This window comes from Impatiens glandulifera, chromosome 3 (genome assembly GCF_907164915.1).
Source record: "Impatiens glandulifera chromosome 3, dImpGla2.1, whole genome shotgun sequence".
NCBI lineage: Eukaryota > Viridiplantae > Streptophyta > Magnoliopsida > Ericales > Balsaminaceae > Impatiens > Impatiens glandulifera.
The window spans coordinates 18,354,463-18,471,781 of NC_061864.1; the positions used below are offsets into that span (position 1 = coordinate 18,354,463).

Consider the following 117,319-nt stretch of genomic DNA (forward strand, 5'->3'; position numbering starts at 1 on the left):
TTATTTACTAAAGTTCATGCATGTTTGATTTATTTATACTTGTATCTCAATTTATTCGTGTACAGAATCCCTGAGTCAAACTAACCTTTAAATGTGTGAACTCTACTTTATTAGTTGGATTATAATGCTGTTATTTTTTTAACATATTTAATTAATTTGTACTATAGATTTACTTTTTGAACAGCGTATCTTTATATTTGGCAATTAAAGAGTCTGAAATATTTTTAAAACACCGGTTCTTAATTAAAAGTATTTCACTTAGTTAGATTAGATTTTACTTTAAATTTATAACGTTTTATAAGTTCAAATTTAATATAAAAAATATTAATTTAATTTAAGTAGATAATATATAATAAAAAAGAATAATGAAAGATGTTCGAGCACAACTAAAGAATTTGACCGATTATAATATATAATCACGGTTTTAATATATAATCACGAACTTTAATATTTGTAAATACTTTAGAATTTTTCTCCAAAATCAACTACTCAATATGAAAAAAAATCAATTCATTTTTAAACTAATAAAATATTGACATAATAAAAAAATTTAACGTCAAATTCCATAGACAAATCTTCAATAACAAAATTTCCTATTAAAAATGTTAAAATTCACGATGCAATTCAAAAGTCTAACTATGCCAAAATGAATTTTTAAATAAATCCCAAAGCAATATTTTAACCCTAACACATTCTAAGTTGTGTTATTTATTTGGTTACATATTCAACTTTGAGTAATAACATATTTTGAGAAAAAAAATAGGATAACGAATTAGGTAAGTAGCCCGCAAACACATTTGAACTTACCGTCCAAGAACTTAAGGTTAGTAAAATATGATTGAATTTCTTTCCACACTTTTTAACAATTATATATATATATTTTACTTGCATCAATTTATAATTAAAATTCAAAAATAAAATACAGTATTATATGATTTTATTTGCTTTTACTAATGAAATAAAAGTGACATCTATTTTTTACCTCTATTTCTTACCTAGCAAAAAAAGAAACCGAATAAAGCAACTCTACAAAGACTATCTTATCTTATATCTTATAACATTAATTACTTGGGTGTGACAAATAATGTATCATTGTAAAAAAAATGGTTCAATTATTGAAACTCTCAGATATCCTATTCAATTGCAAATGAATGCATATCTCACAATTCTAATATCTTTCCAAACTTTTTCTCAATTCTAGAATTATTTTACATTAATTTTTTTTTCAAATCTCATAAATTGTAATTGAGCACATTATAATATAAGTTATTTATTATTGCCATTCCAATTATAAAATCCCTAACTGCAAACTAGCTATTAAGAAAGTTTGAAACATATCAACCATTTATAGTTTTAGATCTAAAGTCTTTTCCATTTGTTTCCAATATAATCAAATTGAAAATCAATTTAACCGAGTTTTTTAAACCAATTCAACGGTTTGGTTGATCGATCCAGTGGTGTTAGTCCTGTGCCGATCTACTAACCAATCGAAAATAAACAAACCAACCAGCTTTAAATCCTGTCTTTAAATTACATAATTTTGGGTGCAATGACTTTAATGGAAAGCCGTGGCCTAATAACTTTGTCGAGGGAAAGTGGTCTGAAGAAAATAAAAAAAAGAGCACATTTATCATTTGATTTTCATTATTACAACCGACACGCGCTTCATTCTCTGTCTAGGATTCCATTGTTGCACTCCTTCAAGCACCATTATTATTATTCATTACTAAAAACAGAGGACAAAAGAAACCAACTTTATATGTGTACTGTTTCATTTCTTTGCTTTATTTTTTCCATTCTCTGCAATTTCCCCACAATTTCTCTCCTCTGTCTATATATATATCAATGATATTCAACAAGCCCCTCGTCAAATCTACAATCACCAATAATTGGGTTTCATCTTATTAAACAAACAAACAATAAACAATGCCTCTTCCATGGAAGAAGAGCAAATTTTCTAGAATTGTTGCCGATCATCTTCATTCGGCCAAACAAGGCGGTTCTCTTGTCGTTGAAACCGGTTTCCCAACTTCCCTTGTCGATCTTTTTGTCAAGAATCGAGATGGGCTCAAGAGATCATCTAAGAAGAAGAAGGATCATCGTAGGTCAGATGTGGAACAGATTGTTTGTGGTCCGATCAACGGCGAATCATTCTCGCCGGTATGTCATGGTTATACATCTCCGGCGAGGAGCCTTAGTTCTCCGGAATCATTTTATAATGTTTTTACTCCGTCTCCTACAATTTCTCCAAGCTCTTCCTTTTCTTCTTCCCCGGTGATTTGGAGAACTCCTCCTCATAGTTCATTTTCTGGGTCGCCGATTCGAGGAATTGAATTGTTTTCCGTTGGAGATGAAAACGAAGTTGCGGATGGAAAAGGGGTAATCTTTGCGATTTTGAAAGTGTTCTTCGTTGTGGCGTTGGCTTTAGGGACAAAGCAATTCGTCGTCGGGTTAATAATTTCTGCATTTTTACTCATTTTCATGGAATTCATCGGAAAACCATGTCAACAGGCGCAAATTTCTCTCAGAAATTTCTTCGAACAGATTAAGCGTATTACGAGAATCAAGAACGTTCAGACGGGAAGCGAGAACCAAATTGAAGAACCCAGTTCGAAAGAAACTCGAATATCGAAACCCAGTAATCATTTAAAGCCACCCAGAGGAAAAGATACGACGCGAACAATATCTAGCTCGCGTAGCTTTCATTTGAAACCGGAATCGGATGATCAAGAATTTCCAATCGGTGGGAATTTGATCCATTGTAAGAGTCTCAATTGGTTGTCTGAAGAAATGGATAACAGAGAAGACGCTACGCAGATTAAGGATAGCCACAAGAAGAATCAACATCGTAATGGAAAGATAAAATCAAAGATCATTAGGCTGCTGTCATTAAAGAAGAAGGAAGAAATTGAAGACCCGATTACCAAAAGTCGAAGCAGTAGATTAAAGTCGAAAATCAAGAAGATTGTCGTCCCAACCTCGAAGAAGAAACAACAACAACAACAACAACAAACAAATCCTGATTTTCTAAGAATCGAGGAGCCAATTGTTTGTTACAGTGAAGAACAATCTTGTACATCTCCGAGCAGAAGCGACGATGTCAGAGAAGACACTGCTTCTGTTTCGACGGAGAGACCGCCGGAAGAAAGAAGAGTTGATTGCGTCGGGAAGAGAAGCTTCTGCTTTGTTTTGTTACCGATCATTCTTGTCGGATTGATGTGTGGTCGGTTTTGGGCTATAGCGTTCACGTTGGTTTGGTGCTTGATTTGGAAATTTACATGTGGGATGTTATGGAAAGCTTAAGTTCTTCTTCCATTCTAGGTAGATAGGGAAATTAAGTATGTAATTGACATGGGGGAAATGATAAAGTTTCAACCTTTGGTTGCAAATCTTTTGATGATTTTGTAAATTATTAACATATATGATCATTGATTTACAGAACCCAAGTTTAGGATTGCATTTTTCTGGTTTGATGTTTTTCTTTGTAGAATTCTCACCAGAAAGTTTGAACCAACTTAAGTGTTATGTTCCACACCAAATTTCAAAATTTTGGTTTTTTAATCTATACTATTACAAAAAAAAAGGGGCTTTTAAATAAAGTAAAACATAGGAAATAAAATAAAATTATATATATAATTAATATTTTCAAGAAGCATTATATTAGCAAGATAATCGAACCTATTCTCAACATAAAAACGAAAGTTATTTAAGTTTAACGACAAAATCATAATAAAACCGAGTAATCAAAAGTTCACCAAACACATTCAAAACAAAATAAATAACTATAAGCGAAAACAATATATTCACTGAACAACAAAGAAACTATATTTAACACTCTTATGTTTTTAGATTTGGTTAAATTTGATTAGTTTTTTAGGTTTAACTAATTTTTAGGTTTTATTTTAAAGGATAAATTTGTTAGGTCCATGAGGTATTCTAGAATATGAATTTATAAAATTAAACTATAGATACAATTTCACAATAGTAATTATGGTTGAGAAATGAAATCTCCTTAAAGGCATTCCATTTCCATATTATGGATTATGAAAAGACAACATTAGATTGCAACTTCTCAACCAAATCTTTTCAAATGTGAGTTGGTTTGACGTGGGCTTATTTGAGATTTTATTATATTTTAAAAAATATATAATAAAGAATATGATTAGGTTAAAATTAGATTATTTGAGTTTTTAATTGTTTGAATTATTATAATATTTTTATTTATTTAAAATTTATAAAATAAATTAAAAATAATTTTTAAATTTTGATTGTTAAATTGAATAATTTGATAATTACAAATATATAAGATGTGCCGTAATACTACTTAATTTATCATCTAGAATATCAAAATATTCATTATTTATTTTTATTAAATTGTAAATATAATTTTATTTATTTATTTTAGTAGTTAATCCTAAAAAAATTCTAAATAACATGTTCTTTTATCAAACAATTTATTTTAAAAAAAAGTCCCCCTAAAAAGTAAAATCAAATAATCATGTTGATTTGCCCGTTATGTTTTAACTATTACTTGGTTTCCGACAACAAAAGTTTGAGGAATAATTCGAACTATTTAAATATGCATTGAGTGATTTAAGTTTCTGTATAAAGTTTGAGGAACAATTTGAATTTTATTTAAAATTAACTTTCGCCCATTAACTTTGCAAAGGTATTAACTTTCTGCATTATACTTTAAAAATACTCATTTTACCACTGAACTTGCTCTTATAGATATCTGATTCATGAAATAAAATAAATATTGAAAAAGATAACACAAATATAAATTTTTATTTCACTATAAAATGTTTAACCGTGCATACAATTATATTCTTATTCAAACAAAGCAATTGACCATTAATTAAATATCTATAACAAATAACAAATAATTGGAATACATGATACAATTAATTAATTCAAAATGCTCCATGCATAATGATTAATTAAAAGAATAATGATGTACTTAATTAATTCTTCTTGTTTGCTAACACTGGGATACTTTGTTCATTTCTAAAGAAATTATGAGGATCCACCCTACTCTTAACATGCACCAGCCTCTTATAATTCCTCTTAAAGTATTTAACTCCAAACCTAGCACCTTCAATGAAACTCATCTTTCCATTATGGTTGATCCCGATATCGAGATCCCTATAGTTCAAAAACGCCTCTCTAGGCGATTTTGAAACGAATGGTGTCATGTAATCATACAAAACCGCTGTCAAATTTAAGTAATTCCTCGCCGCTTCGCTTCCATCCTCATTCCAATTTGTCGCATATTGAATCTTGGCTATGTTCCCGGCTCTATGTGGAAATGGCTTTTCGGATGAAGCTATCTCAGCCATCCGTCCTCCATAAGGGTTGAAAGTTAGGACAGGCCTCTCGAGCTCGATCATTCTATTGAATATGAATTCTATGCCTTCTCTTGTCATTGGTTGTTTTAGGTAGTCGGATTTTCGCTTTAGATGGGTGAGGACTTGGGGAGTCCGGCTTAGTAGGACATCTACTGAGGTACCGTTTGGGAAGCCGGTGTAGTAAAGAACCGACTCGACCCAACTCATTTCCGTGCAGTCCGATTTTTTTAAACCTAATTCCGGGAAGGTTTTGTTTGTGATGGAGAGAAGTCTAGTTGTGTCACCAAGGAACAATGAAAAGAACGATGTCCTGAATTAAATAACATACCAATAAAATTAGAATATTAATCTCCATATAGAAAGAATGAAATTAAAGTAAACCCGGCTTCAAGTTTTAATAGAATCATGCAAATTATTAATAGAAATCTAGAGGTAAATAAAAGATTTTATTAGAATGTGTTTTTATTGAATTATATGAAAAATATATATATAGAAATGATAAAAAAGAAACAAAAACAAGAGACATTTGTCATCAAAGGATATATTAAAAAAAAGTAGTTATGTAGCACAACCAATTATTTTTACAATTTTTATATATTTTTACATTAAAAGTTTAATTATATTTTTCATTATAATATAATTAAAATTAACTTTATTTTAATAATTTTTAAAATTATAATGATAGTAATAAAATACTATTTTAAATTGACATTGTCAAATAATCAAATTCTATGAAATTAAATCTTTTAAATAATATTTTAAACTAAATTTATTATTAGGTTTATAAAAATTATTATGTTTGGTGCATTTGGTCCCACTTTGGAGCCGCAATCATGTACCCTTTTATAAAAAATCTGATAATATATACTTATTCTCCAATTGAGTTATGAATCATCTAAGTCAAAATTTGTACCGAATTATTTTTTAAACTATTTTCTATGGTATTTTTTTTTCTGGTTTCTATAAAAAAATATATTAATTATCAATAATGATTATTTAACCTGATAGTTTTTCTGCCGGTGGAAGTATCATTCACGACGTCAATAATCATTCTAACGAACAAATCATCGTCCAACTTATCGGCTATCCGTTGCCATTTATAGACCAAATCGGTAGCATTTTGCGCAAATGTTCTCCTAACATTAAACACGGTCACAACTTCCGGTACCCGAACAAGTTTAATTTTATAAGACAACGCGACCCCAAAACTCGACGCGCCACCTCCGGTTATAGCCCAAAACAAGTCCTCCCCCATACTCTCTCGATCAAGAATCCGACCATTAACATCAATTATCTTAGCATCAACAACATTGTCAACCGTCAACCCATACTTCCTCATCATGTTACCATAACCGCCTCCGCTGACATGGCCTCCTACACCAACGGTAGGGCAAACTCCGGCTGGGTAACCATGAACTTTACTTTTCTCGGCAATTCTATAATAGACTTCTCCAAGTGTAGCCCCAACTTGGACCCATGCGGTTTCTTCTTCGATGTTGACGTTAATGGAGCGAAGATTGAATAGGTCAAGGATGAAGAAGGTGGAGTTTGACCAATATGAAATGCCCTCGTAATCATGACCTCCACTTCGGATCTTCATTGTAAGATCGTAGGACTTAGCGCAGATGATTGCGGCTTGAATGTGGGATTCATGTGCTGCGGTTAGGATGAAGACGGGCTTCGGGGTTGTGGTTTCGTTGAAACGAAGGTTTCTTATGTATTTTTGAAGAGTGGAGGAATATGAAGAATTGGTGGGGAAGTAGGTTGATGAAGAGATTGGATGAGTTGGAAGAGAATTGGTTTTTAGACAATTAAGAATGGTTTGTTGATTATGAGAATGGGTAGTGGATAAAGATGAAATGGGAAGAAGGAAGATTGAGATGAGAAATGAGAGGATTTGAATCATCATGTTTGATGAAATTCTTATGATTAAGAAACGATTATGTTTTTAGTGAGAGAGAATGGTGTCTTGATTTATAGAGATCGGTGGGAGCTTGAAGGTTTGACCTAATTAGGAAGTTAAGAAATGCATGATGATGATGATAATGGAGAATTCAAATGGATAAAGATGATAATATTTGAATATGAAATTATTTCAAAGATGAATTGAGAAGGCGTGGCCTTTTTAGCCATTGACAATTCTTGATTATTCTCGTTGGTCAGTGCTTGACGTTATATATTATTATTATTATTATTATATAAAAGTTGATATTTTCAATTATTTCAACTTCTTTGAATAAGACATTCTGGCTATTTAAATAATCTTAAATAACCCATTATTTAAATAATTGATAATATTCTTATTGGTGTGTTTTTACTCAATTATTTACTTTTTTTTTTCAATTTATTTGTAAAATTTGATGAATTCATTTTAAAGTTTATTAGATAAATTTGTTAGTTTTATCATTTTTTTCTTGATTATTAACTTAACTATAATTTAATAGGGCAACTCAAGTGTAAGAAGTCGTGATTAAGATAATAAACGTCACATTTTCGATTTTCATTAAGAACGACTTTAGTTGAAGTAAATTCATAACTATATGGGTCATAATAGCTAGCTTCCTAAATTAAAAAAAAAAATATAGGTTCTTTGTAACTCATTTTAAACTTGAATTTAAGTTTTATTTAATTCGTTGAAGTGCAATAGGTCTAATTCGACTTATAAGCGAGAATAAAACACAATTACATAATAAGCTATTATAATATTTATTATTTTAGCAAATAAGTTGTATAAATCAAAATAAAATAAAAAGTATAATCGATCTGAAGTAATTAAACATATCCAACACATTGAATTGTAAAGTGAATAAGCCGAATCTAGCCTTAATTTTACAAGAAAGAAATATTGTCCTATAGTTTCAAGAAAATAAAAAAAACAAAATGTTTGTTCATCTCTTACATCAAAACTAATTGTCTTTTAATGCACCCGCCTTAATCTGAACTATACTTGAAAGAGACAAAAAAATCATTAATAATTGCAAGTTTAAAATGAACAAAAAAAAATAATAATAATAATAAACAGAATGCATGATCGATCTACTATGATAAAATAAACATATCTAATTAATAAGGGTTTTAAATACACGATTTGATTATATCACAGATAATTAATTATGAGTGAAATAAAGTATAAATTTTGCAATGATTTGAGGATTTTATTTATTTATTTATTAATTTTGACTGATAATAAAATCTAATTTTTTAAGAGGAATGTAGATATGTGTATCCGATAGTCATTTGTCAACTCTTTGAAAGTCAATAAATTACGGTAAATCTTAATTTATGTTCATAATTAATTTATTATATAGGTTATCTACCAAAGAAAATAAAAAAAGTTTATTAGACAATAAATACAAGGTTGCTTTCGTGCTTTGTCAATAGGGTCTCTTGTTTAACCCTACTAAATTTTTTGTTTTAAATATGTGTTCTTTACAAATTTTATTTTCAATATTTGTATAAATTTTTATTTTTATTTTTATTTTCATATATAAATAATCAATCCTTATTGAGATCTACATTTTATACCGTTTCATTAGTTCACATCTCTCTCATTATACAATTTGAATACCACAAAACAAATTTATTATTTTTAGTTTTTACTAATTTGCATCTGAATTATTTTTTGGTTAATGTTTAAACTTTGTAAATATTTAATTTAATTGTTCAAGTTTGAGGTTATTAAATTTCAAATTGATTTTTTTGTGGGTTATTAAATTTAATTGTTCAAGTTTGAGGTTGATAAATAATTAATTGGCAAAAGAAAAATTAGGCAAAGCTACCCTAAGAATTTAATACAAGCACAAAAATCAATATACAATCCAAGAGTTGAATAATGTAATATTTATTTTATATATTATGAAACTAAAAGGACAACCAATATATGTCCTGGTCTATGACCGACCTTTAACTTCTGAATGAAAATCGAAATTAATATTACTTTTCTATTAATAATAGAGTTTTTCATTTTTACTTAAATTATTCTAAGTAAGGTGTTGAACATCGAATTAAATTGTTTTTTAAAAGTCTTACAACATTGTTTATAATCTATTACTAAAATATAATGTAAACAATATAGATGAAAAAAATAAAATAATCTCTCAAGAGAGTTGGTTAATTCTTATTAAGAATGTGTTGTCATCTATGCTCACATATATGATGTCGTTATTCATTCTCCGTAAGAGTGTGGTGAAAATTGAAAGAATAATATGTAAATGTTTTAAAGATTAAAAAAGTCTAGATATTCATTTATTTTAATAAGGCTCTTCTATCAAAATTGTGTAGTAGATTTGCAATAGAGCTGTATAATCTTTGGGCGTTGATAATTAAATGTAAGTATGGTAATGATTGGTTCATCAAAATGTTTAATTATTTAGCGAGGTGTAGCATTTGGAGGAGAATTTATTCTATGCAGGAATTTTTTTGTGAGCAGTCTAGATTCATTGTAGGGATGATTTTTTTATTATATTTTAAGACGACGTTTGATGTAATGTCAAAAGTCTAGCTACAATGTTTCCCGAGATTGCTAACATTGTCATATGTTAAAATGTCACAGTTAATGACAAGTTTGATCATCGGTCTAATGGTTTCGCTAGCCGAATTAGATATAGAATGAGATTAAATATTATGGATACTTCGTCACATAATAGAGTTTTACTTTTGGTAGAACGCAAACAAGTGTCACCGACTGATTAAGACATTATGCGTTGACAAAATTTGAATAGTTTCTTTGTGGGACAATGTTACAAATTGTTTGCTAAGATGATTCCATACAATTTTTGTTGGAAAAAATTTTGAGAGTCAAATTTTTTATATAAGATCTCGTTATTTAGATTGAGCGTTATTCATGGTAGAATTATAACGGATGATATGTGCATGAAAAAATATTATATTATGGCTAATCGTATGTGTCACGAAGAGATTGAATCAATAACTCATTTACTTTTGCATTGTCGAGTGCTGACTAGTATTTGGAGTCTTTTGTGGAGTATTATTGAGATTCATCGGGTGATGCCGAAGTTTTTGGGTAGTTGGTGAGAAGTTTGGATTGATGCGACTGGCAGACCTACATATTTGGGTTACCATCTCAATTATTTTTTGATTAACTATATAGTTTGAGAGAAATCGTCAAACTTTAAATGATTGTAGTCGTCCAATTCGTATGTTCATAATACTTTTATTACGACGTTTTCTAAGATTCGTTCACATGCGTAGATATTAAGGTTTGTTAGGAAGTTAATTGTTTTATTTTAGAATTTATGAGCTTGATAACTTATTTATCACCGTTTTTTCTTATGTTTATTTTATTTATTTCTTTTCATGTCATTATTTATCGTTATACTTAATATATCATATATTTGATGGGTTTGATAATTTGTATATAATATTAAATATTTAAAATTAATATTCAATGGGTTTCTAAATTAATTTATAACAATTAACTAAACAAAATAAAATATGTTAATACCTACTACAAAATAATTTCAAATAATGTTTTTATTAAACAGTAAAAATTAATTATATATATATATATATGAAATAAATCTTTTAATTATATAAATAAAGAATAACTACCAAATAAAATAACTTCTTTCTAATTAAACAAAATAGTTAAAATTGCTTAACAACATGAGTAGTTACAAATAGAGTGATTTCGATTTTCACTTAAACTCCTTAAATAAATATAAAAATGTTAAATCGAAGAATAATAAAAAGTTTTGAGATATATATATATATATAATACTGGATATTAAAACAAATATATATATATATATTTATTTGTTTACAATAAAATGTATTATTATCTCTAATTTTTTATTTTTTTATTTATTACACCATATTTTTATCTATTTTTTTTAAAAGTACACAAAAAGTTTATATTTATCTACTTTCGTTTTATTCATAATTTCTTATTATTTTTTTAAACTCAATCATAACTCACATTCCTAGATCCATCCCTTGGTATCATCATCTACTCAAAAAAAAAAATAATATAATTTTGACAGATAAAAATGTGGCTTTACTTCTTAATTTTTAAATTTAATTCAATATTTATTTATTTAATTATTAAAAAAAAAATTATTTTTTTAAGTTCACCCCAAATTATTTTTAAGCCACCACAACTCAGATTCTCGGATTCATCCCTAGATCTAATGCACATGGACTAATTATATAAATTGATAACATTTAATTAGTGAAAATAAAAATAGTTTCGACAAAACAAATCTTCAAACATTAAATTTTAGATCAAATTACCAATCAAATTATAAAAAGTTATACTCTGGTCTAATATTACTTATTATTATTGTAAGAAAGAAAATTTCACATGTCATATTTTATGAATAATATTATTATTTTTTTAATAATAATAATATTTTGAATTTTTAAATTCAAAATAACCCAATGAGAGATTAAAGATCAAATTGGAGTTAATTATTGTGATAATTAAACCCTAATTAGGAAAATAAAATAAAAATTCAAAAAATAGTATTTGAATATTTTCAGGATATTTCTTAAACCAATATTTTGGCTAAGGCCCTGTTTGAAATATATTTTTAAATTCTAATAGTTTTATAATATTTACAGAGTTTTTACTCATTATTATATCAACGCAAGCACATGTACGCCCTTTTAAATAATTTTGTACAATTATTTATGCAATCTAAACATATCCTTGTTTAGGACCCTGTACTATTAATTAAAGAAAATAAATGTTATAAATAAATTTTAAATAGCTAGACTTTGTTTATTTTAATTAAAAACGTAATTTGGCAAAATACGAACCCTTACAAATATTCTGGTATAAATACGTTTTTATACGTATCATTTTAATTATTTTCCTAAAATCATTTAGAGACTCTGATTTCAAATAAATAATATTTTAAATTAGTTATGTTTAATTAATTTAAACCGGGTTTTTGTCAAATTATTATTTGCCCCCAAATTATTAAAATTTTAACAAAATTAATTATTTTTACATAATTAATTCCAAAGCTCCTATGTATTATTTTAATTTTTTTTAAATAATCTTTTCTTTTAAAAGAAGCATGACACACAAACCAAGGTTGAAACGCATAAATTTCGAGTCACCCCGCAATATTTCTCGTATTAACACGTGTGGACACGTGTTAAGCTACGGAGAGAGTGATTTCTGACGGTTATATATATACTTATTTTAAAAAAACTAAAAATCAACTAACCAATTCATTTAATTTTTTTATATTTTTATATATATAATGATTTTGATTATTTAATAATCAAATTTAATAATAATTCACATTTCAAAAAATAGAAAAATAAATCAATTGAATATAATTAATTATTTTAAAATAAATAATTAAATGATTATAATAGATAATTAGACAAATATAAAAAAAATATTTTAAATTAATATATATATATATATATATAAATGAAAAAAAAATGTGGTAATAAATAAAACATTATTTTAAATGATTTAAATAATTTCTGACAAATTTTAAAATTAATTATAAAAATAATTAATTTGAGTTCAAATTTTAATAATCCGAGAATTTTCCGTAATCAAATTACAATTTGATTTTTTTTTAAATTCGTTGTTTAAATTAATTTAAAATAATTAAATTAAAAGATTATTTCTTTGAAACAGAGTCACCAATAGATTTTTGAAAAATAAAATAAAAATGGCATACGTGTACAAACATATTTTTAGCTAGAATTTCTTTCAGTTCGTAGTTTGGTGATACTCGAGAAAGGGCTTTTGCGCGTTATCCTCCGTACCCGTTTTGAAAATGGTCTTACTTATAAATTTGGCTTTTGAAAATCGATTGTATAATGTTTTATTTTAACCGATTATTCTTCTGGTCGTAAGCATGCATATGTTTGTGCGTTATTTAAATAATTATAACAACAATTATTTAAATGCTGGTACATGTTGCTGAACAACTTAAGAAGTAAAATACCTAAAGAACATCAGTTTAAAAGGCATTAGGGTTTAAAAGTAAATCTTAAAGGGCCTTTGTCAAAATAATTTTTTGTAGAAATATCTGAAAAATAGTTTGAAAGTGTTTTCTAATTTTTTGGGATTATTAAAAATGGTTTGAGTTTCCAAAAGTTCAAAAATAATTTTAGAATTTTAAAAAGAAAACCAAACAGCCTAAGGCATGGGTTTGTTTTATCGGTCGAAGGCTAAAAGCCCTCGGTCCTAGGTCATAGTCTTCGGTCCTAGGTCGGAAACCTCTCGGTCCAGGTTCAAGATCCTGGGTCGGGGTGCTAAGGTCTCTCGATCCTTTGTTAGAATTCTTGGTCGGGTGCTAGAATTCTCAATCAGACTCATTGGTCTTGGGTTTAAGAGTTCTCAATGGGTGCGAGACTCTTCGGTCATAGGTCTGACTTCTTGGTCATGGGTGGAAGTCATCGGTCCTAGATGCATGAGTTTTCGGTCGGGTGCGAGACTTCTCGGTTCTAGGTCGGACTTCTCGATCAGATGTAAAAATCCTCAGTCAGAATTCTCGGTCCTAGATGAAGAACATCGATCGGATCTCTCGGTCCTCAATAAAGAACGATTGAACCTCTCGGTCCTAGCTAAAAATCTTTTGTCGGACTTGTCGGTCATATGTTAGATTTTTCGGTCCGAAGATTCTTGATCGGACCCCTCAGTCCTAGGTTGGACCACTCAGTTCTCAAGAACATCAAAATTATAGGTTTTTCAATTTTGATTGAGACTTGGATTCTTTTATCCAAGGACCTGGGTAGCTTCACAAAGCTCCCGTGAGCATTTAGATCATCATCCCAAGATATCAATCAACTTGGAGATGATCAATTTGTTTTGAAACAGTTTATAGCCAATAATTGAGTTTTTGGTTTTAAAGTTGTTTTGAAGTCTAAGGAGCAAACCAATACCTTCACTTCATATATATATATATTTTTTAAACGGTTAGAACAATTTTATTATAAATTGGATAACTAATTTTTTTTAGTGCTTACAAGTATTTTCTTTTATGATAAAAAATTATTGTAATAGATAATTAAAAAATATTTTAAAAAATTAAAATTAATATAATAATTAAATAAAAAATATGTGCTAATAAAAATATTATTTTTTATTACAATAAATTATTGGACAGTATAAATAAAAATATGTGATAATAAGAAATTATTCTTTGAACATAATTTTTAATTTTATAATAATAAATAAGTCTCGACTACATCTCTCAATAATTTAAAACTTAACATAATTAAATAAAATTTTAATTTAAATAATTTTATAAATTTGTTTTACATTATTTTTAATTTTTTTAATTTATTTTTTGAAAACATTTTTATTTATTTTATTTCAGTATTTTTAATTAATATATATTATTATTATTTGTTTTTTTATTAAAAATTAACATTAATTATTATTTTTTGTGTCTTAATTTATTTTTGTATAATAATAAATAAGTTTCAAATACATTTTTAAATCACTTTAAAACTTAACATAATTATTTAAATATATTTTAAAATTTAATAAAATTGATTTCTCAATATCGCATTTTGGTATGTTTTAGGCATGTACTCACCTTCAATGGACAAACTCGATTACACATTTTGGCATGATCTTAGGCATGACTCACTATTTGTGGATGCGTATCATTGATTTTTATCACCAATTTGTGTGTTACTCAAGCTCACATTTCCTTCATTAACGAACCATTCTAGATTACACATTTCGGTATTGCGTTACTCAAGCTGACATTCCTTTCATTGACGAACCATTCTAGATTTCACCTTTCGGTATGATCTTAGGCCCTAAATCACCCTCAGTGGACGAATCTTTAGATTTTCTCACTAGCATTTGCGTTTTCACACCAATGTTTGTTTATACAAGCCGACAATATTGCTTTTGTTTCATTCACCACTATTATAATACAGTTGAAATAATTTAATCGCTAGATCAAATACTTTAATCGCTGGTTGTAAGTATTAAACGTGAATACTTTAATCGAATCCTGGTGATAAATATTAAACGTGAATACTTTAATTGCTAGATCAAATAATACAGTAGAAATAATTTTATAATTTATGTATGTATATATATTTTGTAAGTTAAATTTTTTAATATATATATATATATATAAATACATTTTATATATATTATAATTTTGTAATATATATATATATATTATTTTAATTAAATATATTTCTCTCTTAATTAATTTTTAATATTTAATAATTATATAATGTTATATATTTATTTATTTATATATTTTATCATATTTTTCTTAACTAAAAATTATAAAATTTAAAAAAACAAAACAAAATTATGATACAAAATTATATGTATTATGATGAGTGATAAATAATAAAAATTAATTATATATATATATATATATAGACTTTAGAAGAGAGAAATGTTATTCTGAGAGCATATAGTATACCTCAAATTTATTATGATAAAAAATTATATGTATATATATTTATATATATATATGATGAGTGATAAATAATAAAAATTAATTATATATATATAGACTTTAGAAGAGAGAAATGTTATATTGAGAGCGTATAGTATACCTCAATTTTATTAATTAAGCTTTATATATATATATATATATATATATTTATATATATATATATATATTTATATATATATATATATATATTTATATATATATATATATATATATATATATATATTGTTATAATAATTTAATATTATTATTAAGTCTTTATGTCTTTATTGTAAAAAGGCTTAATTATTTTTGACAAAACAATTAATTCATAATAAAAAGAAAATACGAAGGTAAATAAAGAGACAACCAATGTCAACCGTTAAAACGATTAATAATTTTATTTAATGGTTTATTTTTTCAACAATATAAAATCATATTCTCACTAATACATCATCTTACACCATATCATCTTTCTTTCTAAAATTTTAAAAGATAATTATTTCGATAATTTATTGTGATCACGGTGATAGTTCATGTACGTTTGTCAAAATTTGTTGCGTACTGATTCTAATATTGAATAATTACTAGTTTCATTGTACCTTAGGAGATATCCATCTAATAAACTTCAACATAAGAGGGAGACGGTAAAACTGTTTAAAAAAAATGTATTAAGCGCATGTCTCGAATAAACCTTTAACTTCGGTGATTTCGTTCTTTTGTAGATTTTAGTTTATTTATTTTCTTTGTAACATAGTATTTATACATATTTTCTGTTATTTAAAAATAAAATACCTAACAAAAATTTCTTTTGAAAAGTTTGCCATAATGCTCTCCCAATCCTTGAAAATTATTTTTGATAATAAATCTCGTCATCCGTTATATGTCCTAGATTTTCTTCCAATATAGAAATTGTTGAACGCTCATTGTTACTATGCCAAGAAAATCTTGTTACATTCACTATCTAGTTATCTCATTCTGAATTTTTTATTAATAAATTTGACACATGGTTACTTAAGACTTTTGATAGAAATGGTCATTACCTCAAATATTTGTTTTAACAATAGTAAAAAAATCATTATTTGTTTGATAAATCAAAATTCTTGACTTCAGTGTATTATTTATCAAACTGAAACTTCCTACAGAGTTATTATGAGTTGGACACTAGACGAATAAAGATCAACTATGATGTCTCTTTTCTTGAAAACATATCCAAGGCATCTTCCAAAATATTATTCAGATCATATGTGTAACTTTGTTAGAGTCTTTGGTCATAACTTAAGATGCCTTAACTAACTCTGTTGTGACCAATACCAAAGCAATTTGGCAAGTGTTGTAGTGTGTTGTGGACAATCAATGACACAATCTCAATTTGAGTTATATGCCAAAAATATAGTATATGTCATTCTTGATACTAGGGATGGACAAACCTACCGATCCGATCTGATACCGCCTATATTTTTTTAAAAATTGCGATCCGTATCCGATCCGGTATCCGACCACTATCCAATCCAAAAACATCGTATCGGATCGGCCAGCCGGATATGCACTGATCCGATTTTTTTTCATATTTCTAATTTTTTTTCATACGCTAGAAAATTAAAATTGTTTTATTAATGATCTCAGTTATGAATTTAAATATAATTTCAATGCCAAAATGAAATCAATATTTTTTGTTTGGGTTTGTAAAGAAAAATGAGAAAAAAACAAATAGAAGAGACATATTTTTATTTGGGTTTGTAGGTTTGTAAAGAAAAATGGAAGGAATAGAGAGATTTTTATTTTTGTTTGGGTTTATAAAAAGAAACGGAAGGAAAAGAAAAGAATAGAGAGATTTTTGTTTGGCTTGTAATTGTTTAATAATATTTTTATTTGAGTTTGTAAAGTGAAAGAAGAAAAAGAAAAGGAGAGAGATTTTTGATTGATTTTGTAATTATTTAATAATATTTTTGTTTTGGTTTGTTTATTTAAATAAATATTAAAAATTATCGGATTGGTTTCGGGTATCCGATTTTTTTTGCCCGATTCGTATTCGATCCGGAAATCCAATAAAAATATCGGATCGGATCGATATCCGAATCCGATCTATCAAATTTGGATTTTTTTGGATCGGATCGGCCGGATCAACGGATTAGATCGTTGAGATCGGATTTTTTTGCCACCCCTACTTGATACACCAAAAGGAAGTAATTTGAACCTTGAATATGTTATACAAGACAGTAAATAAATTATAATGTCACCACCAACATTGAATAAATTATGATGTCACCATCATCACTCGCAATGCTAATGAACATACTATTTGAAATTTTAATTCTCTCTATAGTTTTTATTTTATGTCCTAGCACCACTGAAAAAACTTCTTTGTAATAACATTATATTTTCCTAACTGATGGGAAGATAATTTATCAAAAAATATTTATCTTAAATAAATTTTGAATTCTTAATTTTATTTATTTATATTTATTATTAAAATAAAAAATAAATTAATATAAGAAAAAGTTCATTTCATTCATTAATAAGTAAATTCACTACTTAGTGGAGAGAAATAACAAATTAATAAATTAATAAAAAGTTGTTTTTTTATTTAAATTGATCCACGATTTCACCTATACGAACCATATGGGTAGTACTTATGTCTCTCACACCAAGATCCAAATTGTTATAGAGTAAGCTAATAAATACAAAAGATTATTGCAACCAATGTATAGTAACTAGGGCTGCAAATGAGTCAAGTTCGAACCGACTTGTTTATTATTTAAGTGGAGCTCGAGCTCATTTAAAACTTGTTGATCTTTTTCGAGTCTGATAATAAATAATATTTATTTTAATATTAAAATTTAAAATAAATATTTTTTCTTTATAAATATTTGAAAATTTAATTTTAGTTCAAGTTTTTCGAGTCGACTCGAGACGAGCTTGTAGATAAATAGTCGAGTCGAGCTCGAACTCAAATTTATAATCTCGTTCGATTTCGAATTCGAGTCGAGCTAATAAATATTTAATCGAGTCGAATTCGAGTTAAAACTAGATTAAGCTCAGCTTGACTAATGTACAGCTTTAATAGTAACTAAATATAATGATTACAATTCAATTAAACAATTTAAAATTAATGCATAAATCAAACTATGATGACATCCCACATTCATGACCTTTGCTTTCATTTAAAGTTCTTCTAGTGGGAATATTGAGAATCGAATCTATGACTATGACATTTTGTTCTTTTAAGTCAACTTATTTTCACTAAGTCAATCGGTTCTTTTAGATAGCATTACATTTATAACAATTAAGATCCTGGTTTGAATCTCTATGGATATAAATTAAGAGAAATTATAAATGTCAAAATGGTGGGTGTAGACCATCATTTATGAATCCAAATATTATTTTCATTTTATAAATGTTTATCAGATTGAATTTGACTATTTAGTTAAATAAATATGCAATGATTTAAGAAGGTTTGTAATTGGAGTTTAAACGAAAAAGTTATTAATAAAACAAATTCCTTACAAAATTTCATGAAAAGTATAAGAAATAAATGATGAAAACGCCGCAAGTCTTATGACAACACACAAGAGTAACGCATACCCAAACTGCTCATATCAAAAATGTGTTTGAATTTCAAATTTGAAAAATATTTATGTGAGATTATTTTTGCTAAGTTTTTTTCCTTTTTATATTTCTTTCTGAAATTGAAATTGATTGATAACCCTTTAGAATTCAATCAAAGTGGAAAATGGAAAGTTAATCCCAAGATATAAAATTCCAAAAGAAAATCAAAACATCAAAACTGAATTATTGAAATTCAATTTTCAGGTATGAATACCTAAGTTCCATCTCGTTTAAAGATTTTCTAACATTATAAAACCTCCAAAATATTTTAAACATGTTATAAGTAACTATACAATTTTGAATTTGTGTAAAGACTAAATTGAGTTTTTAAATGTGAATTTAATAAGTATCTAAATGAAAAATCTAAAAAATATATATATATATATATATTCATATGAAGGCATGTTTAACTCTTCTATGTGGAATAGAAGTATGGAAGGCATTAGTCTCCAAGCATGCTTGGATCTTTCAATACAACCATGCACATGATGCTAATTATGAAGAGTCAGGGTCCTCTATTAGGAAAAATGGAATCTCCACAAAAGAATTAGGACCAAAATGATCCACTAACTTGCATCAACATTTTGTAATGATCAAAGTACATAAACATCTAAGAAAATTCATTATTAACATGCAAATTAATTCTCCAAATTAAAGTAAATAAATAGCAAAAATTGAAAAAGTCAATAATCAAATTCAACAATACCAGAATTCAATGTTCAAAACATGCAAGCAATTTAATATCTCCAAATTAAGGTAAATAAATACCAAAATTTGGAAAGAATGTGACAACAGAAGATAATAAAGTACCAAAGTTTAATTTAAATTATTGATTAAAATGGAAATCGATGTTGATTGGAACTATGCGGGTTGGATCACCGGTATGATACTCCTCTCATGTCTTCTCATTGGTTTATGCTCTATGATTTTGACTGAGCCATCACTCAATCCAATCGCAAATTGGTAGGGCTTATGTGGATGTGCGGTCAATACAATGGATTCATGTTCATCCCTGCATAATTACAAATTAAGAATTAATAAAATAATCTGATCTGATCATATATGAAAAAAATAAATTTTTTACCGATTCAATAGAGTAGTGGGAAGGTAAACATTGGGTGTAATATGACATATTATCCTTAAGTTGTTGGAGTCAAATATGCCAATCTTCCCATCCCGGAAGGCTGCGTAAATCATCCGACAATCCGACGAGTACTTGACCTCACCGGATATTGGTGACGGGAGAGCCCCTTGGGGAACCCACTAAACGCGACAAATCATATAAGAAAAGTTTATAAATAATCTTTAATGAATTATTTATTTTGTTAGGTAAATACCTGAAGTAAACGAGTCATTGTAGTGCCGTTATATATTGCGAGATGCGTACCATGGGACACGAGAATGCGAATTTGGTCAAGGTGAAACTCGACAGTCGTGTCCCCAATCTGAGGAGCCTCTTCACCACCCGGGAGTTGTAAGAAGAGGGAATTCTTCTTATCCCAATTATTCATACTCCAGCAACAAAGCTGCCAATATCATAATATATATATATAATTACTTACAAATGAATTTTTTTTTGTAAATTAAGAAACAAAACAAACATTAAGAATTATTACTTGTGCATCAGCACTAGATGAAACCATCAATTTAAGTTTGCATGAAAAAGTTAACCCTGTAACTTTTTTTTCATGTTCTGCAAGTATCATTTGCACCTGTCCACAACAACACCCCAACATAATTTATATATCAACCATCTTTAATATTTATTAAAAACAAACTGTCAGACACGAAAATTTGTCACTATTTCATTACCGTGTCCATCATAACATTGTAAATATAGATATGCCCGTCCTGCATTCCACAAAATATTATATTTTTATTGTGCGGATGATAAGCTGCAAATGTTGAATCAGGTTGAGGTCTCATAAGAGTATCCATCTCCTGTTAAAATTATTCAATAATCAATAATCATGTTCGCTTCAACTAATAAATGTCTTACACTAGACAATGAAAAGATTCTTACATTAGAGGATAACAAGTAGGAATCAATATTCCTCGTAATAGTCGAAGAACAAATTGCAGCCTCATAGTTCATAGTACCAATAGTACTATTGGTTGGCTGCGAAAGACCAAAAATCGCATTGGCCATTCTTCTGTTTTCTGACCACTTCCAAAACTTATGACTTCCAGTGGTGGTAAGTGCCAAAAGTCCGCATTGTTCATTAGTATACACAAGTTTACCAATCTATACATAATTAAATTGTCAATATTTGTTTTTCACAATAATAATAACATTTTTGATACAAATAAAATAAAAATAAATACCTTGATGGCAGGACCACTACTAATATCGGGCAAAGTAAAAACCAGACATTGATTTGTTTCTGTTTCATCTTCAAACCTTGGTACAATAACATTTCTGGGCATGGGCACATTAACTCGGGGGGCCTGACATCATGTCAAACAAAAGTGTAAAATAAATATGTTAGTTACGATACAATGTATATATATAACTATTTAAACTTTGATTAATTATATACATTATAAGACGTTGAAGATTGTCCAACTTCAAGTAATCTTGGAACTGAATTAAACTCAATGCCCTGTTGAAGATCATGGTCAACATATAATTGTTAGCATATGTATTAATATTAATTCAATCTTATTATATATATATACATATCATACCGCCCTTATTGGTGCATAATTAGGCATAGCCCTAGCACGGAGAGCAACCAATGGAGCCGGAGCTGGAGCTGGAGGAGATGGAAGCGAAATGACGGGAGTTGGAGGGGGGCATACATGATCAATAGCTAAACTCGTGAAATCTGGATTTGGTCTTGGATGCCTACATTGCTGATGTTGCCATTTCAAACTGTATATATATATATATATATATAAAAATATATATTAATGTAATTAGAATGATAAATTGAAACATAATACCTAATCTAATATTAGAAACATATTTCTAGTTAGGACATACCTTTGATTCATTAAAGTTGTAATTCTTCCTGAACTTAAGTCAGGAAAAGTGAGTTTGCCAATGAAATCTGGGTTAGCTTTTACAAGTTTCTTGAGCTCTATCACCAACCTTCTACGAGATGCACTTGTGTCTCCATATGCAGACAACGCCTCATTTTCCCTGCACATGTAATCATTAGTTTCTCGACTCAGTTAAGGTTTAAGATGTGGTCATGTAATTGTGTTCCTCAATAGAGTCGGCTCTAATACAAATTGAAAAACTTTATACAAATATAAAAATAAATTTGAATTTATCTCTTATGTAAAAAAGTATTTAAAAAACCAGAGCAAGAAACAAATTTTTAAGCTAATATAAAGCTAGATATCTTTAAAAATAATAATATAATAGAATTACATTTTAAAGATTTTCTATGAAAACGACATGTAATATTTTATAAGCTAACCAAAACACAATATATATCTTTAAAAAAAGGTTTGAATACTCTTAAAATGCAGTTAGATTAATTATACAAACAATAAAGACAAATAGTTATACTTGCAAAAATTGTTGTTTAATAGAGTGAGAAGGATAATAAATTTTTTACTTATCACTTAATAAAAACTGTCAAGAAAATTTTATACCCTATAAAAAGAAAAATTAATTTATGCCTTGAAAATGTTGTTAGGTTATAAACACGATACGACAATTAATTTGTACATGTGAATCAATTTAATATATAAAAAATCTTGTCAAAAACCTGAAATTCGACAAGGTTATAAGATGTATGAATTGCTTATATAAATCGTCGTCCACTTGTTGAAATGGTTTTAAGTCTTTCATTAATATTTCAACAGCTGTGTGTTTATCGTTCCTGCAAATGTAAATTAAATTAAACACACAAAATTTACCAATCATAAAAATCAATTAAAGTGTTAATAGAAAATAGATCTACATTGACAAAAAAAAACTTATTAAATCAGTTGATATACCTATCGAGAGTTTCAAGATACTTTTGTTTTCGAATCTCGAAATATATCTTCGTGGAGTGTTTGTTTTTATCTAGTTTTGTGAACCTAGACAAATATTTCTCCACTTCTACCCATTCACCTTTTAATACTTTGTCCTCAAAATGCTTCATGTTGAAATAAACTGATGACTCTTGTTCAAGCCTAAAGAAAGCACAATAATTCAATTTAGATCAACGTACTTAAGAATCTCGAAGTTGTTGTTCATTAGTTATGCAAAAAAAAATTATTAATAAAGAGATTTTGAGTATGCATGTATATATGATTTACCTAAGATAGGTTGATAGATAGATTGAAAAATGATTACATACCATTTTTGGTTTGAAAAGGTAAATTCATTTTGCTAATGGTTATTAATCAATTGTAACCATATTTACATTCTTACGATTTAGTGATGAGAAAATCAACAAAAGATGAAAATTTGGCTGAAGAAAATCCAAACAAAACATAACGACAAAAAAAATACAATGATTTGTAACTTATATGCGAATTTCGTAAACAAAACATAAACGACAACAAAATGTACATCGATTATAACCTAACAAATTATAAACGACAAGAAAATTTACAATAATTTATATCATGAGACAAATTCAGTAAACACATCGTATACGACAAGAAGATGTATAGTAACCTGTAGGCAGACTCTGTAAATCCCTCCTCATTCAAAAACTGGAGAATCAGAAACACCAAATTTTGTTTGAAAACATTGTTATCAGTCATTTTGTTTACGAAAAGTAGTTAAAGAAAAACAAGAGATTCAGAGATCAGAAGTAACAATTAGAGCAAAGAAAAATGCTAGAGAAACTCTTGTATGTTTTGATGCAATAAGAATGAGAACACATCCTATTTATAGTTGTGTAACAAATATTTTTCTGGATTGTCTAAGGATTATTTAAATGAACATTATCTTGATCATTTAATTAAATATAATGAAATATTCACTTAAATTATTAATTAAAATGATAAACTGCATTATTGTATTTTAATAATACTTTAAAATATTAAATACAACATTATTTTACTTAAGTAACCCAAAATAATCAAAGAAAAAATATATTTCAAACTAACTCTAAAGTCTAAATCTCAACCACACATTCAAACTTTTAAAAAATAATCCCCTATCCAAGTCACTTTTTCACTTTTTCATTTTTTTTTTTTAAATGACTTTTCACATCAATTTTTAATTTTTACCACAAGAACCACCACTTATTTTTAAAAAGTGTATGAACTTTATTTAATGCGTGATTATCTATTTAGATAAAATAAAAATAAAAAAGTTAATATTGTGATTATCTATTTAGATAATAAAAAAAAGTTACATAGGATGATTATCTTCTTCTTCTTTTTTTAAGTCAAACAGGATAAGGCCTTATTTAAAGAATATTTTATTGTTTTTAATGTAAAAAAAATAAAAGTTACTATTGATGATTATCTTTTTCTCTTTTTTTTAAGTCAAACGGGAAAAGGCCTTATTTAAAGAAATTATTTTATTGTTTTTAATGTAAAATTGGATGGTTTTAATTATATATTATTAAATAAAATTATCAAAATCTTTTAATTAATTTAATTATAAATAATATTGATTGATTATATAATAAGTTATTTACAAATAATTTCAAATAACTCATAAAAATAAAAATTGTTAAGAAGAATAAATTAATTAATAACCTGTTGAGTTGTTTGAAAAAAAAAACTTAAAACTTAAGGAGTTTGAGAGAAAATGCAATATAGTGATATTTCTCATTTCTATTAAAATCATGAGTATTTTCGCGATATTTTTTTATTTAGTTTAAATTAATTATTTCTTTGATAAATATAATTTATTATTTATTGATAAATTAATTATTTCTTTAACAAATATATGTTATTCTCTGTTAATAAATTATTATTTTATTAACAAATATAAAATATTTCTCATTATAAGAAATACATTGTTTTCTTAAATATGTTGTTTTCTTAAAATAATATTAGTTGCAATTGAACAAAGCTTGTTATATAAAAAAATAAGTTATAAAAAATAAGTTCCAAATTTGCAATTGAACAAAGTATGAAAACTATTTTTTATTAATAAATTAATTATTTCTATAACAAATATAAGTTATTCTCTATTAATATTTAATTATTTCTTTCTTTAACAAATACAAAATATTTCCCAATAAAAAAAATAAGTTTGTTTTTTAAGAATATTAGTTGTAATTGATAAAAGCTTCTTATATCAAAATTGTTATAAAATATAACTCGTTTCCACATTTGCAATTGAAAAAAATATGAAAAAATTAAATATTTAGTAATGACTTTCATTTTAAATTAAGACGTTCTAAGTATAAGTAGGTTTTATAAATTAATTTTATCATATTTTACTATAATTTTTTTATATTTTATTATTATTTTTACGTTAATTTTAAATATTCAATTAGAATAATATAGAATTAATATTATAAATGTATCAAAAATGAGAAAATATTTATTTATTTACCATAAACTTTGACATATTTATATTCTTTAATAAAATAATATAATTTTAATTTATTTGTATTTTTTTATTATTATAATCATTTATGTAATTTGTTTTTTTATTTGACCATATAATATTTATTAATTTAATTGAATATTTTTTAAAATAACTTTTTAAACATTATAATTAATTTTAAATTAAAAATATATCTTCTTAAATTATAATATAAAGTAATGTTTTGCATTAAAATTATATTTATTTTAATTAATCTTTATAGAAAGACTAATTTAATATTAAAATAATAAAATTAAAATTAATATATTTTTTTAAAAGTTACAACAATCCAGATGAATCTAGCCCTTATCTGTCTTTTTTTTTTCTTTTTTTTTTTGGTCAAAGAAATGTTATATAAAAGAAGATAATAATGTATCATTAATGATGATTAATGAATCAAACATAAAATTCAACTTAGATTGTCCAATTTATTTGACAAGTGATTTTTTGTTATATTAGTAACTTCACTATGTACATATTGATTAACAAACTGTAGAGAATAGTAATAACTTTTAAACAAATTTTAACTTACCATCCAACTAACTTCCTTTAATGTTAGTCAGAGCCGCTGGCCCCGAGTTTTGGGCTATTCCAGTCCCGTTAAAAAAAGCTCGATATTTTTTATTGTCCTAAGTCGATTTAAAAAATTTAATAAAAAAAGAATAGTTTTTGGTAAGGTTTAAACTCATAACCAAACAAAGGTTATAAATTTTTATCTAAACAAATTAACTACACTATATTAGGTTCAAAATTACAATATATTTAATTAAAATTTTACTAATTTTAATAAATGGGTTGCCTTAATCCGAGGATTTACCAGGTTTACCCAGGCCCAATGTTAGTTTATTAAAGTAAAAAATTAAAAAATTAATGTAATTTGAGTAAATAAATAAAATAAAACGTATCCAAATTTTTAACATACTACTATGAATTGTAAATTGAGCATTTAATCAAAATAAACCAAATTTAACTACCCCTCCTCCCAAGACGGGCCTGACATTTGGGCCTATGTAATTATCAGAGCTGGCCCTCAAATTTGTGTGCACTATAGGCAAAACAAAATTGTTCTTAATTTTTATTTTATTATATATATTTATTTTAGCTTGAGTTGATTAAATATAATAGTTTTGAGATATTCTAATTGATCAAATATAATATTAATACATATATTGAGGTCCAAGAGTTCAAATCTAGATAATACACTTTTGATTTTTTTTACCCTCCAAATGGCCTTACCTTATGCCGGCTAAGGTAATTATAGTACATCGATAAGTTTTATTTAGTATGATGATAAGTTTTTACTTTAGTTTATATATATTTATAAAGTGAAGTCATAATAAAATAAAAAAGATTGAATTTTGAATGAGGATACCTGTAAGTATTTAATAATAACTATTAACTGGACTTTATTAATCATTTTTCACTAGTCCATGGGCTTGCTGCTCTAAGGCCTGCTCTGTTCGTGGTGTTGCCACGCCTAAAGACGTTTGATGTGGGTTTTTTTTTAGTTTTTTTCTTTATTTATAATTAATTTTTATTAAAAATTAATAATTAATAATTATATTTTTTTTATCAAATAAATTCTTTATAGATAGCATTCCAAAAAAAAAATCTAACAACTAGTTTTATGTGTGTTTTTTTTTTTTTTTTTTTTTTTTTTGATTTTGACCTAAAACTCAACAATTCCTTTATATATTTTTCAATTATAAAATTATTCAATATATTAATAAAAGTTTTAGTATACATCTACCTTATTTTATCAAACAATAAAATAATTCAAATAACTTTCATCAAACAATGGAAAGAATCCCTTGTTACGGGATTTCTTATATATCCCTCATATGGGAGAGACAAAACGGTCATATTTAAAAGAATAAAATAAAAAGTATTTGACCATTTTAAATCTCCTTCTAAAGAGAACATAAGTATCTCATAATTTGTGAAAGATTTTAGAAGGTATTTTAGATTTTTACACATAACTTACATTCTTTTTCAACTATCAAATTTCTTCTTTTATAAATCAAAATATTAAATATATTCTTTTATAAAATTTAAATAAAAATCTGGTTTTTAAATATGACTAACTAATTTTCTTTTAGATTTTTTTTATTATATATTTTGAAATAGAATGTCCAAAATTGCATTTGCTTGTAAATAAAACATTTCATTATCTTTAATCAAAACTCTTACAAATAATGTTTGATTATAAATGGATTTGAATAAAAAAATAAAAAAAATCAACAAGCTCTAGGAGATTGTTTGATTTTGGTTTATTTAGGATTTTATTGGTTCATTTTTTTAATTATTTAATGAAAAAATTGTAAGTTTATTGTAAATTATCTTAACCCACATCATTGATCTTCACATTTTAATTTAAGATGTATTATGAATTTTGAATAAAAATAATAATAATAAATCAAACAAGCACATTCATTTGAGCAAATTCCAAAAACAAAAACAAAAAAAGACACTGAATTTGTTACTTTTGGCAATTCAAAAGAAATACCGCACAAATAATATCACATAAAGGTTTCGTTCGATATTTATAAGTTGTGTATGGATGTTTATGTAATAAGTTGTTACATAATTAAACATTAAGCTTAATTTTCAAATCTACCCAACGGTTAAACAAATGTTACTGGTAAATAAAACATTTATCTCTTTTTCATTATGATGTTTTTATTTATTAAAGCAGATAAGACAAGACTGATAAGAAAAGTCAAGCTTTTATTTATTTTTTATTTTTTTTACTTTTGAATATCCCTCACTCACACAAACTCATAAAAGAAAGAAAAAAATTCTCCCATCCCCCACTCTTCACGCACTGAGCTTTCTCCGGTCACGTCCGATGGATGTACTTTTTTTCTTTTATTTTTTCTACTATTCAATATCTTCTATTCCACCAGCTTTCTGTCCCATCCACCCCCGCCCGACCCGGCCCGGCCCCATCACCAATATTAATGTTGAAGTGGGACTCTCATGTACGTAGTGTTGTTATATTCATAATCAAAATATATCACCTATAAACTATAGTCCAATCAAATTGATGTAAAAATATAACTCACTTTTCAACAACAACAAAAAAAAATGAAGTAAAACTATAAAATAATGCAATGAACTTCAATAATGTAGTAAAATTATATCCACAAGAAAACCCCACTAACTAAAAAATATCAAACCATCATTTTTGTTTTGTTGTGTTTCTCTCTAGGGTTTAGTTCCAAAAACCTAATTGTGATCATAACCCTCCTTTGTCTTTATTATCAATCCAGTCGAACAAACTACTAAAATGATCGAACGTGTTACCCTTATTAATAATATTGTCACCTTTCTCTTGACCAAAATACCCTTGGCTAAACAATAAACCGATAGAGTCCCCATCTATCTCTCCCAAGTCCCCAAACAAGTCATCGCAATGACCTGAATAATCCGGCAAAGTAGGCTTATAATTATTATTATTACTATTACTCATTAGAGAATTATCATCATGATGATGATGGAAACCGTCCAATCCAAAAGTAGTGTCATTCCCATCCATTTGCTCTTCCTTAACCATTGGTTGCTCCTTCTCATCTTCTTCTTTCTTTGTGTTTATTAATGTTAATGATGATGCCTTGTGAGGTTGTTTGGAACATGTACTTGACTTCGATTTTGAGGTTGTTCCAACCATCTTGTTGGGTTGGGACCTTGTTGACCCGGCAAGTGCATTCCTTTGGGTAGGCCAGGCATGGTTGTGCTCGGAAGTGTAGGTTATGACCAACATGTTTGGATCGTTTCGGCTACGTTCAACTTGTTTTCTTGCCAAACAACTCTTTGAGCTGCTGCACCTATAATATCCCCTATATATAATGCACAAAATAAAATACACTTGGGTTAACATTTAATTAAGTAAGATAACTAATTGGAAAAAAAAAAGAAGATGGTTTGAGTTAATTACCTAGGATAAGGAGAACCTTTTATGGGTTTCTGACCATATTTTCGCCATGCCCAAAGATCAGAAGGAACCACTTCCCCAGTTGACCTAGTACTATTAATGTTTATTGCTGTTGGTGCTGGAATGCACACCACCTTCTTTGCTTGGCTCCTCCTAATTAAAAAAAATCATCAATATTTGAAACAAATAATTAATGTCAAATTATAGCAGCCTTAATGTTTAATCCAATCATAGATTCATTTTCACAAGAACATTTTTTAAGGTAAAAAAAAATAACATATCTATTTTTTAAGGTAGAATAGAAGAGCCATGATGATTAATCGATCTTTAATTACTTAAAGCTTACATAAATGTACGTACGTACGTGTATATTAAATTTTAACATAAAATAATAATAATAGGAAACAAATTGAATTTGAAAATAGAAGTATATATAATTAAAGAATTAAATTCCCGTTTTTCTATATATATATATAATTACTCACCGTCTCTTGATCCCCGTATTTCCCGGGGACGAGATCTGAACCCGCTTTCCCGCAACAGCTGAAGTCGCCGGTGATCCGGAAGGAGAACCCGAAAGATGATCGGGCGAGATCTGAAGCATCCTTGAGAATATATTATTATTATTATTAATATTAGAAGAAGGATTCATCATCATTTGTTGTTCACGATGATCATCGTTATCATCAACGGAGGGAGTACTGTTGATAAAGAGTGGATCCGGCCTGAAGTTGCTAAACGGATCTCCAAACTCTTCAATTGGGTCGTCGACGGCGGCGACTGCGCCTGAGTGAAAGTCGCCGTCGTCGTCGTCGACGGTGGTGAACTTCCAGCTGTCGGAGGAAGAAGGGATTCCACTGGCCCTTAAGATGTCGGCTAAGTCTCCTTGGTAATTCTCCGTCATATTGCTACAAAACATACTCTCTCTCTCTCTCTTCTGGTTTTTCTATCGAGATAATTCATTAACGAGAGGGCATCTTTTATTTTGATATTTTTAGTATTTTGTCCCCCAAACTTCCATTATATGTTTACTTTACTCCTCAAATCCATCTTTCTCCAATTTTGGTCTACAAACTTGTGGACTCTTTTGAATTTACCCTCTAACTATACCAAATCAATAGAAGTTGCCCACACAACCAACAAATGCATGATTGTTCACTTAACTTAAAACTAATTAGTATTAACACAAATATACAAGAAAAGTATTGACAGAAAATTATAGAAAAATCATGTCACATGTGGATTAAAAATTTATAAAAAATATTCCTACAAAATTTTAAAATCTAAATTCATATGTAATTTTTCAATTCCATTCGATTTTTTAAAAAAAAATTTATGCTCCATATTATTTCTCTCACTAGAATACATAAATTTAAAAACATCATATAACAAGTTATATATTTACATTAAGAAATGATTTGATTCATTTATTTTTTTAAATATTACTTAAAATTAAACTATTCCATTCATATATTTTCAACCATCATTAAATTATTTAATCCATTAATTAAAATTTATATAAAAATTACTTTATTTTTATAATTTAACTACTTAAAACTCACGTAACAAAACTTAATTTTTTGGCATGGAAGAACGTTTTGATTTTGGCTTATTTGAATTATTTTAAGTTTTTATTATATATATATTTTTTAAATATAGCATTACTATTTTTAACCATTAAATTACTTAATTTATCAATAAAAATATCAAAATATTATTTCTTCATTTAATTTAAAATTAAATTATAAATAAAAAAGTTGTAATTTAATTTGTGGATAAAATCCAAAAATAATCTAAAAAATCCTAATCAAACGGGCTCTTAAAACAGTTTCTTTCATTTTTCATCTCTTGCTCCATTTTTCTATCATATTTAATACCGTATATGTCCAAATACTTTATAAATTCCTCCAATATTTATTTTGTAACTAGCTAGCTAATTTTTCTATGTGCACTTCAAATAGTTTATTTTTTTAAAGGGAGTGACTATAATCAATTATTTTTTTTATATACCACTTAGTTAGAATTTTTTTAACAATTCAACTAAAACAATTATTATTTTTAATGGGAATGTGATCGTATGATGTATTTGTGACACACAATTTTATTAAATATTAATTTTAATGAGAATAATTGTAACAAGTAGTTACAATAATGTTAATAGAATAAGCTTATAAAATGAGGGAGTTCCTAAGAGAAATTTTCAACTCTTTTAATGAACTCTTCAACAGAAAAAATTGAATTATTTAAGTATTAAAACATTTTTAATCTTTGTCATTAAGATATATCTAAGGTTTAAAATAAAGAATATCCAGAAAATGAAAATTTCTAAGCTAAATATACTTAAATAGTCAAATCTCACCTAAAATCCAATAATTAATTTATTGGTGTTTTATTTCTTTATAATTAAATAGTCAAATCATTCTTTTTAAAACATTAAATCAACATAAACTGTCAACTAATAATTATCTACAACAATAATATATGTATGATCCATATTTGAATATTAATTACCAATTTAGCATTAATTTAATTTATTTATTCAATAAATAAACAATATGTAATTAGTGTGTTTAAACTTAATAAACACAATCTTTATATTTTTTTTAAATGTTTTATGAAATATAGCCTGAACCATTAACATTATTCAAATATTTATGTTATTAAGTGGTCATTTTCTCTTACTATAAAATTTAATATTTGGAAAATTCACTAACATTACCAAAATATTTTTAATTTTAGTTTATTATACTTGATAGTTTAGTAATAATACTAATTTGTTGGGCTAGTAACAACGGATATTATTTAAATATAGTAATAATGTCTAGTAAAAAAACAAAAACAAATATATATATATATATATTAATTATTTAATTATACTTTTTTAATTAAAAAAAAGGCGGCATGCAGCCGCATTTCTCGGCAATCATTTTCCTTCCCAAAACGTTCCTCATCTTTATGGCCCACCTGGATCTCGACTTCACGATGCAAAAATTAATTTTCTAATTAAAAGTATTGTACCAGCAATTCTAAATATTTAATTACTTTAAAAAAATATATAACTAAGAAAATATATATTCTTTTTAATTATCTTTATATAAGTAGTCTAAATTATTAAAGCTTATCCCAAATAATTTGTAAATAGGTTTAAGGAAAGGTAAATACAATAATTGTGATATTTCAATCATATTTATGATTAGTTGTCTATCTATACTTAATTAGAGTAGTATTTAAGTTTTGGGAAGTTCATTTTCAATTTCAATGCTTTTAGAGTGATTGTGATATTTTTAAATTTAGAGATGTCATATATTATTTTCTTTAACATATCAAGACTTGTAACTTTGTGGTCAATTAGTATTAAAGTTTCTTAATTTATTTGTAATTCATAATTTTACACTATATTAAAGAATATAGATATGTTTTGTCATTTTTTTTAAATACTTCATCTATTATGAAAATAATAACATTTAAGTATATATATATTCAGGTTGAGATCAGGGCGGGAACAAAAATACTATTTTCGTCCGATCTCAATTAACTACCGGTCAAGATGGGAAAAACTACCCAAACTGAAAATTTCAGTTAAATTATCGCGAAACATTTTTAAATTGACATATGAATATTAATGGAATATTTATTGTTTAAATAAATAAATAAAATCGTGTAAGAAACCATTTAAAAAATAATCAAAGATTTGCTATTAAAAAACTTGGAGGGAATGATAGATGAAACGTTAATGATGCACGAGCTTTCATTAATGTCCAATTAATTAACGACCAAGTTGTTAATTAAACTTTGTTTGTTTATAGATTTTTAAATAAAGATTACTATATTAATTGGACTTGTTTGTTTCCTATTTTCATATCAAAGTATAATGCTCATATATAATTAATTTAATGAACCCTAAATCCAAAATGTGATAATGATGAAGCTGGTAATTAGGCACATAATCCCACCACTAATAAATATTATTAAATTAAGTGTTGGGAAAAAATCTAAGACATACGTCCCTAATGATCTTTTCAAACAACAATTACATTTAATAATGACGTGTTAATAACTAATTACCGCAACTTAATTAATAGTGATATTTTTTTATAATTATTTCAATTTACTTATTTTTGACCTCACAAATTTTGGAACAAGGAAAAAATTTGGTTAATTCGATGCTACCACTACCGACACTACTTGTATTCCACTAATAGAGTGACACCTATACACAAAAGTGAAACATTATCTCTCTTATTTGTTGGTTTTTTTCTCTTTATACATGTGACGACGTTTTCTTAATGGATACAAGCACTACATGTACTGGTAACATCGAACTAACAATATTGAATCATATGGTTTTAACTAAGTTGGTTTGTTTTATTATTTTCTGATTATTAATTTGTTTTAAAGAAATGATTTGAAAATAGAATTTGAGTAAAGGAATGTCTGTTTTTACTCTCTTCTTTCTTTTCTTACACTTTTTCCTTTTTCCAACCAATAAAGTAATGTCACGTTATTCTCTATTATTTCTTCTTTGTTTTATTATTATTATTATTATTATTATTATTATTATTATTATTATTATTATAATTGATTAATTAATTCTGACATCACATATCCCACTTTCATATACATATACATGACAAGTGCAGTTTCAAATAATGGTAGGAACAAACAAATTAGCAGTGGGATTCTCTAAAATGTAAGAATCAGAAGCATCCTTCCATGTGACGAGACACATTTAAATAAATAAATAATTAATTAAATAATTAAATACTGCCAAATGCCAACCTTACACCTCGATTCTGGTGACGCCTTACCCGGATTTCATTATCCAACCTTAATTACGCTACTACTAAGCATGTTTGAAAATTGATGCTTCTTTCATTATTTTATTTCTACAAATTGTTTTATTCAAATTTCAAGTTTTATTTTATTCAAATCTTAATCCAATCATATATTTCACTAATGTTAAGTATTAGATATTAAGTCCGTTTAATAATTTATTCAAAATCAAATTTTATCTATCAAATCATTAAAATTCTATAATTTTGTAAACTACTTTTAATAAATTTTATTAGTAATCAAATAAAATTAAATATAATAAAACAAAAGTTTTTGTTTGAACAAAAACGAAAATATAAAGTATATGTAAAATTTCTTTATAAAAATCTTTAACTTTAATTAATATATTTTGAATACATCAAATTGGTTTGATAATTTAAATTAATTTAATTTTTAAAATAAAAAAATACAATAATTTTTTAAACCGAATTATTTAGTTTATAGATTTCAAAATAATAGTATTACTCGCATTTATCCCGAGTAAAAATATCACCGTGAAAAAAATATTACGGTAAAAATGTGGTAACATTTTTAATTTTATTTTTAACCGTTTTAAGTTTATGGGCGGGTCAACCCACAATCCGACTAAAGTATTCATTTACTCTCATATTATAGAACGATCTCTAAAACAATTAATACAGTTTGATTCCTCAACTATTTTGGTTTTACCTCTAGAGTTCACTTCTTTCTCATACTACAAGTGAAAGAAAAAATGTAAAGACTATCATTAAAGTAATAAAGACGAGATTTACTATATCTATATGAATTATGTCTCATATATTTATAAATATAACAGAATTCTTTCATTATTGCTCACTAATAATAATAAAATTTATAGTATAGCGTAGAGTCAAATAAAAACTATTGATGAATTACCACGTTCATCAAATTTTGTGTTGAATTTAAAATATAAAGTGTTATTAGCATAATTGGTTAAAGAGTTGTACTTGTTTTGTTAGGGTGTAAATTCAAACTATACTTATAACATTTTTTATTTTATTTTTAACCGTTTTAAGTTTATGGGCGGGTCAACCACAATTCGACCCAAGTATCCATTTACTCTCACATATATATATTCAAATTAATCACAACTCTTGACCCGACAATCTGAAGACTTTGAAAATTAAACATAATTATATATATATATATATATATATATATATATATATATTACTCAATTAATAAATTATTAAATATCTAAAAATTGAGAATTAACTAATCAATTCTTTTCCGAACGAATTTAAGTTTGAATCGATCTTCTAGATTATATATATATAAATCGCACGCTGAAAGCATCTGCCCGTCTTATGTCAGCCGTTCCCATGCCACGTCATACATGACGAATGCTGCATCCACCAGCAATTTCCATGGACGGCTAGGATTGATCCAGACACCTGTTCCATGGCTAGCAAACGGTCACCGTCTTATTATTTAATATAGTTTTATTAGTCAAATTTATTATTATGACACGTCATCATTTCCCCAATTATTATTATTATTATTATTATTATCCTATTAATAAATAAATAAACATCTTATTCACCGTATATGTTGATAGAATTAATTAAGTATATATATTAACGGATTTATTATATTCAACAAAATAGTTGAGTCATTCCATTTAGCATTCAAACAATTTTAAATATTGTTTAATTATTAATTAATGGTTAAACCAAATTTATTAAATTGAACAAAACTCATTGATCAAATTGAGATGCATTTAACTTAATTAATGTTATGATGATGAGTCCAAGATCTAGTTTAATTATATACTGACAAAAAGGAATCCTTTGGCTACTAATTAATTAAATTAAGAAAACATATATAATAATAATTAATTAATTAATTACAAATAAAATGACAAAACAGAATGTACATGTTTCGATCTCTTCTTAAGTTTTCATTATTTATATATATATAGTTAGCTGGTGATAGTTAATGCATGTCTCATGCTAGCTCTATGGAACTAGAAAGTTGTTCGTTTTCCAATTCTATTTATTAGAAAATTAATAAATGCTAAATTGAACAATCGAAGAAGAAAATACTGTATTGAATTGATCGAATAATAAATAATAACAATATTTATGACTAATAATTATAAGTACTATTAGAAATACTGATAATTTAAAAAGGACTAATTAATCACTTGGAAATTTATATAAAACAATGAATACTTATTATTTTAGGGGGCATAAAAAAATATAAATAAATAAATAAATAAATGTTTAGGGTGTTTTGAATATCTTGTATAGAGTTTAGTTGAATTAAGTGTTGTATGTATGCATTACTGCTAAATAATTCATACAAATATTTATTTTTCAAATTTATTCTAATTTTTTTTAACATTTTACCCACACAAACTTTCCTTTCCTTTTGCTTCTCAATTTTTATCTTCTTTACAATAGTAAACATTCTCTTCTATTGGGAAATTTGAGGAGACACCCTAAAAAGAGGCCTAAATGCGGAAAGTGAGGGTCAATAATTTAAATAACGCTGGTGACCCTTTTTTTTTCTGACGAAAATGTCTCTATTGCGTCACGCATCCTCAGATTGCGTCACGCAGTTTTTTATCTTTTTATTTTTCAAAAAATTTTAATTATGAAATTTTTTGGACGAAAATGCCCCAGTTGCGTTACGCAATCGCGTCACGCAACTTCAGTTACGTCACGCAACCGCGAGACGAAAAAAAAATCTGGTTGCGTCACGCAAGGGTACAATTGTCATTAAAAAAAATAGAGGGTCACCAGCGCTATTTAAATTATTCACCCACACAAATGATAATTCACCCTATCAGTAGGGTCATTTGCTCAAATTTTCCCTTCTATCTACTTCTCCTTTGCGGTTAGCTCTATCTCAAAATCTCGTTTATTCCTTGTCCCAATCTGATATCGTCTACATCGTTAGCCTTAATATGATTATATGATATCATCTTTGTTGTTAACCCTAAACCGAAACTTTAGAATTATTGTTCTTCCTTCTTCGACATAGATAAGTTGCTAGAATATCTCAAAACATCTTCTGTTATATATAGAATAAAGACTCAATTTTTGTATAATATAAATTAAAGAAACATAATTTTGAAATGAAGTTATTAAGGTATTCAAATTTTATAACTTCAAAATATTTCATCTAAGAAAATGGAGAAGAAAAAATAGTAGATGATAGTTAAAGTTTATTTGATTTAAGTGTTTAAAGATAAATAACATGGAAACCGCTTATACAATATCAGTTTGACAAAAAGTAATTACTTTGTGACCGAAAATACTTTTGACCAATTGAGTTAAAGATAAAATATATATATTTAGTTAATAATAAATTTGAGATTTTTTTTACCAACTTTATTAATAATTTTTTATTCATTTAAAAAATATATATAAGAGGACTTCAATTGGAAACCAGTTGAATCGATCTGTTTTACTTATGACCAAAATTAAATTTCTCATTAGGCAGGGGAATCTTATTTTAAATTTTTGAAAAAGAGAATCTTGCTTAATTATCACTATACAACTTTTATTTTATTTTATTTTTGACAAATATATTTTATTTAATAAAAAAAAGCTAATATGATTCGTAATCATAAATATTAACAACTAACTTATCAGGGTAATTCAGTGATAAAAGTCGATTTAAAACACCAAAATATCATGAATGACATTATAGTTATTTTTAATTCAAAAACAAAATTTTAAAAAATAATAAATATTTTTTTAAAAAAAGTTTATGTATATTAAAAATAAAATAAAAACGTTTAAGCATAACGACAAAGCATAATATGAAAATAATAAATAAAATATAAGAAATTAAGAAAAAAAACAATGTTTAAAAAGTTATCGAGCTCATAAATCCCCGAAAAGAACAATTAACTCCCCGACAAATTATACTGATTTTTCCTAAACAAATCTCATAAAGTATAATAATAATAGTATTATAAATAATACGCATCGAACGACTACGGTCTTTGAAAGTTCGATAATTTCTCTCCAACCAGATAATTCACCAAATAATAATTGAGATGATAACATAAATATGTAGGTTTGTCATATCAGCCGTATCAATCCAAACTTCCCAACAACTAACTAAAAACTGGGGAATCACCTAATGAATTCCAATAATACTCTGCAAAATGCTTCAAATACTAGTCACCCCTCAAAAATGTAAAAATAAGTGAGTTGTCGATTCAACCTTTCTTAACACATACGACTAGCCGTAATACAACATTTTTTTATGCACATATCATCTATTAGAATTTCACCATGAATAACGCTTCATTCAAAGAACGAAATCTTTGATGAAATTTTTGACTTCTAAAATTTTTTCAATAAAAATTATATAGAATCATTTTAGTGAATAACTTGTAACAATGCCCCACATGAAAATTGTTCATATCTTGTCAAGATAACGTATAATGCTTTGTTCCAAAAATAAAATTATTATTATGGGACCACAAATAAATATTAATCTTACCAACTTAGAACAACTATATTTTTCTAGTCAAAAGTGGCAGTAGGTTTTGCGTTTGGGCACAAAAGATTTTTACTCGCTCTTATGGGCCGACAGGCCGACCTCAAACAGACCCAATTCTCATTACCAATACTCTCTTTAAAAAAGAAAATAATATATTATAATACTTTAAACTGTACCCAAAAAATGGACCTCCATAATTGGATTTATGTGTTATGGGTTTCGGTAAATAAATAGTCTTATTGGGCTGGATATACTTTAGTTACCAACTATGTAATGGAATTATTCGGCTTATGTGATATATCAAAGCACAAACTTGTAACTATAAAATGGATATTGTTGTTTAGTCTAAAATGATATTTATTGTACCAACTTAGAGGAAGCCCCTATAATTATTGTACTTAAAAGTTATATAATTATTGGTAGTTTTAAATAAGTATTAGTTTTAAAAAAAAAGTGCAAAGTGCCTTATTTTCATAATAGTTAATAACTTAATAATTATTTGTTTTTCCCACACTAGTGACGGGGTTCTTATGTTTTTGTCCTATCTAAACGAATTTAAGAATAAGAGTTTGAGGGAGTTTTTTAAAAAGTTAGTGTAAAAAGAAATATTTTAAGAATATAGGTTTGGGTTGGAGATGAATTACTGTTTGTATGAAGTTTACTGTATTTTATGTTTAAGAATGGATTTGTGAGTTAGAGATGGTCTTATATTCGTAATGATATTCATCCGTATCTTATAATAGAAGTTGATATATCTAACGAATTTGAAGTTGTGCCATTGAAAAATGATTATGATGATCTAACACTTGAATTTCATAAATATGTAACTTCCTAATATTTATTATAACAGACCTTTTGTGTAATTAGTTTGGATGCATTTGTTTTACTTAATAAAGTAGAGAATAATAATTATGAAATAATTAGATTATTTACAAACTTTCGATATAATAGGGTATTCAAACTCAAATTAAATCAACTAGGAAAATATTGACACCCTTAATTATTCAATATATACATATATTAGGGAAATAACAAACAAACATGCGTCCGCTCATGGTTTATCATTCAAAGTTAGGTCATTCTTATTATTGAAAATAACAGTGGATTGAATGGATGATGGTGGATACATATTATTTATTATTCATTGAAATGATTGATATTTTCTTGAGTGGAATCCTATAAAGCATTGTTCGTTTTATTCACAATAATTATAATATTACTTTCTATAATTATTCAATTATTCAAAACTATTAAATCAACTGGTCTTAATTATTATAATTCATTTCTGAATATTATTAGAGTAACTAGATGAAAATGAGATTTTTTTTTTTTTTTGTATAAGACATTAATTTTTTTTTTTTTAAATTATGTTAAAACAAATATTTTAAGTTGAAGTGAGTTATTAATGTGAAGATCTGATAATTTAAAACTGAATTAAAAATAAAATAAAAATAATTACACTTCTTTATTAACTTTATAAAATAACAAATTAAGGGAATAATATATAGACAGGGTAATTCATTTTGTTTTTATTTATCATCCATAATTTTTATTTGACAAATTTAGATATAGAGTAATTCATTTTGTTTAGGATAACAAGTTGTTTTATATATAATAACTTAAGAATAATATATAGAGAGACTAATTCATTTTATTTAGTGATAGACCAATCTTGAAATAAATAATAACATTTCATTTTACCATATTTTTTAATTGAAAATATTAATTGTAATTTTATAAATAAGCATTATAATAACGAAATATAATTTGAATATCGTCACTCTCAAATAAAATAATTACTTTAGAGACCACCTGGCCCCAACTTGATAAGTTTAATTAATTTGATAAGCTTCCATTGGTCTTGACTCTTGAGCATGTTTGATTTTTGGTTATTTTGTGTTCAATTGTTTTTTTATGAAAAAGTATATTGTTTTACATAAAATTAAAATAAAATATGTGAGTTGATAATAAATCCCAAAATAAGAAAACTCATTTTTTAAATCAAACAAGTTGTTCTAAAACATTATTAAAAATCCTAAGAAAACTAAGATAAAAAAGTTCTTAGAGATTGTTTGATGTTTGATTAGTTGGTGGGGGATTTATTGAATGATAAAAGGTAAATTATTTGAGTTATAAATTTTTTTAATTACTATAATTTTTTCTTTTTTTTTTTAAATTTAAATTTTATAAAATTAAAAAAAATACTCTAAATAAAAATTAGTGAACAAATATCCTATATTAATATATATTTTTTAAAATGTACATATATATTAAAAATGAATAATATTAATCGGAATAATACGAACATTAAAAGTTGTATAATTCCTAAACCTACCCTATAAGTCGAATTAATTCAAATTTTATACCAATTATTTAAAAACTCGAAGACATTATATAAAACTCAAATACTAAGATATATTATGTAAAATATAAAAATGTGCAAATAAGTCACGTTAAACACGACCTCGTAAGTCTAAGACTTAGCTGTACGTTCAAAACTACTCCTTAGCCTATAAGTAACACGTGTTCCCATTTAAACTTTTATTTGGTCAACATCAAATATAAATGACAGCTTGGCAAAAGAAAAATGTGAGAGTTTTTATTCAAATTTTGCATAACAAAAATTATAATTTATTGAAAAAACTATCATATTTAATTATATTTATAAACTAAATATAGTAACGTGCTTAATTTGGATTTTCAACATTTTTTTAAACATTGTAATTTGTGTATTTTGATTGTTAAAGTTATACGAAACTAGATTTTGTCTTAATGATTTTTAACTCAGTTAATTTATATTATGTACTTCGATATTATATTTTAAAAAATAAATATTTTAAAGACATGCCACATTTTTTAATATATAATAATATGAAGTAGTTTTTATGTGCCCTTGATCTCTACTAATATCAATTATTATATGTCTCCACTAACTATTTTGACATCATTCACTTTTGTGGTTCTTCAGTCATCTTTATTGTCGGTTTATATACACTGTCCAAACAATTTAACTATTCTAACTAGGTAGGTTTAAATTGCTAATTTAGGGTTCTAATTTATAAAATTATAATTATAATTATAATTTTTAATTTGATTTAAAGTTTTTTCTTAAAATTTATTTTTATTTTTATAAACTAAAATTATGACTTTTTTATTAAGATTTTATACAAGAAATTAATTAAATAATGTTTTGGTTAATATCTAAGGTAAATATAGGTAAACATTTGCTAGAGCAAAACGAAAACTTTTAAACATCCCACTAACTCCAGAATTATTTTTTTTCTCAAATAATGTTTGATTAATATCTAAGGTAGAATATAGGGTAAATATTTGGTACGGTATGAAATTTGAATATTCTATTTTCTTATAAGAAATTTGTTAAACATAACACTTGAATTTATGCAAATTTGTAAAATTAATACCTACAGAGAAGTGGATCAATTATATATTTAAGATTGTAAAGTTTTTTGAATTATTGGATTACATAAATCTATCTCTTTTAAGTTTTAGTAATGTGGCGGCATAAATCAAAATTGAATCTCTAATATTTGGTCTTTGGGATATTTTCTATAAAACTACTATCTTAACACTAAAAATAAATAGTTAATCTTTTCTTGATGTCAATTAACTTGTTCAATACAAATGCTATCATTTATTTAAACCAAATATATATATATTAAGATTCATTGCATTAAGAAGATAGTATGCCCATTAGTGAATGAGTCATACATGATACACCTAGTTAACCTTATCTTGATGATAATTAACCTCAAAACACAAACCATAGTTAATTAACCTACTCTTGATTCTTGATGATAATTAACCTCAAAACACAAACCAGAGTTAGTTAACCTTATCTTGATAATAATTAACCTCAAAACACAAACCATATATAGGTAACCTTATCTCGATGATAATTAATTATTTATTGAAATCATTTTTTTATAAGATTCATTGCATTAAGGAATGACAAAGTAACCTCATATTCTCTACCATAAAAAAAATGTTTCACTATGATAATAAATTATTAAATTTATTTTTCACAAAAATCATCTTCAATTCAAGATCAATAGAAATATACTAATTGTATTCCAAATAATAAATTATAATTAAAAAATATATATTCATATTACGCTTAAAATACATCAATACATTTAAAAACCTAATTAAGATATTACATACAAAATAAAATAGTAAATAATTACAATCAAAATGTACAATAAACGAAATTAACGCGACGATCCACTTCATCCAGCGATTAAATCCACACTATTATACTTCTTCTTCATTCTTCCGTCTATATAATTGATTTTGCCTTAATTGTTTTGTTGCTGTCTGCGATTGGCGACCATGCAGACAACATTATGTATTGTTATAAATGGACTATGTAAATATTACCTATCATGGATGGATGGTTCTAGAATTAATCCAAACAAATTTATTTTATATTTAGCATGAAAATTTTAAATAGAAGGTGTGAAAATAACAATTTCTATTGAATTTGTAGATTTTTTTTTCGTAACATTTAGATGAAAATAAGATATATCAAATAGAATTATGAGCCTACTGCCACGTCACAACCATATATATATGCCACATCATCATCGTCATCTTTGGCTAGAGATAAAGAGAAATGACGCGGTTGGGTTAATGTTCTAACTTCACTTCTAAGCAATGGCTTATAAGATAAAAAAATACACGTCAGCTAGCGTGTAGAGAAGATAAATGGAAACGTGATTTTCTACTGGTTTTTATTTTTAATACTATAATCATTGGTTTGTTTTTAAAAAATATATTTCATTTCATTTTATTCATTATTACATTAACACACTTCTTGACCAACTTTTTTTTATTGTAACTAAACGATTAATAGGTGGAGAAAACTAAAGAACAATCCACATAATAAAGAAAATAATAGTCCATCAAGAAAACAAGAGATGAGAAACACTTTTTATAATCCATTTAGTTATTATTAATTAGGTCTTAAAAATAATAACTATTGTTTTTTCCCTTTTGATCCACAATATAATAATGTATTGACGAACTATTTCAAGTTCAAATAATACTGACTAATCAATTCAATTATTGATAACAACATTCTAAATCAAAGAAAATATAATGACCAGTATAAAATTGTGCTAACTTAAAATAAATAACCAATAAAAACTTTATCATTTAAGGGATAATTTTTTTTTTTTTGTTTACACACCAATTATTATATTAATTACTTTCTAAAGTAGATATTATTTAATTTTATTCCTTATACTATTAAATAAGTATAAAATACATCCACTACTTGTCAGGGATTCTTTTAAGTGAGATTTTTTGAAAAGTTAGTTTATAATTACCACACCTTGGTGTATACATATATCACTACATAATTGACCTTTTGAACAATCTTTGGAAAGAATGTGTGAATGCTCATTTAATTATTTTATGCCATGCATTAATTTATTTGTTCATCTTTGTTGTTATCTTTTTATTTTATTTTGTCATTTATATTATATATACTGATAATGGAATGGGATATAGCAAAGTTAAGATTATTAAATCATTGTCAAGTGCCCAATGGACTGTCTCTTTCTAGAAGACTGACCCTGAACAATTAATTTATTATTCACCTTTATTTTTTACAGGATTTTAGTTTGTTTATTTAATAACATATATTTTAAATAATAATAATATGAATTCGTGCCAAGATTAATCTTTAAATAGGTATCTAGTAACATTTCATAATTTAATTTAAGGGCCTTGACATGGTCCCGTATTTGGATAAGTATGGCAATAGTCAAAACCTAGCTTAGCTGTACATTCCAAAACACACACTCACTCGCTAGCCTAAAACTAACACGTTTTACAATTTAAATCTTTTTTTTATTTATTTCTTTGGTCAATTTTAAATATAAATGACAGCTTGGCAATAAAACAATGTGAGACACCCATTTTTCATATTTATGTATTAATAAAAACATTCAAATCATATGTAGACTCAATTCATATTGAAAAATTAAATATAGTTAAAACATCTTAATAATTTTTAAAAATATCATGATTTGACTATTTTTAGAAATTTAATCATTTTGATTTCAGGTAAAACTTTTACATTTTTTAAATTTATATTTACATATTTCACAAAAATATTAGTTATTCAAATAAATAAATTAATTTTATAATTATAACTTTTTTAGTCTCAATTATTTATTTATATATAAAAATCATATATAACTATATTTTCTAGAATAAACTCTAGGTTTTAAATGACTTGATAGAATTTTTAAGTTTGATAAATAAAAACATTTTAACTAACTAAATCAATTTAATTCATATTTAAAATATAGTAATTAAATAATATTTTTTAATTAATTTTCTTTAATTAATAACTAAAATAATTAAAATTAGTTTACTTTGTAAAATATGAATTACTATATATATATATATATATATATATAAACAAAAGTATCACATACAGCAAAATATAAGAATCTTATTATAATATAAATTATGATAAATTTAAATTTATTGCAAAAACTCAATTAATCTCAATCACCTCTCTTTAGTCTTATGTATATATTATTATTTTATTTTATTTTATTAATAATAAACTTAATGGAACACAAATCTTATAGTGTTTGTATTATTACTACTTCATTTTTTATTTCAACATAAATGATAAAACTACAATGTATTTATAACTAATCTAGACATACTTTGCCTTTTATTTTATTTTTTGAAGGAACGTTTGAAAAGAATCAATTAGACCTACTTTTCTTTTTCTTTTCTTTTAATCTTAAAAGGAATTTTGAAAAGAATCAATTAGACATACTTTATTCTTCCTTACTTTAAAATAAATAATCCCGTATAAATAAATTAAATCAGCTTTAAACAAATAAATAAAAAAGAAAGTATTTTGAAGCAATTAAATATCAAACACACATATTAATTAGCAATTCCAATTAGCTAGCACAAAAGTAAATGCATATACTTTTACACTTTTTAAAACTTAATATACACCACTACATTTTATATCTCCCCCACATTATAAATCCACAATAATAATATTTAAAAACAAATAAAAATCTTTAAATAAGTTTAATCCAACTTGTTAAATTATTTAAAGATTATTATTAATCAGAAACCCCATATTTCTTCTTCCCACACTTGCTTTCTCGGACGCCGTCGCTGAAACGCAAAGTTTTCTTCACCGGCGATTTAGTTAGAAAGATCGTCACTTTCATGATCAGACGATCCAATTCCGCCGGCGAATAAATCCACGAGATTAGACAGACTATGTATCTTCTTCTTCCTTCTTCTAGTAAGTAATCACTCCCCTGCTTTTGGCCTGTTCATCCCTAACTTCACGAAGATAAAGCTTAACCGCTAAGGATCTGAACAGATTCATCTCCGGCGAGCCTCCGTTTTCCTCAAAGGCAACACGAAGACGACCCACTATGGCGTCAAGGCGGCCCCAACCCTGGCGGAGAGGACAGGGGCAAGAACAGAGCAAAGAAGAAGGTTGAGGTTCTCCAAAGAAGCGACAACTCTCGCAATGAACCTTTGTCTTTCCGAATTGGTCGAGGTAAAGGAGAAATTCGACAACGTGATTGCCGCTGCAGCGGCTTAGAAGGAGCGGAGGACTGTGGGTGCGGAGAAATTGGATGAACATGTTCCAATCGTCGCGTTTCTGTGATTCGTAACGACCGAATGTGGCTTGAATTAGTGGAGGTTGGAAGTTGGTGCCGATGATCATGGCGGTTAGAGACGTAAGAGAGGAATTGGCGTTGCTGCGATTACATGAGTTGTTGTTTTGTCGTCTGCGATTAGCTAGGGCGGCGGAAGAGGCGGCGGCAGCGGCAGATGCAGCCGACATAGTTATTATGGTATAAATGAAAGTATTGGTTGGAGAGAGAAAACGCAAACGCAAACGCAAAGGACGCCGTAGAAATAGATTTTGTTTAGGAAGCGCAAATGACGCCATATTTATAGCAAGTGTGTGAATAAGGAGAGAGAGAGAGAAATGGAAACATCTTATCGGCGGTTTTTATTTTTATTTTATTTTTATTTATTATATAATATATAATTATAAAACTTATAATTTATACAAGTATCCGTGTTTCGTGTATAATCATTGAAATATTTAGAAACGCGGAATTTTGTAATTTATTCTTAATTTTTTTTATCAAATATTTTAATTAAATATATGCAGTTTTAATAATGTGATTTATTACAAAATAAAGTGAATCCAAATAATACATTTAAATGGAAAATTATGTTTTAAGTGGAAGGCGGTTTATTTAAATGATTTAGATAAAATGATAAAAAAATAATTTTAAATGCTACAAATATTTTTTATTTTATCATTTTATCTAAATATTATTTGACAAAAACATGAGATTAGAATACCTCGTTTTTATCAAAATATATATTTATAATAATAATTTTGTTGTAAAATGTGAGATATTGTTTAGGAAATATTAATTCTCTTCTAATTTAGTTTTGTAATATTATTTGATTTTAAATATGAGTTAGCATATATTCCAATATAATTAGTTGGGGTGACTGTATCTCCTGTTCTAGTTTAGCGACAACAAGAGCTCGATATCTCCAACCTTTTTTAGAAGTCTTGGGTTCGAGTCTGTCAGTCTTATTAAATGGTGTGTTTACAGTTATTATGTGTTTAACTCTTTGTGGGTTTGGAAATACTTTTGGTTAGCCTAAATAATTTTGAAAAAATTAAGATTGAAACAAGTTATAATTATTTTATTACAATTTGAGAATTAAATAAATATATGATGAATTAAATTAAAAATATATATATATTTGTAGCCTAATCTAAATCCGATTTTATATAACAAACATATAAATTTCATAAATGTTATATTTGATATTCGTAATGTCAAAAGATACTAAAAAGTAAGATCAAACAAATGGAAACAGCTAGCATGTATGTAGAATCGCACATTTGAAGGCATGCAAGAATGTCGTGACGTAATGAGCACAGTATCATGATGGGACGTTTATTATTAAAAAAATTCAAATAAAATATTAACCGTCTTTATAAAATATAAAATAAAAATCATTTGCTTATCAGTTATAACTTATTTGATATATAAACCTTCGTATATCTATTCAGATCCACATCATTAACGTGTTACGTGTTGGATTGGTTTTATAAGAAAAAAATTAACATAAGAAATCACATATGATACCTTAATCCTTGTGGCGTTTAGTGCCTCCAAAGGTCTAATAATATAATAGCTAAAATCCAAATAACATACTAAAAAGATTGTTTTAAAATAATTAAGTTTAGAAGATGACCGGCTTGTAAGTTGTAACATCTTGTATATCCAATAGTTATCAATTCTATTTTTTTTTATTCATTAAATCTAACATGTAACAAAGTTTAGTTAAAATTCTTTATTGTCTAATTATATCTTCAGTTCTCTATTAATCCCACATCACAAAAATAACTAAATTTATATGTGTTATACAGTAAATAAAACTTTATCTGTATTATACAGTCTATAACACCATACATGGCTTAGACTCTTTTTATTATTTCATTCAAATTTTAACAAGAAATATATTAAAACCAAATAAAGATGTGATTGAGTTATTTAAATTTAACCAAATCAAACAAGGCCTCGAGGCTTTCGGGTAGTTAGTGGGTACTTTTAATTTAAAATCATAAATGGGTTAGGTCAAAAATTTGATTGATTTATGACTGTATGAGAAAGAAATTAGGTCACATCTTGTCAATCTAGAACAAGATCAAGAAAAAAATTAGGTCACATTTTATCAATTTCTCTGTCACCATCTATTCTTTAATATTTTTTACTTCTAGTTAATTCTTATCAAAAGAATTATTATTATAATAGTTACTGATAAGATTTTTCACGTTAATTTTGGATTATTTGATAAACTTGTAGTTTGTTTGATATGGGGTTATTAGAAAGAAAGTCGAGTTATTGTGTAGAAAAATATATGAAAAAATGAATTATTTAAAATTATTTTGTGTGTATTTAATATTTAATAATTTGAATGATGAGTTTATTTGGATAAAATTTAATTAATTAAAAATCAAACAAGCTCCAATTGCTTTCTTATAAATAATAGTATTTGAGGTAAGTTATTTTGAATTACATGATTTTTTATTTATTTGTTTTTTATATTTTAGGGATTGATCGTTTATTAAATATTATAGTTGTTTTAAAATAATTTTATTTGATTTTAGTTATTAAAAATGAATTATTTAAGTAAAATAAAAATAAGTAGAAATAATTATAGACTTTTGTTTTATTTTTGAAAAATATGATTTTATGTAAAACTAATTTGATTTTGGGCATTTTGAAATTTTATTTAAAATTGAACAATCTCATTATATATATTTTTAACTATCAAATTATTTAATTTATTAATCAAAATACAAAACTGCATTTATTTTATTATTATAAAATTTAAATAAAAACAATTATACTAATTTAAGTAATTAAAAACTTAAATAAAAATAATCGACTTAAAAGGTTACGAGATCAATTTTCATCAAAAACATAATTATAAAGAAAACGTAAATAAAAAATCCCACTAAATTTAATTGGATATATGAATATATACTAAATCTTAAGAATTCTTTGTTTATTTGATTTTTTTTTGTACTTACCAAATAACAAATATCAAACAAGCTCTCTAAGTTCTTGTTTCATTTTTTTATGTCAATAATACTCACAAATCATTTGTGTATAATTTTGTTGCATATTTCTGATTATCGTATGATTATAACTTGAATTTGTGTAACTTATATATAACAATTATGGTTATTCAAAATTTCAAATGTTAAACTAATTCTAAAATGTTCTTCATAATATATCTCTCCTTTAATATAATATATATATATATATATATATTTATAATAAAAGTTATTTGAGTGTTTTATTGATAATTTGATTATATAATTTTTAAGGGATATTAAAAAATAGTTAGATTATTTGAATTTTTTATTTTCTTGAAAGATCAAATTTTTTCTTTCAAATAAACCAAACCCTAAGCCATATATAGCGGGCTCACTACTAGGCCCAATCAAATAGGTGACCCGTTTTCAATGAGCTCTGTTTGTCAAACGTTGGCAAAATTTAGGATGGTTCAATAAAAAAAATCTAGGACAAATTCAATTTCGATTTTATTAGTGATTATATCTCGAATTTTTAATCATATTCAATGTTTATGGACTTTCTTTCTGATTAATGAATTTTTAAATATTTAAGTAATATAGTGATCTAAGACTCTAAGCTATACTTATTTTTTTCAACTAAATATAATTTGATTGTTACATCTAAATAAGATGAATCTAACTCAGTATTCAACAAAGATAACAATCATTAGGTACATTCCAAAATGGACTAATCAAACAAGACTTTAGATTAGATAAGGTTTTACAATTTCTGGTAAGTAAGAATAATAAAACCCCCTTAAACATTCCTTTATTAAAATTATAAGTTTATTAGTGTGGGCCTGTGGCTATTTAAAAGTATTGAAAATTTGAATAAGACAAGGAATTAGGTTTTGATTTTTCAAAATTCATTGAATTTATTTGTGTTAGGTGCAAAATTTAACTGTCTTACTTAATTAGATATTTAAATCTTAAGTCTAAGTGTAAATTTATTATTTTGTTTTATATTTTAATCTAAAAAACTAGAACGACTTACAACGATAAAACATAAAGTTACAACATTTAATTGATTGCAGTATAAATAACATGAAACAACAAGCAATGTCGTAATAATTAAAATTCTTAAATTTTATACGGTAAAACAAACAAACAAAAAAACCAAAATAGAACATTTAAGCCTATTTCAAACAAAGAAAATTATAATGCTAAATTGGGATAAACCGTAAAAAAGAGAATGATCCAAAGTAATGGAGTCCGCCATCATCCAATTTGGCATTGTTAGGCTTGTGAAGGGAAAATAATATTTTATTTTTATTTTTATTTTTATTCCAACTTATTATGTATGGTTTTATTAGAAAACAGTTGCTTAACAAAAATACAAATGTCATAATAAGAAAAGTCAATACAAATCCACTTAATAAGAAAATACTTTGAATTGATTCATAAAATAATTAACATACTAGATGTAGTCATAATTTCAAATCCAAAAAATTCAACCCTAATTTAAAGTTATAAGTTGATTTGTCTTTTCAGAGCTCTATCAAAAAAAAAAAAACTTCTAAATGGTTAATATTTGGAATATAATGCAATTTGTAGAATTTCGATATATTATATGAGAATGAATATCTTAATTTTATTCTATGTCAAATATTTATATAAAAAAAGTTGTGGGCACAAGGATTAAATATATAACCCGCAAAACAAGTATTACTTATCGCCTGCCAGACTCGAACCTAGAAGCTATAAAAAAGATAAGTTATATTCATATTTTATTGTCGCTATTCTAATCTAGTTGAGAAGATAAATATATTACATTCTATTACAGTAGAGAGTGTTTATGTAGTTTTTTATTTTTATTTTTAAAATATTATATGAAGTAGCAACTCTTTATATAGGTAATAAATATGGATCCTAATTTCCACAATATTAAAAGTCATATATTTTATGATCTCATTATATAGGTAATAAATATGGATCCTAATTTCCACAATATTAAAAGTCATATATTTTATGATCTCAAACTTTTCCGTACAAGTATGAAGTCAAATTAGTACTCCTCAAATAGATTAAGAAGACGGCTATTGAATTAGATGTTACAAAATTACAATGAAAAAATTATAAATTACCTCTTCAACTATTTTTAGTTTTGATTAAAGTCCTTAAATATACTTTTTCTTAATATTTAAGCTCTCAATTTTTAATTTATCAACTATCAAATTTTTATCACTAAATCATTCAAATATTAAAATATTATTTACTTATATTTTAGTATATATTGTAATTTTAAAATATTAATATTAAAACATTATTTAATTCAAATGATATATTTTCATAATAAACAATTCTTAATTTTATTTAAAATTCAAACAATTTTATAACATAGGGTTTCGTGCCTTTATTCGATTAAGTTATTCAAATAACTATAACTCAAAAATATTATATCATTTCATTATTATATCACCTAATTCATTACCCAAAATATTAAAATACTATATATTTTTTATTTTATCATTATATATTCACAATACCTTTTTTTCATCAAGAAAAAATTTTCGTGCCTCAAAATTCATTAATCATTATTTTACTAATAACAGGTTAGATAACCCAATTTAAAAATCATTAATAAAAGGTTTGAAATTTTATTGTTTTTAACCATATTGAAGCATTTCTCTAATAGTTTAGTTATAATATTTGATTATTTTAAATTGTTCATAGATCTATTTATAATTCTCATTAAATTTTAATATAAATCATAGATCTATTTATAATTCTCATTAAATTTTAATATAAAATTACAACTTAATATTTAATTATATATATTATCTACATTATTAGTCTTCTTCTTCTCATGAATTTGTAGCTGAATTCATCTCCCAATCATAATTAAACTAACAGGAAGTGCATCTGTTATAACGAATGTCACAAAATTAAAAATAAGTACAGGTTCCAATATTTTATCACAAGTTTTAAAGTTTTCGAGCACACAATTATAAAAATTGTATAAGTTGAAACCTAAAATAACCATTAAATTATTAAAAAATATTTACAAACAAATAACTTAAATATTTTCAAATAACACTATATAAAACAAAAGAAAAGAAGTCACGAGTCCACATGGGAGGCTGTCAATATGCATCCAACTTCTTGACTGTCACCCACTCAGAATTATTTGACTTCTTTATTTATCCTCTTATGATTCATATATACTTTATTAATTTAAACATGTTAATGAATCATTTCATATATAAATATGAAATATTAATTAGTTTTTAATTACAAATATTTGATATTATTTAGTTATTTGAAGCATAACTTCACATGTATTTGATTATTTAACCGTTTTAGTTTATGTTTATCTAGTTTCACCATTATACGTTCAAATACGTTTGATTTTGTTTATTGACAAATGTTTGAACATATCAACTTATTCACGTTCATTATATGTTTAAAATTATTGGTCATAGTTATTCTTGAATTTATCCACTTCCATGAGAACCATTAGACAAAACAATTACATAGTTTGAGATTTGAATTTGTCGCCCATTCAATATGATTGCCATATAACGATTAGTATAACTTGATCCTACAATTACCGAATTATAATATCTCAAATATTTTTTTTTGAAAGAAAGTAGAAATTTTCAACTTTCCAACTAACACGGATCGAAAGAGAAAAATCATATAACATTGAATAGCACAAAAAATAATAAAAATTACTCACAAGTCCATCAAATTATTTGAAAACACGACATCAAAATGAGTATAGGAACCGAAACAAGAGATAGATCGATACGAGAATGAAGCAATTTCTCGACACACATTAATAGAAGACAATAAATGTTTAAGAATGTATTTAAATAAAAATGGATAAAGAACTTCTCTATTAAAATTTGAAATAAAATATAATAATTTCTCTAACAAAAATTCTCTATTAAAATTTGAAACCTATCAAATTAGATTTATCTTAAATAAAATATAATAATTTATCTAACAAAACTTCTCTATTAAAATTTGAAACCTATCAAATTAGATTTATCTTAAATAACTATCACTCTTACTACCTCCGTTCCTAAATCATATATTTAAATTATTAACTAAAATAATAAAATTTCATTTTATGTTTACCAATTACTTATTTTTTTCAAATAACTAAAAATTATATATCGAACATGATTATTTAACTAATATATACTTATGGTCAACTATTTTTGTATGAACTGGCATATTCTTCCATGCCCTGCAGCTTAATATAAATTGGTCGTTTATAATTGATCCGAACCATCTGCTAATCATGGTTTAGCCAGCTTTGTTTTATTTTATTTGTTACTTTTTAAATGGTCGTAGGTCTGTTTGATCTTGACTTTATATGAAATTAGACACTTAGAACTTGGTTCATCTGATTATTTGGGGAATTTATAACGGTTTTTCAAAAACTTGTAATTAACTGAAGAAAAAAAATGAACTTTAAAGTTTTTAATTAGTTGAATTATTATAATATTTTTTATATTTTAAAAAAATAAAGTAAATATACTTAAATATTTTAATTGATAATTTAGATCAAATGAACACTTAGGTTATGTTTGGATGCATATATTAAAATTAGAAATGACATTAAATTTTTAATTACAATTTTACGAGTATTGATATTGAATTACATTTTAATTTATATTTTTTTAATTTATATGTTAGAAAAAATGAATTATAATTCAATTTTAATTATAATGTTTAAAAATATATATAATAAAATAATTTAAATATATATTATCTATATTATTAAGATATTTATTTGATACAATACTATTATGATAGTTCAAGTATCAATAATTTTTGTCTAGAAACCGATTTATATTAAGAAAAAATTAATATCTATTCGACATTTTAAATTACTAAATTAAAAAAAAAACATCATTTTGAATAAATAAATGTTAACTTCTTAAATTAAATTTGTAAAAAAAATCGTTTTAAATGTTAACTTTTTAATATATTTGTTTGAAATGTTAAGTTATTAAATTTAAAAAATATATATTGATTTAAAATTTTAATTTCTAAATTCAAAAAAAGAAAATTATCAGTTGTAAATTATTGATAAAATAATAAAATATTTTTGTTTGCAAAGTATAGAAAAAATAAATATTAAAAATTATAATTTCAAGAGAAATATAGTAGAATTGAAAAATATAAAAACAAAATTGATTGAATCCAATTTTAATTATTAATCTTAAATTGGTCTACAAAACCTAATAATTTAAATTAGATTCCCAATTTCAATTTTATAATTATTAAACAGACCCTTAGTAATAAGTATAAGTTCAATTATCATTGAACACACATTAATTAAAGAGTTACACTTAAATTAAATTATTTGTATTATATAGTAACATATTAACTTTGTGAAATAATTTTAATTCTAAAAAATATTTATTATATAAATATCTGCTCAATATCAATTATAATTATTATTTTAAAATTGAAAACTTATTTCCCCACTCATATATTTACAAAATAAATAAACATATAAGTATAAAAAATAGCATCATAGCCATAGTCAAACATGGGCTATTGTAACTTGGACCATTCTTAAATTGACCAATAAATTGATATTAATGCAGTTATATATATATATTTTTAAACCTTTTATTTTTTTTAATTAGAAGTCTCTATATTTGAGTCACATTAAGAGATTTATTAATATAAGGATTATACACTTAACTTAAGCATCATTATTTAATGTGAGTTATATGGATTATTTTTCAAATAATCAAGTTTTAATGATAAGATGAACATGATACCATCTTCTTTTTTTTCTTTTCAATTTCTTAATTATTTTTTAAGAAACCTTGATAGTAGAATCATTATTAACATACAAGCTTCCAAATGGAGCAAATAAAATTGGGAACAAAATATGGGCATTTAATACAACTAATATATTAGTGATCAAATGGAGCAAATAAAGAAATATTATAGTTAAAAAAAAAGAAGTATATAATTACTAGCAATATTTTGTTTTTATTGAAACGATATTTATTGAATTATATTTGCTAAAAATTATATTTGTTTGATTATCAATAATAGAAACTGTGATTATTATAGAAAATTAACATTAATTTTTTTTAAATTAAAAATGGAACAACGGATTAAGTACAAAGCCTGCAAACACACTAACTATTTAACCAAGACGATGATCTTGACACTTTAAGAAGGAAAATTAACATGATGTCTACATAAAATAATTGAATAATTAAAAGTAAATAGCATATATATTTTAAAGTTAAATGTACTTTGATCCTTTTAACATCATAATTATTTAAAGAAATGTGGATCACAAAGTGGCATCTTACTTTCCTCTCACAAACTAGCATTTTAGTGTAATTATTTAATGTTTATGAATACTTTATTTTATATTTTATTAATAGTTATTTTAAATATAAAAGACAAGAATAGTTATAAGAGAATAAATATAATGAGTTATCATTTCAAATTTTAATTTGAGTTAAAGTATTAAATGTTATGTTAAATCCTTAAAATTTACATTTGACAATTTTTTTTTCGTTCTATTTTATTATTTTGGGATATGAATAAATTTGTTTTCTATATTTTGGTTCATATTAAATATGACATTTTTTACTTATTTAGTATATAAATTGTTTTTATTAATTATATTCAAATTATTATATAAATTTTACATTATTTGATATAAAATATTATTTAAATTATGATAAAAATTATTTAATAAATTATCAAATAATTATAAATGATAATAATTTTTTTTTATATAATTCTTTCTTTCACTGTCCTTCTTTAATAAAGTTTTACTTAAAAAAAAGATAGAGAGGGCTTAAGACAGAAAATTAAAGATTAAAAATGATATCACTTTATTCTTTGTAAAAAAAAATATAAAAAAAATAAATTATTTTATTTTTTTAATCAATCAAATTTTACCTTCTATTTATTTTCTCAAATTCCATTGAAAATTTACCTTCTATTTCTTTTCTCAAATTCCATTGAAAATAAAATAGGATTTATGGTGTTATCTTTCAAGGAAAAAAAAAGTTAAAAATTATTAATAAAATCAACTGTACTTCTTTATTAAGATTTGATAATAAAAGAATCAGTTAATAATTCAAAGAATTTAAGGGTTTGTTTGTCCACAAGTTACAATTAATTAATAATTTTTTATTCTGAGTGGGGTCCAAATAAATTAAATATTCTACACGCAAAACCACAAGGAGTGGAGAGGAAGTAGCAATTAACAATATTAATTGAATTCAGTTTTTTATAATGACATATATTTTTTTATAAATATATATTTAATAAAAATTAAAAAAACTAATTATAAAATATTCACTTTAAATTAAAACATTTTTCAGTCAAAATAAAAAAAAACTCTTACATTACTTTAATTATCTAGTTAGATATTATATTTTATTAAATCAAAATTTCTCAAACTGTATTATTAATTTATAAATGAGATAAATTATATTTTAATTATATATTGTAAAAGAGTATATTTTTTTATATCTAATGTTATTGATGGTAGATGCTAATGAATTATTTAACAATATTTAAAATATATTTTATCAAACAGTTTTAGGATTGATTAGGTAAAAAGTATTTAATTAATTTTTAAATAATATATAGTAAATTAATTTATTAATTAAAATACTAACAATAATTTAAATCATTAATACCTTCCAAATTTCCCAATCCAAAAATCATATGAATTGTGATTGCTGATGGAGTATTATTTTTCATAAAAGATTTTATATTATTTTATCAAGAGAATATCTTCAAATTTACTTATTAACCTTTTCATCTCATTCCATAAAATAAAAATAATAATATCATTATCAATGATATTAATTAATTTAACAGTAACTTAAGTACAAAAGTTTTAAAATATAAACTTTGTTAGATTATTTTTTATCTAGATTTTTTTTATACAAATAGAGAATATTTATTTTAAATAACTCTTATTTTATTATTAGTGTTTGATTTTATTTTATATAAGAAGAAATGCCTAATAAAATAATAATTGAAGGATAATTTTGAATGAGTCATAATATTTTTGATAAAATTGTTTATGATGTATTAATATATAACAATAAAATAACAAATAATAATATAGATATGTTTGAATGAGTTGGGTTAACTTATTTAAATATTTTAAACCACCGAATAATAATAATAATAATAATAATAATAATAATAATAATAATAATAATAATAATAATAATAATAATAATAATAATAATAATAATAATAATAATAAACTTGGGCGGTCAACCACGTATTATCATGTTATTAGTTGAAAAATAAAAATGCAAAACCAAAAGTAGAAAAAAAATATTTTTTCTCATTCACATTCTCCCTTTTCAATTTGAATAAAAAAAAAACTACTTTTATTAGAACAATGGTAATATTATGCTAATACTAAGTGTAATGGTATATATAAATTATGTAGATATTGTTAAAATCTCTATATAGTATAAAACCTTAAAAATTTGTTTTGATCTTGATTTTTTTTAGTTTTATCCTGTATTTTGATTAAAATATTTGTTTGATTTAATTTATAAAAAGAATATTTTTTTTTATCATCAATATACTTAAATAGAAAAACAAGAAAAAATATTAAATACAGATATTTTAATATTTTTAGTAGATAAAGTAAAATAAAAAAAATATTAAATTTTGAATAAAAAAAAAATATATCAAACAAACTCATGATGATGTTTGAATTTTTTAATTGATTAAAATCTCTTTATGACATGTTATTTATTTTTAAATATTTATATTTATTAATTAAAATATTAAAATAATATTTTAACAATGTATATATTTTTAATAAAAATCTTTTATATAACTGAAATCAAATAATTAAAAATATATATTATGTTTTTTTGAAAATAGGCGACTGTTTCTCTGTATTTTCTTCTTCTTCTTTCCGTTTCACATTGTGACAAATAGTAACAGAGAAATTTCCGCTCAATATATTATTTAAAGAAAGAATACTCTTTCTCTCTCTTTCTCTTTGAATACCATAAAACAAGGTTCTTTGGTCCATCGTTCCTCCTCTGCATTCAGCCCCTTTTTCTCTGTAAGTAGTTTCTCTTTCCTACCTGTTTCTGTTGAATCAATGGAACTCTTCTTCTTCTTCTTCCCGTTTCTACTTTATTTAAAAACTGCTATTTCACAGATCTCATTGTCGTCGAATCAATTCCATTCAATTTTGTATCATATATGTATGTGAGTTACCTGTTTTCCGAAAAAGGAACGATGGTTTCCGTTTATTTCTTAATCTGAAGCTTTCTATGCGTATTAATAATGGATTTATTGGCTTCAATCTCTAAGAGGGTCAGTCAGTGTGTGATTGATTCGACGACCCTTTTAAGAGATTGTTAAGAAGAATTCAATTTTGCATCTGTAAGATCAGTTTCTACGAATATGTATTATTATGCTCACAATGTTACTGAATTTAAACTTGGGAAGTTACTTTTTCCTGCAAGCAATAAATTAGTTTCAGTTGCAGGATCGATCAATCTAATTTAATTACATCCAATTTTCAATTTTTATAACAACAGAGAAGAAGATTGTGCTAACTTACAGAGATTAAGAACTGGAAGATAACAACAGTCCTTTGTCACTAGACATGATAAACCTAGGCAGGTCAAGAAGTCAGCCAAGGTACACAAGATCCATGTCCTTAGGAGGTAATAAGCTGATCTTTGAATTTCTGTGATTTTCTCTCATTTTCAAAATCTGGGTATTTTATCTTCTGGCTGTTTGTGCAGGTATGGATTATGCAGATCCAAAAAAGAAGAACAACTATGTAGGCAAACTCTTATTGGTGGCTGTCCTAACTGCAATATGCATTCTCTTGCTGAAACAATCACCAAATTTCAACACCCCAAGTCAAGTAAGTTTGTAATTTCCATATATTAGATGGTTGATGTGAGGAAAGACCCTTTTGGAATCTTGATTGTTTTTGTAATGATCATTATAGAGTTCTATGCCTTCCATTTGTTTCTAACTATCCTTTCTTCTCCAGTTCTCACGTCATGAACAGGGGGTTACTCACGTGCTTGTAACAGGAGGAGCTGGTTACATCGGTTCACATGCAGCTTTAAGGCTTCTTATGGACTCACATCGTGTCACAATAGTGGTATTTCCTTAAGCTTCATTTAATTTATTATATAATTTTGTATACTAAAGGAAAACAGATGTGTGTGTGACAGGACAATCTTTCTCGAGGAAATCTAGGCGCTATTAAGGTGTTGCAAGGGCTATTTCCCGAACCAGGAAGGCTTCAGTTTATTTATGCAGATCTGGGGGATTCCAGAGTTGTATCCTTTACTTAATTCCTTTACATTATCTGAAATCTGTTTGAAAAAAGGAAATCCTTTTATCTTTGTTTCTGTTCCTTAATAAAAAAAAAATCAGGTGAATAAAATATTCTCCGAGAATGCATTTGATGCTGTCATGCATTTTGCAGCTGTTGCCTATGTTGGAGAGAGCACCCTTGATCCTCTTAAGTAAGTTTGTCCAAGATCATCTGTAAGAACATACATCGATTATGTTCGTAGTAAAAAACTGAAAAATGTTGACTTGTTGTAATGATACAGGTATTATCATAACATCACATCGAATACTTTGGTTGTGTTAGAGGCAATGGCAACTCATGGTGTGAAGACATTAATATATTCTAGTACTTGTGCAACTTATGGTGAACCTGATAAAATGCCAATTACTGAATCAACTACCCAGGTGAGAAGAATACTCTTTAAGTATACAATTAAATTTCAGTTCTTATATAATTGGCTTCAATTGGAAACCTCCAACATCCAAATATATTTAATATAAATGTGTGGCTGGCTGGGAGACACTGGAAATTTGAGTATTAGACATTGCCTATGGTTGAAAGAACCGTTTCTGATTCACAATTTGTTTTAAATTTCCTAATTTTAGACTGGATGTGAACTGAAATGCAGGTTCCTATCAATCCCTATGGAAAAGCAAAGAAGATGGCAGAAGATATCATCCTGGATTTTCATAAGAACTCAAATATGGCTGTGATGATACTAAGGTAGTTTCGCCGACTATTTATTTCAATTATAGGGTCCTTCCATTTGTAATCTTGAGAAAGAAAGTCGAGATTGATTATTTTTTTTGAAAGTTTCATTCATCCAATTTTTTGTGGAGTGCACAAAAAGACAGTAGAAACCAACTTATGACAATCCAAAACAGCCAAACAGTCAGCAGTCTAACAAAGGAAAATAAACTCAAAAGAACATCAAAAGAAATGATATAGAAAATTATGAATTGTAAGAGACAAGATTTGATTAACACAATTGATATATGCGTATAAATTGTAGGTACTTTAATGTAATTGGCTCTGATCCAGAGGGTAGACTAGGAGAAGCTCCTAGACCTGAACTGCGTGAGCATGGACGTATATCCGGTGCTTGTTTTGATGCTGCTCGTGGGATCATTCCCGGGCTAAAGGTTCCAACTGCTTTTTTCTTTTATTTTTTGAATTTGTTTAGATAAGCAGCTAGAGAACTTATCATTTGTTGGTTGTTTCACTGTGTTACAGGTAAGAGGAACGGACTATAGTACTCGAGATGGTACTTGCATAAGGGATTATATTGATGTCAACGATCTGGTTGATGCTCATGTTAAAGCCCTCGAGAAAGCCTTACCAGGGAAAGTAGGAATCTACAATGTTGGAACCGGAAAAGGTTTGCCCTTTCTCACTCGAAGGATATCTACTGGAGAATTGGAATTCTTAATAATATCGAAAACAGGTTTTGCTAACAGGGGTGTGATTTGTATTGTCTCAGGTAGGACGGTTAGAGAGTTTGTTGATGCATGTATGAAGGCAACCGGAGCTAAGATCAAAGTTGAATTCTTGGAAAGGCGACCTGGGGATTATGCTGAAGTTTACAGTGACCCAACAAAGATAAGAGAAGAACTGAACTGGACAGCGAAATATACAGATCTTCAACAGAGCTTGCAAACAGCTTGGATATGGCAGAAATCGCATCACAATGGCTATGGGGTGTCGTCGGTATATGTATCCTCTTAGAGGAGGAGGATATGAATTCAACTTATGAAGATGAGTCCTGAATTCAGGGCTCTCATTTACAGAGAAGTTTAACTAATCATAGAAGAAGAAGATGGAATCATTGAAGGTTTGTGAAAATTCTTTTCCCCTCTTTTTTAACTTTGAATATTATGGGGGAGGATAGTCTGAGATGGATGTAGTAGTTAGGCAGCTCATTTTTCTACTTTCATGTATTGAATTCAACATTATTATATTTGTCTGATAGTAATAATTCTAAAGTTTTGCTTGCCTTATATTGTCAATTGAGTAATTGGACTTTTAATCAGTACAAATTGAACCATCTATAGATCAAATTTTAACACTTTTTAAACTTGTTGAACTTAGAACATTGAAAAATATATAAGTATAAACAATAATACAGATGATAACAATTTTAGTGAGCATGAAGATGAACAAGCAACCCTTTCTCAGGAGTTGGCATCATATCTCCCACCACCTTCTCCAATGGATCCATCACCTCCCATTTGTATCTCTTCACCACATTATGAACGAAACTTAACACTGCTAACCGAGCGTATTCCTTCCCCGGGCACAACCTTGGACCGCCTCCAAATGGGGTGAATGTGTACGGCTGCATCTTGTCTCCTTCGAATCTCGATGGGTCAAACTTCTCTGGATTTGGGAAGTACTCCGGATTCATGTTTGTAGTGCTCACCGTCCAATATAACTGCATTCATGACCACAAAACTCAAAATTATTCGAAAAGAAGACACCACATATATATTTTTTTTTGGTTTAATCTTCGATAACAAACCTTCCATCCTTTGGGGATTGTATAACCGGCGTAGGTGAAATCGACGAGAACTTCCCTGAAAGTGCCTTGTAGTGGAGGAACAAGTCTCATCACCTCGCACATTACATTCCATGAGTATTTCATCTTGCCCAAGTCATCCCAATTTAACAATTCTCCATCCTTCTTATCATTTGAAATCTCCATTTGCTCTATAATTTATTCAACACAATTTTAGTTCTTCATTTTTGTTTATACTTTTCTTTCTTTGTCGTTTAATCAATTTCAAACATGTTAGAATTATTATAAAAGTATCATAGAAAAAGATGAAAAGTTGACTTTGTCTCATATAAAAACAGAGATTCCTTTCAAACTTTGAAATATAGAATAGACCATGCTGGCTGTTTTGATAACATTCTTTTTCACGTTAGGTGAGATCATTAAAAATAAAATGTACATCTCTATCAGAAAGAAATTATAATGATATAAAAGTAACATGATTACAAAAAATGTGCAACTTTTTTATATCACAAAAAACTTTATATACTAATAAAGTAATCTAATTTGAATAATGATATAAAATACTTGTTTTTTCAAATAATTTAATGTTTTTTTTTTGTCATGAAATTGTATTGATGTTTGTTTTAATAAAAAAGAGTTATAATTTTGTTTTACGTACCCAAGTAGACTCTTTGGTAAATAGTTGGATGAAGGCCAACATATTTCATAAAGAAAGTCATGGTTGTGGAGATTGTGCTATAACCGGCCACAAGCAGCCCCATCATTTTATCAGCAATCTCGGCCTCGGGCATAAACTTTCCGGTCGGATCCGAGACAATAATCATATGCGAGAGTATGTCCATCGCAGGAGCACCACTAGCTATCGCCGCCTTCTTCTCGCCTATCACCGCCCTCAATTCCTTCCTAATGGCTTCGGCTGCTTTGGTTGCACGATAGAAGATGGTGCCAGGAAAATTGGAGATGATGGAGTGCATCCCATTGGTAATATCGTCAAAATGTTCGACTAACCGGGCTATGCGCTCCGGATGGTCAATCCCGAGAAAGAAACGACATGCGAGGCTGAGTGTGATGGTTTTCGAAAGAGAATGGACTGGAACTTCGCTCTTGCCATACCAGCTACTACCGATAAGCTGCTGAGTCATGGCATCCATTTTTGGTAGGTATCTATCGTTTTAATGTAACAAATATTGAGTTAGTTAGATTAAATTGAGTCAAAATAATCTTTAGAAAAATGAGAATTTTCTTTTAATAAATATGTTCCTCCAAAAAAAATAAAATACTTTAAATAAATGATTGCATTTCAATGACAAAAATGAATATTTATAAATACAATTGGGAAAAAATGTTTATTTGAAGTATGGAATTTGGAAGGAAATAAATACTAGTATCTTTGGTACTAAATATAGAAGTGATGAAAATTTTAGTAAAAATAATTTATTAGTAAAATTGGAATATAATTTTTTTTTTAAATAATATCATATTTATCTAACTCAAGTACAATTTACTCATATTTTTTAAATATTTTGTTCATGTCTCCATAAAAGCTAAACTATATATCCAACAGGGTGCATCAATGACAATAATAACGAAAAATAACATCGATATTTGTAATTTTTCACCGCTTTCTTTATAATGAATTAGGTATATTTTGTTTGTTTGATATTATATTTTACGAAAAAAATTTAACACTGTTATACACAGACTTGCAAAACTCGAGAAAAATCAAATAATTTCTCTATTTTGTCTCTTTCTCCTACTTTTACATTTTCCAACCAATGAAGGTGATGTCACGTCATTCCCTCACCAAATTCTCTCACTAAATTATCTCCCTCTATCACTCCTCAGTTAAATATGGTATTCTTCTTGATTAATTATATTATATGTACCTTACTAGGGCTTCCGGTTTGAAGAAACCGGGAGTACGGATGACCTTTGTCTCGACTTCGGCGGCAGCGACGGTAACGGCGGTGGCTTTGGTCCGGTAAGAGCGGAAGAGGCGTTGCATGGGATGTGGACGGAAGGCAGTGAAGAGTTTTTGCTCGTTGGAAAAAAGAAACTTGTGACCGTTTGGCCCACAAATGACGACGGTTTTCTCGCCGAGAATCTTGGTCTTGAAGATGTCGGGAGAGTATCTTTTCATCCGTTCGCCGACGAAGTTCTCTGGCTTGCCGAAGAGAAATTCGATTGTTTCTCCGATGAACGGCCATCCGAAGCTCCCCGGCGGTAGTTTTAAGTTAGGATGATCATATCGCCGGAGATTTCTAATTAAGGCGATGAGTAGGAGAGAGATAATTAGAAAGACAAGGAGAGAGAGTAAATCGAACTCCATAGCAGGTTCGATCGTCTTCTTCTTCTTCTTCGAAGGAGATGAGATGGGGTTTATTTATTTATGGAGAATTAGATCGAGTCAAAGGTTTTGTTAATTGTTTTCATTTTCATGTTTGAATGAGAAAGCTAGCTAATTCAAATATTCAACAATAAAACACATTTCTTCTCATTGCCGGCATGCTGGTTTTAGTGGCTTTCAACTTTTCTTTTTCTTTCTTAAAAATAATACAAAAAAATAATATAAATATTAAAATTAATTAAAATAAGTTAGCTAAATTCATCTCAATTTTAACTTGTATATAAAATTATAAACAAATATTTATTTTATTGGGAGAATCTTCAAATAAAGAAGAGTGTTTAGTCCTCTTAGTCTAGCTAATATTTGATTTTCACTTATTAAAAAAAAAAAATAAGTCTTAAATGTTTCCCTCAAAATCTTGTTCTCTGTAAATATATAAATATAAGGGTAATATATATTTTGAAATATTTTCTTATATGATAATTTTTTTATACATTTCATTTTGTTTTAATTTACTCTATTATTGACACTTGTCAACTTTTTTTACAACTAGACAAACAACATGATTACATGTTATTACAATTCTTTTTTAATTACAATAAAAATGTTATTTTATAAACTTTTCCTCTTCTCTTTTTCTCTCTTCACGCAAACATGCACTAACAAAACTTATTGTAACACTTGTGTTATTATCTATTTTAGAATTTCTGCTCTTATTAAATTACTTGATAATTCAATCACAAGAATATTCAATTTAGTTTTTCTGGAATTAGTTTTTGGATTTTCTATGGATACTTAATTATACAAGGAAATATATATTAGAAAAACAATCTCTTGGCCGGTGAAAGAGTTTTCCGAGCAACTTCTCATCTTTGTCTACCAAAGTAGGAGAAGATATTCGTGCAATAGAAATTGATTAAAATTTTGATTTTGAAGATTGTGCAAGAGAAATTGATCTTTGACTTCTTTGGCTGGAGAAGAGAAATTTATTAAAATTTTGATTTTGAAGAAATAACTAGTAAATATGAGAAAAAAAGTTTTGGTGTTTTAATTATGAAAAAAAAGTGTGTGGGTGGGGAGGGAAGAGAAAGAATAGAAGAGTTTTATGTTTAAGTTTAAAAAAATTGGTTTGTAATTAAAAATAGCTGTAAAGACAAAAATGTTTAAGTTTAAAAATGTAGAAAAAAATTGGTTTAAGCAAAACGATCAAGCATTACATGAAAATAATAAATAACAAATAAAAAATAAAAAAATAATACTTAATAATACGACAGACTCTACTGACTTTCTTGAACTAATCTCGTAAAGCATATCATATAATAATAATATTATAAATGATGCTCATCAGACAACTACGATCATTGAAAGTTCGACGATTTTTCTCCAGCCAGCAGATAGTCCACCACAGAATGATTGAGATGATAACCAAAATATGTACGTATGTCTGCTGCTGTAAAAAAGTTGAAGGTATCAATGAAGTAGTAAAATTAAATAAAAATAAATATATATGGAGTTTTATGAAATATATTAATTTAGATGAAGATATTTGGTATAAAATAGGAATCAACTTAATTATCTGTTACCTCTCAATATCATTAGTTATTTTAACTTGCTTTCTGTGATAAATTAATCATATAATTAACTTATTTTAGTGTATAAATCAATTTGATGGAACTTTAATAATAAATTCCTCATGATTTTAGTCAATTCCCAACAATTCGCATGATGAGTATTTTTTATTTTTAGTTTGTTGCTATTTTTTAGCATCTGATTATTGTTTCATCTTGGTCATAATTTTATTTTTTGTTTATATGTTGTCAATTAATAACGTTTAAATAATAATAATAAATTAAAAGAAGAAGAAGTCAATGAAAGATGATACATTAAAGAAAAAAACTCATAAAATGAATAATGAGTCTTCAGATTTTTTAAAAAAAATTACTATTGAGATTATTTAAATGACTTACTTTGAGTTATTAGGTGAAAAATCTTGAAATTATATTTAATGAAAATACATTTTTTTTATATAAAATAAAGAGTAATTTGATATTTTAGTTTGATAAATTGATGGTTAAGATGATGATTGTTTATTTATTTATTTAAATAATCTTTGTGGAGAGTAATTTATAATGAATTTAAAATAAAATGTTACAAATTGGAGTTTTCATTTAAAATAGCCTTAAATGAATGGAGAAAGTGTCAAACTTAGAAATTTTTAGTAAAAGTCTCCTTCAATGACTGCCAACTCCACTGGTCTTCTTAATCACTTTGAATCTATACACTTCAATTTCACGACAAATTAATTAATATCATTCTTTGAACTTTGAATGTAGAATGAATAATATTTATTTATTTTCTTGACCAGAGAGTATTTTTCGGGTGACTTAGTGTGTTGAATTTGAATGTGTATATTTAATCTATCATAGTTATTATATTTTATGTATCAATATTATAGTTTGATTTATGATGGTAAGCTAATTTTTATTTAATCATGATCTAAATTATTTGATACAGTATGTCACAATATTTGACAAAAGTAAAATAAAGGTAGACTTTTCCAAATTATAACCCAAAACAATTATATACAGGACAATCCATAAAAAGAAGAACAAAGAAATTGTAGGCATCATTGATCCATCAAGATTCAGAAAACATAAGCTAGGTGAGATTATCTTCATCAAAAACCTCTTTTTGTTTCGTTGCATGCGATCTTTAATGCACTCATATTCATATATAAGGACAGATTCAGGATTTAAGGTTGGGTGAACTTGAATTTAGTATATATATATATTTATATATATCAAAAATATTATAATGTTTAAAAGAGTTGAACTCTATAAGTAAAAAATAAATGATGTGTTGTTAGATAAAATTTTCATTAGTGATTTTGGATGGTACATATAGTGATGAAAATTTTTCATTAATTTGACGTATTCTCTCTTTTTAAATAAGCAGATTGACATTTCATTATTTTATATACTTATACATAATTTGAATATTTGATGGAACAATTAAATGTAAGGTTGAAAAAACATAAAAAAAATATATTTAAAAAAAAATAGAAGAAAATAAAAATTATAAGAAAAAATTAAATAGAAATAAATTTTACCTCTTTTGGGAATTAAAAAATATACATAAGAATTTTATTGAAAATAATTAGAGAAAAGAGAATTAATAAAATAAAATCTAAATTTTGTGTTTGCATAAAAAAAAATTACCAACGAAAATTAATGTTAGATCTATGGAAGAATTAAGGTATACCTAATTTTATTTTATTATATATATAATATAATATAAAATATATTATTTTTTATAAATTTTGATTTTTACAAATAACTTCATAGCTTGAAAAATCACTCAAATCCAACAACAAATTTCGCATAATCTCAAAATATATGAACTTCTTAGTTTGTTCAAATGAAATTTGAGACTTAAACTTGAAGTTGAGTGTTTATTTACCTCCTCCTCTAAGATCATAGACCTACAGCTCTAGCTTTTTATTTAATTCTGCCAGAGAGCTAAAAATGTGGTGAAGGATAAAAAAGATTTTTGCAAAAGAAAAAGTCCTATGAGAAACAATTTTATTTTTTTAAATTTAAATATCTTTTCAATTTCAGACTGACAAATTAATAAAAGGAAAAAAATTGTAAATCAAAGTAATAACACATGAATTTTGTTTCTGAATGATTAAAATTGTGATAATTAGAACCATTGTTTTAAAATATGCGGGGTTTATCCCGCCGACCGCAAAACGGTTTAATGGACGGTCCAATTTTAACTTTAATACGTTAACCTTACGAACCCGTCAAAATCCGGTCCGGTCCGATCAGACGGTTCTACCGAACAACAGAACCAGAAATTTCCGCTTCGAAAGGTCCATGTGATTGTATAGTATCCTTATCTTTTCTTTCTTCTTGTTTTTTTGGGTCTGCTCCTTCGTCTGAACCGGGAGCAAAGGTTTTGCCATTTCTTAACTGAAAACCGAATCCATTGCAGAGATAAAACCAAAATCAGATCTCTGAGATAGAGAAAGAAAGCGGAGAAACATGCATGAAAGCAAATGAAGTTTTTAGGTTGTCAATGACTATCATCTCAAGATCTCATCCCTTCCTCGCTTATCAATCTGCATATTATCATTATTTATGTATAGTTTTAATTTTTGATATTTTAAATTATAGATAATGTGATATTAATTTAATGGACAAAATATTTAGTTTAATTAATATTTATTTGATTATTTATATATATATATATAAGTGACATACTAATATATTTAAATTTATTTATTTTTTAAAAATAATTAAAGTCCGGTTCAACCAGTGGTTTAGACCGGTGGAAACAAAGTTCACTCAAAAAAACGGGTTGATGACCGGAACGATTTTCAAAACAATAATTAAAACGACATATGTGACCATTCAACTTTCAAATTTTATAAAATAAAAACTATTCAAGTTTTAATCTTAAATAACAATTAAACTTTAAAAAAAATAATAAATATTTAAAATAAAAAGAATAAGTTTAAGTCGCATAAAACAATAAACCTCCGAGAGTAAGTCTGATTTATAGAGATTTGGTGAGATGAAGTTTTATTTAATTATTATTATGGCAGCTAAAAGTTGGGTCTAACAATAATTGTTGGATTCTGCTTAACAACAATTAAAGTCCAATTAAAATCGTTTAATGAATATGAAGTGTTAGTTTCTCAAAAGTTAAAAGAGAAAATCATTATTAGGTAACTTTTAAATCTAAAACTGTTATTATATATACATATATATAATTTTATTTATAATGTTTTAAACTGAAGTATAAAATATTACGACTCAAATATAATTATTATTATTATATATATATATATATTTGTGAATTAATCAAATATTTTCTTATCGATTATAATTTAAATATTAGGAAAGTTTTTATATAATATATAATATATTTTATTTTATTATAAATATATATTTTTATGGGACAATATTCATATGATTTTAGAAATTTAGATTTTAGATATAGAATTACCAAAGATAAAACGGTTGAAGGCCCAATTAGAAGCCCAAATAATAAAACTAAAGTATATATTGTGACATGGCAAGATATTATTGGATGTAGTATAAGATTCACGAGACCCTAAAAGCAGATAATTCCGTCTTCTCTGTATCTTCTTCCCCACGGAGAGTACCTGATTCTGTGAACTATCTCTCTCTATATACAGCAACTACTCTCTCTCCTCAAGATCCTTCTTTTATAGATTAACTCTCTTCTTCCTACGCTGAAATCTATTTTAAACATCGATCGTTTCAAGATAAATTAAAAGAGAAGATTACCGAAGATGGTGATGATAAGAATTCGAAGCAGGGATGGATTGGAGCGTGTCACAACCGAAGATCCAAATATCACCATCTCTAATCTCAAATCCATTATCGAATCCCAACTCAGAGTTCCTGTCACTAATCAAACACTTTCCACAAACCAAAGTCTCCTGCTTGCTAAAACCCTAGACGATTTATCCAGATTCACCGATATGTCCGATCCCAATGCTTCCATATCCAGACTCGGAATTGGACACGGATCGATTATTTACCTAGCTTATGAGGGACAACGATCCGTAGCCGGGCCTAATTTCAATCCCTCTGGCTCATTCGGCCGTAAGATGACAGTTGAAGACCTAATCGCGAAACAGATGCGTGTGTCGCGGCAGGAGAATCCTCACTGTGAGTTAGTCTCCTTTGATCGCGACGCGGCGAACGCGTTCCAGCAATACGTTAGTGATGCACTTGCATTTGGTGTTAAGCGCGGTGGTGTAATGTATGGAACTGTATCGGAAGAAGGGAAGGTGGAGGTGGATTTCATCTATGAACCGCCTCAGCAAGGAACTGAAGAGAATTTGATTCTTTTGAGGGATCCTGATGAGGAGAAGCTGGTTGAAGCGATTGCTATGGGGTTGGGAATGAGATCAGTTGGGTTTATATTTACACAGACTGTAAGTCAAGATAAGAAGGATTATACAATGTCGAATTCTGAGATTTTACAGGCAGCAGAATTGCATGCTCAGAGTGAATTGAAAGAATGGGTGACTGCAATAGTTAAGTTGGAGGTGAATGAAGATGGGGCTGCAGATGTTCATTTTGAGGCGTTTCAGATTAGTGATGTTTGTGTTAAATTGTTCAAAGAAGAGTGGTTTGAAACAGAGATTCCTGAAGATGCTGATCCTAAGCTTTCTAGGATGAAGAAGGATGTAGTTGTTGGAGTGAAGGATACTAAGGAAGTTGACAATGATTTTTTCTTAGTGGTAGTGAAGATCTCTGATCATCAGGTATATATATTTCGATATCTTTTGTTCGTATTGCTGCTGCTAAATGTGTTTAACCATGTCATGATCTTTGAAGCATTACTATTTCATGACAAATTTTCAAGAGAAATTGACCATTACCCTTTATCAAAAGATAATTTCCATGAAGATTAGTTGTATTACTGATTCTAATTTACGTCAAAAATCAACCTCAAATTGTTGGTATTCAAGCTTTAAAGTTTTTATCTTAGCCGATTGAAGTCTACTGCAACTGAGCTTAACCTGAAATTGTTAGGGCAACTTCTTTTTGGGCAAAGATAATGTTATTAGAACAGTTTTCTTCATTAGATAAGCTTTCCCCATTTCAGGATTTCAGGGCAATTCTTAATTGTTTCATCATTGCATGTATATTGCTTTTGTCTTGATTCATATATATTATGTTATTTAGCCGTTATATTGCTAAATGTGAACCCATTCTTAGAGATCAACTGATGGATGGATTATGATTCCATGGTTGTGATTGATAACATAACTTATAACTTAATGTTCACCATTATGTGCTTATTTGGTTTAAGTTAACAAAATTTTATATTGAAAAAAGATGAAGAGTCATTACAAAGTATTGAAGACAATGATTCAAAAATAAAATTTGAAGGAACATGGTCCAAATCTCCATGGCTAGCCCTATTTGCCACACAATCAGCCTGAACTCGAATTGTTGGAAGAGTATCTAAAAGTCGATTCAGATTCAGTTCCACAGAAGTTTGTTTGATAATCCTACAATGTTTCTTTCCCTTTCACCATTCGTTTCAATGATGTTATTTGTCAAATTTTGCCTTTTAGCAACATCAATTTCCCATTCTATTGCCATAATTTAGTACAATCCTTCTATTTTTAGAACAAAAGCTCACCTTAATCAAATCACTGAATTATCATGATTCAACTTAAAGTATAAAATTTGTCTTAATTCGGTATCGTAGTAAGAGCATCCAATTTAACCTTGAAAGTTAATCAAAACTTACCTGATTACTTACTAGTGCAAAATAGTATTTTTCCCTATACTTTGAGTTTTTTTTATGTAGTTAATCAAAACTTTCTACTTTGATGCTTCACTTAAAAAATTACATATAATTTTCATCAAATCAACTTACATACCAAGAAGATATTTTTGGTTTTTAGCATTTTAGTTTTATCAATAGCATCCTCAATTTATGTAGGTTGTTTTGTTGTGTAACATGATAACATATATATTATGTGATTTAAAAACTTTTGATCCTTGTTGAATGTGCAAAAATGCAGGGTCCACTTTCATCAAGTTTTCCAATTGAGAACAGGAACATACCAGTTACAATGAGGGCACTGAAGAACCACTTGGATCGAAACCGAGGCCAATCCTTTGCAAGAAGAATTTCGGATTTCCATCTACTGCTATTACTAGCCAGGTTCTTGGATCTGAATGCCGACGTTCCTGCTTTGGCGGAATGTGTACAATCACAGTCCTCGGTTCCTGAAGGTTATCAGATCCTGATTGAATCATTGGCCAGTTCTTCTTGAAGATCCTGGATTCAGTCTTAGTCATAATTCCAAACATGCTTTCTTAGCAGGCCAAGTCATTCATAGGCTTTGGCACTTTGGTTGTATACATTATATTTAATTAACTTTTAACTGTATTTATTTTGCTACAATTTCCCTTATTTTCTTCAACTTCTATTAGTAGTATTGTTTGGAAAATGGTTTTTTTGAAAATTTATAAATAAATCGAGTGAGTTAATTAAATTATTTTTAATAAAATATATATAATTAATTAAAAAAATAATAAGGGAAAAGAAGGCCTTACGTTCGTTATCCGCCTCTGCCAGCCTGATCGGCAGTTACCGCTCTTTCTCTCTCTCTCTCTCTTCTCTCCGATGAAGTTCGAAGCGAGATAGCGTAAAGGAAGAGTAACTATGAGTTCCTTAGTTTTACGGCCTTTCGGCAGTTTTCAGTTCTTGAAGCATTCCTCAAGCTCTGTTTCGCAAGTTCGTTTCAGCCGATTCAAAGTTTATGCGAATTCAAACGATATAGTAGATGCGAAAACGACGGTTGGAGGAGGTGAAAGCGGTCTGGAAACATCAAACTCAGTGATTTCTGTTGAAGATGATAACAAGTATGACAAATCGTCTACGAATGCATCTACAGCTCCTGTTTCAATTGAGAAAGATCTTAAGAAGGTTCGTATCATTCAGATCAACTAGACTAGCTCAATCGAATAACGTATTTTGTTCCAAATTCGGCTTAGATTAGCTCAACTAGACTTTCAGAGCAAGTGAATATTAGAAAAGTTTCTCATAGCTTGTTACATACCGCTGAAACATTTATTCGTAAATGAAAATGATACGAATGAACTGCTGAAAAGTTTCTGTTTAGGATTGGATTCTAGCTTAGTGAAGATTATGTGAAGCTCTGATCTAGAAATGTATCGCATTAATGTAGATACATTTTGCTGTCTGGATGATTAACAGACCAACTTTGCTGAGAATTCTTTTGTCTTTAGATGATGATGTTATTTGAATTTTGAACATTGACTATCTTAATCTTGCATATTCAAATGTTTTGATGAATACTATGGAAACGGAAGATTAGAACATTTGAGCAGAGAGTATATAGATAGATAGATAAATCATGAAATCAAGCCCTTGCACAAACTGCATGACTTGAGATATTCTGAAATCAGATAATTGCTCTTCGAAAATGCTGTCAAGATATTTGTACACATCTGTAATACCTTGATTTTGAACAGGTTGTTCAAAAGACAGCTGCAACTTTTGCACCAAGAGCTTCTACTGCCACCAAGAACCCTGCTGTACCTGGTTCAGTATTGTACACTGTGTTTGAGGTTCAAGCCTATGTCTCAATGTTAATTGGAGGAGCTCTATCATTCAATCTCGTATTTCCTTCAAACGAACCAGATATATGGAGATTAATGGGAATGTGGTCAATTTGGATGTTCAGTAAGTTCGATTTTGGGAGATTATATAGTAGATTTGATTGAACTAAAAGGGTAAAGTAAATGCAGGCTGATATCTAGCTCTTTTGCAGCTGTCCCTTCTCTTCGTGCTAGAGATTGTTCGAAAAATGAGAAAGAAGCTCTGAATTATCTCTTTCTCCTCATCCCATTGATGAATGTTATAATTCCTTTCTTCTGGAAGTCCTTTGCAGCCGTATGGTCTGCAGATACAGTTGCATTTCTTGGCATGTATGCTTGGAAGGTAAATCTCTTCTTCTTCTTTTCTTTTATGAACAACAACAACCTGCATTTTCACTTGTTTTCCTGATTTAAACTTCCTGATGCAGATGGGTTGGCTACAGAGAAAAGAATAGAGATTGAGTTATGAACAATTGATCAATTTATGTGGAAGGAAGGTAATATAGAAACTCATCTTCTTCCTGAATACTAAGCTTGATACTAAGCTTGTTTACATCTCCTCTCCTGTAAGTAAAGTAAATCAGAAACCTTTGATAGATATTCATTAGATTCTGCTGGAAGAGATAAATACTATTATCATAACTAGTAGAGACCCGCACCATATGCCTCACTAGGGGGTCAACGATCACTAGGGGGTCAACGAGTCGAGTACTATACTCGGACTCGATTTGCATTATATATACTTGAATTAGAACTCGATCGAGTACCAAAATTTATACTCGAGTACCAAAATTTATACTCGAACTCGGCTCGTTAACAACTCAATTTACTCGAGATCGAACTCGAAAAATTCAAAAATTAAATTTTATTAACTAAAATTACGTATTTTTTACTCATCTTCTAGAATGTGGAAGATTAAGCATGGTTAAATCGATTTTGCTCATTTGCCTGGAATGTGGAAGATAAGCATGTGTAAATCGATTTGCTTTTTTATTGTAAGAGAGTAAGAAGTAGATGATAAGTTTCAAATTACTCGAAATATAAAACTTAAACTCGAGCTCGATCTTGTAATCGAATTCGAGTAAAACTTTGACCGAGTTACTCACTATCAATTTGACTAGTGCTTTGACAATTAAAATGAGTATAAAATAGTCTAATCTCCTCCCTTGAAATTTCAATTTACATATACCACCAGCAGGGAATATAATTCTCTTTAAGATTTGAATCCTGGTTTTTACTTTGGAATGTGAAAACTTAAGGATGGTGTTAATTCCTCCCTCTAGGGTTGAGAAACCTTGGATATTTTTTTAGGTTGAAATTTGAATATATTGTAGAACATGAAGTCCTAATTTGGTATTATGGGGGAGATTTTCTATATATCCTCCTCCCCTAAGTAAGGCCTAAGGCCGAATTTTGTTCTCTTCCTCAAGAAAAACCAATGAATAATCTATCATTCTCTCTCTTGGGAGTGGATGATTTGTCCAACTGAATCCCCTAAAGCTTCTCTTGACCAGCGTCCAATGGCTGCTGGTGCTGCTTTCCATTAATCTTTCTTTCTCATCCATTTTTGTCTCTCTCTCTTAATATTTGACTCCCCTCCATTCTTTTTTAACTCAATATTTCAAATGCCTAGGCAGGATGGCCTACCGGAGGAGCTGCTCCTCTTCCTTACATCTCTCTGGCCGCCACCTGTCTCTCTCTCCACTCGTCTTCCTCCTATTCCTACTCCACCTCTCCGCCGCCGCCACCACCCACACCGGAGGAGGAACAAATCTCAACACCAATGTTCGAATCAGACCCCGGCGACCGCAAGTCCCCTTCTTCCGGGAAGCTCCGGCATTCCGAAACGGAGACACCTGCGGGTCTCAAATTCACGTGGCAACAACCCTAGACGCAAACTACCTCCGAGGAACAATGGCGGCGGTGTTCTCGATCATCCAACATTCAACTTGCCCGGAAAACGTAGTGTTCCATTTCCTATGGTCTCGGGTAGACCCAAAAATATCGTCGAGTATCCGATCAACGTTCCCTTATCTGTCGTTCATGTTGTACCGATTCGACCCGAATCGTGTACGTGGGAAGATATCTAAGTCGATACGAAAGGCGTTGGACCAACCGTTAAACTACGCACGTATATACCTAGCGGATATACTCCCGGACCACGTGAACCGCGTGATTTACCTGGATTCGGATGTGGTTATGGTGGATGATATAAACAAGCTGTGGGCAGTGGATTTGGAAGATAGGGTACTGGCTGCACCGCAGTATTGTCATGCCAACTTCACAAAATACTTCACTGACGGATTTTGGTCGGATCGGTCGTTGGCGGAGGCGTTTAACGGGCGGAGGCCGTGTTATTTTAATACGGGAGTGATGGTGGTTGATGTTCGGAAGTGGAGGTTGGGAGGGTATACGCAGAAGGTGGAGGATTGGATGGCGGTGCAGAAGAGGAAGAGGATTTATCATTTGGGGTCTTTGCCACCTTTTTTGCTGGTTTTGGCTGGAAATATAAAGGCGGTTGATCATCGGTGGAATCAACATGGGTTAGGAGGGGATAATATTGAAGGGAGGTGCCGGAATTTACATCCGGGTCCGATTAGTTTACTTCATTGGAGTGGAAAGGGTAAGCCTTGGCTACGGTTGGATTCACGGAAACCATGCACCGTTGATCATCTTTGGGCTCCTTATGATCTCTACCTTTCCTCTAAGCACTCATTTGAGGAATGAATGAATGAATGAACTGGAGAGACTAAAAAAAATTGAAAATGAAAATTAACTACTGGAGGAGATTAAAAGAGAAAAGGATTAGGATTTAAAAGGAAAGGAAAGGAAACAGAACAACAACAAGAGTTACAGACATTTTTGGAAAGAGAAGGATTATATTTACTTGCATTTTATTTTTCTTTAAAATTATTTATTTAATAAGCTTTTTTTCTTTGGATTCTGTATACTAGGTTTTTAGATTTTAGAATTATGACCAACCCCAAGCTTAGTTCTCGAGCATATCATGTAACAGTAGCAATAGAGACCATCACCCTTTTTTTTATTTTTTTGTTGTAATTTTCTTTGCCATCAAATGAAGTTTACATGTTTCAGTTTTTTTTAAGTCATATATGAGCCTATTTAAAAACTAATTATTTTTCTATCAGGCTGAATATGAAAGGATGTATGTGACTAATGTTAGTGATAATTAACTGGACAAAAAATTGTTATTTTTTATGATTTATTTTAGGGCATTGAATACTGAAGTCTATCCTTTTATGACTCAAAGTGCTCCTAGAATGATAAATTAAACATCCACTATCATTTACTCAAAGTTAAAAGCATATTTACTAGCCATAGTTAATAATGAATGTAATTATATTTTGATTTGATTTTGAAAAATTATATTTTTTATATTTGAATAAATATCAAATGTATTTAAAATAAATAAATTAGTTAAATTTAGAGAGACATAATTTATAATTGTATTATATATATCTTTTTATTTATAAATACTATTTCATTATTTGTGTAAACATTAAGATAGTAACTTTGTTCACTTGCAGCACCACACGAGGAAGAAAGTTTAGTTTAGATTAAAGACAATAAATATGATCCAAATGTTTGGAAAAAAATTGAAATTAAAAGGGTTAAAAGTGAAAGAAAATTTTATACTTAATCTTACTCTTACAATTTTATAACTCATTTTAGGTAAAAGTTGTTCCCAAACATTATAATATACAATTTTTTAACCAAACATGAACACTTAAATTTACTATAGATATTATATAGAGTACTATATCTCCAACAAACAAACTGAGAATGAATGAAGTGTGTTGTTGACTGTTGTTTACTATAAAGTTTATTGAAATATTCGCATATATATTGTACAAACTTTCTATAAGATATATATTATAATATGTTTGAAAGAAAATACACATAAAAGAGGAATTGATCGAGATCCATAATCAATCTCCCATAGAAATTAAAAATAGACTCATGATAATTATGCAAAGAGCTGCTTAATTAATAATAAATTAATTAAGGTGCAAGTATGATTGTTTATTATTATTAAAAATAGATAAATTAATTAGTTTCGGGTTGAAGGAGCCTGGTTGATCTTGAGCTTGGTTCGATTGATATAATTGGTAAACCTGAAATTCAAACTATCCGCCCTTTTAGTTTTACTACTACTACTACTACCCATCATTATGCCTTGTTCTTTTTTCTTGTCTCCTATTTTGAATGTGGACGAACCTCTGATCTTCGCCTTTGCACGATCAATATACCCTGAAAATCCCTCATCATCACCATCGCCATCGCCATCATCCTTCTTTTTTATTCCACCTCCGCCGCCGCCTCCGCCGCCAACCTCCGCCGGCGGTTTACTCTTTCCGGTACTTTTGACGGTGCCGTTTCCCTGAGGAGGATACGCCGACGACGGTGGTGGCCCTGGTGGGTTGATAACTGAACTGATCGGAATCTCGACTGAATGGGCGGCGGTGGTGGGGGTTGGAGAGAGAGAAACACGGTGCGTTTTTCTGAAAAGAGAGCTGGAAAAACAACAATTGTCACATACGCCGTCGTTTGAGGTCCTATGGGTTTTTCCCATTTTCTTGATTTATAGAGAGAGAAGTATGTGACAATTGTTTGTTTGTTTGTTTATGGGGAGGGAGGGAGGCTTCACAATTATATATATATATATATATATAGTCCCTCTAACGTATATAATTTTTATTATTTTATCAGATAAAGTATAGTTTTAATATTTAGTTAAGGTCCAACTTTCTCTTTTTCTTTTTTTCATTAATTGTTCTCACTTTCTTTTCTTTGAGATTATTTGTAAGCTTAAATCTTTTATATATATATATATATGTTTGGCAAAATTATTTATCAAAATTTTGTTGCAGCTTCTTCCACAACTTTGTAAAAGTATTATTTTTTTAATTCAGATTTTATTAAATATATTTCATTTTATTTAATCACATTTTCCGTATTAAATATAAATAAAATTAGTTAATTTTTTTAGCTTAATCATTTTTAAAAATAATTTTAATTATAAAACTAGTTTTAGATAAGTGAAATTAGACTAATTTCAATTTCATGATGTCTTTTATTTAGGAAAGTTACATAATTATAATTAATGATAATTTCATTATGAAAAAAAAAAGAATATGATAATTTTTTTAATATATATTATATATTTTATTTAAATATTTCAGTTGAGCCAATTATGATATCTTAAGTTTCAAGATATTTTTTTAAGTTTTTATTTTCTTTAAAAACAAAATATATTTCAACATTTTAACTTAATAAATTAAAAAAAATTATCGGTTCTACATTTTAACCACATAAATTTAAAAATAAAATATCGGTTCAATATTTTTTAACTTTTTAAATTAAAAAATATATATTTTTTAAATATTACTAAAATAGAAAAGACATCCTAAATTTTAAAAAGAATATTATTTATTGAAAATTTTAATAGTCTTTAAATGATAAAATTACTTTATTTTAAAAAAACATAAATAAAATTTAGTTCTTTAACTTAATAAATTAAAAAAATTATCAGTTCTACATTTTAACCTCCTAAAATTAAAAATAAAATATCGGTTCAACATTTTAACTTTTTAAATTAAAAAATATATATTAAATATTATTAAAATAGAAAAGAACATCCTAAATTTAAAAAAAAATATTATTTATTGAAAATTTTAATAGTGTTTAAATAATAAAATTACTTTATTTTAAAAAAAAAATATAAATAAAATTTAGAACTACAATTCTGAACTAAAAATAGTGGAATTAATTATATTTGAATTCTAATTCTTAATATTAAATAATTTACTAAATTTAAAAATTAAAATTAAATCTTATAATTTTAATGTCAATTACAGTTGAATTCAACACTCTAAAATATAAATATTAGAGTATATATCAATTTTAAAATATAGATTTTTTTTTTAATTTAGAAATCTTAACTTCTTAACTACAATTTCAATTTATAATGTTTTTATTACAAAAATATTATTACATATCATTTTCAAATATTGGTTGAATCTCTATTAAATTTTGTACCCACGGAAATGTAAACTTTGACATCTTATTAAAGTTTTTGAGATATATCATTTTTTTCTAGTAAACAAAAGCAAACAAATGCAAAATAATATTGTTAGCAATTTAGTTGTTTAAACTAGAGTAACAAAATTTATTATTATTTTTCTTTTGAAAATGTAAACATGACATCTTTTATTACAGTTTTGTAATTTTTGCAAGGTTATTTCATTTCACAAATAATAATAATAAAGTTATTCAAATATTATAATGTAAAATAATTTAACATTTACTATTGTAATAATGTTACAATATGCATGTACAATAAAAAATTATTTCTATTTTTAAAATTTTTGAATTAAGAAGAACTAACCTGACACCTACGATCAAAATCTCCATTCAACACAAAGCGTTTTCAGATAAAATCGAGCCGTAATATTTTGGTCTCTTAAACAAATAATACTAACATATTTTTATCTGTGATAAAAGTGTTTTTAATATGAATTAAAATTAAATTTTTTGATTTATTAGTTAAGAATATATGGCAATTCTATCTGTACTCTAAATAGCATCTTTAAATACTTTAATATAAAGCTAGTTTATTCTGCCATGTTTTTCAATAGGTGCATTTTGATTTTTTGAATGAGTTATAATTAGTATAGACTAGACCATCCTTTATTTAATTAAATAATTGCTTCCATCAATCTAATCAGCATCTAAGGTTAGAAATGTCAAAAGAAATGAGGCCTTTAAGCTGTTCAAATTCACATACAACCAACTAGGAATTTGGAAAAACACATTTAAAGTAGAAAATTTGAGAATTTTTAAATAAATAGGTATCCGATTCTATCTGTTAGATTTCCAATTTCCCAATCACCACCAAATTTTGTATAAATTATTTCCATTTATTTTGGTGTAAGAATATTTGGTAGTCTTTGTTGGTATAAGAATCACAAATGACCCGACTTGAGGCCTAGAAGAAAGAAAACAAAAACAAAAGAATGCACATACATGTCATCTTTTTTTTGAAGAACAACTGGAAGAATCAAAACAGCTGTGCATTACATTTTTACAGACATTCTATCTTAGTGCTCTATTTTACCATTTCATATTAAATTTCACAAACTATTTTAGTTATTTTAAGATTTGAAAGCTAAAGCGTTAAAAGAAGTTCCATTTAATTAGTAAAATCTTAGAATTTTAAATGAGGCTAATTATTATGGTTTTATGTAAATTTACAATTTACGATTTATGATTTTACAATTTATAAATTATTTCGATTTTATAAATTTCTATAATTTTACAAAAATAAAGTGAATTTATATATTTTTTAAAATTATTGCTTATTAAATAAATAAACTTATGTAATTAGTTTTGTAATTAATTTTTTATTAATGTTTGAAAGTTGTAGCTTTTTTTAGTGAGTATTTAATTTTTTTCTAAACTAATTAGTCAGTCTTATAAACTGGTTGATTATAAATTTGAGAAATAATTAACTAGTGTAAAATTTCAAAATGGAATATAAGCTCATGAAAATAGTCAGGTTAAAATGACTTTTTTTTATTTGGGTTATTAAAATAATCATAATAAAAAAAACATATTTCATTCGTCTCTTTTATATCACACCATTCAAAATATTAAAATATTTTTTTATTTTAAATTACATTTTTTTTATTTTATCATTATATATTAATATCATTTAAGTCTTTTTATCCAAAATATTTTTGCTTCTTCAAAATCAACACAAATCATTATTTTTTTAAATAATTCAGGTTTCATAAAAACCTTTATCTTATTTTTAATAATAAAATTTCAATCTTATTTACAAATTTTCATTAGTCATTATTCAACTTCAATTAATACAGATAAATATGGTTAATCACTTAGACAGGTAATATTTTTGTAAAAAAAAATGTTTTAAACAGAAAAATAAATAAATAAATAATATAAACCATATAAAAGGGAGTTTGAATGATAAATTGGATAAAAATATAATTACTCAAATATAACAACAACAACAACCGAGAATCATGAAAAAAAAAAGTGTTGTTCAAAAAAATGAATTTAGAATGGCAGCAAAAATCTCAAATCACTAACCAATTGAGAGTGATAACAAGTAACAGATTAATAGTTAATTTCCCAAGCCCAAATTGAGCTAACACATTTTTTTTGTGGTTGTAATGAATAAATATTAGAAATGAATCAAAACCAAGGTTTTGACCAAGCAAAATTGACAGAAAAATGCAGTCTTTTGAGGTTGGTTGTTGTTGTTTTGATCATATAATAATTATTATTATTATTGGAGTTTGAATTTGAATTGATCAAGCTTGATGCATGTCATGAGAACGGTCAGGAGTAGTACCTTGAGAAGAACCACCATGCTGACTACTATCCTTTACTGAACTCCTCTTAGTTGGAACAAGTGGACTGTTCTCTACCAATTCATCCATATATGCTTCTTCTTCTTCTTCCTTTGCTATCTCTTCTCCTTTGAATACCGGATGCACGTATGCATCCTGAAGATACGCTTTCAAATTCAGCCGAGGTTCTGTTGCCAACTCTAACGTATCCTTAACCATCGCATCCTGAATTGGGAATTTCGTGAATGCAGACTCGAACCGACCCTTGCAGAATCTATGGAACCATATTGTCAAAACAGGTAGAGCAATCAAGAATGGTGTTGAATGTGACGCTTCTTTCGCGCTCAACAATCCAAACAACAGCACTTGAGATATTAACATGCATATTATTATATGCCTGTGCACGTCTGGCCAGAATCGAGCCCCACTCTCGTACTTTTGATCATACACATTAATGATCTGACCCAACCAAAGAGCAGACACAACCATCATGTCATAACAAGTTTTGAATAAAAGAATATATGATAAAATCTAATTTACCTGATGGCGGTAGACAATGTAGGAAAAGGCAAAGAACACGATGATGAAAGGAAGAAGTATAGGCGTGACTGCTGCATATACCAATCCCAATAGGAAATAGAGCTGTATCCTTGGCTCTGAAGATGCAAAATCCAAGCTGCCAGCATCCATTGCCTTTTCTCTGTCTCTATCAGTCTTAACAAAGAATGCATTCTGTATGTGGAACATAACTAAAGGACTCAGCCTAACAATCTCTGCAGCAACTCCAGACCATCCATCAACCATTGTGTATGTTATGAAGAAATTTGCTCTTCTCGGGATTGCTACACCTAGAGTTTTTGGTATCCTACAAATCAAACAAACAAATCACTCTTATTTATACCATCATCATCTTTTAAATAAATAAATTCATACTTACTTGGATGGAGACTGGTTCAGGAAAGCTTGGAGCTGATCAAGTGCTGATCCAGTTATCACACTTCCAAGGAAAACATTAACAAGTATGAAAAAGTAATATTTCCCTGCAGACCTCCTCTCCAAGTTTGATAGTGACGTAAGTCCTTCTATTTTCGACATTGTCATCAAAATAGAAGGGAGTATAATCAGGAATATCTTCAATGCAATGCCTGGAAGAAAACCTTGAATAAACGATTTTATAATGCTCCTGCAAGCAATTATATAACAACTCGTCATTCACCATTCACTAATTACTACCTTAATGTTATATACACACACATACATCTCCATCAATGGTCTGATGAAAGGGAAGACCTTGACAATCCCATCAATGTTGGCTAAAGACTGAACAAATGTGATGGGAATCATGAAGAAGAAGATGAGGAAAAATAAAGCAACTGCCATCAGCAGCCTTCTGATCGACAGAGAAACATATGGTATCGCCAGATTACTCCAATAAATGTCACGTGGCTCAGGAGCCCATTCTGTTAGCCAGATTGTTGGGTTACTTGTTTGCTGAGTTTGAGCACATATGGCTGCTCCCCATCGAGTTCTGAATGAAACAAATGCAGCTGGTATTACTGCATTTGGATCACTTAGTACCTTCTCTCGTTCTACATCTTCCTGCAAATTGTAACCATTTCTTCATTATCACTTTCTAAACTTCCAAATTTATAACCTAATAGTTTATATTTGTGCTAGGTAGACTTACTTCTTCACTCAAACATTTGAGTTCAGACTCATAACGGTCAATTGCATCAACAGGCGTTCCGCAGAGCCCCCAGACACCTGTCTATACATTGGCTTGATGTGAGACATCTCTAACACACTGGTTTTCTTATTAATGGAAAATAAAATAAAAAAACAGAAAGGCTTAGTGCAGTCAGACTTTCTGAGGAGAAAAAGTACCTTTATGGTTGGTCTAGTAGAAGGGTTCCTCTCAAACTTGTTTTGGTAATAAGTTAGCCAGTTTAGTAATTTCTTCTTCTTTTCCACTATCGATGCAAGGAGATTTGCATTATAAACAATCTACAAGACCAGAAACATAAGCTTTGGTACATGAGTGCAATTTCTAAAAACACAAATAAAAGTTTTGGTCATTTCCCATGAGATAAATTTGCATTTGTAGTAATGTTTCCAAACATGCAGGTAAGATTTTCCGCATTCAATTTACTTTTAGTTTTGAGTTGAGATATTGTTATCTTCATTAGCCTAAACCCGAGTGACTCATCTTCCCACAATTCATTTCATGAAAAGTATTAATTTCTATTGCCATCTAATCTAAAAAACAATGAAGAAGCATTCAAGCTTTGTTATCATAACAAAAGAAATGAACCTGATGTGTAAGGTACTGATCACGATGATTTACACAAAAGAAATGTTCAACGTGCTCGCTAACAGATTCATCAGGGTCAGGAGGAACATTTCTCACAAGAACCTGCAAAAGTAATCGAAAATACTCATCAACCTAGCTGGTCAAAAGATAAATTAAACACATTATAATGGTGTTAATTAGTTTGAGACAAGATATTAATTTGCAAATTGTACTAACTTCAGAATAAACCAATGCAACATATACACCAAGATTAGATTCAACGTAATTCTCCAATTTGTTAAGCCAACTTACTGTGAAATGATCTGGACGACGACCCTCAGATGCAAGAAAATGTAGTCTCTTATTAGCTATGATTTTATACTCATTATATAACACATAATAAGTCCAACCTGTGAAAACATATGCCATTAAGATATGGGCCCAAAACCTGAAGAAGAAAAAAAAAATGTATTTCTTAGTTGCAAACAAGGATCACCAAGTAACAAAATATACATCTACAAGCAACTAAACAAATTGTGTTCTCTAATATTGAGAAATTGTTCTACTGTGTTCTACATAGATGTTCACCATTGTGTCCTATTGACTTCTTATATGTATTTTCTGGTGCAGATAACGAATTAACAACCTTCTAAGAAAAAACTTCCACATTTAAGGATTAGTTCATACATTTTTAAACAGATGAATAATAGAACATATTGAAATGGTAAGTGTACAGATGTGAAATATGAACCTCACCTGTTGGAACCAGAAGGCACATTCGATATAGAAAGCTTGTCAACTTTATCGAATGTAATATGATTAATATCCTTGATATTTCCTAATGTTTTCCCGGTCCAATTTATAGGAATCAAGACTCCAAAAGCAAGTGCAGTTATTGGAATGAATATTTTTAATCTGTAAATGATTTCAAAATATGTTATTATACAAGAATAAAGCATGTAATAATGTGTTATTAACCAGTTGAGCTCTTTTTTCTGCTTTAGAAGTTGAATGTAAACTCAATTGCCAGAAATTAGACCATATTAAAAAAGGAAGTCAATGATGAAGCTCACCCTAGAAGGTAAATCCGAACATACATAGCAGAGTCCAGCCCTGCATGATCTATAAGCTCTGGTTCAGGCATTCTTAAAGCCGCATGCATCCAAGTCCAAAATTTTATGTATGTTCTGAAGTCCAAGTTAACGAATTTTGATGCAAAAGCTCGGTTGTGTGTTGGACTGCTTCTAATACCCTTCAAATACCATTTTGGGAAATAAACTCTATCATTGAGTGGCTGAAGTCGTAACATTGAGAAAGCCAGAAGGAAACCAATGGCCGAAAGAATATTAATAGCAGCAGAAAGGCCAATATCCTGGAGGTTTGCCATTTTCTTCCTTCAAAACCGTAGGATCCCTGAGTAATAAAGAAATTTCATAGCTAAATACTGTTAATTAATCGAGTAAAATGGATTCATTAAGAGTGACAAATCTCCAAATAATCCAGTTATATCTCATCATCGGCTCATGATATCAAATTTTATTCCACACTTCAAAGACTATGCACATTTTATACACATAATCTGATTGAATTCCATAAACTCTAATTTCCAACAACTATGCACATCATAAATGAAAAAAACTAACAGAGAAAAGGTAGCCTCAAGCTGAGATAAGATTGTGATTTACTACTTAATCCATACATATATATACCTAAAATGTTGTAATTCACATATTCTTTGAAGCTTATACGCTCATGATTATCTCTACAAGAGAATCTAAAGTCAGAAAAAATAGGTTTAATCATCTGATTCGATCGAATCCACTGATACATCAATCTATTGTCCTCTTATCTACATCTATGTTATGAATCAATTTCAAAAGAATAATCGAAAGGTAAAAGAGCCTCACAGTTACGGAATCCTTTAGAAATCCGGAGTATAGAGTATTGAATCTATGAGATACTCAATAGATCTACTACTTGGATAATCGGTTCCTTCTTTTCAGCTTCCATTTTGCAGCAGTTCGTGAGAGTGACGAGTGAAGAAGTGATCAACATTATGCTTGTGCTTGTGTGAGCGTGTATGCGTCTGTCTGTCTCTGTATGTGTGTGTGTGACTGTGTGTGAGAGAAAGAGAATGAAAAAAGGCGGGGAGGAGAAGGGAGGCAAGTGGCGGTTAGAGAGAAAACATCTCTCTACGCTACAAATCCGTTTTCCAAGATGTAACAGACTTAACCGTCTACAACTTTTTCGAATCATTAAAATTTTAAATACGTTTTCATGCAACATTCTTATTTTTATTATTATTATTATTATTATTTATTTAGTATAATAACTATATATTTATATAGGAAGATTCATATATTGAACAAAAGTTTCATGTCATTTATTCATAAAAAGTCATTCAAGTAACTAATGAAGAAGAAAATTACATTCTTTCAAACCATAAAAATTCAAAATATTGAAATTTTAATTTCAATTTCATAAGAATTGACATTAATTACAATTTATAAGTTTTGAAAAACTATATAATTGTAATTCAATCTTAATTCATTTGTTTTGTAAAAAAAATATGATAAAATAATTTTAAAATATATTATTTATTTTATTAAAATATTAGTTTGACACAACTAATTAGAATAACTTAAGGGTTAAGAGATTTTTTAAGTTTTGATTTTCATTAAAAAAAATATCAATGCAACATGTTAACTTCATATATTATAAACCACATGTTGGTTCGACATTTTAATTTCCTAAATTCAAAAATGAGGAAAGGCTTATGGTGGATACCTAGGCACCCAGAGACGAGGAAGGGCGTAGTAAGCGACAAAATACTTCGGGGAGTTGAAAATAAGCATAGATCCGAAGATTCTCAAATAGGTCAACATTCTGCTCATGAATTCATGGGCAGAGAAGAGACAACCTGGCGAACTGAAACATCTTAGTAGCCAGAGGAAAAGAAAGCAAAAGTAATTCTCATAGTAGTGCCGAGTGAAATGAGAGCAGCATAAACCGTGAAAACGGAGTTATGAGAGAGCAATACAAGCGTCTAATTCTATAAATTCTATTAATGCATGAAAATTAGAATGTGAGTAATAAAATTAAATCAAATTCATATAAAATTCAAACATGAATTAGAAGGTGAAATTTGATTCAAATGTATAATTTGAATTAATTAATTTAAATTAATTGATTTAAAATGATTGATGACCAATTAATAAAATGTTGTTAATTTTTAGTGTAACTTAAATGAGTTTATTATTATCAATTATTTTGATAATTTAATATTATTATTAACAATTGAAAAACCATGTAACCTTAGTATTGCAAAACAAATGTTTTAATTAATTTTGCCAAGCAATTACCCTTAATTAAGAATAAATATTGAGACAAATGAAGAAGCAAACAGTGTCAACTATTGCATTAATTGATGATTTAATTAACAATTTATTATTTCAACAATATAAATAAGCATTCTATTCCACACCATCTTATGTACAATATTATATCATCTTATCATTTCTTATTCTAGAATTCTAAGAGTTATTTCCTCTAGAATTTCGAAAACTCACTCCTTATTTTGTGAGTGTTTTTCGAGTTATTGACTCGTTATATTTCCGTTGAAACTCGATGATCGATTCAGATACTTTGTCAAGTTCGATGCGTAGTGATTCCAGTGACAGTGTTGAATCACTACTAAATTTGTTGTATTCTGGGAAACAACCATTTACGATAAACTTTAGCACAAGAGAATACGGTAAAAATGTTTTAAGGAAAATGTGCTAAGCACGTGCCTCAAATCAACTTCTCAATTTGCTGATTTTGCTCTTTGTATATTCTAGTTTGTTTAGTTTATGTGTAACATCATTTTTCTATATATATTTTTTTAATTTGAAGACAATAATAACAATTTTACTATGTCATGATTTTTTTACTTCTTAAATTAATATATATTCAAAATGTTAATTTACTAAATAAATAAATAAAAAGACATTGGTTCGATATTTTAACATCCTAAATTTTAAAAAATTAATTATCGATTAAAAACTTTAACTGTGTTTTAAATAATAAAATAATAAGTTATTTTGTTTGAAAAATCATAAAAAAAAATTGAAATTACAATTCTAGATCTAAAAATAGTGGAATTGAGAACCATACAATCACTGTATTGTAATTCATTTTCTTAATATTAAAGGACCTACCTTTGGGTTTGAAAAGATACTATAGCAAAGAATATGAAAGGGATCATGTAGGTGAGTTACATTGCTTTTATAAATTTTTCTTCATTTCATAATATAAATATTTTCCATGGATAATTCAAATAAAACTAATTGCATAAAAAACATTCTATTAATAATTATAATTATTACTTGCACCTTTTAGAAGTAACAATTGTCAATTATCTAGTTATTAAAACATTTAAAGAAGCTCAAGTAATGCATGAGTAACATTACTAAACCTAATCAAATTAAACCAAACCCCACATAATCTTGGTGTGTTAGATTACTTCAAAACAAAGATCCTTCCAAACACAACAATAACATATCATAATCTTGTCATGTTACCATGTTTATATATTTGTAAATTGGATCACATTAATTTACACAAAAGATAATAAATTTAAAAAATCACCATACACATACAACATCATGATCAAATCAATTTTCTTTTTCACTTTTCTTACCATAATTCTCACTACCAAAACCACGACTCAACGGCTACCCGGCCTACGTCCATTACCAATTCCTCCAATCACTCCTCGTCCACTATGCAAATCCCAAATTAATTTAGCCAACCATGCATGTGGATTGCTCCCGTATACTCCACTTCTCCCTGCGTCTTCCTATCCTCCACCACCTCCCCCAAACGACCCGCCTCGTGATGAATACGAAGATAATGATAGGCGTCGTCGTCATCATCATCATCATGATCGGCATAGGCATAGACATAGGCACCACCACCATGAAACCCCTACGGAACAGGAATGTTGTAGATGGCTCAAGGAATTGGATAGTGAATGCGTGTGTAGTCTTTTAGTTCATTTGGCTCCCTTTATGATTAGACCATTACACGAGTATACTATTACAGTCGAGAATGTTTGCAATGTTACTTATTATTGCCCAAGCGTATTCTTGTCGTGATTATTCATCACTAGTCCATCTATCTATTTCTGTTGTTAGAAATATGAACCTCTATCTATTTTGGTTCTATATAAATATTACCAAATAATGAATAAAAGTTTTGCTTACAAACTCTAGCTATTTATGTATTGTTTTAAGTTGTTTGATATATGTAATTTTCTGTTATATATTATAAAATAAAAAATAAAAATAACTTTACTAGATTCAATTAACAAAAGTCTCTAATATACATTCATTAATACCATATATTTAATCAAACAAAATAAACTACAAAACACTTAGGGTGTGTTTGATAGCCCTGGAATTGGCATTGGAATTGGAATTGGAGGGTCCAATTCCAATTCTTATGTTTGTTAGACACTTTAATATTAAGAATTGGAATTGGAATTAGAATTCCAATGGAATTCAATATAGTGTAATTTGATAGTTCTCAATTCCTATCTTTTTAGGTCGGAATTGTAATTCCAAATTAACACGTTTTTCATGTTTTTGATATGTTTAACACGTTTTTTCACACATTAAACACGTTTTACACGTTTTTAACACGTTTTTTTACACGTTTAACCTATTTTCATATTTTGGCACGTTTAACACATTTTTGGCACGTTTAATACGTTTTTGGCACGTTTAACACGTTTTGGCACATTTAACACGTTTTGACACATTTAACACGTTTTTCACGTTCTTGACACGTTTAACACGTTTTTGACATGTTTAACATGATTTTTACGTTTTTAACACGTTTAACACGTTTTTGGAACGTTTAACACGTTTTTGTCACGTTTTGACACATTTAACACATATTTCACGTCCTTGACATGTTTAACACGTTTTTGACACATTTAACACGTTTTTCACGTCTTTGACACGTTTAACACGTTTTTGACACGTTTAACATAATTTCACGTTTTTAACACGTTTAACACGTTTTTGACACGTTTGACACGTTTTTTATGTTTTGGCACATTTTGCACGTTTTGGCACGTTTAACAAGTTTTTCACATATTTAACACGTTTTCACGTTTTTGACACATGTAACACGTTTTTTTTTACGTTTTTGACATGTTTAACGCGTTTTCACGTTTTTGACATATTTAACACGTTTTTTTTTTACGTTTTTGACACGTTTACCACATTTTTGACACGTTTTGGCACGTTTAACAAGTTTTTCACATATTTAACATGTTTTTGACACGTTTAACATGTTTTCACGTTTTTGACACATTTAACACATTTTTTTACGTTTTTGATATGTTTACCACATTTTTGACACGTTTAACACGTTTTGGCACGTTTAACAAGTTTTTCACATGTTTAACACTTTTTGACACGTTTAACACGTTTTCACGTTTTTGACACATTTAACACATTTTTTACGTTTTTGACACGTTTAACATGTTTTTACGTTTTTAACACATTTAACACTTTTTTTACGTTTTTGACACGTTTACCACATTTTTGACACGTTTAACACGTTTTTCACGATTTGGCATGTTTAACACATTTTTCACATGTTTGGAACGTTTAACACGTTTTTGACACGTTTTCATGTTTTTTAACACGTTTAAAACGTTTTTAACACGTTGACACGTTTCACATGTTTTTACATTTTTGACACGTTTGACACATTTTTAACACATTTAACACGTTTAACACGTTTTAACACGTGAAAAACGTGTTAAAACGTGTGAAAAACGTGAAAAACATGTGAAAATGTGTGAAAAACGTGAAAACATGTGAAAAACATGTGAAAAACGTGTTAAAACGTGTAAAAAACGTGAAAACGTGTGAAAAACATGTGAAAAACGTGTTAAAACGTGTAAAAAACGTGAAAACGTTTGAAAACGTGAAAAACGTGTGAAAAACGTGAAAAACGTGAAAACGTGAAAAACATGTGAATAATGTGTGAAAAACGTGAAAAACGTGTTGTAATGTGTGAAAAACGTGAAAACGTATTAAAACGTGTAAAAACATGAAAACGTGTGAAAACGTGAAAAACGTGTGAAAAACGTGAAAAACATGTGAAAACATGAAAAACGTTTAAAAAACGTGAAAACATGAAAAACGTGAAAACGTGAAAAACGCGTGAAAAATGTGTGAAAACGTGAAAAACGTGTGACAAACGTGTGAAAAACGTGTAAAAAACGTGAAAACGTTTGAAAACGTGAAAAACGTGTTAAAACGTGTGAAAAACGTGAAAAACTTGTTAAAACGTGTGAAGAACGTGAAAACGTGAAAACGTGTGAATAATGTGTGAAAAACGTGAAAAACGTGTTGTAATGTGTGAAAAACGTGAAAACGTATTAAAACGTGTAAAAAAACGTGAAAACGTGTGAAAACGTGAAAAACGTGAAAAACATGTGAAAAACGTGAAAAACGTTTGAAAAACGTGAAAAACGTGTGAAAAATGTGAAAAACGTGTTAAAACGTGTGAAAAACGTGAAAAATGTGTGAAAATATGAAAAACGTGTTAAAACGTGTGAAAAACGTGAAAAACGTGTGAAAATGTCAAAAACGTATTAAACGTGCCAAAACGTGAAAATATATTTTAAAAGTTAACATTTTGAACCGATATTTTATTTTACAAACATTGGAATTAGAATTGAATTACAATTCTATCATTTTCCCAAACATAGGAATTGGAATTGAATTAAAATTTTATCATTTTTCCAAACATAGGAATTGAATTGTAATTCAATGCCAATTCTCATGGAATTGGAATTAGAATTCCAATGCCAATTCCAATTCCAATTTCCCATCATCAAACACACCCTTATCTAACAACATTTTCAAACAAAAAAAAATTAAGTTGTATATTTGGAAAAAATTATACATCATATTTTAATAAATATATTAATGAGTGTTTTCGATTATTTGAATAGACTCTATCTAAACATAATATATTATATCAAAATTCTATATCCAACAAATTATATGTTTTTTTGGTTCAGTTGACGGTTTAGATCAATTCCAATATTCACCCTAAATTTATTTTTTAATATATATATATATATATATGAAAAATAATAACAAATCATTAAATGAGTTAATTGATCTGCAATAATAAAAAAAAAAAACTAGTTCGACAACTCCTTAATAATAAATAATATTGAACCAAATTAGATTATATTAAACTATTTATTAAGGTAGCATAAGTGAGAATTAGAACGCTCATTAATATTGATTTTTTTAAATGAATATATATATTATTGGGCCACTTTATCTGGTGGTACAGATCCGAACTCTGTTTGGGCTAATCAGAAAGCCCACTATTAAAGTAGAGGGTTTTTCTAAGATGAAGACGACGTCGTTTGCTGAATCCATTCAGCTGCAGCCTTGTAGTCTACACTGCGCTTTCCTTTTAAAAGCCCAGTTGAGATTTCTCCTTCCCCGGCTGCCGGCGTTGGCTTAGAAAGGTCTAGGGCGTCGATCTTCTTCCTTCCGCCGTCGACAATGAAGCTCGTCAGGTCCATTTCTGTCTCATTTCAACGTTATTTCGCTGTTTCTATCTCTTCCTATAGTCGTGCGCTGATGTTTTTGATTTTGTTGCACGAGCAGGTTTTTGATGAAATTGAACAATGAAACTGTATCCATCGAGCTCAAGAATGGAACCATTGTTCATGGAACCATTACAGGTCCTCTCTCTATCCCTCTCTTCGTCTCCATGATGATGATTTTGGTGTTAATTGTGGATGTTAGACCAATTCGAGTTGTACTAGTTACGTTACTTTTCTTTGCAATATCAATATGATGACTTTTGTTACTGATTTAGTATTACCACTAGTTCAAAATGCTCGCTTTACAGTTTACTCAGTAATTTATCTTTAGTTTCTCCTCTAGTGTATTAGTTAGGGTTATCCATGGAGCCAATTCTGTCTAAAATTTTAACAAAGTTAGTCATTTGTGCCTGAGCTATTTCTTTCTATCTGAATTGTAGAATCCCTATACTTATTATGTATGATCCCTGAGTTCGAATGAGTATGAACATCAACTGTGTATATCAATACTGACTATGTAGTATCCCTAAGGTTGAAATCAGGGTTCCTTCAGAAGAACACCCTTTTGTGTAATTGTAATTGTTTTGTTTTCCCTGATCCAAATCTCTTGCGAAAAAACAAGCCAACTAATCTCTTGTCCTCCCCATTTTGATTTATATCGTAATAAAAGAATTACTATTATTCGCAAGAACATTTTATTCGCTGTTGTTAAAGACAGTGTTGCCTCAGGAAACACCCTACACTGGATTCTCACTTCGTATTAATGTAATTTATATAGGGTTTAGTTTCCCTCCATTGAAATATGTTGCTATTTGAAGAAAACATACAGAATGTGAACAAGCTCCTTGTTGCTGTTTTAATCATTCTGCTTTGATTTGGAGAACTCCCTATGCTGGTTCCTTTGCTTTAATAATATACTTTTTAATGAAACAAAAATGTGTTATTTTCAAATAATCCTACAAGAAACAAGCTCTTTAAACTGTAAATTCGTCTGGTTGGTTTGTTTGTTAATGTAGGTGTGGATGTAAGCATGAATACTCATCTAAAGATGGTGAAGCTTACATTGAAAAACAAAAACCCTGTGACTTTGGATCACCTGAGTGTGAGGGGTAACAACATTCGTTATTACATCCTTCCCGACAGTTTGAATATCGAGACATTGCTGGTTGAAGATACTCCTAAGATCAAGCCAAAGAAGCCGATTGCTGGTATTAACTGTTTATTTCTTTCTTTCCCACATTCCGATTTGCTGGTATTTTTCTTTTTATTATAAGGGTTGCTCTTTATTATGTTAGGAAAACCGATGGGCCGAGGGAGAGGAAGAGGTCGTGGGCGGGGTCGTGGCAGAGGGCGCTAGTTGCAATTTTTGGAAACATGTTTTCATGTGCTCGGATTTTCGATCTTGTATTGGTTATGTCTTAGTTTCTGTGGTTTCTTTGTGATATCACTTCTTGAAGAAAGATTGTTGTTAATTACTATTAAGACTTGTATTTATGAGTTTTTTCTTTAACTCAAACATTACTAATACTCTACATAAGAAAAAAAACAACCCAACTGGGAAGCTATGTGTTCAAATACGTCTCCTAATAGATGGCTTCTGAAAATATAATTTCGTTTTAGTATAATTTTAATAATAATAATGAGATTTAAATTTTGAGAATTTTACCGTGTGAAAATAGTAGAGTTAAAAAGTATAATAACTATTTTACTTATTTAATAAAAAAATATTGAAATTATTATTATAAATTATTTCGAACTTAATTTTGTTTGATTAATTGGTTTAAAATTGCTAAAACTCTTAACTTTGTAGCAGTAAAAAGATATAAATTTGTTTTTGTTTTTTTCTTAATAAAGAGACAATAAAACTAACATTCTATTTGAAAGCACTCCTATTTGGCATAATATATTTTATGTGTTACTGTTACTTATTAAACCATAGGAGTGTCACCTATCTTAGAGCAACGTAAAATATAAAAATATGTTTTTCCCAATGTTTGAACTCTTAACATATAGTAATTAAGACTATAAAAAGAATAACTAAGTAAGCTAAATTAGTTTTCTTAATTTTTACATTCAATTATTATACATATTTATATATTCTAAAAATTATTAAAAAAATAAAAGAAATAAAAGTTGCATTAAGGCTCATCAATATTCAACATTCGCCGCCTAAGGATGCAAATGAGTCGAGTCGAGCTCAAACCAGTTTGAACTCAAGTTACTCAACCTCGACTTGTTTACTTGTTTAAGTATTTATTAGTTCGACTCGAAAAATTTGAATTAAAAATAAATTTGAGTTTGAACTCGAAATAAAATTTATTTTCAAAACAAAATATTAAATTTTCATATATATTCAACGAAAAAGTTGTTGAATAATTTGAGTTTACTAATATTCGAATGAAAAAACATAAAAATAATAAATAAAAAAATGAAGCAACATAAGATAGTGTTTGTGAAAAAGTGATTGGAAATTGTGAATATGAAAAAATGCTTTTAAATAAGTGGGAAAATAATAATAATGGAGAATGCTGGTAATTAAGGGAGATCAATTGCGAAAAAGAAATAATACTAAAAATATATATATGATATTATTGTTAGAATATATTAATGTTATATTTGCAGAATTAGGGTTTCTTCTTTTAAAATTTGAGAACAATATGATAGAATAATGTAATCTCACTTATGAACTTTGAAAACAAAGTATGAAAAAATATTTGTTTTAAGTTTTAATATTAAAATAAATAAAATATGTATTATATACTATCATACAATCGAACAAATATTATATTAGCTCGAGTGGATCAAAGTCGAGTTTTTATCGATTGACTCACAAATAACTGGACTCATTTGGAGCCCAAGTCCTAGTCCTAGCTTTGCCTGGTCTGAGTACTATTAAGGAATATTTAGAACTTAAACCAGTTTCTATTTGAAATTACCTTAAAAAATATATTCAAAATTATTGGACTGAAATTTAAATTTTGGATAATTATTCTCATTTAGACAAAATCTCAAATTTGGAATTGGGTGGTTGATGAAGACAATAGTAGATTTAAAAACTAAAATTGTCAGGTATATAATAACAAAAATTGACAATGATACATCTATCTTCCTCCATTATTAAATAATGTCTCTATAATAATAAGATAAAAATTGACAGCTGGAGATTGAAGTTTTGCACCACATCCATCACCGACAAGTGGCATTCATGTTTCTCTCTGTGAGAGAGATTTAACTCCAGCAAGAGAGAGAGCCTAATACTGGGAGAGGGAAGAAAGATGAAGATGATTTATATCACGAGAAGGAAAAAAGTAAATAAATCGAAGTAATTGGGAAACGAGTAGACGATGTGGGACACCCTGGTAGCTAAAGAGATAAAGTGATTCTCCATTTGACAACCCTAATTGGAGAGAGAGAGAGAGACGGAAACCATTTTTTTATCCAATAAATTCATATATGCAAGAGGGTGAGTGTGAAACCAATATGAAGATGAACCCTACTTTACTTTCTTCAAGATTCACATGAATCAGATCGACTGATGCCGTTTCCCTAATTTCCGTAAGTTCATTCCCTTTTCTAATCCATTTTTTATCTTTAGCATTGTGTGAGATTCACTCAAATAAGCTGGAGAATATTATTGGGTATTAGAATTCAGAACTAAGGCTTCTTGTTGTTAACTTTATAATTGCTTGGATCTGAATTAACAAGATTCCTCTTTTTTCAGATCTAATATTATTTAAGATCTTTAATAGATAAAACGTTTGATGTAGATTTTGATCTTCATTTTCAAAATCTGCCCATGTTTTACTGCAGAACCAATATGGGAACTTTGGCTCTTGAACAGGAAGAAGTGAGTTCAGACACTTACCATGTTTTAGAGCTTAAGCAGTTAGAAAATGGGAGTAAAGGAATCCCTCGAGTTATATCACTTTTAGCTTTACTCCTTGAAAGACTAGTTCAAGAAAATGAAAAATTTCTGGAGAATTCCCAAATCAAAGATGTGATTACAGTGTTTCATGGTTTAAGACCACCTTCTCTGAGCATTCAACAATATATTGAACGTATATTCAAGTATTCATACTGCAGTCCTTCTTGCTTTGTGGTTTCCTTGATATATTTGGATAGGTTTATGCAACGTGGGAATGTTCATCTTACTTCCCTTAATGTTCATCGGCTTCTAATCACTAGTGTCATGACTGCTGCGAAATTCGTTGATGATGCGTAAGTATTTTTAGCTTAATTCTTTCTTGCCCTTTGAATTTTGATAGAATTTGCAATCATTAGCTGATAAATTTGAAGTGTTTTATTGTTATTGTTTTCAGTTTGAAGTAAAAGTCACTTTTATCTATCTAGTTTAGTTGTTATTAATTGCATTTGACATTCACAAAGTAACATCATATGCTCGAATCAACAAATGTGAGATTAGTTAACAAAAAGGTAAGTGGGTAATTTACTAAAAAAGTTTTTCTTAGACAAGAAGATGAATTTCAATGTAAGTTACTGTTGAAGTAACCTCCAAAACAGGTATCTTTCGAGGATGTTTGATAACGGGTTATCTTGTTTTTGTGAAGTATTGATTGATGTATCACGTATGCTGTTTGTTGAAATGACTAAAATGCCCTTCTATTTTTTTTCGAGTTTTAAAAGAATGGTATTTTGATTGATATAAGGATGTTTGATATTGGATTATCTTGTTTTGTTGTATTATTTTGATAGATGATTTGATAATACATGAGGTGTTCATGTCTATTGCAGCATTTTTAATAAAATTTTGGGGCAAAAAGCTGTAGTTCTGATGTTATATATATACATTACTTTTGATGGGTTGGTTTTCAGATTCTTTAACAACGCATATTATGCGAAAGTGGGAGGGATAAGCACGAAAGAGATGAACAGATTGGAGCTGAAGTTGTTGTTTGGGATTGATTTTCATCTTAATGTAAGTCTTACAACATTTGGGGAGTACTGTTCGAGGTTGGAAATGGAAACGACAGGTGCGATCCAGATAGAACGCCTTGTGCTGGCATGCGGAATCAATGATAGCTGGTCAAGCAAAGAAGAAAGCGCAAAATGCACTTCCACGGTTGCTAGATAAACTCTGTTTTTCTGTAGAATTTTGTAGTGTTTTTTAATGTATCATCATTATTGGAAGCATTCTGATTAGAGTTGTTGCATATAGGAATTACATGTTTAGGATATTGTCTGGATAATGATCCACATCAACATCATCTTGTCTTGTTCTCAACCTCTTCTTCATCATGATTTGGGTAGCCAATTTGGTCTTGAATTTAATATATATTTTGCTTATTTGATTTTGGTTATATATATTTAATCATTGTATATTTTATTTTATTTCTTTTGGTTCTTAAAATACTTTATTTTTTCTAATTATTGCCCTCCAGAAAACAACTATGATAAAATAAATGTAATTTGATGTTGTGAAAACAACATGGTTTTATAATCCAAGGTAACTTAAGTGAATTTACAACTTAACTTTACAATTCATAAAAAATGTTAAATGCTGTATGTGTTTGGTTTTAAATTTTGTTTTTATTTGTGAAATGTAATTAATTAGCCATAGTTTTTATTTATTTATAAAAAATAATTATTTTTTGAAAAGATAAGAAAAACCAAATCCAAATGAGAATGGTTCAAACAAAACCTATACAATTTGTTGGTTTAATTTTTTATTTTTATGTTGAACTTCACTTAAAATGATTTTAAATTGTGAAAATCAAACCTCCTATTTGTCGTTTTAATTATGACCAACAATTGTCATTAATAATATACCTAATTTAACTAAAAGAAATTGAGTAAAATGAAAAAAAAAAATGTATAATGAACCAATTTATAATGTATATTATAGTATTTAATATGATTTTTGATGAATGAATCGATCAAATTAATTATTTAACCAATTGATAAATGAATGGACTATTTGAACACTTTACAATTCTATCTCAATCATTTTATGAATATTTTAAGAATAATGATAAAGAGCAATTGCTGGAGACAGCCACTCTCAAGTTGTTGAGAATTTTGAAATGAATATATTACTTTTATACTGTAATCTAGCAATGTGAGATGGATAAATGCACAAGTTATCCAAGTCTAAAACAGAAGATCAAGCACATAACAAAACAATATCAGATTTACGTGGAAAACCCTCTCAACCTGGAGGGTAGAAAACCACGGGGCCAACCAGCAAAATTTCACTATAAGCAAGAAACAGATACAAATGTTTTCTCAACTTTAAACCCAAAGTTGAGGTATACAAAGAGAAAACCAATTTCATTCAGACTTAAACTAGTCTAGATATAAGACAACAAGGGATTGGAACCTAAAAGTGAAAAATGTAAGAGATCTACTTCTCTTTCTCTTCTTCTTCCTCTGTTTCTTCTCTTCTTTGCAGAATGACTTCTCTATCTAGAAGTAATAGAATGAGCAACATTGTTAGGTTTTGTTCATTTAATTAACCGCCTAATTGGGCTGGACCCAAAAGGCCCAACACAAGTGACCTCTACCTCCCTACCTGATAACTACATGAAAAATAAGGCAAGTGAAAAAAAATATATTTATCATGTAAAAGATTAAAGATAAAGTTATAAATATAAAAAGTTTGAGAGAAAAAGTTATAAAAAATATAACAATGTTCGAAAACATTCTATCCCGAATATGGTCATGTTTGAGTGTGCCGAAATAACTTTCCTTATAACTTTCTTTTTCAAACTTTTAACATGATAAAAATTTGTTATTGAGACTTTTTTTTTTTTTCACGTGTCAAGTGTGGTTCGCCAGGGAGTCGCTACCTAGTGTTGCTCTCCCTAAATTACTCGTATTTTAATAAACAATTCAATATATTATAATGTGTATTCCAATGCACCCGAATGTGTATTTCAATGTTCAAATCAAATGAACTTTACGCTATTAATACCAACTGTGTAATTGAAGTGGTAGATAATATATTCAGTTCTTGTGATATAATTAGCCGTACAAAATTATATTAAAAATTTATGTTTTAACTTAGGAAAATATAATTAAATTTATAAACTTTTTTTATCAAAATATTTCTTACAATTATAGATATGAGTTTATTTTCAATTACATACAAAAATTAATTAAATATTAATTTATTATAATTAATTTATTTTAATAAAAATATTTAAAAAATATTAATATATAATACTAAAATATTTTTTATACTTTGGTTAACAAATAAAATAAAATAATGTTTAATTATAAAGAAATTAAAATAATATTAATATTAATAAATAACATTGGGGACTGAAATTTGAAATGGTGAAGTTGGAGGGCTTAATTGTAAATCTGATAAACTCTGGCGCGAAAATCCTGACTGTTGTTTCTTCATCTTCTTCTTCATCATCATCTTCCTTCTTATCCTCTGAAGAGCTAAGAAGAACCGAAGACCACACTGTTATATCTATATAACTAAAATAGCTTCATTCCTATCTTCAATGGCGTTACCTTTCTCATCTCCATCTACTCTACGGACCGTATGCAGCACCAAGCCAACTCCGCCCTCATCTCTGCTTTCTATTCGAGGTCTTGTTCTTTCTCTCTTCACAATACTCAATCTCTTCCACTTTTCTTTCTTTCTTACTCTCTGTTCTCTCTTCTTACAGATGCTTGTTGCAGAATCTCCAACGGAGCCAAAGCCGGTTTAGTTTCGATCAATGTTAGGTCATGGAAATCATCTGGAAACTATGTTGCTGTTCAGGTTGGCGTTCGGAGTATTACGAGTAATGTGTCAAGCGTTGAACAATTGCGTGGAATGAGGTAAGTGGAAGTATAACTTCAGTTTGTTGAATCATGTATTATCCTTTCATTGACATTGTTTGATTTAAATTCTAGAAGAGCAACACTGAGATGTGCTACTATAGAAGAGATTGAGGCACAAAAATCTAAAGTTGAGAAGGATGTTGTAAGTTTGTGACCTAATTATATATGATTGTACATTCCCTGAGATAGCACTTCAACATGTATTCATTTTTGTGTTTTTTTCTTCTCTAGAAAGATAGAATGCAGAAGGCAATTGAAAGTCTACTGTCGAATTTCAATTCTATTAGGACTGGAAGGGCAAATCCATCCATGTTAGATCGTATTGAGGTATGGTTCAGTAAATGTATGCTTCGCTGAGGATGACATGTTCAATATCTCAGTATCGATTTTGCCTTTTTTTCTAGGTTGAGTACTATGGAACTCCAGTTAGCTTGAAGAGCATAGCACAAATCAGTACCCCTGATTCAAATTCTTTTCTGGTGCAGCCTTATGACAAATCCAGGTATGTTCAATTCTGTAGACATATTTGTGCATTCCTTTGTGTTAATCTGTGATTGGTATGAATCGCAAAATCCAGTGTTTTTACTTTTGATAGAGTTACGAGCTTTATTTGTATCCATTTGCTTATCAAAATCCTTGTATCTAGTTATGCCTTGTTTCATGAAAGGTTATTTGGATTCTCCTTATCCCATCATCAATCAAAATAACCCAAATAATCAAGTTTTATTTTATTTTTCAATTAGCCCTACATCAAACAAGTTCTTATCGATTTGTATGAATGATTGTGTAGCTTAAAGCTTATAGAGAAGGCTATAGTCAGCTCTGATGTTGGCTTGAGTCCAAATAATGATGGAGAAGTTATCAGAATGTCCTTGCCCCAACTGACATCTGATAGAAGAAAGGTGAATCATCTATTGATCCATTGTCCGTCTAGTAATTTCTGCACCTATTTTATGAAATTGAGTGTGACTACTTTAGGCTAGAATCTAAGTGGTTTTGCTTCCAATATGATTTGTATTCCGGAAATACAATTTAAAGATAAATATATTTTTGTAATGTATGTGACACAAGCTCCTTGTGGAATACATGCATTACTTAGAAAAGGTTCTTTAATTAAGTTTTATTTTTTCATTATTGCCAGGAATTATCTAAAGTTGTGGCTAAACAGGCTGAAGAAGGCAAGGTATCATGCTATTCTTCTCACAGCTTTGTTGATTCCATGTCTTTATAGTCTTTCCGCTTTCTGGAGAAAATTACAATATTTGGACCATTTATGGCACAGGGGACATGCTAATTTTCTTTGCAATTTTATCGGATGTTTCTTAAGGGACAAAAGATGTCTATAGTATTGTGAATGTTGTTTGTACTGTTCCCACACCTTCTAATCCCACAGAGAGAGCTTGAAGTTGTAGACTAGGCTGTTAAGTATTCTGTGAACTACAAGAACTATTATTTATTTACTTTGGAAAAAAATGTAATAATTTTATTGACAAAGATAAAAGAATTTGAAATTGAGAGCACAGCCAGGTTTCTCTTAAAAAAGCAATAGAATTTTGGTGGTTTAGAGTTTTTCCTTTAAGACGCTCAATTTTCAGTCCCTTTTTTTCGTTTTTGGGTGAATTTGTTGGTTCCACTACTTGATTAAGGTTCTAACCTCTGTTTTGTAGGTGGCATTGAGGAATATAAGAAGAGACGGCTTAAAAGCATATGAGAAACTTGAGAAGGTCTGATGATACCATCAAGTTACAATTAGTTTCTTCTTTCTATGTTTATTATATTATCTTACACAATAAGGATAATGGTTTACAGGAGAAAAAGCTCTCAGAAGACAATGTGAAAGATTTCTCAAGTGATTTACAAGTAAGAGATTGATTCCCCATTATTGCATTTGTTCTTTTGTTCCTAATGTTGATGATTTACATTTGAGTGTCCATGTTTAATGCAGAAAGTAACAGATGAATACATGAAGAAAGTAGAATCTCTGTGCAAACAGAAAGAGAAGGTATGTCAAGCCTACAATTGATTGTATTGTTCATTTCGTCGATAGAAGAAACGAACAAGCCCTCTAACGAATAATTGGTCTATTTTCAGGAGTTGCTGACTGTTTAGAATATCAACAATCCCTTTGTACTGTAAATGAATGGATAAACTACTGAGGTCCCCCATTTCATTCAGAATTACATTTTGTTCTTTCCTAATCCTGATGGATGGTGTATTTCTTCCTTTCCTTATCATTTTTGTTATTTTATTGGATATTCTGAAATATCGTGGTCAGAATATTTGTTGTTGCTTTTGTTTTCGAAGTGTAATTTCGTTCTCCACTTCCAGATATTCCAACAAGTATTAAGAATTTCCGTCTTCTTAATGTCTCGCAGACTGGATGTAAAAATTATATCATTATAACGTTTCCCAGCTTGGGCTTGAGTTCGAATACTTTTCTCTTATGCGACAGTTGACATTCCGTGCTGTTATAGAATTTTAACAATTATGTCATTATTAGACATGTTTGATGTAGAAAAATTGATCTTGAATTATTTTTTATATATCTGTATGTACAAATATGGTCATTTTAAAGTTACAAGTAGGGATGGCAATTGGGCGGTTCGGGACGGGAATGCATTTACCATTTTCGTCCTGTTTTAATTTCGGGGATTTTTTTGATACTATCCTCGTCTTGTTTTGTTTGATTTTTTTCGGTTTCAAAAAATTCTATGCGGCACTGATAATAATAATAATTTTTCAAAATAAATAAAAATTATATAATAAAATTATATAAACGAATTTTTTAATATAATATATATCGTAATATATTAAAATTTTATATTATTATAAAAAAAATAACCTTACTATTCTTATAAAATATAGTGAATAAATAAATATATAAATAATTTAATATATTTAATTATGTTTATGGTATTCGGGACAGAATCGGGATGAAATTGGGACGGGGGACACAAATACCATCCCCGCCCTATCCCCGTTCGGTTTTGTGGAAAAACCGTACCAAACAGAATAATTCAGTTCGATTTTCCGGTTTCAAATTGTCATCCCACTCAGTTTTGAATAAAATAAACTATTAATTTACAAATAATTGATTTGATCTAATTTGAATATTGATATATTTTTATACATAATTAATTATTATAATATCATAGAAATAATATAATTAAGGAAAGTTAATATTACTATTAAAAATTATTTAATAACAATTGTTAATACAAATAATATCATAGAAATATTCAAAAATCTTAAAAAAGAAATACTACTAATTATTCTATATTAAGGTGCCAAATAAATAACTAGTATAAATTGCGGTGCCAAATAAATAAAGAAGGAAAAAAATAGTGTCAATTATGGATTAAAACTAAAATAAAATTATAAAGTGGTCAATATGCAAACCAAGTAAAGTTTAGAGGATCAATTAAGTTAAATGAACTAATAACCAAAACAAGCTATATAAAAGCTAGGGTTTTATTAGGTTTTGCAATCTCTCTCATCTCATCGCCGCCGTCTTCAGCTGTAGCAGCGAGGAAGGGATTCCGACGAGTCGATCTAAAACCTAATTAATCATGGTGAGCAAAACTCAATTCATCATTCTTCCGTTCAGTTATATTTGTGCATATGTCTTAATCTTCATCTTCTCAACAGTCGCTCGTTTCAAATGAAGAATTTCAGCATATTCTCCGTGTGCAAAATACTAATGTCGACGGTAAACAAAAGATTATGTTTGCGCTGACCTCGATTAAAGGTATCGGTCGTCGATTTTCGAACATCGTCTGCAAGAAGGCTGATGTCGACACGAACAAAAGGTTTTTCATATTTCTCTGTTTTCTGATTTCAATTGATTTGTTCATGTTTCAATCTCATAGATTTCAATCATTGTTTGTTTTGGATCTGATATGATGTTCTGTTAATAGAGAATTTTGTTATTAGGATTTGACATGATCATCATCTGTTAATAGAGAATTTTGTTATTATGATCTGACACGATCTTCTGAGAATTGATTATTGAATTTGATCTGCTAACAATATAACTTATGAACACTTATTCCTATTTATTTGTCTTTTGTGATTACTACATGTTGATGTTATTGTTTTTCATCATAATTTTGTTGTATAATCAAGTAGAGGAAACCAACCTAATCAGCCTATTTGGAAACTCCACTCTTGTTGATGAATAACATTAAGATTCTTTGTTGTTCTATTAATCCAAATTTCATGATCATAAAAATGTTTATTTTGTTCTCAATCATTGCAGAGCTGGTGAGCTTTCAAATGCAGAGATTGATAATCTGATGACAATTGTAGCAAATCCTCGCCAGTTCAAGATCCCAGATTGGTTTCTGAACAGGAAGAAGGATTACAAGGATGGAAAGTTCTCTCAAGTGACCTCCAATGGACTTGACATGAAGCTGAGGGATGACTTGGAGAGGCTGAAGAAGATCAGGTTTGATCGACTTTTGACTTTGTTTGGTTACAAACTGTTAGTGCAATTAATCAATTGATTGTTGTATTTTTACAGGAACCATCGAGGTCTTCGTCATTACTGGGGCCTAAGAGTTCGCGGGCAGCATACCAAAACCACTGGCCGAAGGGGTAAGACTGTTGGTGTCTCGAAAAAGAGATAAACTTGTTATTTCAATCAAAATTTTGATCATTATATTTTTGGATTGGCTTGTTCTTCTTCCATTGTTTATTTGAACCAATTTTCATTAACATGAAACTAGATAAGCATTTTTCAAATTATTATTAGTGAGTTTTTTAGACCTTGGTTATTGTACAACATATGGTAATGTTACATATGCTAGATTTCCATGTATTTGATTTCATTTGTAGTTTTTATCTATCATTTTTTGGTTAATTTGTGTAAAGTCTCATAATTATTTGTTTTTAGGTTTTAAACTGCTCTTAATTTTAGTTGTAAATTAATAATTAAAAAATGAAAATTTGTTGATAAAATTTTAAATGGTTGAATTATAATAATTTTAATTTTATATTTCACCATTCAAAATTTAGTTTCAATTTGATAAAAACAATTAAAGTTTATCATCAAATAATAATGGTTTTAAAAAATAAAAATTTTAAATATATGTTTTGTCTAGCCCTATAAAAATATATTGAAAGTTTTGTCTTTATTGTAAAAACCAAACAGTTCATTTGACCAAAATATAAATTGTATAATTTTTAAATCCAAATAAATAATATTCATTCAGAAGTTGATGAGCAATTCTGACAAGACTTATTTAATAATATTAAATGGAACACGCTATTTTCTAATAATTATCATATTTATTATTTTTGAAAGTGATTAATTTTTATTTTATTAATATTAAATTTTTAATTGAAATGAATAAAACTCTTTTTAAATGAAAAAAAAAGTATAAAAGTAATAATTTTGTTGTCAAATACATTTTTCATACTATATCAATAAAATAAAATATGATTTGTTTTTGCAATATATATGTTTTTTTAAATATTTATTATCACTTTCATAGAATTTACTAAAAAAAACTCATTATTGTCTAAATATAAAAAACTTAAAAATATTTTATTTATTTACATTGGGAGGATTAATTTAGAGTTTGTTGGTTGGGGTGTTCAACCGGCCGGTTAAACGGTTCCGGTTATTACCGGTTTTAGCTTTTATTTTACAAACCGGTTAACCGACCGTTAATGGTATCGGTTTTACCGGTTCTGGTTCTACCGGTTTTGGTCGGTCTGGCCAGTTAACCGGGTTTAACCAGGAACCGATAATTCAATTTTTTTAAATTAAGTAATAAATTTATACAATAATTTTTTTTAAATTATTGTTTGCAATTTCCTATTATACTATTTTCCATCTTTTTTTTGTCTCTATTATAATATATTATATTATTATTATAATATAATATAAATATATTATATTATAATAATATATTTTATTTATATATTTAGGAATATGTTATAAATATAATTTTATTGTAACAATATAATATATTTTATAGTTATCTGTTAGGTTTTTATATGTTCTTTGAGAAAATTCAAATTTATTATGATGATTAGTCTTTGACCAACCAAATATAAGCGAATATGATAAGCGAATATGATAGAATCTCCTTCTCAACCGATAGAACGGGAAGTAAAATCGGTAAATTATAATTTATAACTTTGATTTTATGTGTTTTCGTATTGTACGTGTTGAAGAGAAAGTTAAACATAAAGTGAAAGTTTAATTTTGAAGACATCAAATTTTAATTTGCTTAACTATTTTGATTTTGTTAATTTATAATTCATAAAATCAATTTTACATATTTTAATGAAGTTATTTTAATTTGTTTTTAATTTATTTTTGTAAAATTTTATATAGATTATAATGTTTTTTAAAAATTATTCTATAAAAATTATTTATAAAATAACTAATACAAATTATAAAATATAAAAATATATAATTAAATTATTATCGGTTTACCGGTTAAATCGTTAGAAAAATAAGAAAACCGAAAACCGAAAACCGAACCGTTTAACCGATAAAAAACCGATTAATCGGAACCGCTAGAACCGGTTAACCAATAAACCGTTAAAATGAAACCGGTTAGCTATCGGTTCGGTTGGGTTACCGGTTTTCTGGTTTTTTTGCAGCCCTACTTGTTGAGTTATTTAGAATTTAAAAGAAAAACAAATTTAACAAAAAAAATATATTATATAAAATTTTAATTAATTAAATTATTATAACCCACTTAGGTAGTTTAAGAAAAGCATTATATATTAAAAAAATATATTAATTAATTGAATTTTTGTAACTTATTATATTTAAATTTTATAAAAATATTTTAATTATTAAATTGAATAATTAGACTGTTAAAATAATTAAATATACTATGATATATATATTAGATAAAAATTTGAGCATCACACTTTTAAATTTGTATGAATATTAAAAAAGTATATAGTTATCGGAATAATCTATAATTGTTTTAATTTTTAAATGATTAATTAAAATGTTTAATTAATAAGTTTTATTAATTTATATATATATATTTGTCTTCTTTAATGAAATTTGGAAGGAAACATGACATGCAAATGAGAATCCCAATAAACTGTAAAGTCAAAATCTGGACCTTACATTGCTGCACCTTTTTAGATGAATCCAAAACATTATTAAATACGTGGGCTCACTTTCAATTATTCTATCAATTTATTTGTCACAAATATATTCAAAATTTTATTTTTGAGAACGACAACCCATAATAGTACAATCAATCATTCATGAATAAATTATGCAAATGAGAAAAGAGACAAAATCTAACCTTCACCATCTCCTTCAAAAACATCCCAAATAATCATAATTCATCATATATATTTTTATATGTAAATCTTTTTACATATAATAAAATAAAACTTACCTATAAAATTAATAATTTTTGTGACTCAATTATATTATAACCATTTACCATTCTAGCATAAACTTCTAAACTCTTGTCTTTTTATTATTAATTAAAAAAATAAATAAAATAAACCAAGTTGGAATCTAACTAAATATACACTATTAGATCAAACTAAAGTAAAATTGTAAACATTTTTATCAAACAAACTAGAATTAATTTTTTTACTACATTAAATAAAAGGGTTAATCAAAACCCTAATTTGAATCATATATAGACACTTATTTTACAAGATAGAAAATGAATCCTACTTTGTTTTCAATGTGATGGGAAGAATCATCATTCAATCATGAGAACAAACAAATTGCATGTATGATAATAATAATAATAATAATAATATCCATGAAAAAATTAAACACAATGATGATAATCTCTTTTTTCTGTTTTCCTCATGATTTGAAACAAAAATGAACAAAAATACTAGGAAATTAATTAAAACAAATACCTTTTATTTGTAAATTCAGTGAAGACGTTTCCGATCACTGCTCATCGCCGGATAATCCATGAGAGTGACAAGTAGATCGGAGAAAGCGCCGACTATAAGCTTATGAGTACTTTTAGGGTTTAAAGCCAGATAACAGAGTAGCAATTCGTGCAAGCATTCCCAGTTAGAACTAACATCGTACAAGCATCTTGCTTCCACCATCTCTTCCATGGATCGTCGGAAATCCAGATAAGGATCCGGTGAATCCGTCGGAATGGCCACTCCTCCTCCGCTGTCAACGAAGGCGGCGTCTGGGTCCGATATAGACGAAGAAGAGAAGGAATCGATTATTGAGTTGGATCGACCAGGGGAGGAGAAGAAGAATCGCCGGGAAGCGAGGACGGCGGAGAGGTCGGGAGTGGCGGCGGTGGGGGAATCGGAAGATGTAAAAAGATCGATGGGGACGGCGGCGGCGGGGGGATCCGGATCTGAAATGAGGTCGTAGAGAGAGTTGAAGTTTTTGACGATGGATGATGAATCGGCGGCGGCGGTGGCGATGGCGTTTGAGAGTGAACGTGGATGATCTTGGCGTTTAGGGTTAATAATGGGAATAGAGCGATTTCTGAAATTAGTGAAGAAGCAGAGATTCATGAAAGAGTTTCTTCCCATTAAAGTTGGCATTCTTCTTCCCAAGAAGAAGAGAGAGAGAAAGAGAAACTAGTTAAGATTATAAAACAACTGCATATGTAGTAACTACATGACTGACTTGACAAGTGTAGTTTTAAATAAACCCTTCATACTATTCACTGTTTTCAAACAAGTATTTTAAGTTTATATGGAAACACAGTTTTTTCAAATCAACAAGTTATCCCATCACAATGTACTATTCGTTTTTGTTAATTTAACGGGTCGTGTTATTAAATTGTAGGTTATTTCGTTTAAAATTTTTGAAACAATTAATTAAATTAAAAATGATATAGCTAATTCTTAGCAAAGTCGGCCCTAAATTTTGGACTACACTAACTGGGTAGAAAAAATATTGATAATTTTTTTGTTACACTAAGTCTAGTTTAAAAAATTGATAAAAAAATAGATTTTGGTGAGATTTGAATCAATGACTAAATAAAAATTTTGAATTTTTTTTATCTTAAACCACTCTATTTATAACATTTTAGGTTTAAAATTACAATAAATTTAACTAAATATCTTAATATTTTTAATAAATATGCTACTCTAGATAGTGGGCTGTCTTGGCACAAGAATTTGTCGGATTTACCCATAAAAATATAAGTACAACATTTTATATTTTAAAATCAACATAAAGTTTGATAACATTTTATACATTTAAAAAAAATTATATTAATTTTTATATAAAAAAATTAAGACCTAATTGTATTTTTATTAATTAGATAACACATTATTTTTACATTTATAAACTATTTTTTTTTATCTTAATTGGAGTGTAAATAATTTGGATAACATGTTGGTTAAATACTAATTAACCATTTGGTTAATATATATATTTGGGTCAATATACAGTTTAATAATCAGAAGTGATATGATAATAAAAATGTTCACCTATCATATTTGAGATTAGGTTCAAATTCTGGTTAATTCAAATTTGAGAGTAAATATTATAAATACTAAAATGATAATGATTTTGGTATATGGGTTCGTAAATTTGTGGAAATGATGATTGAATTAAACAAAAATCGTCTTCTCTTTTGTTTTTGTTGAGACATAATCTAATATTTTATATTTTTTCACTTTATATCTCGATCTTATTTTCTTTACTCTTTAAACATATTTTATGCTATGTAAATCGTGACCTTAGGGTTTAAGGTTCTATAAGGTTATCATTTATAGTACATCTAGGACAAGAGCCCATATAAGAATTTTTGTTGCAACGTTAACCAGTACATGTGAGATTTGTTTTAGAATTCTATAATTTAGTAATAAAAATTATTTTTATCATATACATATAATAGACAGGGACTTAGAGTAACTCCAACTGAACTCCAAATCTATACCTAAAACTTCTTTTCCACTCCAACCAATACTAATACCTAAACCCAAAATGAGTTTTCCCTCATTTTCTCTCTCTGCAAATGCATATAAGGTTTGTACTATTCATGAAACTCAAAACGTTTTTTTTAATTTAACCCCTACACTTAATTTAGGTCCATTTTATACATTAAACTTATTTATATAATTTATTATTTTAATTTATTTAAATAATTTAATTTATTTATATAATATTTTTTATATAATATAAATTTATAATAATATTAAAAAATATATATATAATAATGTTAAAAAAATTATAATAATATTCAAAAGTTATAATAATGTTCAAAAATATTATAATAATGAACATTAATTTTTTATTTAGTTTATATTTAGTGATTTTTAAATTTTTAATAATTTATTTAAAATCAAATTTAAAATAATAGAGTGATATTAAAATATTATGGTGTAATATATAATATTGTAAAATATATGGGGTGATATTAAAAAGTTATAAAAGTTGATGTAAGAAAGAATATTATAAGAATATTTTTTTGGTTTGAAAATGAATTTTTCTGTTATAGAAAATTTACTATTTAATATGATATTTACGTCAAAATGAGTTTTTCGGTTGAATATATCTTAAAATGCTGCATATATGGATAAATGTGTGATTTGTTTTAGTTATTCCTTTGAAAAATATTGATCATGATCATATAAATATTATTATTATTTTAAATGTTAAGATCTTTAAAAAAAAATAAAAAAATAATATTAGTTTTGCATTAGTTTTTTAATAGGAAACATTGACTTATAATTTTTTTTAATTAGTAACTTTTTTTAACTCTCTTAGATAATTATGTATACACTGTTAGTGTTAAAATATATTTTTAATATAAATAAGTTGACTTTGATTATTATTTGTATAAATTTATTTATTATAGTTATGTTACCCCAAAAAAACAAAAAAAAAATTATTCATCTTATTTTCTCCTTCTATCTTTTCCACTATTTTACTTAAATTTAACATAAACATATTTACTTCATCTATAAAAGTGACTCTTATATCCTAGAAGAAAATAGTTTATTTTTGTATTTAATATTTTTAAAAACAAATTTAAAAAAAATATATATATCTAAATTAGTAATAGTGATATTAATTTAAAATAATCAAAATATTATTTTTAAAAAGTAAATATATAAGCATTCTTTATAATTTATAATTAAATATAATTATATAATACTAACTATAAGTTAATTCGTCAAAAGTGTTATGTAATAAACATTCTTTTTTAATTTATAATTAAATACAATGACATAATACTAAAATTGGTCAAAATGGTATCTAATAGATTAAAGTTGCATATCAGATTTGTTGACAATGTTATATTTCATCGGAAATAACCTTCTAGATTTTGTCTAAAAAAATCAGAGTTTGTCCGGTTATAAGCTTATTTAAATAATTTTTTATTAATTAAATATTGAGCTCGTATGAGTGGGTCTTTATGGATTTTATCGGGTTTTTTTTCTAAACTTTTTTCAGATATTTATTTTTTAAAATATAATTTTTTTAGATTAAAATATGAAAAAACAAATAGACTTAATTTAGTTTGAATTATTTTCTAAATAAATTAAACATTATTTCACTCCTCTTTTATTATTTATATTATTCAATTAATTAATTAAAATACTAAACTATTATTTATTTGAAATTATTATTTTTTATTTTATTATATATATAAGATCAAATATATAATACACTTTAAGTTTTTTTATAAAAAAAAAAAATCATTAATTACTAAAAAAAAATCATCTTAAACAATTTCTAACGAAAAACTAGTTTTCAAATTCATTTTAGTGTAAATGTCCCATTAAACCCAAAAAAATATTTTTCCTTACATAAACTTTAATAACTTTTTAATATCACCTTATATATTTTACAATGTTATAAATTACACCACAATATTTTAATATCACCTATTATTTTAAATTTATTTGTAAATTAATTAAAAATTATTAATAATTCAAAAATTACAATATACAAACTAATTTTTTTTAATATTATTATAATTTTATTTTGAATATTATTATAATTTTTTTAACATTATTATCGATTTTGAACATTATTATAAATTTATGTTATATAAAAAATATTATATAAATTAATTAAAATAATAAATTATATAAATAAGTTTAATGTATAAAATATACTTAAATTAATTTTAGGGGTTGAATTAGAATAAAAAAATTTTGAGTTGCAATAGAAGGAAAATGGTGAAAAACTTATTTTGGGTTTGAATTTGTGTGTCGTCAAAGGAAAAAGTGATTTGGGTTTGAGTTTGGGTATTGATTGAAATGTTTTTAGTTTTTTAAAACTTCATACGGAATAAAATAAGTCCATAATTTTTTTTCTCTCTTCTATTTTGGGTATTAACTAAGGTTTTGAAAACCGTTTTGGTCATTAACCCGGGTTCTTTTGGTGTACTTCGGTCCAACCGGTTTATCCGGTTAAACCATTAGTTGAAATTTTTTTTTATTCCTTTTTTTAAATAAATTTAAATTAATTAATACATAAATTGTATATATAAATTAGTTAGGCATATAAAAAATTTTCAAGATTGGAGAAACAGAAAGATGTTATTAATAGTAAAATTTTCAAGTTTGAGAAACAGAATTTGCATCTGGACAACCACACACTCTTCTCTTGCGGGCAATGCCATTTTTTAGTCTTCTAACTTAAAACATGATGTATCATCTAGATTACTAAATTGAAGCAATCAGTAGTGAGCAAATCAGTAAACAATAAACAAATTAACAAACCCACACATTTTATTGAATAACTCTAATTATACAGTACATAAATTAAAAAACAAAAACTTAATTCTTAGCACTTATTCTCTTCTAAACCCAAACACATCAGTCTTATATTGATTTGCCTACTGCTCATAAATGATAAACCAACACATTATCGGAAATACTACGAAAATTGATAAACTTACCGATGAGTTCCAGCTGAAGAACAATCGTAAATTTGACGAACAACCGTAGATCTGAAGAATAACCGAAGATCTAAAGAATAGTCGTGATATAAAGAAAGCCGTCTTTCTTCTTTCGTCTTTAAGCTTCTCTTTCGTGAGTTTCGTCTTCATGCTTCTCTTTCATCTTCGGTTTCTTTTTGTAAAATGAAATAAAGAGAATGAATGTTTACTGTAAAAGCAAAAGTAATGAAAGAAATAATTAAATAATATTATAATAATAGTTTATATAATTACCTTTTCAATCGGAAAAAAACTTTCGATTAAACCGGACGGTCGGACCGGATTTTGACCGATTCGAAAGGTTACCGTTTTGAAGACAAAATTTGAACCCTCAAAAAATCGGTTCGCGATCGGATCGGTTGGACCACCAATCGGACCGTGTATTTTAAAATCTTGGTATTAACAAAGAAGAAGGAAAACATTGATATTTAATAAAAAAAATTATGAAGTGAGAAGTTTTAGATAAATATCTTAAAATAATTTAAAAAACAGAGTATTATTATATATAATTAAATAAATTATTATTATTTTTTAAATAAATATTATTTTATATTTTGGTTAATTAAATATTGAAGTACGGAATTAATTAGTGTAGGCATGATTTTATATTTGATCAGGATTGAATTTCAAAGATATAATTTTTACTTAATTAAACATAATTCTGATTAACATCTATTTTATTATTTATTTTATTAATCTAAATATTAAATATAATTTATTAAAAAAAATAAAATTATTTTATTACTATATATTAATATCTATTAAATATTTTAATAATAAAAAATTATATCTTTAAACTCACTCTACAATCATGACATTTTAAATAATTCATAAATTATTTTAATAACATGATACTTCCAACTTCATGATATTTTAAATAATTGTCTTGTTTGTCTAGATTAGACTTTTTATTATTATTATTATTATTATTATTATTATTATTATTATATCATTTATTAAAATATTAAAAATATACTTGGTTTACAAAAACTAAAATTATTTTATCACAAAAATCTTACTTAATCCAAAATTATCACAAGTTATAACTTTGTAAATAATTAAGAGATTATTTAAATAACCCATCACCTAATCAGACACGTTAGAGCACATATCTGATTTTTACTTGGATCCGTAGTAATTTATTATAATAAAAAACTATCTGATTTTTTTATTTGGATCCGCAGTAATTTATTACAATAAAAAACTAAATCACTTCACTAAAATATAGTTTAATCAAAGTGGCCGATAACTTTTGTCTGTATGCGATTTGAACATTGGACAAAAAAACATTTACTTTTAATATTTATTTTACCATATTATATCACTCTGAATATCTAGCTAAATCTAATTACATTTTATATACAAATAATCAACTAAACTCAATAGAAGAAGTTTATTTTATTATTTTAAGTTTAGGTCTGATTCACATTATCATACTAATTTTCTAAATTAAATAAAAATTCATTTATCCATCTAGTATTTAAATATAATTTATTTATCTGAGAGAATGGATTCCAAACTTTAAGTTTGTAACTGTATCCTATTTTTTTTTTTTTTTTTTTTTTGTAATAAGTAGGTTTTTGATAAATTATTAGATCTTAGTATAATTTCATAATTAATAATGATAAATGTGTTAAAATTGGACAAAATAAAAGAAGAATTATAATTTCATTATTTTTCTTATTTTTATTTTGTAAAAAGATACTAATATTATCACCCGACTAACCAAACTTATATATCTTAATTGATCGATCCAATCGGATTTAGTTTTAGTTATAAATATTAAATTTAATATAATTGAATTATTATTTTGAATGTGTATAGTTGAAGATATAGAACCACTAATAATCTCATTACATGACTTCAAATGCCATAATTGAATTTCTCTCATTAACCATTTTTACAAGAATTTATTTTTTTTATTTATAATAATAATTTAAATTTAACCTCATATCTATTTAAATTTTATATTTCAATGGACTTGGGTTTAAAACTAATTTAATTATTGTGATATATAAATAGAGATGTTAATACTTAATAACACTTTCCTAAAAAATATGTTATCTTAGTTAATCGAACTATTTTAAATATTCTTTACACACTTTTTTTCATTGTTCCATTTTTCATTAATAGTTTTGATCCATTCTTATGTCTCTGTTATATTTGTTTGTAGTTAATATTAAGTTGAAATATGTAAAATAATTAATTGCTATTTTCATTATCTATCTTTGATTAACTCCCTCTAAAATTTAAAAATAATTGCTATTTTCTAGGGGAGCCACCCAACCAAGAGAACATAGGAGCCATTTCTATTAATTCCACACAATAAAAAACAAAAACAAATTTCCCTTAATTCAATCTATGCCATTAGAATAAGAAGCTCTATTTCCCCTACATATATACCATGTTCCATCTTCAACTTAATTCAACAGAAATAAACATCCAAAATTTAAAGAAATCAATCTAAAATGGCTGGAAACAAGTTCATTGCAGTTCTCGTTGTGTGCATTATCGTTGTGTCGACGATGAACGTCCAGGAGGTGGCGGCAGATTCTTCCGTCTACAAAACTTGCTTCGAGAAGTGTATCAAAAACTGCCTATCTGCCGCCAAAGAAAACGTCGTCTGCGATATGAAGTGCGATACCGAATGCGACGCAGCAGAATTAGCTGGTAACCATCTTTTTTTCTTGTATAGCTTTTTGAAACAATAAAACATTTTCCTTATTCAATATTCGACACACAAGAATGTTATGGGAAAACATCTAAATATAAATAATTTATATAATCAAATAATGACATGGTGAAATACAACTAAACTTTTTAATAAATATTATTTTGAAAATTGCCATCATATAAATTGAAAATAAAGTTGCATGTGATTAAATTAAACAAACATTTCTAACATAAAAACTAAATAAATGAGTTATTTAAATAAAATTTTAAATTATGTTTGGGAAAATTTTGTTCATGAAATGGACAAAAAGGTTAAACAACATTTTTACTAACAAATTGTATTGTCTCATACCAAATTTATTAATTGCCTTGTATTTTACTTTTTCTGCAGATAAAATATCGAAGTTGTCAAAAAAATAAAGTTAAAAAAGAAGTGGAAAGTCGAGGCAATGCTTTCGTCGACTAATTATGT

The 117,319-nt window shown here is 27.4% G+C and overlaps 17 protein-coding genes across 21 annotated transcripts; 10 read left to right on the plus strand and 7 right to left on the minus strand.

Annotated features, from left to right (window-relative positions):
* The first annotated feature begins 1,821 nt into the window (after positions 1 to 1,821).
* On the plus strand, positions 1,822 to 3,508 carry LOC124932072. Its single transcript, XM_047472676.1, has one exon. It carries the CDS (start codon positions 1,927 to 1,929, stop codon positions 3,301 to 3,303), a length of 1,377 nt encoding a protein of 458 aa, XP_047328632.1. The 5' UTR covers positions 1,822 to 1,926; the 3' UTR covers positions 3,304 to 3,508.
* Positions 3,509 to 4,769: 1,261 nt separating this feature from the next.
* On the minus strand, positions 4,770 to 7,284 carry LOC124931826 (berberine bridge enzyme-like 8). The gene is made up of 2 exons (XM_047472399.1): positions 6,350 to 7,284; positions 4,770 to 5,658 (listed from the first exon to the last, which is right to left on the minus strand). Exons 1-2 carry the CDS (start codon positions 7,255 to 7,257, stop codon positions 4,965 to 4,967), a joined length of 1,602 nt encoding a protein of 533 aa, XP_047328355.1. The 5' UTR covers positions 7,258 to 7,284; the 3' UTR covers positions 4,770 to 4,964.
* A 12,940-nt stretch (positions 7,285 to 20,224) lies between these two features.
* Positions 20,225 to 24,076, minus strand: LOC124929898 (protein TPR1-like). Its single transcript, XM_047470280.1, has 13 exons — positions 23,988 to 24,076; positions 23,318 to 23,497; positions 23,086 to 23,199; positions 22,350 to 22,508; positions 22,052 to 22,211; positions 21,904 to 21,966; positions 21,689 to 21,811; positions 21,387 to 21,608; positions 21,176 to 21,304; positions 20,980 to 21,075; positions 20,701 to 20,889; positions 20,448 to 20,626; positions 20,225 to 20,375 (listed from the first exon to the last, which is right to left on the minus strand). The coding sequence occupies exons 1-13, from the start codon at positions 24,074 to 24,076 to the stop codon at positions 20,225 to 20,227; spliced, it is 1,854 nt and encodes a 617-aa protein (XP_047326236.1).
* A 4,895-nt stretch (positions 24,077 to 28,971) lies between these two features.
* LOC124929899 (probable WRKY transcription factor 35) lies at positions 28,972 to 30,703 on the minus strand. The gene is made up of 3 exons (XM_047470281.1): positions 30,285 to 30,703; positions 29,803 to 29,952; positions 28,972 to 29,704 (listed from the first exon to the last, which is right to left on the minus strand). Exons 1-3 carry the CDS (start codon positions 30,701 to 30,703, stop codon positions 29,104 to 29,106), a joined length of 1,170 nt encoding a protein of 389 aa, XP_047326237.1. The 3' UTR covers positions 28,972 to 29,103.
* A 15,331-nt stretch (positions 30,704 to 46,034) lies between these two features.
* LOC124931894 (protein G1-like7) lies at positions 46,035 to 47,033 on the minus strand. Its single transcript, XM_047472472.1, has one exon. It carries the CDS (start codon positions 46,961 to 46,963, stop codon positions 46,406 to 46,408), a length of 558 nt encoding a protein of 185 aa, XP_047328428.1. The 5' UTR covers positions 46,964 to 47,033; the 3' UTR covers positions 46,035 to 46,405.
* An 11,734-nt stretch (positions 47,034 to 58,767) lies between these two features.
* On the plus strand, positions 58,768 to 62,094 carry LOC124930922 (UDP-arabinose 4-epimerase 1-like). 2 transcript variants are annotated; one of them, XM_047471297.1, is made up of 11 exons: positions 58,768 to 58,853; positions 59,338 to 59,466; positions 59,548 to 59,672; positions 59,805 to 59,918; positions 59,992 to 60,099; positions 60,197 to 60,288; positions 60,379 to 60,520; positions 60,745 to 60,839; positions 61,129 to 61,258; positions 61,350 to 61,494; positions 61,597 to 62,094. In XM_047471297.1, the coding sequence occupies exons 2-11, from the start codon at positions 59,406 to 59,408 to the stop codon at positions 61,839 to 61,841; spliced, it is 1,257 nt and encodes a 418-aa protein (XP_047327253.1). In that variant the 5' UTR covers positions 58,768 to 58,853; positions 59,338 to 59,405; the 3' UTR covers positions 61,842 to 62,094. The 2 variants fall into 2 exon arrangements, with proteins under 2 accessions (XP_047327253.1, XP_047327254.1); XM_047471298.1 differs by lacking the exons at positions 58,768 to 58,853; positions 59,338 to 59,466; positions 59,548 to 59,672 and having other exon boundaries at positions 59,977 to 60,099.
* A 78-nt stretch (positions 62,095 to 62,172) lies between these two features.
* Positions 62,173 to 64,973, minus strand: LOC124930923 (beta-amyrin 28-monooxygenase-like). Its single transcript, XM_047471299.1, has 4 exons — positions 64,518 to 64,973; positions 63,290 to 63,795; positions 62,635 to 62,822; positions 62,173 to 62,547 (listed from the first exon to the last, which is right to left on the minus strand). The coding sequence occupies exons 1-4, from the start codon at positions 64,958 to 64,960 to the stop codon at positions 62,254 to 62,256; spliced, it is 1,431 nt and encodes a 476-aa protein (XP_047327255.1). The 5' UTR covers positions 64,961 to 64,973; the 3' UTR covers positions 62,173 to 62,253.
* Positions 64,974 to 70,140: 5,167 nt separating this feature from the next.
* Positions 70,141 to 72,965, plus strand: LOC124930901 (NPL4-like protein 2). Its single transcript, XM_047471270.1, has 2 exons — positions 70,141 to 71,285; positions 72,561 to 72,965. Exons 1-2 carry the CDS (start codon positions 70,302 to 70,304, stop codon positions 72,813 to 72,815), a joined length of 1,239 nt encoding a protein of 412 aa, XP_047327226.1. The 5' UTR covers positions 70,141 to 70,301; the 3' UTR covers positions 72,816 to 72,965.
* Positions 72,966 to 73,105: 140 nt separating this feature from the next.
* Positions 73,106 to 74,808, plus strand: LOC124931093 (protein RESISTANCE TO PHYTOPHTHORA 1, chloroplastic). Its single transcript, XM_047471483.1, has 4 exons — positions 73,106 to 73,471; positions 74,041 to 74,251; positions 74,340 to 74,509; positions 74,595 to 74,808. The coding sequence occupies exons 1-4, from the start codon at positions 73,208 to 73,210 to the stop codon at positions 74,619 to 74,621; spliced, it is 672 nt and encodes a 223-aa protein (XP_047327439.1). The 5' UTR covers positions 73,106 to 73,207; the 3' UTR covers positions 74,622 to 74,808.
* Positions 74,437 to 77,269, plus strand: LOC124931092 (probable galacturonosyltransferase-like 4). The gene is made up of 3 exons (XM_047471482.1): positions 74,437 to 74,509; positions 74,595 to 74,663; positions 75,800 to 77,269. Exons 2-3 carry the CDS (start codon positions 74,651 to 74,653, stop codon positions 76,891 to 76,893), a joined length of 1,107 nt encoding a protein of 368 aa, XP_047327438.1. The 5' UTR covers positions 74,437 to 74,509; positions 74,595 to 74,650; the 3' UTR covers positions 76,894 to 77,269.
* A 5,221-nt stretch (positions 77,270 to 82,490) lies between these two features.
* On the minus strand, positions 82,491 to 86,283 carry LOC124932517 (CSC1-like protein At4g02900). The gene is made up of 10 exons (XM_047473165.1): positions 85,926 to 86,283; positions 85,609 to 85,767; positions 85,165 to 85,300; positions 84,874 to 84,975; positions 84,447 to 84,566; positions 84,250 to 84,330; positions 83,821 to 84,161; positions 83,500 to 83,745; positions 83,103 to 83,427; positions 82,491 to 83,021 (listed from the first exon to the last, which is right to left on the minus strand). Exons 1-10 carry the CDS (start codon positions 86,237 to 86,239, stop codon positions 82,524 to 82,526), a joined length of 2,322 nt encoding a protein of 773 aa, XP_047329121.1. The 5' UTR covers positions 86,240 to 86,283; the 3' UTR covers positions 82,491 to 82,523.
* A 3,215-nt stretch (positions 86,284 to 89,498) lies between these two features.
* LOC124929901 lies at positions 89,499 to 89,990 on the plus strand. The gene has a single exon (XM_047470282.1). It carries the CDS (start codon positions 89,499 to 89,501, stop codon positions 89,988 to 89,990), a length of 492 nt encoding a protein of 163 aa, XP_047326238.1.
* A 3,316-nt stretch (positions 89,991 to 93,306) lies between these two features.
* Positions 93,307 to 95,064, plus strand: LOC124931469 (small nuclear ribonucleoprotein SmD1a-like). Its single transcript, XM_047471939.1, has 4 exons — positions 93,307 to 93,457; positions 93,549 to 93,625; positions 94,504 to 94,695; positions 94,783 to 95,064. The coding sequence occupies exons 1-4, from the start codon at positions 93,444 to 93,446 to the stop codon at positions 94,842 to 94,844; spliced, it is 345 nt and encodes a 114-aa protein (XP_047327895.1). The 5' UTR covers positions 93,307 to 93,443; the 3' UTR covers positions 94,845 to 95,064.
* Positions 95,065 to 96,731: 1,667 nt separating this feature from the next.
* On the plus strand, positions 96,732 to 98,805 carry LOC124930848 (cyclin-P3-1-like). 3 transcript variants are annotated; one of them, XM_047471212.1, is made up of 3 exons: positions 96,732 to 97,042; positions 97,303 to 97,705; positions 98,321 to 98,805. In XM_047471212.1, exons 2-3 carry the CDS (start codon positions 97,305 to 97,307, stop codon positions 98,577 to 98,579), a joined length of 660 nt encoding a protein of 219 aa, XP_047327168.1. In that variant the 5' UTR covers positions 96,732 to 97,042; positions 97,303 to 97,304; the 3' UTR covers positions 98,580 to 98,805. The 3 variants fall into 3 exon arrangements, with proteins under 3 accessions (XP_047327168.1, XP_047327167.1, XP_047327166.1); XM_047471211.1 differs by having other exon boundaries at positions 96,733 to 97,042; positions 97,298 to 97,705; XM_047471210.1 differs by lacking the exon at positions 96,732 to 97,042 and having other exon boundaries at positions 97,269 to 97,705.
* Positions 98,806 to 100,867: 2,062 nt separating this feature from the next.
* On the plus strand, positions 100,868 to 103,515 carry LOC124930885 (ribosome-recycling factor, chloroplastic). Of its 2 annotated transcripts, none has more exons than XM_047471256.1 (11): positions 100,868 to 101,047; positions 101,128 to 101,281; positions 101,360 to 101,426; positions 101,516 to 101,611; positions 101,689 to 101,786; positions 102,075 to 102,186; positions 102,426 to 102,467; positions 102,952 to 103,008; positions 103,094 to 103,144; positions 103,230 to 103,286; positions 103,376 to 103,515. In XM_047471256.1, the coding sequence occupies exons 1-11, from the start codon at positions 100,960 to 100,962 to the stop codon at positions 103,391 to 103,393; spliced, it is 840 nt and encodes a 279-aa protein (XP_047327212.1). In that variant the 5' UTR covers positions 100,868 to 100,959; the 3' UTR covers positions 103,394 to 103,515. The 2 variants fall into 2 exon arrangements, with proteins under 2 accessions (XP_047327212.1, XP_047327211.1); XM_047471255.1 differs by having other exon boundaries at positions 100,869 to 101,047; positions 101,357 to 101,426.
* Positions 103,516 to 104,762: 1,247 nt separating this feature from the next.
* Positions 104,763 to 106,142, plus strand: LOC124931584 (40S ribosomal protein S18-like). The gene is made up of 4 exons (XM_047472087.1): positions 104,763 to 104,856; positions 104,933 to 105,093; positions 105,543 to 105,731; positions 105,807 to 106,142. The coding sequence occupies exons 1-4, from the start codon at positions 104,854 to 104,856 to the stop codon at positions 105,910 to 105,912; spliced, it is 459 nt and encodes a 152-aa protein (XP_047328043.1). The 5' UTR covers positions 104,763 to 104,853; the 3' UTR covers positions 105,913 to 106,142.
* Positions 106,143 to 108,997: 2,855 nt separating this feature from the next.
* On the minus strand, positions 108,998 to 109,835 carry LOC124932678 (transcription repressor OFP12-like). Its single transcript, XM_047473343.1, has one exon. It carries the CDS (start codon positions 109,808 to 109,810, stop codon positions 109,166 to 109,168), a length of 645 nt encoding a protein of 214 aa, XP_047329299.1. The 5' UTR covers positions 109,811 to 109,835; the 3' UTR covers positions 108,998 to 109,165.
* Between the last annotated feature and the right edge of the window lie 7,484 nt (positions 109,836 to 117,319).

Coding starts and splice junctions, on each gene's coding strand:
- LOC124931584 (XM_047472087.1), top strand. Junction 105,094..105,542: donor GATGTCGACACGAACAAAAG/GTTTTTCATATT, acceptor CAATCATTGCAG/AGCTGGTGAGCTTTCAAATG. Junction 105,732..105,806: donor GAGAGGCTGAAGAAGATCAG/GTTTGATCGACT, acceptor GTATTTTTACAG/GAACCATCGAGGTCTTCGTC.
- LOC124930923 (XM_047471299.1), bottom strand. CDS start 64,960: ATGGAGTTCGATTTACTCTCTCTCCTTGTCTTTCTAATTATCTCTCTC. Junction 63,796..64,517: donor AAACCGGAAGCCCTAGTAAG/GTACATATAATA, acceptor TTAAAACGATAG/ATACCTACCAAAAATGGATG. Junction 62,548..62,634: donor CAATCCCCAAAGGATGGAAG/GTTTGTTATCGA, acceptor TCATGAATGCAG/TTATATTGGACGGTGAGCAC.
- LOC124932678 (XM_047473343.1), bottom strand. CDS start 109,810: ATGCCAACTTTAATGGGAAGAAACTCTTTCATGAATCTCTGCTTCTTC.
- LOC124930885 (XM_047471255.1), top strand. CDS start 100,960: ATGGCGTTACCTTTCTCATCTCCATCTACTCTACGGACCGTATGCAGC. Junction 101,787..102,074: donor CAGCCTTATGACAAATCCAG/GTATGTTCAATT, acceptor ATGATTGTGTAG/CTTAAAGCTTATAGAGAAGG. Junction 102,468..102,951: donor AACAGGCTGAAGAAGGCAAG/GTATCATGCTAT, acceptor TCTGTTTTGTAG/GTGGCATTGAGGAATATAAG.
- LOC124929898 (XM_047470280.1), bottom strand. CDS start 24,076: ATGACTGATAACAATGTTTTCAAACAAAATTTGGTGTTTCTGATTCTC. Junction 21,305..21,386: donor CCTACTTGTTATCCTCTAAT/GTAAGAATCTTT, acceptor TAATTTTAACAG/GAGATGGATACTCTTATGAG. Junction 21,076..21,175: donor ACAATGTTATGATGGACACG/GTAATGAAATAG, acceptor TGTTGTGGACAG/GTGCAAATGATACTTGCAGA.
- LOC124930922 (XM_047471297.1), top strand. CDS start 59,406: ATGATAAACCTAGGCAGGTCAAGAAGTCAGCCAAGGTACACAAGATCC. Junction 59,673..59,804: donor ATTTCAACACCCCAAGTCAA/GTAAGTTTGTAA, acceptor TTTCTTCTCCAG/TTCTCACGTCATGAACAGGG. Junction 61,495..61,596: donor CAATGTTGGAACCGGAAAAG/GTTTGCCCTTTC, acceptor GTATTGTCTCAG/GTAGGACGGTTAGAGAGTTT.
- LOC124931894 (XM_047472472.1), bottom strand. CDS start 46,963: ATGTCGGCTGCATCTGCCGCTGCCGCCGCCTCTTCCGCCGCCCTAGCT.
- LOC124930901 (XM_047471270.1), top strand. CDS start 70,302: ATGGTGATGATAAGAATTCGAAGCAGGGATGGATTGGAGCGTGTCACA. Junction 71,286..72,560: donor TGAAGATCTCTGATCATCAG/GTATATATATTT, acceptor GCAAAAATGCAG/GGTCCACTTTCATCAAGTTT.
- LOC124931093 (XM_047471483.1), top strand. CDS start 73,208: ATGAGTTCCTTAGTTTTACGGCCTTTCGGCAGTTTTCAGTTCTTGAAG. Junction 73,472..74,040: donor TTGAGAAAGATCTTAAGAAG/GTTCGTATCATT, acceptor GATTTTGAACAG/GTTGTTCAAAAGACAGCTGC. Junction 74,252..74,339: donor GTGGTCAATTTGGATGTTCA/GTAAGTTCGATT, acceptor GCTCTTTTGCAG/CTGTCCCTTCTCTTCGTGCT.
- LOC124930848 (XM_047471210.1), top strand. CDS start 97,284: ATGTTTTACTGCAGAACCAATATGGGAACTTTGGCTCTTGAACAGGAA. Junction 97,706..98,320: donor GCGAAATTCGTTGATGATGC/GTAAGTATTTTT, acceptor GTTGGTTTTCAG/ATTCTTTAACAACGCATATT.
- LOC124931469 (XM_047471939.1), top strand. Junction 93,626..94,503: donor TGTTCATGGAACCATTACAG/GTCCTCTCTCTA, acceptor TTGTTAATGTAG/GTGTGGATGTAAGCATGAAT. Junction 94,696..94,782: donor GCCAAAGAAGCCGATTGCTG/GTATTAACTGTT, acceptor TTATTATGTTAG/GAAAACCGATGGGCCGAGGG.
- LOC124932517 (XM_047473165.1), bottom strand. CDS start 86,239: ATGGCAAACCTCCAGGATATTGGCCTTTCTGCTGCTATTAATATTCTT. Junction 84,162..84,249: donor TCAAATGTTTGAGTGAAGAA/GTAAGTCTACCT, acceptor TACAATTTGCAG/GAAGATGTAGAACGAGAGAA. Junction 83,022..83,102: donor ACATTGTCTACCGCCATCAG/GTAAATTAGATT, acceptor TGGTTGGGTCAG/ATCATTAATGTGTATGATCA.
- LOC124931826 (XM_047472399.1), bottom strand. CDS start 7,257: ATGATGATTCAAATCCTCTCATTTCTCATCTCAATCTTCCTTCTTCCC. Junction 5,659..6,349: donor ACCGGCAGAAAAACTATCAG/GTTAAATAATCA, acceptor TATTTAATTCAG/GACATCGTTCTTTTCATTGT.
- LOC124929899 (XM_047470281.1), bottom strand. CDS start 30,703: ATGACGGAGAATTACCAAGGAGACTTAGCCGACATCTTAAGGGCCAGT. Junction 29,953..30,284: donor AATACGGGGATCAAGAGACG/GTGAGTAATTAT, acceptor TTTTTTAATTAG/GAGGAGCCAAGCAAAGAAGG. Junction 29,705..29,802: donor AAAGGTTCTCCTTATCCTAG/GTAATTAACTCA, acceptor CATTATATATAG/GGGATATTATAGGTGCAGCA.
- LOC124932072 (XM_047472676.1), top strand. CDS start 1,927: ATGCCTCTTCCATGGAAGAAGAGCAAATTTTCTAGAATTGTTGCCGAT.
- LOC124929901 (XM_047470282.1), top strand. CDS start 89,499: ATGATCAAATCAATTTTCTTTTTCACTTTTCTTACCATAATTCTCACT.